The sequence below is a fragment of the Hyperolius riggenbachi genome, chromosome 1 (assembly GCF_040937935.1).
Source record: "Hyperolius riggenbachi isolate aHypRig1 chromosome 1, aHypRig1.pri, whole genome shotgun sequence".
Classification (NCBI taxonomy): domain Eukaryota; kingdom Metazoa; phylum Chordata; class Amphibia; order Anura; family Hyperoliidae; genus Hyperolius; species Hyperolius riggenbachi.
This window is the reverse complement of record NC_090646.1, coordinates 479,145,656-479,269,969: the sequence shown is the minus strand read 5'-3', so window position 1 is coordinate 479,269,969 and position 124,314 is coordinate 479,145,656. Positions and strand designations below refer to the sequence as shown.

At 43.8% G+C, this 124,314-nt stretch overlaps 1 protein-coding gene across 3 annotated transcripts; it reads right to left on the bottom strand.

Moving 5' to 3' along the window:
* Nucleotides 1–24,089: 24,089 nt before the first annotated feature.
* NFATC4 (nuclear factor of activated T cells 4) lies at nt 24,090–112,908 on the bottom strand. Of its 3 annotated transcripts, XM_068241520.1 has the most exons (11): nt 112,834–112,908; nt 112,160–112,270; nt 81,041–82,115; nt 79,328–79,490; nt 61,096–61,295; nt 57,350–57,522; nt 41,523–41,663; nt 39,878–39,933; nt 36,385–36,511; nt 32,413–33,582; nt 24,090–24,401 (listed from the first exon to the last, which is right to left on the bottom strand). In XM_068241520.1, exons 1-11 carry the CDS (start codon nt 112,844–112,846, stop codon nt 24,346–24,348), a joined length of 3,285 nt encoding a protein of 1,094 aa, XP_068097621.1. In that variant the 5' UTR covers nt 112,847–112,908; the 3' UTR covers nt 24,090–24,345. The 3 variants fall into 3 exon arrangements, with proteins under 3 accessions (XP_068097621.1, XP_068097630.1, XP_068097639.1); XM_068241529.1 differs by lacking the exons at nt 112,160–112,270; nt 112,834–112,908 and adding an exon at nt 100,172–100,251; XM_068241538.1 differs by lacking the exons at nt 112,160–112,270; nt 112,834–112,908 and adding an exon at nt 90,849–90,897.
* Between the last annotated feature and the right edge of the window lie 11,406 nt (nt 112,909–124,314).

The following is a 124,314-nucleotide window of genomic DNA, read 5'->3' as shown; positions in this document are numbered from 1 at the left end:
AGGAAGCTAGGTATATGCAGTGAGGTGAGTTCACTCAACCCAAAGGTAGTTATATATGCAGTGAGGTGAGTTCACTGAACACAGAAGGTAGCCATATGCAGTGAGGTGAATTCACTGAACACAAAAGGTAGCTATATGCAGTCAGCTGAGTTCACTCAACCCAAAGTTAGTTATATATGCAGTGAGGTGAGTTCACTGAACACAGAAGGTAGCTATGTGCAGTGAGGTGAGTTCACTCAACCCAAAGATAGTTATATATGCAGTGAGGTGAGTTCACTGAACACAAAAGGTAGCTATATGCAGTGAGGTGAATTCACTGAACACAAAAGGTAGCTATATGCAGTCAGCTGAGTTCACTCAACCCAAAGGTAGTTATATATGCAGTGAGGTGAATTCACTGAACACAGAAGGTAGCTATGTGCAGTGAGGTGAGTTCACTCAACCCAAACGTAGTTATATATGCAGTGAGGTGAGTTCACTGAACACAGAAGGCAGCTATATGCAGTCAGCTGAGTTCACTCAACCCAAAGGTAGTTATATATGCAGTGAGGTGAGTTCACTCTACAGAAAAGGTAGATATGCAGTGAGGTGAGTTCACTCAACTTAAAAGGTAGTTATATGCAGTGACGCAAGTTCACTCAACACAAAAGGTAGTTATGTGCAGCGAGGTGGGTTCACTCAACACAAACGTAGGTGTATGCAGTGAAGAGGTGGGTTAACTAAACACAACAGGTACTAGTAGTAGGAAAATGCAGTACTGGGTAGGTAGTACAATGTGCAGCTCCCTGTCACACACACAGGTGTCACTGAATGTGCTGCTGAATGCTGGTGGGCTGCTGGCAGTGGTACACACACATTATGAATTAGCAATGCTGTCTAAGCAACACAAGTGTATCACACACACAGGTAGTAGTCACTGAATGTGCTGCTGCTGGCAGTGGGACACACAGTATGAATTAGCAATGCTGTCTAAGCAACACAAGTGTATCACACACACAGGTAGTAGTCACTGAATGTGCTGCTGCTGCTGCTGGCAGTGCCAGTGGGACACACAGTATGAATTAGCAATGCTGTCTAAACAACACAAGTGTATCACACACACAGGTAGTAGTCACTGAATGTGCTGCTGCTGGCAGTGGGACACACAGTATGAATTAGCAATGCTGTCTAAACACCACAAGTGTCAGTTTCAAACACAGAAAAAAAAATTGATCACAGCAGGATGAGCTCTGAAAAGAGCTTTTCTGGGGCGCTATTATAGCAATAAGATTCAGCTAAGCAAGCTAAGAAGGCAAGAGCCTGACTAATCTGTCCCTAAGAGAACAAGTCTGCAGCAGCTGTCCCTATTCTATCTCTAGCAGGCACACGAGTGAGGCTAATGGCCACCGGAGCCTGCCTTATATAAGGGGGGGTGGGGCTCCAGGGCTTAGCGTAGCCTGATTGGCTACAATGCGCCTGCTGACTGTGAAGCAGAGGGTCAAAGTTGACCCTCATAGAGCATTATGGAGCGAATTGAACTTACGGGAAAGTTCGCCTTGACCGGCGAAGGCGAACCACCCGATGTTCGCCTGGAACCGTTCGCCGGCGAACCGTTCGGCCCACCTCTAGTCATTAGTAGCCATTTGCACTGGCTGCTGTAATACCAGAGTGCCCTGGACTATTGATTATTTATCCTGATCAGAGTAATTAATCAATAATGTAGGGCAGTCTGCTGTTGCATAAGCCAGTGATACAGGTGCTGACAGCTGTCTTCTGTGGTGAGCAGATAGGCAAGTTCCAGGCAATTTAGATTAGCTTCATTGCAGGTAATCTTTTCTTTTTCCCAGCTCCCCCTACCACCCTGTTGTCTTTTCCCATGGCCCTTTCCTCTTTTCATATTTTAGTGGCTTCTTTTAACAGCATGTGCCTGCCCTACAGCACTGGTGATGCCTGCAGTCCTGGTGAGCGCAGGGCCGGTTCAAGTAACAATTGGGCCCTAGGGCAAAATTAGCCTGGGGTCCCCCAACAGACACCCCCGACCAAAAAGCGTCATTAGGGGCACTTTGTTGCAGCCAAATTTCCCTCCTGGGTCCCTGAGCTGGCTGCTGACCCTCCCCCAATCACCTCCCAACTTAACAGACTCTGCAGAGTCCCTGGGGAGCAACAGTTAAGATGGGGGAAGGACACCTTGGGGGCCCCTACAGGCTCTGGGGCCCTGGGGCAATTGCCCATTTTTTCCTATGGTAGCTCCGGCCCTGGGTGAGCGAGAGGTCTTCCTGCCATTTCTCTTCTCCCACCAGGCCCTCCTCCTATGCATCCCCTTCTTTCGTATGTCCCCCTTTTCTGAATAACCTCAGAGGATCTCACAATCTAATTGTACTATAGTCATAGTCTAATGTCCTACCATATTATTATTGTGTATTTATAGAGCACTGCAAACAGTCAGACTGCCGGGGTCCTCACCCACCCAGGCTTCACACACCTGGTCCGCCGGTGCTCAGACACTCAGTGGTTCACCACTCCACCAATATGTTCACAGTAACAAAGATTCGAGGTCGGCACTCCACAGGCGATATAAACTTGCGTTTATTGGAAAAGTTTGCAACTTTTCCAATAAACGCAAGTTTATATCGCCTATGGAGTGCCGACCTCGAATCTTTGTTATTTATAGAGCACTGACATCTTCAGCAGCACTGTATAGAGTACAGAGTTTCATAACAGTTTGCACCGTCCACATCCTGATGACTCCTTTCCCCCCAAATTCCCCAAAATTTGCAGCAACACGCTCAGGGCCCCAACCCGTCAACCCTCCCATCATTTTTTTTGGGAGGGGGGGAGGGGGGTATGGGTATGTGTGTCTGTAAATAATCAGCACCGGGTGTCAAATTCCCTAGGTATGCCACTGCTGTGATTGATTAATTAAGTTGTCCAGTATTGGGGTTAGCGCAGCTGTCTAAATTGCCCTTTTGCGGCCACTGGACTGGACTGTTTAGAAATCACAAAGGCAGTGGTCCTGAGCAAGCTCAGGCTCATTGCTGGCTTCACCTATTTTATTACCAGCAGAAATGGTAGGTGGAAGACATTTTGGAGTTGGTGAAGGACCCGGTGGTGAAGGACCCAGTACACTTATTTGCTTCACAGATAAGGCTGAAGAACACTTGGCTTGGTTTGTCACCTGCACGCTGACATTCTGTGCTGAACTACACAACTAGCAGTGTAGTTGGCGACTAAAGCACCGCAGACCATTGCATCATTGCGGCACAATACTTTGTTTTTTACTTGTGCAACGCTGCTTTCTATGGTTTCTATTTATATTTAACTCTTCCTTCCTTGGATACATATTTAAATGAAAGCTTTTCATTGTTGCAACAGTCTGGAATTTCCAGGGATTCGCCTAGGCTTTGAAGATTTGCCTGTGGAAAAATTTATCACTGAAATTTTTTTTATCAATTTCTATTAGCTGCATAGTAAATATTACTTTCATATCATTACTCTCAGTAAGGCGCCTTCTAAACAGATTCTTTCCTACTCCCTAGTGTGTGACTAGTAGAGATGTAGCGAACGGTTCTCCGGCGACCGGTTCCAGGCGAACATTGGGGGTTCGCGTTCGCCTGCGCCAGGCAAACTTTTCCAGAAGTTCGATTCGCCCCATAATGCACTATGAGGGTCAACTTTGACCCTCTGCATCACAGTCAGCAGGCACATTGTAGCCAATCCGGCTACACTCAGCCCTGGAGCCCCCCCTTATATAAGGCAGGGTCCGGCGGCCATTACACTCACTCGTGTGCCTGCTAGTGAGAGGAAAGGGACAGCTGCTGCAGACTTGTTCTTCTAGGGACAGATTAGTTAGGTTCTTGGCTGCTTAGTTTGCTCCTGGCTGATTGTTATTGCTTTTATAGCACCCTAGCTCTTGTCAGAGCTTATCCTGTACTTTTTTTTTTTTACTGTGTGTCAAACTGACACTTTTGTTGCATGCACAGCCTTGCTAATTGAGAGTGTGTGTGTGCCACTGCCAGCAGCCCAGCACATTCAGTGACTGACTGCCTGTGTGTGTGACAGGGAGCTGCACATTGTACTACCCAGTACTGCATATACCCAGTACCTGTTGTGTTTACTTAACCCACCTCATCACTGCATATACCTAGCTTTGTGTTGAGTGAACCCAGCTCACTGCATATACCTACTACCTGTTGTGTTGAGTGAACCCAGCTCACTGCATATACCTACTACCTGTTGTGTTTACTTAACCCACCTCATCACTGCATATACCTAGCTTTGTGTTGAGTGAACCCAGCTCACTGCATCCTACTACTACCTGTTGTGTTTACTTAACCCACCTCATCACTGCACATAACTACCTGTAGTGTTGAGTGAACCCAGCTCACTGCATATACCTACTACCTGTTGTGTTGAGTGAACCCAGCTCACTGCATATACCTACTACCTGTTGTGTTTACTTAACCCACCTCATCACTGCACATAACTACCTGTAGTGTTGAGTGAACCCAGCTCACTGCATATACCTACTACCTGTTGTGTTGAGTGAACCCAGCTCACTGCATATACCTACTACCTGTTGTGTTTACTTAACCCACCTCATCACTGCATATACCTAGCTTTGTGTTGAGTGAACCCAGCTCACTGCATCCTACTACTACCTGTTGTGTTTACTTAACCCACCTCATCACTGCACATAACTACCTGTAGTGTTGAGTGAACCCAGCTCACTGCATATACCTACTACCTGTTGTGTTGAGTGAACCCAGCTCACTGCATATACCTACTACCTGTTGTGTTTACTTAACCCACCTCATCACTGCACCTAACTACCTGTAGTGTTGAGTGAACCCAGCTCACTGCATATACCTACTACCTGTTGTGTTGAGTGAACCCAGCTCACTGCATATACCTACTACCTGTTGTGTTTACTTAACCTACCTCATCACTGCACATAACTACCTGTTGTGTTGAGTGAACCCAGCTCACTGCATATACCTACTACCTGTTGTGTTTACTTAACCCACCTCATCACTGCATATACCTAGCTTTGTGTTGAGTGAATCCAGCTCACTGCATCCTACTACTACCTGTTGTGTTTACTTAACCCACCTCATCACTGCACATAACTACCTGTTGTGTTGAGTGAACCCAGCTCACTGCATATACCTACTACCTGTTGTGTTGAGTGAACCCAGCTCACTGCATATACCTACTACCTGTTGCGTTTACTTAACCCACCTCATCAGTGCACATAACTACCTGTTGTGTTGAGTAAACCCAGCTCACTGCATATACCTAGCATCCCCCCGAGATGGACAAAATGGACAAACCAGGTAGAGGAAGAGGTAGAGGCAGACCCAGAGAAAGGCCACCAGGCACCGGCAGGTCTGTTCGAGGTGGTGTTGCTGTGATTTCATGCGGACCTGCCCCAAAATACAGTGCTCAGAAGAAGGCACGTGCCATCACTTCCCAAAATCGTGAGGAGGTGATTGAGTATTTAACACAGAACACCTCATCTCCCGCAGCCACCTGCGCTACAACAAGCACCACATCCGCTGCATTTGACACTTCGCAGGGGTTATTTGGTGGTGGTGGTGGTGGTGAAATCACCGATTCACAGCCACTACTGCAACAACAAGAAGAAGGCGCAGGTACACCACCTCCTACGTCTGAGTTAGGTGACGATAGTATGGACGTAACGTGTGTGGATGTGGATGATGGACCACCTGAAGTTGGTGCAGTTGAGGAGGTTTCTGAGGAAAGTGCAGCTGGCCAGGAGGATTATGATGACGATTATACGGATACCACATATGTTCCCAGTAGAGGAGATGACCAGGGGGACAGTTCAGAGGAGGATTCAGAGAGGACTAGGAGGAGACGACTCCATGATAGAAGCAGAGGGAGCTCGTCCTCAGAAACAGCTGGGGGCAGTGTCCGGCGCCATGTATCGCCAGCTATGGCCAGCCAACATGCCCTTCAACGTCAGCTGCTGATGCCACCGTAGCGCCATCAGCCCAGGGGGGCTCAGCGGTTTGGAAATTTTTAACGTGTGTGTCTCAGATCGGAGCAAAGCCATCTGTTGTCTCTACCAGCAAAAATTGAGCCGTGGAAAGGCCAACTGTCACGTAGGGACAAGTGCCTTACGAAGGCACCTGGAGAGAAGGCACAAACAGCTATGGCAAGAACACCTGAGGAAAAGCAGCACCCCTCAAAAAACAAGCCGCGGAGAACAACCGCGACAGCCGTCACAGGGGGCTTCTGCTGCTCCACGTTCCCATGGTATTGTTCGTGGCTGGGGGGAGGAAGAATGGATACACTTTTAAACAATTAAAAAATACAACCATCTAAACTTTCAAACAATTAAAAACTACAACCATCTAAACTTTCAAACAATTTAAAAATACAACCATCTAAACTTTCAAACAATTTAAAAATACAACCATCTATCATTTTCAAAATTTTTTAAAAAAGGGCAAAAAAACTTGCCCTCCGTAAAACATTCTTGGCAAATGCTTTCGATTTGGTTTGTCTTCCGCTGGCTCAAGGGTCCATCTGACCACAGATGCCTGGTCTGCAAAGCACGTTCAGGGCAGCTACAGCATGGGTCTCAGCAGGCTCCCACTTTGGGCCGGAATCCAACCTTCATTCCCCGCGGTGACAATGGCAGACTTGCCTTCCATAACGGATTCCAGTTAAAGGATTTAAAGTTAATTCATTTCAAATACACAGCAGGGCCTCGAAAGTCCGCCTCCTGTATTGTTATTTTTGGTCACTACCTCGGGGCGGGCGTGCATGCCTGCCTGCTGCCCTCCTTGGATGTGTAGTGGTAGCCGTTTCTCAGGCTCCACACCGGATTCCATCCCTTATTCGCCGGCCATTACCCGGGGTCACAAATGGCAGACTTGCCCGCCTCCATATGATTCTCGTGAAAGGAATGTGGTGTCATCTTTGCCCGCCATAACTGGTTCTCGTTAAAGGATTTAAAATACATTCATTTCAAATACACAGCAGGGCCTCGAAAGTCCTCCTCCTGTATTGTTATTTTTGGTCACTACCTCGGGGCGGGCAGGCGTGCATGCCTGCCCGCTGCCCTCCTTGGATGTGTAGTGGTAGCCATTGCTCAGGCTCCACACCGGATTCAAACCCCTCATTCCCCGGCCATTACCCGGGGTCACAATGGCAGACTTGCCCGCCTCCACAGCATTCTCATTGTAGCGGTACTGAACAAGTACACAGCAAGTAGAAAATGTAATTTAAAAACAAAACGTAAGCTTTTTAACAATGCCATGGAAAGTTGAGAAGGAAGTCACACATTACCTGACATCACTGAGTGAGGAAGAGCAATCTCGACATGTTGCGCAGTAGTCCAGCATGGCCGTCACTACACAAACAGCTGTTTGCGGTGCGTTACACAGTGAGTTTGGTGTGTCAGTGTGAAGCAGTACTCTAATTACACTCCCTGATTGACGTATACACATGCAAGATGTTTGAAAGCACGTTAGGCCTGCAATTTAGCATTCAATGTGATTTCTGCCCTTAAAATGCTGCTTTGCGTCACATCCAGATTTTTCCCCGGGACTTTTGGCATGTATCCCACTCCACCATGCCCCCCTCCAGGTGTTAGACCCCTTGAAACATCTTTTCCATCACTTTTGTGGCCAGCATAATTTTTTCTATTTTTCAAAGTTCGCCTCCCCATTGAAGTCTATTGCGGTTCGCGAACTTTTCCGCGAACCGAACCTTCCGCGGAAGTTCGCGAACCCGGTTCGCGAACCGAAAATCGGAGGTTCGTGACATCTCTAGTGACTAGTACTTTACATTGGGTGCATCAAATATTAGTAATAATTGCCTTGCAGTGTTACAAACCCATTCTTAACTAGCCCATTTTTGGGACTGATTTCATAGAAACATCACTATATTGAAAGATACACAACATTGAAAGATACAATTACAGTGAAATTAATGTAGCCCATTTAGGCATTTGCACTTTAATAAGCAGGGCAGTTTCTAGGCTAAATTACACCCATGGTGAGGTGTAAAAATCGCCTGGACGCCTGTGAGAGGAAGAAGATAGAGGCTGTGTGTGTGCAGGGATCGTGGCAGCTGAGTTGTAACTACGATATGCCCGCTCCCCCCGCCGCTGCCCCCCCTTCCTGCCGCTCAATCCGGCACCCTGGGCGACTGCACTATTTGCACGCCCATAGAAACAGGGCTGGTAATAAGTAACACATTAATATGTTCTTTTACAGAATTTATTTTAAAACAAATGCATTTTCCACTAATAAATAAAATGTATGTTTATGCAAAGTTTTATTGTTTACCGAAAGTTATATTGTTGAAAACAAAAGTTTGTAGAAAGTGACACTTTTCAATAACTGTTTCAAACATTTTATAATAACGCAGTTGTGGCTCATAAGCATTTATATATGATTACAAACATTATTATTAGAGGCTGCTGTGTTGTGTAAGCAGTGGTCTCCTACATAAAATATATGATTATGGTAGATATATTTATATTGATAAATACTAATGGTAAAGGCCCAAATGCAATTCACTTTTTCTCCTGACTTTTCACCTAGGTGATATTTTTACAACTTGGGCTCTATTCACAAAGCATTACTGCATTCGGTAATGCTCAAAACAGCTGATTTTTCCAATCACCTTTCCAAGTTACAATTCACAAAACTAGTTACCGCACAAAAAAATCACAGTTCCCGACTAGTGAGGTAAATTACAGACTTGTGCAATAATTACATCGGGAAATGGCAAGAAATGTAAATTCACAAAGATTTGCGCACTTAATTTACCGGCCAAAATCGTTTGGTAATTTTCTCCTGCCCACAGCAGCCGCTAACTCCCTCTCCCCATGCTGTCTGTGTGCGGTAACTTGACAGACGGCCTCTGGGGAGAGCCAGGCAGCCAATAGGGAGAGTCACATAGCCTGCTTCTCACACTGATTGGATGCGATAGGGATGCCAGTGGGTCTTTCAGTGTAACAAAGCAGAGACAAGCCACAACTCTGCAGGCATCCCTGCATCCCTTTAGATATGCATATTTGTATTCTAGCTCATAGAAGAGCTCCCCTGCAGCACATCGAAAGGGATAACTGAGATGCACAGTCTTGAAAACTTCTGAGTCACACACACAGCTCCCTGCCTGCCCGCTGCCCTGCTAGAAGGCTGGTAAGTGAAACTTACCGACCAGGGCTTAGTGAATTGAGACAGTTTGTTCAGTAAATTACCAAACTTCTGCCTCATGGGAGAAAACTTTTGTGAATTTGGAAAAAAGTGGAAAATACCGCATGAGGTATTTTACCTCCAATTTTTTTTTTACTGAAATGCTTGCCTTATTGTGAATAGAGCCCCTTGTCATAAAATGCCTTTTAACCTTTTCTGGACCGCCGTAGTTGGATTCTACATCCTGCAGGTCACTGTTCGCCTCTGACAGGACGTTGTTTCCAATAATTCACTGCTGCGCACTCATGCTGTTCTCGATGTTCACACCAATGTTCCATCGCTGCAACCACTCTCTCTGCTGTTTCTTCCGCATCTCGGTCAGGAGCCAATTACATTGGCTCCTGACCCCATGATTACTATGAGCCAATGACAGCAACTACAGCCAGTGTTGGACTGGGCAGCCGGGAGCTCGGGAGAAAGCCCGGTAGACCTTCTCATTGCATTGTGACGTCATGTGATGTCAAAGCCCCTGGGGCCCTAGTACTGAACAGGGGGGGGCAGTGGGCACAGAGTGGTGGGGAGGGGGGCAGCCCTCTCCCTCACCTGGGGCCCCCCATTCCATGCTCCCCCCTCCAAAATGTAGTGTGCAGCCAACGTGCACGCGCCGATGCCAGCCAGGTCTATAGGCGTCCCTAGTTTAGGTATCCAGGTCTATAGGTGTCCCCAGTTTAGGTAGCCAGGTCTATAGGTGTCCCCAGTTTAGGTAGCCAGGTCTATAGGTGTCCCCAGTTTAGGTAACCAGGTCTATAGGTGTCTCCAGTATAGGTAGCCAGGTCTATAGGTGTCCCCAGTATAGGTAGCCAGGTCTGGTGTTCCCAGCCTGGAAGGCTGTAGTGTGCAGCTAGTGGCAGCAGAGGGGAATGACTTATCGAGCGCCGGAGATCTGCAGTCTTGGGAGAGCCACCTTGCGGCTGCCGATCGGCGTTAGGTGATCATAAGGTGGTCAAAGTGTACCTGGGATGAGAGGCCTCTCAGGTACCATACTTACTGGGGGGGGGGGGCTTGGGTCAATCATGCTTTGGGGCTGTTTTGCTTCTGCAAGTACAGAGAAGCTTCAGCGTGTGCAAGGTACCATGAATTCTCTTCACTACCAGGAGATATTGGATGAAAATGTGATGCAGTCCGTCACAAACCTGAGGCTTGGGAGACGTTGGACTTTTCAACAGGACAATGATCCCAAGCATACCTCCAAGTCCACTAGAGCATGTTTGCAGATTAAAGGCTGGAACATTTTGGAGTGGCCATCGCAGTCACCAGACATAAATCCGATTGAGAACCTCTGGTGGGACTTAAAGAAAGCAGTTGCAGCGCACAAGCCTTAAGGTGGCCATACACTGGTCGATGTGCCATTAGATCGACCAGCTGACAGATCCCTATCTGATCGAATCTGATCAGATAGGGATCGTATGGCTGCCTTTACTGCAAACAGATTGTGAATCGATTTCAGCCTGAAACCGATCACAATCTGTTCAGCTGCTCCTGCCGCCTGTCCCCCCCCCCGTATACATTACCTGAGGCTGGCTCCCGGGCGTCTTCTCTGCACTGCACCGCACTGCTGTTCTTGCTCCATCCCGGCGCTTCCTGTGTTACTCCGTGACCAGGAAGTTCAAATAGAGCGCCCTCTATTTCAACTTCCTGGTCACCGGAGTGACACAGGAAGTATAAGCGTACACTGGGAGATGCGGAAATGCGGTGCAGCGAGGAGAAGAGGACCCCGGAGCCAGCTTCAGGTAATGTATACATGCTCGGATCGGGCCCGAATCGTACGCCGCAAGCGACGCGCTCCTACCGCCGGGCGATCGAGGGTAATTTCCCGCACGGCGCGATCGACGGTCCGATCCGATTTCGGGAGGGAATCGGATCGGCGGGTGCGTTTAGCGCAAGCGATTGGCAGCAGATCCGATCCCAGGATCGGATCTGCTGTCGAAACGGCCGTGAATCGAGCCAGTGTATGGCCTGCTTTAGAATGTTGACTGAACTGGAGGCTTTTGCCCATGAAGATGGGCTAAGATACCCGTAGATCGCTGCAAGACACTTGTGTCAAGCTATGCTTCACGTTTAAAAGCTGTTATAATTGCAAAAGGATGTTGTACTAAGTACTAAGAATGAATGTCACTTGGGGGTTGAATAAAACTGATAATGATGTGAGCATAGAAAAGACATTTGTGGTTATTTCATTATAAATGTTATGTTATGTTATATTTGTCTGACTTACAAGTGCCTCTTTGATTTAATTGTAAACAAGATGACTGAAATGATCAAAATCAATGTCAAACTGGCCAAAACACTCAATTTCAGTGGGGGTTGAATAATTTTGAACACAACAGTAAGTATGCACAACAAGCCAGGTTTTCTGTAGGGACAAGTACAGACTTCAATTTCCGTGGAAAATGGAAGCTATGCTAGTAAATTAAAGCCACTGCCTGCCTGTTAGCATAGGTTGGCAGCTGGTTAAAGAGGCACTGCCACGACATATAGTAGAATGTAATAATTTATTTAGGCTATCAAATTTATTGCCAGCAGTAAAGATGTCGCCTTCTGTGATAAATTTAAGAGTGCAAATCAAAGTGAAGGAAGATTTCACAATTGGAAAATTTTCCAAAAATGTAACAATTAAAAAAAAAAGCAGTTTTATTCATTAACTACTTTAGGACCAAGGTGATTGAACTCTACACCCTGTTTTGGTGGGCTTCTGGCTGGCAGGGCATAGATTTCAATCACCGCCTGCAGCGCGCATCCGCCGTTTCCGTCGTTCCCGCCGATTGCCGACATCCGTCGTTCCCGCCGTCTCTCGACGCAGCTTACTGGCTCTCCCTGTCTCTAGACAGAGCCACGTGACCCAGTCAGCAGGCGATTTCATTGGCACCTGGCTGTGTCTATCTATGTAAGCTGCTCCCATTTGATAGACCTGGTCAGGAGCCAATGAAAGCGGCTCCTGTCTGGCTCACATGACTCTGCCATCATAAAGACGGCAGAGTCTATGTCAAGAGGATCCTGGCGTGCGGCGGTTGAGGCCGGTATGCGCAGCGATTCATCGGGATTGCATCGGTATTGTACCAGCTGTCTCTGGTCCTTAAGGGGGCAGAGACCGCTGGTACTTAAGTGGTTAAAGGGACACTTAAGCCAGAAAAAAAAATGAGTTTTACTCACCTGGGGCTTCTACCAGCCCCCTGCAGCAGTCCTGTGCCCTCGAAGCCATATGTTCTGGGCCGCAATGCATACAAACATACACGTTGCCGCATATCTATGCGTAGGTAATGCGATCCGAAATAGCGCTAATTACAGTAGGGAGTGCGGAGAAAGCTACACGTGGCCAGTCCTGTCGGGCCTGTCGGCAAAAACGAAACTAGCTGGCAGCGGGGGACCAGAGGATTAGTGAGTGGCTGCGAGGGCACAGGAGTGCTGCAGGGGGCTAGTAGACGCCCCAGGTGAGTAAAACTAAAAAAAAAATTTCTGGCTTAAGTGTCCCTTTACGTTATATTCTGTAATGTTCTTTCTTAATACAACTGCTGGCTTACTGAGCAGCAGCAAGTAGCTTTTGTATACTGGCATAGCTTTAACTTACTGGGTCAATGGGCATTAGCATTTTAGGAAATAAAACATTTTCATAATTCCTGTTTATTGTACATAACTGCTTTTGGAGTTGCTGGAGACATGTCACATGATCAGGACCTACTTTAAAGGCCCATACACACGTCAGATTTGCGCGAATGACGGGTCGTTTGAACGTCCCGTCGTTCCGTCGTTCACCTGCTAAATCGGGCGTGTGTACAGACTGTTGTTCGCTTGATAAGAGTGAGTTTGAGCGATCCGCCGGGCGAACCAAGGATACACATACCACAATGCCAAAAGAACCAGCTTGGGGCAAAGTAAAGATTCTTTGAAATGATTTAGAAATATCTGATGCAAATGCAGCATGGGAAGGAGAATGTGTGTCTATGGAGCCGGCATCACCAGGAGGCTATGCTTGTCACATCAGCTGCAGCTTCCAGCCATGATTTCCATGTAGAAATGTCTCTACCTGTTTCTGAAAGAAATGACAGATTCTTAAACCATTGCTCTCCTCTACAACATGACTGACAGTTTGTGCTGCCTGTCACTTGTACTGTTCCAGTGGCTGTAAAGCAATGTCAAAAAATCCAAAGTAAACTTTTTATTTATTTTTTGTATTCATAAAATGAAATTACATGTAATACCAGGAAAATAGTTCTTAAAGTCCTAGTTCAGCCTCCCCTTTATTTTTTTTAAAAAGCATGTTATAGTGCCTTAATTAGCAATACTTAAAGTTTCTTTATTGCACATCTGATGCTATTGCAATAAATATTTTGAAGGGCACCTACACTGATATGGAATTTGAAGGCTGACCTATTTTATGTTTCATTTTAAGCCATTCAGATTGCCTGGCTGTCCTGCCTCTAATACTTATAGCTGTAGACCCTGAACAAGACTGTACAGATCAGGTGTTTCTGACTGAAGTCACCACTGGATTGGCTACATGCTTGTTTCAGGTGTGTGATGCACACACTTTTTCAGCCAAACAGATCAGCAGGATGCCCTGGGGTCAGATTATGCGATCTATGGTGGATAAGCAAGTCCCACTATGCTGGCTGGAAGAAAATATTTTACTACAAAAAGTACAGATGTGCATTTCAAAAAACTTTGTGCATTGCTAATTAATGTACATTTCCTACACACTTATGAGTGATGTGGTTGTGCCTGATGCATGGATTGCAATGCAGGTTATGTTACTAGCCAACTTTAAATATTGTTGGGGAGTCTCTGTTAATTATTGTTATTGTTAAGTTTGCAGATGATACGACTGTCATTGGGCTTATATCAGACAATGAGGAAGCTGCATACAGAGAAGAAGTTAGGAACCTGACTGCATGGTGCGACATTAACAACCTGTTATTAAATACAAAGAAGACCAAAGAAATTATTCTGGACTTTAGGACCACCAAAAAGACTACTCACCTACCGCTAATGATCAATGCAGAGGCTGTGGAGAGAGTTTCCAGCTTCAAATTTTTGGGAGTCACCATCGCAGAGAACCTGTCCTGGGCTGACAATGCTTTAGCTCTAACTGGCAAAGCACAACAACGCCTCTACTTTCTGAGAAAACGAAGGAGCGCTAACCTCCCACAGAAGCTGCTGGTTAATTTCTACAGATGCACTATAGAAAGCGTTCTGACCAATTGCATGACGGCCTGGTACAACAGCTGCACGAAGGCTACTAGAGAAGCCCTACAGCGAGTTGTTAAAACAGCAGAAGCCATTATTGGCATTGAACTACCATCACTGGAACTTTTGTATAATACTCGCAGCGTGAGAAGGGCCAAAAACATTATCAAAGACAACACTCACCCTGGAAATGCCTTGTTTGAGCTCAGGTAAACGTTTTAGATCAACCCGCACACACACAGACTGAAAGACAGCTTTTTCCCATCCGCCATAAACTTGATAAACTCTGAATCCTCTCTGAAATAATTAACACTGTGTACAAATTATTTAAACATCTGTAATACCTGGCATACTTGTATAATTTCTTCTCTTCCTTGTTACTATCACAATGTTCCCTATATGCACCGTGGGGTTGTCATGAAAAGTAATTTCGTTGTGTTACACAATGACAATAAAGTGAATTGAATTGAATTGAATTATGGTGCACACCATATTTTTGGCGGCAGGTCACAAATACCTTAGAGCAGGCGTTTCAAACTCAAATACAAAGTGGGCCGAAATTGTACACTGGGACCTAGTCACGGGCCAACCTCAATGTCTACTGGCCACCTTCCTCCCTAATAAAGTTCCCAGGCAGGGGCGTAGCAATAGGGATTGCAGAGGTTGCGACTGCATCTGGGCCCTTGGGCTAGAGGGACCCCGAAGGACCCTCCCTCAACTGCACTGTGCTCATAATAATCACTTCTATAGATACTTTGAATAGTGGTAATCACTAACAAACTGTTCCCCATCCCCTTCTTGCACCTCTGACACTGTAGTTGCCATTGGCAGGTTTTGGTGCGCCAAATCAATTGTTATGTATAGAGTGCTTGGGGGGCCCCATTGTAAAACTTGCATCGGGGCCCACAGCTCCTTAGCTAAGCCACTGTTCCCAGGTGTCTAATATCCCCCTCCAACCCCTATACAGTTCTCTGGTGTCTAGTGGTCCTCCCTCCGTTATACAGTTCCCTAGTGTTTAGTGCTTTCCCCTATCTCCCCCAATCCAAAGCATCTGTTCAGTACTTTCAACTCCCTTCTCCGACCACCCCCTCCTCCTCCTTCTTCATGCTTATCAGCTGAAGAATTTGCAACATACTTTACAGATAAAATTGCAAAAATCCGTAGTGTGTTTTCCACGCAGACATCAAACTCCATCTCCACTCCTCTTGTTGACTGCTCTCTTTGCAGTTTCTCTCCACTCTCCAAACATTCGCTCTCTTCCCTTATCTCCAAATCCCATCTAACCACCTGTTCTTTGGATCCTATCCCATCACATCTCATTCCACAGCTATCCACATCCCTCATCCCTGCCCTAACATCGCTGTTTAACCTATCCCTCTCCACCGGAATTTTTCCATCCTCACTCAAGAGGGCTGTTGTAACACCACTACTTAAAAAACCATCTCTAGACCCCACCGAACTTGCTAACTACCGCCCAGTGTCACTTCTTCCATTTGCATCTAAATTACTTGAACGCCACATTCATGCTGAACTCAGTCAGTATTTATCTGCAAATTCCTTGCTTGATCAGTTCCAATCTGGCTTCCGGCCAAACCACTCCACATAAACAGCCCTCACCAAAGTAGCTAATGATCTCCTCACAGCTAAATCCAAAGGCTATTATTCCATACTCATCCTTCTAGATCTGTCATCAGCATTCAACACTGTCGACCACACTCTACTCCTACAGATCCTTTCATCTATAGGAATAAAGGACCTCTCTCTCTCCTGGATATCTTCCTACCTCTCTGGAAGGTCTTTCACTGTTTCTTATTCAGATCAGGCCTCCTCTTCACATCCTCTGTCTGTAGGGGTACCTCAAGGCTCTGTCCTCGGTCCCCTCCTCTTCTCCATCTACATGCACGGTCTTGGTAACTTAATCAGCTCATTTGGTTTCCAATACCACCTATATGCAGACGATACACAACTGTACCTCTCGGCCCCAGACCTTAACTCCCTCCTCAGACGGGTTCCCGACTGCCTGTCCGCTATTTCCTCTTTCATGTCCTCTCGCTTCTTAAAACTTAATATGAATAAAACTGAACTAATAGTCTTTCTACCATCCCCATCCCTGTCCACCCCTTTGCCTGATATTACAATAAATGTTAACAACACATCTATAACATCAGTTCCCAAAGCACGGTGCTTGGGGGTAATATTTGATTCTTCTCTCTCATTTACTCCTCACATTAACTCCCTAACCAGCTCCTGCCATTTCCAACTGAAAAACATAGCACGTATCCGACCTTTTCTCTCCCATGACACAACCAAAATGTTAGTACATGCTCTTATTATATCTCGATTGGACTATTGCAATATATTGCTTGGTGGACTTCCAACTAACCGACTAACACCGCTCAATTCTGTACTGAACTCTGCTGCTCGACTCATGCATCTCTCCTCTCGCTCTTCCTCTGCTGACCCTCTCTGTCAAGCTCTTCACTGGCTACCAATTAATGAAAGGATTCAGTTCAAACTCTTAACCCTAACCTACAAAGCTCTCCACAATCTCTCTCCTCGGTACATCTCCTCACTTGTCTCCAGATACCAACCCAACCGCAATCTCAGATCTGCACATGAGCTTCTTCTATCCTCTTCTAAAATTACCTCCTCACATTCACCTGTACAAGACTTCTCACGTGCTTCACCCCTCCTCTGGAATGCCCTTCCACAACACATCCGCCACTCTCCCACCTTTGAAATCTTTAAACGCTCCCTCAAAACCCACCTTTTCCGACAAGCATATTCTCTAGCTTAGGCCATGCACCCACTAAATAACCTAATTACGCACTGCCTGTACATATACTGTATACTTCCCCACCTCTTGTTTACAGCCCATTCCTTTAGATTGTAAGCTCGCAAGGGCAGGCCTCTCACCCTTTTGTGTCATGGACTGTTATTAATTTAATTGCTTGCACACTGTTAGACATTTATACATTTTAGTCATCATGTTAAATCAAATTGTAATCAGCAGTGCTGTATCTTGTATCAGTGTTTATATTTGATGTATATCATTGTCTGTATCATTATGTATCCCTTGTTTGTTTTCTTACATTGTACAGCGCCACGGAATATGTTGGCGCTTTATAAATAAATAATAATAATAATAATAAAATATGGCTTCTCTGGTGTTCGAGGGCTTCAGCTCCAATATAGCTTCCCTGGTTGTGTAGAGTGGGCCAAACAGAATGCAAAGTGGGTAAACCACTTGAGGGCCAAATTTAATGGCTCTGAGGGCCAGATTTGGCCGGCGGGCCAGAGTTTGACATGTATGCCTAAGAGGAAGGAATTTGTGGGAGGAGCACAGGGGGCAGCGGAGGGTTTTGCAGGTAAGGTGGTAATAATATCCCTTTGCAATTAAGGAACTTATAAGATTTTATTTATTAAAATGAAGTTCATCCAGTGAAAACACAGATGGTATCTCCATGTTTACACTGGGGAGGGAATAAGAATTTTAAATATGTTGGTTTTGTTTTTTTCTGTAGGAGTTACAGTACATCCTGCTCTAAATGATTTTATGTTTTTATACCAGTTAACTGAAGATATTTATGTTTTGCATGAGTGATGTTGTCAGTCAGCAGTGCACCATGATGACTTTCACACACAGATACCCACCCGCACATATTCACAGACATCATAGTGAGACAGCATGAGCTTTCAACCTGTTTTTAATAGATTGATAGCAAAATACAAACTGCCAGGCTGGCATATATAAAAATAGATATATAAATAAGGATAAATCTTTTGTTTTAGCAGAGATACAGAAAATACTACACTGGACAAGACAAGCACATTTGTAGTTATTTTATGCACTGCACAAGGATAGAATGGAAGTAAGCCACTATAGACTAACCTCTATGTATCACACACTATGCTTACTTGACAAGTCTTATGGCCCATACTCACGGGCTACAATTGTTGGCCGTGAGTATGAGGCGCAACACTGGCGCGCACCCCGAACCGTCGCTCGGCGCTGCTGTCGCCAGGCAATTGGTGCGGTCAATCGCCTGGCGACAGTTGCCGCCGCAACTCCGCCGCAACTGTCGCTAGTCCGCGTGGGTATGCGGACTAGCGACAGCAACAAGTAGGGAATACCTTGAGCTTCCGGCGGGGGGAGGAACAACAGCGACAGCTTCCGCCGCATCAGTTGCCAGGTCCCTCCGACGTGTGTATGCGGAGGTACCTGGCGACAAGCTGTCGCCGGCCTGTCACGCACACGCTCCCGTGTGCTAGCGACAGGCCACAAATGTAGCCCGTGAGTATGGGCCATAACATGTTGCACTGTGTCTGCATGAAGGTGGATTTCCAGCCAACTCCTTCAAGGTTGTGTTGTGAACTGTGAAGACCTCACCCTCTACTTACAGGAAAATTAAATACAAAACAATTGTTATAAACCTATGTCTGTGCTACTCAAACCCCTTGTTATTTAATGGAATTAAGTGAACCTGTGGCGAACCTCTGGTCAAAAAACAGATACTTACCCAAGAATCCTCCAGAGGTTTCCCACATCCTCCTCCCGACCACTGTGGCTGCCTGGGACCCTCCTGAATGAATATGTTAATTTTGAGGTGAATCACATGATCTGATCAGCCAAGTAACGGTACCTTTACTGCTAAAAGCACAAGATGATTATTTAGTCATTATGAAATGACATCTTATGTCAGTAGCCAGTGCCCAAACATTAACAAGCACAACCATAGTACATAGAAAGCAGACACTATATTTATTTTAGTCAACCCTATCAGGGGCATCAGACCAGCCATGGAGGGCTTACTAACCATTCAACAGTGTTCATTTCCTCATGACAAACTACCACCTCCAGCATTACAATTTGCACATAGCTGTGGAAGATTTATGGAAGATTTATGAAAGATATGTGTGCACTGAGTTTTCTGTTAATCTCTGCAATGTACTACACTTAAACTACATGTAAAAATGTCAGCTATAGTAGACCTATACAATTTTTAGCAAAATTGTACTATTTTTGTTAAACTTGTTCTGAAGTATCTCACATTTCTTCTGATCAGGCACATGTGAGATAGATGTGGATTTTTTCTGTACCTTCTGTTTAGCATGTGGCAGCTGAGAAATGGAGCTTGGAGGAGATACTCAGCTCCTACATCTTTTCCCCATTCTGGTACCCCGTCGATCAGCATCATCTAGTTCGTTGCCTCGTCGGTGGACATTTTATTGCAAAGAAATCAATTTAAAGAATTTGCTCAGATCATTGCTCAGATGTTTTATGGTCAGAATTAATTATGATACTTGATGAGACTTCTAAATCCTGTGGGCAACTCATTGCAGGGTAAAATGTAACAAGTTACCGTATTTTTCGGACTATAAGATGCTCCGGACTATAAGACGCACCTAGGTTTAGAGGACAAAAATCAAGAGAAAAAAAAAAAACTAAACCTATTGCGTCCATGGTACAGGGGCGTGTTATGGACCTTTTTGTCTAATTATTATGCCTTCCTTTATGTCCTTCTTGTACTTGTGCCCCCTGTGTTCACCTATGTCCCTCTGTGTCCACTGAGGTCTCAATGTCCTCTGTCCACCTGTGTCTTCTGTCCACCTGTGTCCTCTGTCTACCTGTGTCCTCCGTCCTGATGTCCGATGCCTTGTGCTCTGTCCCTTTGTTTACTGTTTCCTCCATGTCCAGTATTTTCTATCCATTGTCCTAAAGTTTGCTATCCCTGTGTCCCCAGTGTCTGCATGCTTCCCTGTGCCCCAATGTCTGCGTATCCCTGTAACTCCATGTACTCTATGTTCCCGGTGTCTGCATGTCCTGTCCTGGTCTGCATCTCTGGTGTCTTAAACATACACTTCATCATCAGGCTGTCCTTGAGCTTGATCATCTATCTATGTATGCATGCCCCCCGTGTCAGCATTTCCCCTGTTGCAGCATCTGCCTGCACTCTGTGTCCCCGTGTTTGCATTTTCCCATGTCTGCATTTCCATGTGTCTGCATTTTCCCCGTGTCTGCCTGCACTCCCCGGTGTTAATGTGTGCCCCGTGTCTTCAACACATATAAGTAGCTGCCACATAGTCATCAGTCATCAGGCTGTCCCGTTATCCAAATACATACCGCTCTTGCAGCTTTCATTATCGCGCTGTTTCCCCGGTAGCGCCGTAGCTTGTATCAATCAGGAAGTCCCGGCCGTCTTTGCAGGCAAATGCACCAATCAGGCGGGGGGCGCTGTGATTGGCCCCAATGACGGAGAGGTGGTCCCGCCCTCAACACCATCGGATGAGCATTGCGCAGCGTGATTGGCGGTTGAGGCTAGCGCCCCCGCCTGATTGGTGCATTTCCCTGCAAAGACGGCCGGGACTTTCTGATTGATACAAGCTACGGCGGTACCGGGCAGACAGCACAATAATGAAAGCTGCAAGAGCGGTATGTATTTGGATAACAGGGGACAGCCTGATGACTGATGACTATGTGGCAGCTACTTATATGTGTTAAAGACACGGGACACGCAAATACCGGGCACACATTAACACCCGGGAAATGCAGACACGTGGACACAGAGTGCAGGCAGACGCTGCAACAAGAAAAATGCTGACACAGGGGGCGGGGGCGGCATGCATACATAGTAAACACGGGGATAGAGAACACAGGCGCAGGTCCAAATTTGTAGCATTCGGACTATAAGACGCACTGACTTTTCCCCCCCACTTTTGGAGGAGAAAAAGTGCGTCTTATAGTCCGAAAAATACGGTAGTTCCAGAGAGAGAAATCCCGCGACACCAGATGGCAGTTAAAACGACCAATTCTTTATTCAGTGCATCACAGGACAAACAGGTACAGGCTCACGTGTGTTATGCACTGAATAAAGAATTGGACGTTTTAACTGCCATCTGGTGTCGCGGGATTTCTCTCTCTGGAACTGGCTTGCAAAAGACATCTATGGATCCCTGGCTCCCACCTGGCAGAGCTTGGGTGGTTGTAGCCGCCCTAACTTCTACTACTGGTAACAGGTTAGATTGCAAGATAAGATGTTTTTGTTTTGCCCCCCCCCCCCCCCCCCGCCTTAGTTTACCTGATAAAAACTAAACTGTGAGACGTTTCTTGCCTCCTTTCATAGGTATGTTTGTGCATGTCAGTTTGTGCACAGGTTTATTACATCTAACCACCATATAAAATGCATGCGTAGTTTCATTTTTGTGGTATGAAGTCAAGAGTGCCGACAGCAGCAACCAAGGGCTACTAAACTAAATGGTAAGGCTGGTCAATGTTGACAGGTCAATAATTGACCAACTTTTCCTCCTCCCTATAGTATGAGAGCTTATTCACTCAATCTGTTCATAGTATTTAAAATCCGTTGTGCCTCATACTACATGGAAGTATTAAAAAAGCCAATCATTGGCCAACCAAAATTGGATGTGTGTACACAACCTTAAAGCAAGCCTGATTTACAATCCACAGTCCTCTGCACCTTAATCGCTCCCTTGTAGCACCTGGCAGGCTCTATCTGGAGGGAGTCATGGTTTTTTCCGTAACTGTTGGTCTACCTCTTCCCTCCAAGTGACCCAGCTCTAGCCTTTGCCTTTGTTGAAAGGGACTGAGATGGTCCATGAGATGCTAATTTTACAAATCTAATGCACTCTGTATGCAGCTTTAAATTACCCCAGTTCAAACAGGAAGTGCATTTGACTGAACCAGTTCCAAGGTGCATACAATATGCATTCAAATTTACATGCAAGGGCTAATTTCAGAATTGTAAACAGCTCAGAATTGGATCTACCAGTTGCGCTCCCTGTTGCTTTGGATTGTCCCAGGTTGAAGCTACATGCAGTATGGATTACATTTGCAACAGACATTTGCATTACATTGACCATTTCTACTGAGGGATGTCAGAAGAAGAGGAATGGGGTGGCTTCTCTAAGAGTAGTTGAAGTGCGGCAGAAAAGGAGGGCCTACAGATTTCACAGAAGACATTAATATACAGGAATTGGTGAATGCTGGGTAGGTAAGCAGACCTGAGTTTAACAAAGCCTTGTTATTCCATTTTAGAATCAAAGTTTAGATCCACATCCACTTTAAAGTCAGTTACCTGCACCATTACACATAGTATATCTGTCATAGAGATCATGGAATAGTTGAACTATTGTCTTTGAATGCAGAGATGGAGCTTAAAGGTAAAATATGGCAATCTTAAAGGGACACTTAAGTCAAACAAAAAAAATGAGTTTTACTCACCTGGGGCTTCCAATAGCCCCCTGCAGCTGTCCGGTACCCTTGCCATCTCCCTCCGATCCTCCTGGCCCCGCCGGCAGCCACTTCCTGTTTCGGTGACCGTAGCTGACAGGCTGGGGACGCGAGTGATTCTTCACATTCCTGACCACAATAGCGCCATCTATGCTGCTATAGCATATATCATATACCATATAGCAGCATAGAGGGTGCTAATGTGTCTGGGAACGCGAAGAATCACTCATGTCCCCAGCCTGTCAGCTCCTGTCACCGAAACAGGAAGTGGCTGCCGGCGGGGCCAGGAGGATCGGAGGGAGATGGCGAGGGCACCGGACAGCTGCAGGGGGCTATTGGAAGCCCTAGGTGAGTAAAACTCATTTTTTTTTGTTTGACTTAAGTGTCCCTTTAAGCTAGGCAAGATTGTAGAGTGTACACTAACTAAGAAGTACTATTTGAAATTGGAAATCAAAGCAGTTTTATTTTGGTGTTGTGATGGATAGGGTGGTGAAGGGGCTAGAGTCTTCATCAAGCTTTAATTTCAGTTTGACAACCACTGTCAGTGGAAAAATAAAAATGCAGCCTATTAGGTACATAATTACACTGGTCATTTGTACCTGCTAAGGCCCCATTTACACTTAATCAGTTGGTATGCGATAGTGTGCGTTAGTACGCGTTAGTGTGTGTTGGTACATGTACATGCATTGGGAAGAAGATTTAAAATGCGTTAAGTGGGAAAGGTGCCATAGGAAGACATGGGCATTACTTTGAAAATCAGTTTTCTTTCCGTTTTAACTGAGAGCAACTGATTAAGTGTAAAAGGGCCCCACCTGAGAAGTACAGGCTGGCATCCTGCACTTGAGTGTGTATAGCCCATACAGGCGTCTTAATGCCATCTTATGGCACACCAAATACTGTTACCTCTTTTTTTAACTTATCTGATAAATGAGCACCGATCTGACATAAGGACTAATACATAAAATAATCTAGTGGTTATACAATAAACAACAATGTAATAAATCTGTTTGGGCTGCAGGTGCAGCAAAGACCGTATCAATACAAAGATGATATTGAACAGCAGTATATCGTGTATTGCCGTTGAATGAACCTGAATAAAAAAAGGTTGGAATAAATTCAATATTGATCATTGATTGATTTTCCCCATGATCCATTGGTAGCACAATGCCACAAGGTAGCTCCTCCTTCCTCATGTACGCCTGTATAGAGACCGCTGTAGACAATATAGCTTTGGTGGCTTGTCAAATTTCTCACTTTTTGTCATTTGATGACTGGGCCAGAATCACATCTCAGCGTGTCCTTCACAATCCGAGGTTACGGCTTTAGAATTTAGAAAACTTATTTTAAAAAAGGAAGGTTTGAAGGATCTCCAAAATATTAAAGTACATCATTAGACGTTTAGTAAAAGTCCATAGAAGGCAGAAATAAATGATTTGACAGTCATATCACCAGCAAAAAATATTTACTTCTACAGAGAAGCTGATACATTTACAAAATTAATCCCAAAAATAAAGCAGAGCCATGTTACATATCCTGCTGGGAAATGTCTACTCTCAAGTAGCTTGTTTATACTCTGGAGAAATTGTTCATGTTCTCTTGGTCCTCTGTTATCCAAAGCTTGCCCTGGATGCGTTTGCTGCTGAAATGCCTTTTTCTGGGACGGTTACTGGCTGGTGTTATTCTTGATCGGATGCCATGTTTTTAATTCTGATGCGGCTCTGGAAAGCTGTGCAGATCCTGACCTATGAATTCACTTACTGCAGCGGAAAGAAAGAACAGGCAGCTGTGTGAAACAGACATTTGTATGGCACATATTAGCACATTACAGGGGTGGCTTTAGCATAATGCATACCTTATTCAGAAACTACATTTGCTAATCAAGGGTGATCATAGTAAAATGTACAGAATACCCTGGTAGGATTGTACTATTCACAAGGAAGCTGTGATTAGGACAACACATCTAAGGTACGGACTTTAAAAAAATGAAGCAGACTCAGATTAGTCAAACAAGATATTTGATTAGTCTGGCTGCACATCAAAGCCTTTGTCTATGTATAGAGAATTGCGGATACGGTAAAACAGATGGACAAATTTGTAATCAGACACTTTTCTTTGCCTTAAACTGATCATACATTATACATTTTTAAAGGACAACTGAAGTGAAGGAGATGCGGAGGCTGACATGTTTATTTCCTTTTAAACAATATCGGTTGCCTGGCATCCTGCTGATCTTTGATGCATCAGTAGTGTCTGAATTGCACACCGGAAACAAACATGCGGCAAATACAGTCAAACATCTGATTGGCACGCTTGTTCAGGGTCTATGGTTAAAAGCGTTAACACAGGATCTAACAAAAATCTATAAAGAAGGAGCAGCTCCCCACCCCCCGAATTATCATTATATGTAACTTAAGGTGCCATTGAATGGTACAATTTTGATGGAACTATCATATTTTTGATAAGGCCATTCAGGCTAAAAGAATTGATTATATTTATTTGATCCACACCACTAAAGAATCCAACTTGCGATCCTATCTAAACCAGTTGTGATCATCAGGAAAATCCACCCTGCAGAACGATCATTTATTTAAAGAAATGATCAATAATACAAATGTTCAGGACCCATTGGGCCCATTAGCTCCTCCGTTTTCATACAATATAATCTGAATAATCTGATTGAATAGGCAGTTGTTCACTAAATAATGTATCCTTAACGGGCACCTTAACGTTGATCAGGAAATGCTGTTCTTCAGGAGTTTGGGGGGGGGGGGGGGGCGGAGCTGGGGGTTGGGTGAAGGAGGTTCCCAATCGGCAGTGCACAGTAGCCTTACTAAGTGTGTGTGTGTGTGTGTGTGTGTGGAGGGGTGTGTCTATTGCCCCCTTTTATTTCCCTGTGTTCTTCTGCCTTATGAACACAAAACGGGGGGGGGGGGGGGGGGGATGAGTGTTGTATGGTATGGGCACTGGGGAAATAAGTGCTTTCACACAGATGCAGAGCCTTGGAAGGTATACTAAGTATTGCACTACCTATTCTACCTGTGTATTCCCAACATGGTATTCAGGAGACAAACTTGTAGCACTGCTTTCCTGCAGGCTCTGCACTTGTGGGGGAAGGGTGACTATACTGTATGTCCATATGTTTATACACTATGTACATTGTAGGCTGCATGTGAATCCATGCTGCGATACCTTCTTACATCCATGGCAAGGTTTAAACAGAGGCATAACTAAAAATCATGCCCCCCCCCCCAGCAAAACTTTGGAGGGGCCACCCAATGTTTACACTTTTTCCCTTGCATACCCCTGGTGACCCTCACAGTCAGGGAGCCGTAATCTTCACACCCATAACAAGTGTAGCCACAAAAATGCCTGCTCTGAAGGATGGACCCCTTCATTGAAGGCAGTGAAGTAGTAGTTGGTGCCCACTTACAGCTCTGTACCCCATTGCGGGTGCAGTGGCCGCTCCTCTCTAGTTATGCCCCTGGGTTCAAATATGCTCAGTGTTGGGGGCCTCATGACAAAATTTGCTATGAAACACCATGGCTTATAGTTTTGGCATGAATTTGATCAGTCGTCGTCAATCTCAATTAGGAAACCATCTGGTAATTTGACCCAGAAACATAAGTAGCTACAGGCTGCTGCAGTGCACACACAATAAATGTATGAAGCCGCTTAGAACAATTAATTGCCTCAGCAACTATTTCTGCTTTCCTTCTGACAGCCAGGGAGAACATGAGACAAAGCATTGAGACATAAAACAAATGCAAAAAACACCAGTCAATAAATATTCCAGAACCCTGCACCTTCCCCATCCTCACTCCCACTCTCTTTCCGCTCTGTCCCCTTATTTTAAAATGCCACTGGTAGTGCATGGTTTAGTGACAGGTAGTACATTCCTAAATCAGCAGTATGAATATGGTTTGGTTATTGGTACCAGATTGTTGTACGCCACAACTGTGTCTGCAAACATTTCTCCTAGGAAAAACTCAACCATTCTACAACTGATAGAAAAGGTGGTCACTGTGGGGATACCATGGTCACCTGTATGACAAGGAGAGACCAGGAGCCAAATGGTGCAGTATTGTGGGGTATTAGATATTAGATTGTAGTACAAGAGTATTTATACTCCCAAAGGTGGGTTGCAGTCCCTGCAACCATCGTATATCGCCAACAGGGAAATAACCGTCCCCGCTCGGTATTCCAGGTCCTACTGGAACTGGATGGTCGCACTCCTGTTTGGTCCTTCTTGGTTAAAGAAAACACCACACCCGGAAGGTGAACACCTCCAAAGGAGATGTAATGTATAGTACTGGGGGTGGAGGCGCCCAAAAATAGGTAATGTAATGAAACAAAAATATGGTGGAGGGAGGTGTCTTTACCACTCAAGATGGAAGAACCCAAACCACAGGGTTAATGTAAAAAGATTAAATTATTTATTCAGCACAATTAAAATGACAACGCGTTTCACGGGTCTCAGCCTGCTTCTTCAGGTCAATACAAGTGCCTTTAAAATATGGTCACAAGCATGGACACCAGAAATACTAATAACAATAACGTATTTCTGGCGTCCATGCTTGTGACCATATTTTAAAGGCACTTGTATTGACCTGAAGAAGTGGGCTGAGACCCGTGAAACATGTCCTTTTAATTGTGCTGAATAAATAATTTAATCTTTTTACATTAACCCTGTGGTTTGGGTTCTTCCATCTTGAGTTGTAAAGACACCCCCCCTCCACCATATTTTTGTTTCATTACATTACCTATTTTTGGGCGCCTCCACCACCAGTAGTATTCTACAACTGAGGAAATGTGAGCATCACCCTCAACACAGCTACCAGCAAGTGGACATTTCTTAAAAATGACATGTTGATTTAATAAGAGAAGTGGAGCTAAACTAAGTGAATGTCTTTTTGGACTACAAAACAGACTACATTTGGATTATAAAACAAACTTTATCCTCTTTTAAGAATAAAATATAATTATACTTTCTTGCCAGCTACTATACCACTGAACAAATCTTCAATATTAAGCAATTGTAGTGAATTAAATATTAAAAGGTACAGTTCTGTTCATATTACAGCATTTCTAATTTTCAGTTGCACAAGAAGAATAACCAGATCTATTAATGATTCATTTTATGTGATATATAATTCAAAACGTCAACTGCATAGCCTTTGTAGTGACCGGTAAATAATACTGCAATTGTACCATGAGAGTGCATACTCCATCACTCAGAGCTCTGCACTTGCATCTTTGGCATTATTTGTTTCCATAAGTATTTCAAACACCTATCTTACATTCATTGCAGGGTCGGGAGGTGCAACCAGAAATTGGAGAGCAATCCAGAACTCATTGTTTTTTGTTCATTGTCAACAACTTATAGTGGATCTACATTTAGAAATTGATCTTAGCATATTAGCAAGCAGCATTAGTAAGCAGCAGTACTAGTTTTTCAGCTTTTATTCAGGGTTTACCTTAAATTTAAAGTAAACAAGAAAAAAACCTCTGGGTGGGCTCCTGATCGCGTGAGTATGCCTAGCAAGATTCATGCTGGGAGATTTACCTCAGGAGAGATTACAAGCAGCACAGAAGCTGGTTCATTTTTTTCAGTAAATATTTTGTTGTTGCTTAAAGAGGAAATGATAAAACACTAATTCATGTTTTTAATGCACATTGGGCTTGATTCACTAAACCGTGATATGACAAAAAGCACACCTTATCAAAGATAGCACACCTTATCAAAGATATCACACCTTATCAAAGATGGCACACCTTATGAAAGTTAGCATGCCTTATCAGAGTAGCATAGTGAGCGCTACGAACCCGCAGGGGCTCAGGGCAGGATGAGTGCCATTGCCAATTAGCAGGCATAAGTTTGTAGCACTCGCTATGCTACTCTGATAAGGCGTGTTAACTTTGATAAGGTGTGATATCTTTGATAAGTTGTGCTATTGGTCATATCACGGTTTAGTGAATCAAGCCCATTGTGTGGAATATATAATAATTTACAATGCGCTAAGCTTTATCCATTGCATATAAACCATGTTTGCATTATTACATGTATATGTGAAATATTTTTGCTGAACATGACTTGTCATTTGAAAATTTAAATCTCACTAATTGGTTAATTGAAGCAAACAAGGTGAGAGTGAAGATTTGTTCTTATAGGGAGTATAAGAACTGCCATGCAAATTTGCATTTTTAGTGCTGAAAATTTTGTGTCACTCAGTGGTGGATAGGGATGGTCGGAAATGCTGTTTTCCTATTCAGATTCCTGAAAATGCAGATTACCGATACTGCGGCACACCGACAGTAATCCCATTTCAAAAAAAGTATTTGTTTTTTACAGAATCGATAATAATTACAGACATCCACAAGATATTACGGATTCCGAAAAAAACTTTACAGTGCAGTATACTTCCAAATACTCTAACTGGCTAAATACTTCTGAGTCGGTAGCACTGAACCAAGAATGCAGAGTTTTTCCATGCAAATCTGATTGCTGCGGTAATTATAGACCAATCACAAGACTCAAATACTACCATAGATTTTCAAGTCTTCTGATTGGCCTAAAATTTCTGTGGTTTACCGATTTTCACAGTAAATCACTGCATTCTTTGATTAGTCCAATACTACCGAGTATTTCTGATTTTCTCCTCCTCTGCGATAGGAGAGACCTTGGCTGTTACACTCCGGCCCTCTGCTTCACAGAAACATGGCTACATGAGGTCATCCCCGATGACGCCCTCCTTCTCCCGGGTTTCAGCATTGTCAGAGCAGATCGGGACCCTGCCCTCTCGGGGAAAAAAAGAGGCGGTGGCATCTGCTTCTACATCAGCTCTGCATGGTGCCCCACCTTGACGATACTCGACAGGAAGTGTTCTCCGGACCTGGAACTACTATTAATTAACTGCAGACCGCCATATTCACCACGGGAGTTTTCTTCTTATGTCCTTGCTGGAGTTTACATCCCCCCTGACGCTGACGTCAAATCTGCCCTACTGACCCTAAGTGAGACCATCTCGCAGTGGGAGACGTCCCTTCCGGACTCACTGTTCATCGTGGTGGGTGATTTCAACAGAGCCAACCTGCGCCAGGAGATGCCACACTATCACCAGCATGTAGCTTGCCCCACCAGGGGCCCGAACACCCTAGACCACTGCTACACGGCACTGAAGGATGCATACAAAGCGGCTCCATGGGCAGCCCTGGGTTCCTCTGATCACTGCCTCATCCACCTTATCCCTACCTACAGGAGGCGCCTAGAATCAGCCAAACCGATCGTTAAGTCCTCCAAGGTGTGGTCAAATGAGGCCAAACTGAAACTTCAGGCCTGCTTTGAATGCACTGACTGGAGGTCCCTGGAAGCGTCAGACCTGGATGAATGGGCAGATAACGTCGCCTCCTACATCCGTTTCTGCGAGGACTCGTGTGTACCAACGAAATCCTTCAAGGTGTACCCGAACAACAAGCCGTGGTTCACCAACAAGCTACGGCAACTGCGGAGGCGGAAAGAGGCTGCACACAAGTCCGGCAACCAGGAGGACTATAGGATGGCAAGAAATGACCTCAAGCGGGAGTTGGGAGCGGCCAAAAAAGAGTATGCGGAGAAAATTAGACTTAACCTGCGCTCAAACGACTCACGGGCGGTATGGAAGGGGTTGAAGGCCGCCACAAACTACAAGCCCCAACCCCAGCATGCAACACCCAGCCCGATACTAGCAGAAGAGCTCAGCAGTTTCTACCGCAGGTTCGAGAATCAGGAAGAACTGGAGGACAACCAGGTACCGGCTACCCCTCCCCCATGCACTGCTGGCAACACCGAAAGACTGCCCCCTCCCACGGTGGTAAGTGAAGCAGAGGTCCTGCGCCTCCTCTCAACCCTAAATGCCAGGAAGGCCCCCGGCCCAGACGGTGTATCTCCAGCTTGCCTGAAAACCTGCTGCAGGCAACTTGCTCCCATCCTCTACGCGATCTTCGCCAAGTCCTTAGGGGAAGGCAAGGTCCGGCGTGCTTCAAAAAGTCTACCATCATACCTGTGCCTAAGAAACAAGGGGTCACCGAACTGAACAACTTTAGGCCCGTGGCCCTGACATCCGTCATCATGAAAACCATGGAGCGCGCCGTCCTGGCCCACCTCAAGCTCTCCACCTCGCCACTCCTAGACCCCTTCCAGTTTGCATACAGAGCAAACAGGTCCACTGACGACACGATCAATATCTGCCTAGAGCTCATCAATGACCACCTTGATAGACCAGACACTTATGCTAGAATACTACTTCTGGACTTCAGCTCGGCCTTCAACACCATCTGTCCACGCATTCTCCAACGAGGCCTGGCTGCACTTGGAGTCCACCCAAGTCTACAACTTTGGATTACAGACTTTCTTACCAACAGGTCCCAAGTCGTCAGACTGGGCGATATCCACTCTCAAGCTGCGACCACGAACACAGGAGCCCCCCAAGGCTGCGTACTGTCACTACTGCTGTTCTCCCTCTATACGAACAACTGCAGGTCCGAGGCAGACTCTGTCAAGGTTATCAAGTTTGCTGATGATACCACCATCGTTGGCCTTGTGACCAAGGACGACGTCCAGGAGTACCGTCAGCAGGTGGAGAGAATTTGCAATTGGAGCAAGGAGAACAGGCTGGTGCTCAACACCGCAAAGACCGTGGAGTTAATCATCGACTTCAGGAAGGCGGCTCCCACCCCACCCCCAATTTACATTGGCGGCAAGGAGGTAACCAGAGTGCCCTGCGCCCGGCTTCTAGGTACTACCATCTCCAGTGGCCTCAGCTGGAAGCCCAACATCACTGCCACCCAACGTAAAGCACAGCAGAGACTCTTCTTCCTCCGCCAGCTGAGAAAGTTCGGCATGACTCAAGAAATTCTATCCAACTTTTACTCCGCCACCATTGAGTCGATTCTCTGCTCCTCCATCCTGGTGTGGTATGCTGGCGCCACTGTCAATGATAGGGACAGACTACAGAGGGTCATCAAGTCAGCGGAGAGGATCATTGGGTGCCCGCTCCCCTCACTTGCCCTACTACACAGCAAAAGACTAAAAACCAGAGCATTGAGTATTGCAAATAACTCCTCACACCCTGGCCACCACTACTTCAGCATTCTGCCCTTGGGACGGAGGCTACGAGCCATCTCCACTAAAACCACGAGACATAGGAACTCGTTCTTCCCCTCGGCAGTCAACCTACTAAACTCCCTCCACGTTCTACCATCAAAGCGAGCTTCAACGAGTGGCGAGGCCGGCGGCGCTACGGCCGTACAGCCGACCAGCCCACAAGACCTAACTATCGACACCGTAGGGAGACACTAGGATTGTGATTGTGTGTTTTTTTTACAATGTTTGTGTGAATCTGATATCTGCTGTGCCTCCTTCTATGCACTCTCTCTTTCTCTGTACTTCTTCCTCCTTCTATGCACTCTTCCTGAGCCATTGTATTGTACTGTGCCAAAAACAATTCCGGGCATGTCCCCTCATGCTTGACGAAATAAATGATTCTGATTCTGATACTGGCATTGTTTATAAGTGAATGAAGATGGCAGCCTCCGTATGCCTCTCACTTCAGGTTCCCTTTAATTCCTGCTTGGTAACAAAGAACAAAAAAGTCTTGTTTTGTATTTATCTTTACCTTTCACACTAAGATTGCTCAGCAGCATTTGTTTTGTATATCCAGGAATTGTATTTAAAACATTTATAGAAGGAATTCAAAGTTATGTTCTACAAGTTTTGTGGCATTTTAGACATACCTTCTTCCAGTGTAATTCCCTGGATTGGAATAGAATGAAATGGACTTGCAAACCCTTGGCCTTCCTTTTCTAAATCCCTTCTGTCATTGCTGGAAGACTTTGTATACTCTTCATGATGATCCTGGTAACATGGTTCCTTCTCAGGGGGTTTTGTTGAAATGCACAGTGAAGCATCAGCTGGTGCCTTTTGACTTGGTACCGTTGAACTAGGAATGGATGAGGAAGAAGCTGAGGTGAAGGGTGCTGGATGGGGGGAAGGGCACAGAATGGTGAGCTGATTGACACTACAGCTGGCTGGGTTTTGGTAAGATGCAGAAAACGCTTGCGGCATATTGTTCTCCTTAGTGACAGCCAAGCTTGAAGCCTGGCCAGGAAACCCTGAATGGCTAATGGCTTCAACTTCTGTTTCTAAGTTTAATGGTTGAGTTGGATTGGCAGGGTGATTTGAGATGGATATGGAGTTTGGAATAAAGTGTTGATTGCTGGTACATGACTCTGTTCTGCCCACTTCCTGGGATGTGGCAGAAAGTTTGACCTGCATTGTATCCAAGTTTCTACTTTCACCTAATGTGGTATATGTGGAAGGAGGGCATGCAGGGTATTGCTGATAATCGGGTACAAAATGATGTGTGTTGCTTTCAAAATCTAGACTCTGCAAAATGGTTGAAGATGAATAGTTTTGCTGGGATCCTGTACCTCTCTCCTCTATTTTACTGGGAGAAGTTAGATGGGGAAGCAAGGGCCCGCTAAACGTAGAACATTGGAAATGGGATGAGCTGCGCTGTGGGGACCAGGGAACTGGACTTGGAGGAAGGGTGGAACTGGTGTTTGACTGAAAGGGGACACTTAGCGACATATCATTATTATTCTCTTGGTAGGGAATGGCACATTTAAAGTCTGGAGCTACGGGAGGATTGAAGTAGCACCCCAAAAAACTACTCCCTACACTGCACTCAGGAGTAACTGGGAACAATTTATCTTGATGTGGAGAACTATAGTAAGGAGACACATCCATGGGAGTTTCAGGTATGTTTGGTGAAATAGAAGGAACAAAGGTTGTAGACAAGTCCATCTGTCCTGGATTTAATGCTAGGTGGCATGGTGGTGGGAGAGAAGCAGATGGGAATCTGTGTAGCGTTATCTCTGGAAGAGGTTCCTCCTTAAATATGACTGTAGGAAAATTAATAGAGAGAGTGAAGAAAAAAAATTAAAAAGAGAAGAAATAACCAGTTTATAATATATAAACATGACATGATTCACGTATCAGAACTTAACAAAGATATATGACTTCTCCATTAAGGACAACTGTAACCTTTTAAAACAAAATAGATACTCACCTAAGAGGAGTAAAGGCTCTGGATCCCTTAGAGCCTTCCTATTCCTCTCTGCATCCCCTCATTCCATCACCGAGCCCCCATTCAAATCACGCGTGGGCTGCATCTTTGGATCTCCTTGAAAGTACTTGGATCTCTTAGTGCTTCTGAAGACCAGCATCTCCATACTGCCCATGTGCTAGTCTGCGCTTGCACAGTATGGAGCCGCTCGTCTTTGGAAGTACTTGGCGACCTGAGTACTGCCATGGCAAACACCTCTTCAACATTAAAGTTGGAGGCTGGAACTGAGGGCCCAGCGGTGGAATGAGGGGATGCAGAGAGGAATGAGAAGGCTGTAAAGTATCCAGAGACTTTCCTCCTCTTAGGTGAGTATTTAACTTTTTTTTTTTTTTTTTTTTAAAGGTTTCAGTTGTACTAAATGAGAGAGAATGGGAAGGAAGGTGGGAGCTGTGTCTTTGTAGGAATGGGCATAGGAGCAACAATGAATTTCTGGAGCACAGTCAAACTTCTTTCCTGCACCTTAGTCAGATTCTTGTTTCTATTGTGGGCTCCTGGCAAAACAAGGAGCCCTCCAGGGCATGGTTAATGTATACATTTTAGTTTCTGTTCTGCTTCACATTTAGACTAAAGTATTTCATTTTTTTTCTATGTAGTGCCAGCATATTACACAATGCTTTATAGAGTCCATAGAAACAGAGCCGGGACAAGGTCCTTCAGCACCCAAGGCTGAGACACCAAAGTGCGCCCCTCCATCCCTCCACCCCAGCCGTCACACACTGATTGCTCTTAGACTAAGAGGCACCCCAGGGCCCCAACACCTTAATCTCTAGTTATCTGGCTTGTAGTCACTTCCATGTATCTCCTTTTCTTATTTCTTTCTGCTTCAAACACAATTAGGAATGACAGCTGAATGAATTGTGCGCCCCCTCCTACACTGCGCCCTGAGGCTGGAGCCTCTCCAGCCTATGCCTTGGCCCGGCCCTGCATAGAAATAACTGTGTATAGGACACCATGGTGTTGATTTACCAAAGCTGGAGAACATAAGAGGTCCAGTAAAGCTGGACTATTTTATTTTTTTATTTTTTTTAGTATTATTAGCAGGAGCTTTGATTTACTAGAAAAGTTTCCACTACTGGTGTTGTACTACTAATTTATTAACCTTTTAGAAATGCATTTGCCTTGATGTGACCCAGGCCAGGATTCAACACTCCTGTCATCTATAGGAGACTATAAAACTCGGGGTCATGTTTGTTGATCACTTATGTTTTTCAGTGGCCTTTTAAGCCACCACGCCAGCAAGCAAGAAAACATTCAGAATAATTTGGGAAGTACTTTTCACCTACTTTTTGGTACTGTTTCAACTACAGTGTGCTGAAAAGTTAGAAGCCTGTAGGCTCAGGTGTTCTGGTGCCTTAAACTCCGCCCCCTCAACACAGGTCACACCCCCAAATAAAAATATTCTGAACTCTAATGCTGGGAATACACGGTTCATTTCTGCCGCTCGATTCTCCGCTTGATCGTTTTTGCCGCTCGATTCTGCACTTGATTCTCTTATCTTCCGCTCGTTTTTCTTATCTTTTTCCATTCACTTCTATCAGGAATCCAGATAGGACATGTCGGAAATGATCTATTGAGCCATCTATCTGCGGCAGAAGCAAATGGTGTTTTCCCAGTATAACGGTCCACTCCTTAGGATGCTTCCTCTCCTTCCAAATGTTAGAGTTTGAGCAGCTCACAAAGGTAATGCATATTTTACACTAATCTATAGCAGAGTGGTGTAGTGGATAGCGCTCTCGCCTTGCAGAGCAGGGCACTATCTGCACACAGTTTTTATGTTCTCTCCATGTCTGTGTGGGTTTCCCCCGGGCACTCTGGTCTCCTCCCACATCCCAAAAACCCGAAAACATACAGAGATCACACAGTAATCCTTGTGAACCTCACCCCAATACTTTTACTCATAAATAAAGAGATGAGAGGTATTGACTAAGCAGCAGATTTAGGCAGCATTCTTCCTATAAAGGTGGTCACTATCGATCCAATTCGGCGGATGAACAATGGTTTTCAATCGTGGCTATATTTGTTGATCGTGCGCACCAATGAACAAAATGGTGCTGGCTGATATGAATCGATTAATAAGATCGATCGGAAAAATGGATTGATCGTACTAATCTGATCAGATCAGCCAGTACGTTTGTTTATGTGCATGATCAATTGTTTCCAATTAATTATAGCAGTGATCGGAAATGATTGATTGTCTGCTAGATTGGATCGTTAGTGGCCACTGTAACTTCAGTTGCACTAAGAGTTTACAACAAAATCTAATTCTTGGTACACACAGTGCCACTTCCAGTCAGGTCGGCGGGTTGCACCGATTATTTCTAACTTGTCCAATCAGCTCCTGATCAATAATACTATTGATTTTGTGACGTAATGATGGGAAAATCGATCCCGCTATCAATAGGGAGCAGTTTAGAGATATATACACAATGCAATAGAGTGCGCGTCAATTTGATGGGAAATTGCATTGTGTGTACCCATCATTACATAAATACAGCAATACAGATTGTAAAGATAGTATTTTACATTATTGTCAAGGTCAGTCATCAAAAGCCATGTTTAGATAACCGCAGCCACTCACTTGGTAGGTACCGGAAGCTTTGCATGGGGCTTCTTTTCCTGCGCCCATTTGAAATATAAAAGTAGACCTGCAGGGGGCGGGTTATCTCCTTATTGCAGTACTCTGGCACTTGCACAGACAGCAATGACTAGAAGCCAATGAAAATGATTAACATGTTTAATAATGCAGTCACATAATTGTTAAAATACACAATGATAGAAATGTAGATTAAGGGTGTATTCTAGGCTTCAGCACTAGGCGGCAGCAAAGGAGTACATGCTGGATAGGCATAGTATTGTCTATAAGGCAGAGAACAGAGAACAGATAAAGGCTACTCTCCAGATAGACAGAAACAGCACTATGAACCAGACTATGAAGCAACAGGAAAAGTATAGCAGCAAAAGCAGAAACATGCAGTAACAATGTGGTAGTAATCTTGCATAGTTTGGGCCACCAGTAGCAACATTGGTATGCTATGGGCCATTCTATCTGCATATTTTTAACCACACCACTTAGCTATGGAAAGTTATATATATATTTTTTATTGCTGTTCTATTTCCTGATTGGCTAAAATCAATGTACCCACTTCCTATTTAGAGTGGAAGTGTTGACACCTGTATAAAAGCGAGACAGCAACAAAATAACTCGGACTGTGTACACTCAGGAAGAGTGAGAATGTTCTATACATCCTGAACTTGGGATTACCAGTTTTTAATATTAAACTGCTGAGTTCCAGGGATGTGGGGAAAATGCAGGGTAAAGTCAGGGAAGAAATCTGCAAGGGGGTGGGGGGGAGACAACACTTACCACCTCTAAGTCTTATATCCCTTTTCCACACTCTTCAAAACTAGAATTATTCTTAAAATACTTGAATTGAGATTAAAGATGAATTTTTACATCAGTGTTCCATAATAATGCTGATTCTACCTCCTCCCGGCTCAATCAGAGTTATTGGGACACTATTTGAAAGTTGTATATCCTCCTCGAGAAACTGGAGGCAGAAGGCTATGACCAATTTTCATTGTCCAAGGTTTAACACTAAAACAATAAAAGTTCAAGGGGCCTCTTGTTTTAGATCACAGTAAGGAAAGATGTGGGGCAACCAAGTTGTTGTTGTTGTTTGAATACATCTTTAAGCCAAATTTAGTCAGAATTTTTTTTTTTTTTACCATTTCCTCATTATTGTGAAGGAAAAAGTCAAAATATGTAATTGGCTTAGTATCTATAGTATTTTACATGTTTTATTTACACAGGTTTTATAATGTTTGTGGCTTCTTACAAATGGTGTTTGATATATGTGAGTTTGATAATCACCTGTATGAAATACTGTTATGTTTACTGTATAATGTTATTATTATTATTTATTGTATTTATAAAGCGGCAACATATTACGGAGCGCTGATGTTGCAGAATACTTCTATTTATATATTGTATTTATTAAGCGCCTACACAGCGCTGGACATTAGTTAAAGAAAACCTGTAACAAAAAATAACCTTCCCTGGGGTGTACTCACCTTGGGTAGGGGAAGCTTCTGGATGCTATTGAAGCTTTCCCCGTCCTCCTCGGTCCCACGGCGACAGCGATAAAGCTCCCCGAACAGCGGGGATGTAAATATTTGCCTTCCCGGCTCCAGCGCAGGTGCAGTATCGCCTTTCCGCTCTGAGATAGGCGGAAATACCCGATTGCTGTAGGGCCACTCTACTGCACAGACGCAAGTCTCCTGCGCCTGCGCTATAGAGCGGACCCGACAGAGATCGGATATTTTCGCCTATCTCCCTTCTCAGGGGAGGATTGCCGGACTCTTCGGGGGAGCCAGTGCTGGATTGCATGCAGTTACAGGCAGGGCCGGTTTAAGCAACAATGGGGCCCCAGGGCAAAATAAACCTAGGGGGCCCCCCCCAACATATACCCCGGAACAAAAATCGGCATTAGGGGACCTTTTTTGCAGCTGGTATAGTCAGGGTGTGAAGTCCCAATCGGTCGGAGCTCCACATTCTGGCTATCCCAGCCTGCATGGGGGACAAGGGGTTAAAAAGTTTCAGGAGGGGGGACCCCACATAATTAAAAAAAAAAAAAAAATTCCCACACTCTAAACATAAAAAAAATTGGGAAAATAGAAAAAAATGCCAGGGATCTTCATACAGCCATATTGCGGCTGTATAGCGATCCCTGGCCAAAGCGATGCGGCTGCATATAGACCCCCTGGAAACCCCGTCAGGAAATTTATTGCTCTTTCTTTTGATACATGTAAAATTACACTACCGTTAGGTTTGCTACTAAAAGTGACATTTACCGCATTTAAAAGTATACTTTTTTCCTTTGAAACTTTAAAATCGATTTTCTCAAAAACTATAAGGTCTTTTGAAAAATTGTTTTTTCCTCTTATTCCTAATGATCTCCTTAACATATCCTGCAAATTTAGGGTTTCTAGCATTTAAGGTGGATTTGCTATTAACCATTAAAGTCGGCAGGTTTTTAAATGTGTATTTTTTTTCCTTTGAAACTTTAAAATCGATTTTCTCAAAAACTATAAGGCCGATTTGAATTTTTTTTCCTCTTGTAGCCACTGGGGGCCCCTACAAGCTCTGGGGCCCTGGGGCAGCTGTTACAGGTTCTCTTTATGGTTACAGACAATATTTAGAGGTGACATACAGCAATAAGACAATACAGGAATACATGTAAACCAGATCACGCAGCACAGTATAAGTACAAGGTAATGCTTAGTCAGTCACTGGATGGGAACATAGAGATTAGGCAAGTCGAGTTTGCTCAGATCCATAGGATGGGTGTATGGCAATGAAGTGTGTGAGAGCAGGTAGGAAACATAAGGAGGAGGACCCTACCTGAAGGCTTACAATCTAGAAAGAGAGGTAGGGACATGAAAGGTAGGGACCAGAGTTCACAGAGTTCAGCTGCAGGTTTAGAGCACTAGTGAGGGAAGGGTGGGGGGGAAGAGTGAAAATGTGAGTTTTGAGGGCCTTCTTGAAGATGTTGAAGGAGGGGGAAACCCTAATGGGGGGAGGTAGGGCGTTCCATAGTGTTAGAGCAGCTCTTCAGAAGTCCTGGAGGCGTGCATGGGACTGGGTGATGCAGGGGGGCAGTCAGGCGAAGTTAATTGAAGAAGTACAGTCAGTGGCTGGGTGTGTACCTCTGGGTAAGATTGGAAATATAGGTTGACGAGGTTTTGTGGACAGATTTCTAGGCCAGAAATTTTTTGAAATTGAATCTGATTCTGGACTTAATAGGAAGCCAGTGGAGTGAATCACAGAGGGGACCCGCCGTGGTGGAGCGATGGGAGGAGTGGATAATTCCGGCTGTTGCATTCACGACAGATTGCAACGGGGCAATTCGGGTCATAGGGAGACCAGACAGAAGGGAGTTGCAGTAGTCAAGGCGGGAAACTATGAGGGCATGGATGAGGAGTTTGGTGGTGACAGAGGTCAGGAAAGGGTGGATCTTGCAGATGTTACGGAGGTGGAAGGTTTTATGGAAATAAAAAGGAAAATATTTTACCTCATTGCTTTTGAGCCTGTTTACTTTTGCCTCCTCTTCCCACTGAAGTTTACCATCTATTGGTAGCAAAGAGACAGATATAAAGTGTTGTTCACAAACCCAAGACATGATAGTGTAATACATAATAATACACAATAGTATGAAGAATAAAGGATAATCATTCCTATTCTATTTGGAGTTTTTTGCTTTCAGTCTAAAGGTAATGATACACTACAATAATATACAGTGATTTAATAATATAATATACAGTCTAATATTAATATACAGTAATTAGTAATATAATTAGGTAATATACAGTCTTTATTGTACAATCTTACCACTTCTATGTAATATGAGGGACTACTTTAAGTATCTATTCAAAGTATACTCACTCAGTTTACCCTTCTACTACAAAAATTTGGTAAGATTGTATCATTAGTGGGTACCTTTGCTATGCACTGGCAGATTGCCACATGATGTGCTCAAAAGATAGATCCCCCTCTGATCAAAAGCTGATCAGAGAGGGATCTATTACTGCCACATTTTAGATCTATTCAGTATCCATTGGTCTACTACTACAGCTGCTTCCCTAGAGCTGGTGATTGTCTCCCCAGGTCTGACCTAAGACATATTGGGCTTCCTCGGAGCTCTTGTAGAGTATTAGCGGCAGTGGAGCCCACCCACTATTCACCTGTCTGGCTGGAATGCTCTCTGGTGCTCGTACTTCCTGACAAAGTGGCGTGTACATACTCATGTAACACCGCCGGGTTACGTAGTATGGGTACCAGGGAGGCGATGGAAGGACACAGCCTGAAGTAAGAGCTCTCTCTGGTCTGACAGATGAGTGCCTAAAATCAATTGAAATTACAATAAGGCAGAAATGTTGGGTCATCGATCTTCAGCAGATTCAACTACAGTGATCCAATCTGCCAGGGAAAACTGAATAGTGCATGGGCACCTTTATCTGTATTACCTATACAATTTAACTAATACTGGTTACCCATCTGGCTACTTATACTGGGAGTTACCTACCTAATACTGGTTGCCCATCTGGCTACTTATACTGGGAGTTACCTACCTAATACTGGTTGCCCATCTGGCTACTTATACTGGGAGTTACCTACCTAATACTGGGGGCACATCTGGCTACTTATACTGGGAGTTACCTACCTAATACTGGTTGCCCATCTGGCTACTTATACTGGGAGTTACCTACCTAATACTGGGAGCACATCTGGCTACTTATACTGGGAGTTACCTACCTAATACTGGTTGCCCATCTGGCTACTTATACTGGGAGTTACCTACCTAATACTGGGGGCATATCTGGCTATCTAAACAGAGGAGGGGTCTACCTAATATTGCTACCTATGCCTCATCTAGTGCTGGAGAACCTTACCCTGGCCATGCTCCCATCCCCCTGCTAAATCTATATAAACAATGTGGCCTACAACTTATACTGTGTTTTAGGTTTTGGCCCCTTACTTAGAGTAGAAGCTTTGAAAGGGTAACACGAGCATTTTGCTTACAAGGTTATCAGTTGGTTTGTTTAAGATGTGGACTTTAACTTACAATTACATTTTGAAATGTTGGATGAAAACTATTAACAGAAACAGGAAGAAGGCTCAACAACCATAGAAAAGAAACTTGCTAACACATGTTTTACCTGGACCCTTCTCTAGAAAGATGACTTTTGAGTCTGAAAGGAAGTTGGAACCACACAGGAGTAATTCTTCCCGACCATTTACTGAGCAGGCGCTGAGAGTATAATTCTCCACTTGAGGGAGCTCCTGAGCTGAACGCTGAGCTAAGAACAAAGCAAAAACAACACATAACACTTTTAAAATACTGTAGATTGTGAACAGAAGAATCATGCACAGTATATTGCTTATCACATTCTCACACAGAGGGCCTGTCACACCTATTGCCCGTTCACACTACAAATCCCACCTGCAACGTGTTGCGAATCAAACCTTGACACTCATATTGAATAGTGATAAGATCACAGCCTAGAGAATGATGTCATGCACTGCATCATTTGAAATGCTTTTAACTTTTTTTTGTTCGCTGCCAAGTACCCGTACTGACCGTTTCAGAATAATTAAAATGGTGGAAATTTAGGACCAGCTGCACTTGATGTGTTCATGCACCGGAATAAGACCGCAACACTAAGTATGGCATCAGGCTGATAAACTGGGCAACACTGCACTTAGGTGCAGAGATTTGGACATTTATCCAAAACCGCCAGCCACTCCCTAACCTTACAAACTAACTTAATGTAAGATGCTTTTCCTGCCTTGTACTTGCACTGTGCCTTCCCATCATTGTTTTATACAATGCTAAATAAAACTCCCTATTTTCTTCTACCTCCTGCAGATAGTGTTATTGTATGCCATGGGCCAGTTTTAACAGGAAAACCATGGATGGGATGTGGGAGAAACACACAAACATTAGGAAAACATACAAACTCCATGCAAGCAGTATCCTTGGCTTGACTGATCATTGAGATGCTTATTTTTCCAACTATATGCAAATACAGTAAAACCCCCATTATCCAGCACCAATGGGGATTGGCTGATGCCCGAGATGTGTAGTTTACAGTTGCTAGAGAGTTAGTGTTAAAAATAGGCCTAGATAAAAACTGGTACTACACCCCGCACTGTATACTTATCCTAAGCTCTGTTTTAATGTTGAAATACTATAATTAAAAACAAATTAAGACAAAGAGTAGGCTTAAAGAGACACTGAAGCGAAAAAAAAATATGATATAGTGAATTGGTTGTGTACTATGAATAATTACTAGAAGATTAGCAGCAAAGAAAATATTCTCATACTTTTATTTTCAGGTATATAGTGTTTTTTCTAACATTGCATCATTCTATAATATGTGCAGATTACACAACACTCAGCATTCAAAATGAGTCTTTCAGAGCAGTCTGTGAAGTAATGACCTCTCCTCTAGCAGAGGAAAAGTAAACAGTTCACTTACAGTTGAGATAATTAAAGTCAGATAACAGCCCTCTCCACGACTAACTTAGTCGGAGAGCCTAATGGCTTGTTTGCATAGAGATAACAACTGGAGTTTCTCAACTCTTCCTGTACTGGAAACAATTAGACTGATGTATCTGTTCTTAATGTTTTATTTCTTAGCTGTACTACACATACAAATCATATCATCATTTTTTTTTCGCTTCAGTGTCTCTTTAACATAATGTAACAGAGGTAAATTGCTGCATGAAGAATTGTAAAAGTAGCTTTATGCATCCTGCAAGGCCAGGATGTTTTTTTCTGGTTGCTTGAGACTTCTTGTTAACTGAGTTCTTGATAACGGGGATTGAACTGTATTGTTTACAATTTGTATGCAGGATTTTGGACAAATCAGATGCAGTTGCTGCTTTCTGATTTGCATAACTCCCACCTATCCCTTTTTATATGAGGGAATCGGCCCTCTTTGGGAACTAGATCCCTCTGTCTCTCTTTCTTCTTGTCCCGCTTTCAGGATTGATGTAGATCTATGCAAATGTATGTGTTTTCTACTGAAAAGTGTTCACATGACTCTAAAGTTTATTCCCATGCTTTACATTGATGTATTTCTTATTTTCAAATGATATTATGAAGGAAAATTAATGATGATAGAAAGACCAGTGGCATTTGTACTATAAAAGTCTTTTGCGTATTAATTCTTTGTGGTATGCATGACTAGGAGTGTGGTGGGGGCATGATTGGGGGTGTGGCAGGGACGTGTCTTGAAGGGAAGAGCCGCGCTGAAAAAAAAAAAAACTCCACTTACCTGGGGCTTCTTCCAGCCCCTGCCAGTCGATCTGTGCCCTCGTCACAGCTCCTCTCACTCCCGGTGTCCTGCGCTGAAGAAGCCGACCTCGCCAGGTCAGCTTCCGGGTCTGCTCATGTGCACTCCACGGCGCGGGTCACGTGGTGTATGCGACATCATCAGGTCTCTACTGCACAGGCACAGAACTACTGCGCCTGCGCAGTAGAGACCCGATGACGTCACGTACACCACGTGACCCGCGCCATGGAGCGCACATGAAGCTGACCCGGAAGCTGACCTGGCGAGGTCGGCTTCTTCAGCGCAGGACACCGGGAGTGAGAGGAGCTGCGGCGAGGGCACATATCGACTGGCAGGGGCTGGAAGAAGCCCCAGGTAAGTGGAGTTTGTTTGTTTTTTCAGCACGGATCTTCCTTTTAAAATTGTCCCTCTTTCTTAACTCAAAAAGTTGGGAGGCATGGATTTGTATTGGACTTATTTCAAATTGCAGCAAAATCTCAATCAAGCCATAAAAAGATGGATCTAATAGATTGATCATGTCTATCTTTGATGGGAATCAAACCTGGGTGGTCTAGTGCTGCAAGACCAAAGTGCTATTTTGCCACTGTGCTGCCAGTTTTACTAAGTAACCTCAATATGAATCTTGTAGTGAATAGTGAATATATTTATTCTGTGCTAAAAATATCTTCACAAAAAGCGGCACAGTCACATCATTTTATAGAATTCCAAGAACATGAATTTTTGCAAAGCCTGTACGAAACATTGCCATGGCAGCAGCGGTTTGTGTGGTTGGGGGAAGAGTAAGAGCAGCTTTCATGTGTTGTGAAATATTCCTCATCACAAAGACACTCAACTATGAAACACAATTCCTGCAGTTATACCAGGCCTACGAGCATCACTATGCTAAAACTTTCCTATTGCTTTATCTGCGCTGATTTTATCTAAATCAAATACTGTTACAGCACACAAAAATATATGCATTATTGCAGAAACACCATATTTAGGGTAAGGAAACTCATCTGAAAACTGTCATTTAAAAGGGTTGTGAAGCACAAAAGAAGACATGTACCATTTTCTGAATCTAATCTAGGGTGTCCTGATGGACTGCATTAGCTACATCCTTGTTGTAGATGGGTGTGTCAGGCAACACTGAAGCCCAAGGGTCAGCACACAACAACAAGGAAAAGGGAATGTTAAAAATGTGATAATGATATATCTGCCTCTATATTCCTCACACTTTCAGTTCTGTTTAATAGGGTTCAAAGAACCCTGTAAGCTGCAGCCATTTGCCTGCTGTCACATATAGAAGCTGAGTAGATGATGTATAAATGGCTATGCATACATTTCTTAAGGCTGACTGTGTAAAGGCAGGGCCGGATTTCTGGGAAGGCCACAAAGGCCATGGCATAGGGAGATAAAATCAGATAAGATAAGAAGAGCTGCATGACTTGGAGAGAGAAGAGATCATATGTCAAAGTTAATCACCTCTTCTTGTCCCGCAGAGCAGCCAGCCAGCACCCTGCTCTGCACTAATAGCTGAATTCCAGAGTTCCCCAATTCCAGCAAGTCTCTCTCTCACAATTCCTGGTGTGTTATGACAATCAACATCTGCTGTCACCTCACCTGATGATCCATTCCTCTGTATCATGGACATACAAGTTGATGTGAGAAATACCAGGGATTTACATTACAAAGCAGATAGAACTAAGTTTCGCTGAGTTTTAATGCAGGCATTTACAAACATCAGTGAACTCTGCTAGTTTCTTCACTTTCTCCTTTACAGCTGTGACACTGACCCCAGCAGCTGTAAATTACACTTTCTTATCTCTAGTCTACCTAAATTTATCGCTTTAGGTTTTTTTTTTCTTCCTAGCCAGAAGTGGTCTCAGTTAACTCTTTCCTGACTCATTTTCTGTCTTTCAGTTCTGACCATCTATGAGAACTGCACTAATAAAAATGCTGTTTGCTTTCCTTTCATTGCTAAACTGTCACTGTCACCTGAGCTGTTACTACCTCCATGCTAGTGTGTATGGTTTGGCATCCTTCTGCTTTCCTGTAGCAGTAGAGCATTGTACCATCTTAGCCATCAGCGAAAGCAGAGAGTTTTGAATCAGGATGATACCATTTATTGGCTTAAAAGAAAAAAGTAATCTTTCTGTGAATAAGCCTTCTTCAGGCTTTGTTCCTGTATACTGTCATTATGTTAGAGCACACCACCATGTGTACAGTACTTTCAACATTCAGAAGAGATGCATAGATTTTTCAGCAAATATAAATAAATGTTTTTTAGATGCTTTAAAGTGGAGCTGAACCCTTGCACAGAACAGAAGGAAAACATAGAAAAATCCACCTTGTATGTTTTAGAGAGCCTGTGTAATTCCCCCTTATCTGTGTCTAAGTTGTAATTTGATATCTCCCCTGTGTCCCCTGACTGCCACAACATCTAAGCTGATTTGAAAGCACAGGATGTTAACAATATGTCTGCTTTCATGAAAGCAGGAAGTAGACACTGCCAATTTATTGCAGGATTTGTATCAGCTGTAACAAAGAAATGTTTTTTTAAAGGTTATTATGTTGTTGTGTATCTTTTGAAGCCGAGAGAAAGTTCTGAGTTCAGGTCCGCTCTAATTACAACCAAACATCCAAAGTGAGTATTGAGAGGATGTTTGCTACATACCTGTTCTCTGTTTTGGATGGGCTTCTCTCCATTGAGCTGTCCTGTCACCTGTTTGTGGCTCTGACTGCAGCGAGTCGCACAGAGGACAAAAAAAGCAGCGCATGCTCTGGCCACTTGCGACTTGCACAAGTTTTCTGCTCCTGCCCAGATGTGCACAGCAACCAACACCAGTATAGTGTTATGTCTCTTGACAAGTACATACATTAGTGTCATTTCTCAAGTATGCATGCCCAGAACACTATCGGCTGCTGTGCACATTCAGGCAGGAGTGCAATTTGCAGGAATTAGTGAGGGAGGCAGAGCAGCACAACTGAAATGAGCCCATTCAAACCAATGATCACTTCTCAGAGTGTTGGACAGAATGTTTTTTGGTGGTGGCGGTGGTGGGGGGGGGGGGTGCGGTAGGTGACAGCAGGCCTAGGTCACTGGAAAGCACAAATCCGGCCCTGTGTAAAGGTGGCCATACCACTTTTAGATTTGCAGCAGATCCGACCATCAGATAGATTTCTGTCAGATGCCTGTCAAGTCTAATCTGACAGGAATCTATCTGATGTGTGCCACACACTAGGAACAGATTTCCAATAGATTTCAGAATGAAATCTATTGGAAATCAGAATGAAATCTATTGGAAATCTATCTAAATGCATTATTGGACCATTAGATCCAATGCAACTCTATGGGCCATCGATCTGCTGCCAGCAGCAGATCGACCTAGATCTTCCATCCTGTCAGATAGATCAAATCCATCGAAATCGATCAAAATCAGCCACAAATCGATCACTTGATAGATTTGAAAGAATCGATTTCTGATCGATCGATTGATGGCTGAAATCGACCAGTGTATGTGCCCCTTAAGTCATCTGAATTTCATGTTAAAGGCTGCTTCCAGACTACCCAGATTACTTAAAGCTTTAGATCAGGCACAGTTTTTTATATATGTTGGCCAATTTAGTTGCAACATCACCGGCCAATTTGCAGAATGGCTTTCCTGCCATTTCACTGTTTACCTGGTGTAATGTCACTTTCTTGGACAAGAAAGAATCTGGTGGAAAGGTTAGGTTAGGCAGAGGAGAGGGTAGGTTGGGGTTAGCCAGAGGAAAGGGGGAGGTTAGTGGTAGGTACAGAAGTGGAGAGGTTAAAGTGGATCTCCATCCACTTAATTAAAAACCATCCAGCGCTGCTGTAAAGAAAAGTTATATTTACCTGCGGAGTCTCGTCCCACGAAGCCGCCCCAAAGCCCCTGCATCACTCCACTTCTTGCGCTTGGCCCCGTCTCCCCTCTTTCCTCGGAGAAAAAACACCAAGCTATGGCGCTGGAAGTGGAGTGATGCAGGGGCTTCGGGACGGCATTGTGGGACGAGACTCCACAGGTAAATATAACTTTTCTTTACAGCAGCGCTGAAGGGTTTTTAATGTTTTGATGGAGATCACTTTAATGTTAGGCACAGTAGAGGGTAGGTTCATTTTTAAGCAGAGGAGGGGGGAGGCTAGTGTTAGGCAGAGGAGAATGAACATTAGATTTAGGCACTAACACAGCAGCCCCCGAACCACTTTGTGGATCACGTCAGCTGAGATCATTGTTCTCCCCACTCTCTGGCCGCCTGCCATTTGATGTTACTCCGACACTGCTCCTCCCCACCTCACATAGGGACAGAACACATCGCTGGCTGCAGTCACCAAGCAACATGCCTCATATGTGTGTACAAGGCTTTAGTTGTGGCTTTAAAGCTGAATCCTGCAGCTTACAATCATCTACTAATATACCTCCCATGCTGCTCAGCCCCACCCCGCAAAGGGACAGAACATGTCGCTAGGCTGCAGTGACCAGGCGATATGCCTCTTACATGTGTACAAGGCTTTAGTTGTGGCCATAAAGTTGAATCCTGTAGCTTTGCAATCATCTATTGATGTGCCTCCCATGCTTCTCCACCCCACCCCGCATAGGAACCGAACATGTCTCTAGGCTGCAATCACCAGGCAACATGCCTCATACGTGTGTTTGAGGCTTTAGTTGTAGCCATAAAGCTGAATCCTGTAGCTTTGCATTTATCTATTGATGTACCTCCTACGCTGTACCAGCTCAGGTGAACGCCAGGTTGCCAGGAGGAGTACAACACTGGAGATGTATCACTTGCGGGCCACAAAACAACATGCAGATAGAGCTTTGTGGCCTCAACTGGACTGAGATTTGCTGCCATTCAGCAAAGGTGGTGTGAGGCTCCTTATAAGTGAATGCAGCTTTGGATTGCCACCTCAGGGTAATTACAGAAGGCAATCAAAGCATTGACTGACACCATAAAATACAATAATAATAAACTATTACTCCTTTATAAACAATGTGATTTTAAAGAGTGATCTGATTTTAAAATATTTGATAACACAAAAGCAGACCTCTGACTCACAGATTGCCAATCTGTACATTACTGGAGTATATGGAGTATGTGGACTGTGATTCAGTGTACAATTAATCTCTCTGTGTGGGCGGAAACATTTGTTTTATGACTATGGAAAGTAACAGCAAGAATTTTATTGCTCCATTACACAGCTTATCATCCTCCACATCCTTCCCCTGTAAATACATTTAGCAACTGTGTTGCGATAATAGACAGGATGAGTAATTTCATACACAGGTCCAGAAAGTAAAACTGTTATACAGGTTATTATTTGTACAGGTAATAATGACTACAAAGAACTCTCTGCAGCCTATTCTCAGACCGCAGTAACAAAAATAGAATTGTCACTAGATACTACTTCCAGCTTCTAAAAATAATGCCATCCTCTTTCATCTACTCAGATGGTGGTGACTGGTGTGCAAAACCATCTCCTTAGGCTAGGTATTTCACAGTGGAGAATTATATTGCGTTCCCTGTAATGCAATGTAGGGTAAAAGTGGCATCACATGTTATGCAAGCGTTGCATACAGTGATGCATATAGTCAATGAAATATCTGCTTCACTGTACCTGTTGATGCATGTGTGCGGTAGCGTACTGCATGCTCTGCATTGGGATACTGGTGTCCATTGGATAGCATTGCTCCAGAGGGGCGTGGCTGGCTGCTGAGCTGCATGGCTGTGTGAGACCAGAGCTCTCTGCCTGAATACCAGAAACAGCTACTAAAAGCACTCTGAAAAGCCCCAAAAACCACACAGAAAGATGGCAGGACGTTCTGAGGATGACTGGGAGTACAGAAGAACAAAATCAGGAAGGATTTACAGCTCTCCAGCCCTGAGAAAGCTGTCTCCCTACTATGCTGAAGAGAACCAAGATGGTCACCGCTACCACAGCAGGGAGGCCCTGGACAGATCTGCCTATAACACTCCACCATCCATCCCGCTGAAAAACAGGTTTGCACCCCTCCAGACCCCCTACCCAAGAGGCCATGAAGCGCTCTATGAGGAGGATTCAGACGAGGAGAACTTCCAGCGGCAGCGGCAGGCCAAGAAGAGCCGCGAGCGGAGCCCCCTGAAGCCGGGACCCACAGTACAAGGTCAGCCCGATGCGGACTTCCAGGACGCCCGGTTACCGCTAAGCGTACATTCCCCTGACGCATGCGTACGTTTGGACGCGTCCGACGGTCCGCAAAATACGCATCCCACCACTCCAGGCGTACATGCGGACGCGTCCACCCATACAAATAATACGCAATACTCCTTACCAAGCGGACAGATGGTCGCATCAACTCTGGAAAACATACATGCACTTCCCCAACGGCTTCAAAGGGACAATAGGACACAAAGACATCCACAAGCTCTGGATCCTCTGGAATCCTTTCCAGTAACTGACCAACCCACTTCACAGCAGTTTCTAAAGGACTTTATGCTTTCCTTCAGAGCAGTCATCCAAAATGACATTGGAGAAGTCAGAGCAGACCTTCAATCCTTAGCAGGTCACGTCTCGCAAATCGCAGGGGAAACTGACTCCAGAATTTCCAAGCTTGAAAGGAGAATAGAGGAGATGACCATTGCCCATAATAACCTTGTTGGAGCACATAAAGAGTTACTAAAAGAACACATCTTTATGAAGGAGAAAATATCCGACAACGAGGATAGAAACCGCCGGAATAATATTAAAATACGAGGCGTACCAGAATCTGTTCACTCTGATGATCTAAAGGAATATGCAAAAGATATTTTGAAGACCACAGCTCCTGATCTCCCGGACCAAGAACTAGTGATTGACAGGGCCCATCGTCTGCCAAAGCCCTCCCACGTACCCAAGCATCTTCCACGAGATGTCATAACGAGGGTACATTTCTTTCATGCGAAGGAAAGATTACTTGCAGCAACTAGAGGTGGCAAAAAACTACCCAATCCATTTCAGGACCTCATCCTGTACCAGGACCTCTCGCAAGCGACACTCCATGCAAGGAGACAGTTCTCAGAAGTTACTACCACCCTGCGCCATAGGAAAATTGCTTATTCCTGGGGTTTCCCTCCAAAACTTTTGATTTCAGACAATGGAGTGACTCATGTTGCCAGGAACCCGAAAGAAGCTTACGGCCTGTTGGCTAAATGGGATATCCCAATCTTTATCCCAAGAGACCCCAGGAAGGACAGACCATTTCATACAGAGAAGCCTATCTACCAGGTATCTCTTTCAAAGCAGCTGGCTTCCCCGAGGCAAAATCTCAAAGGCCCCCCACTGAACCAGATGGACACTGCCCCTTCTCCTGACCAAGCGGAGAAAGAAGATTCAGCAGGGGCTTCTTCAGCTTCTTGAGCAGACGGTATTCATCCACAAACTTTTTTTTCCCCCCAAAGGCTTTATTCCTCAGGGCATAAACAAACTTGTTCTTCCCCTTGAAGGAATAGGCTTGATTTGAACCACTTGAGTTCATACCACCAATCAAGCTTCCTTTTTGGATCTAATCAGATCCTAACTAGTTCTCTTGTTACCACTGTTCTAGTTGTTTAAATAATAGTTTTTAAGACTCCTTTGTCTGGAGTCTCTGTCGGGAGGCTTCTCAGTAAGTCCCCATTCTCCAGGCAGGCAGCTTACTGGTGGGTAGAACCGGATGCCAACCAGTGTGCGGCCTAGGTTTCTGTATTATCTGTTTTTTCTGTTTTTCCTTCAGGTTCATATGTTTTGCAGGTTGTTGTCCTCAAACTATATAGGTGTGCTCATCATCATGATATGCAGAGGATTAATGGATGCTCCAGGACTGTCTCGTGAAGGACCGACTGATTGGTATGTTTTGTATGAATGCATTTGCTATAGTAACCATGGTTTTAAATTGTAATATTCTATCAGTTAATGTGAGAGGACTCAACTCATATAGAAAACGTTTCCTCTTACAGAAACTGATAAAGGAACAAAGTGCAGACATTGTGTGCACTCAGGAATCGCATCTGACCAAGATTTCCGCAAACAGATTTAAAATACACCAATTTTCCCAAATATTCCACTCAACACTAAAAACAAAAAAGAAAAAAGCAGGGGTCTGCATAGCAGTGAAAGACTCGCTGGGCTTAGTGGTAGAGGAAACTTTCACTAGTGATGATGGCAGATTCGTAATTGTTAAGGGTACTATTAATTCCCAAGAGTACACTTTTGCAAATTTATATTCCCCAAACTCACATCAACTTAAATTTATTAACAAAAAATTAAAGAAAATATCAACACTACAAAAAGGACACCTGTTTATTTCAGGTGACTTTAACGCCATAGCTGACATACAAATGGATTGTACATCCAACACCAGAAGAACCCATTCCATCCTTCAACCAGCACTATTGAACCATGAACTTTATGATTCATGGAGATGCTTTCATCCTACTTCTAAGGAATATACTTATTACTCCCCTGTACAAAAATCCTTTACACATATTGATTATTGCCTAGTTGACAGGTTTACCCTACCACTACTCACAGGAGCCGAAATTATACCCAGAAGTTGGTCAGATCACTCCCCCCTACTCATCAAATTTAGTCTAACAAACTCCCCTGCACGCCCCCATCTATGGAAATTGAATAAATTTATTTTGAACTCCGAACATTCTTTACCCATCATCAAAAAAGAACTCTCAGAATACTTTGAAATAAATGACACCAAAGATGTTTCCAAAACAGTACTATGGAATGCACACAAAGCCTTCATTAGAGGAGTATTTCTGAAATTAAGTGCCATACAAAAGAAAAAAAGAAATGAAAACACAAACAGGTTGTTACAAAAAATTAAATCCTTGGAAAAGGAAATATTTAATAACAAAAAAAGAGATCTGATAAAGTCCCTGGAGGAAACAAGACAAGAGTTGGCAGACACACTTTATTATGAATATGACAAGTGGCAAACCATCCTTAAAGAAAACTGGTACTATGAAAATAATAGAGCTGGGAAAATAATGGCCAGAAAGATCAAAGGGAAAAGAGTGCTCCACAGAATAGTAAAGATTACACACCCTAAATCAAAAAAAGTAGTTCACCATCCCCAAGAAATAATTGATGCCCTGGCCTCATATTATGAGTCCCTTTACAACCTAGAGTCAGACCCAAATACCCACACCCCAAACATACAGGAAATTGACAAATACCTAGACAAGATTAACCTCCCTACTCTATCTGAATTCGAACAGGAAACTTTACAAATACCCTTTAATCAGCAAGAAGTCACCCGGGCTATAAATTCCCTTAAAAATGACAAGGCCCCAGGGCCAGATGGCTTTATTAATAGTTATTTTAAGAAATTTATCTCCACATTAGTTAAACCCCTTACAGACATGTATAATGAGGTAGCACTATCAGGTATCTTCCCCAAGGAGTCATTATCGGCCTTAATCACCACCATCCCTAAAGAGGATAAAGATCCATCTGACCCAAGCAGTTATCGACCCATATCCCTTTTGAACACTGACATCAAAATTTATTCTAAAGTAATAGCGAACAGAATTGCCCCTTTGATGACACAAATGTTACACCCTGATCAAGTAGGATTCACCAGACATAGATCGACATGTGATGGTACTCGAAAAGCCCTTGCCTTGATCCATAAAGTGAGACTCTGTCGGACGCCTACCCTCCTGGTATCACTTGATGCGGAGAAGGCGTTCGACAGAGTCAACTGGTTGTACTTATCAAGAGTGCTATCTAAATTTGGAATCCCTAGCTTTCTACACAAAGCAATCCTTGCTCTGTATACCCAACCTTCGGCGAAAGTATTATCTTCTGGCTCTTTGTCTCAAGCTTTTGACATTAAAAATGGAACCCGTCAAGGATGCCCCCTCTCCCCTTTAATTTTTAACCTTTCATTAGAACCCTTAGCCCAAAGTATTAGAGACAACTCCCAAATACATGGTATAAAACTAAATCAATCAACTAGCAAACTTAGCCTATATGCCGACGACATAATTTTATTCCTTCAGAAACCCTTAACATCATTGCCAGCTGCCAACAAAAAAATTAACAACTTCTCCCATATCTCATATTATAAACTCAACCAAAAGAAAACTGTAATCCTCCCATGTTTTATTCCTCAGAAAATCAGAGAAACTCTCAAGAAATCCTGTAGCTTTACATGGAATGATACTGCCATAAAATACCTGGGTATATATCTGACCCCACAAATATCCCAGCTTTACAAAGAGAACTACAACCCCTGGTTGAAAAAGTTTAAAGACAAACTAGAAGCTTTAGCTAAAATAGAGTATTCCTGGATGGGTAGAGCAGCGGCCTTTAAGATGATAGTACTTCCCCAACTTCTCTACCTGTTCAGGAACCTACCTATCAAAGTCCCTCAAACTTGTTTTAACTCCCTACAAAAACTTCTTAACAAATTTATACTACTAAACAAAAAATCTAGATTTTCTAATAAAGTATTAACATCCCATACCTCAAATCTAGGGCTAGGAGTCCCCAATCTGGAATTTTACTACAAGTCGACCCTGCTAGACCAATCTAGATCAATTTGGTTGGAAGATCTTACCAAACAATGGTTCTCCATAGAAGAAGAACAGCTTCCATACAACTCATACAGGATTTTTCTAGAATCTAGACTGGTTTGGCAGGTTAGACACACTAATTACAACCCCATTACAGCCAATACTATTAGATTATGGAAGGAATTATTGAAACTTTGTAAAGATGACCCCTTAGCAATAGAAGTAGATACTCCTTTAACAGCTCTTAACATGGTTATCAGAGACATAGATATACAAACCTGGATAGATGCAGGAATAAAAAACATTACAGACTTATTAGACAATGACGAAATTAAACCATTTGACCAGCTAAGGACAAGTTACAATATCCCCACTACAGACTTACCCCTATATTCTAGAATTAGCAGATTCATCAAAAAACATCATTTTTCCCCAATCATTATACTTCCCCAAATTAAGAAACTTATTCAACCAGAGGGTATTCATACTAAGGGTACATCGCTCCTCTATAGAACCCTATTATACTTGAAAGAAAAATTCCCAAAGTGGCAATTTAAAAGCTGGCAGGATTACTTGGGAGTAGAAATTAATGTGGAAGAATGGGAGCTCACTGCAAAGTCTGTGAAACAATCCTCACACTGTGTGAACCATTATGAAGGATTAATTAAAACAGTATGGCAATGGTACATGACCCCAGACAAAATAGCCAAATTTGACACAAAATCCTCCCCCCTATGTTGGAGGGGGTGCAACTTGACGGGCTCCATCGGCCACCTTCTTTGGGACTGCCCCAAATTAACCACACTTAGAAACAACATAGAAGGTTTTTTAAAGAAGTTACCCATGTCTCTGCAAGCCATCCCCTCTGGCATGGCCCTCTTACACCTGGGTACTAGGGATCTCCCATCACAAGAAAGATTGATCTATAACCATGTCTTCATTGTTACTAGGAACCAAATCGCTCTTAACTGGAAATCTGACACTATCCCCACCATGGGGGAAATCCTAAGGATTGTTGAGTCCAACCTCCTTGCGGAGAAAGCTTGGGCAATCAGGAATGGCACCATAAATTCTTTTCTGAGTAAGGCTAATCTTTGGCCCACAGTATATAAAAACTCCAAACTTTTGAAATTCTGAGTATATTTCCCTCTCACAGACTGAGTGAATGTTTGGAAGCATGACTGATGGTTGCTTGTTGGTTCTCACGAGACAGATCCTGGAAACTGTATATGTTATATGTTATCTTTATCTGTAAAAATCCTCAACAGAATATCTGAGGATGTGTAATCTGATCCTACCTATCCACACACTAATTCAGGACAACCCTGCACCCCCTGTTCAATGTTCAATGTAGAGTAGATTGTTGATTGCTAGAACTACCTAGCATAGTTGACCTATGGTCTAAACACCTCCATTTATACGCCAAATACCAATTAATAATCAATACAGATTCATACCATTAACAATAACAATAATAATAAACTTTAAACTCAACCATTAAACTGCTTGCAGCCTCCTCCCAATATTTATCAACTTAGAGCCAACCAAAACAACATTTACACTTGCAACCCATATTTGGAAGACCCAAGATATGCACTACATGGCATAATCACTCCCTGGAGTCTCTGTAGGGTGGTATAATTCCCCCATTCTCCAGGTAGAGAGATTTTCACTAACCACTTCCTGTATGGGATAATAACAACAGGACTAACATATTAGATTTCTTCAAAACTACACAACAAGACTTGTTGGGATCAACAACTTATTCCCCTTATCATTATTGATGGTACATACAAAACAATAGGGGTATATCCCCAACCCTTTACTTCAACAACAAAAGTAAATACAGCCAAAGTGCGTCAAGTATCATTCTTGACTTTGACTTCCTTATAGAGTAGTGCACAATATCTCAAGCTTTTCTTTCTCTTACAGGTTTGATTGAATACTGAGTAGATTAATTATTTTCTTCAACTTCATTTCTACTGATGCATAATAAAAATTGATAATATAACACAAAATCCTCAAGATTTTATACATATCTGAAAGTAATTTCTTTATAATATATGTCAATGCTTTTTGTTTATGTATTTCATTACCTATCTAATCAACATACTGTACTATTGTTATAACTTGTATACTGCTCTAACCACATTATTTTATCTCTGTAAAATGTTTTTCAAAAATTTTTTCAATAAAAAATATTGGAATTGGATAGCATTGCTCCAGATGCACTCTGTTGCATAGACTTACAATTGCAGTGTTGCATCGTGTTAAAGTGCCTCTGTTACATCGCTCCCCAACACCCAACTGTGAACAGAGCCTAATACTCAGGGCTGGTTCACACCTAGGCGCCTTTCAGCAATTTTTCTTAAATTTTTTACACTTATTTTTCCTTCCTAGCTTGTGGAGCCTATCTACTGGCAATGTCATAGGTTCTGTAATTTGCAAACATTTGGCTTTTTTTTTTATAAAATGGACATGCTTGGGGCACAATGGGGTATATGTGAATATTAGCAAATACATATTTGTACCATGATCTATTTAGTCTCTTAGTAGTATTTTCAACAAACAGCTGCAGGCATGGCAATGAACATGTGGAGATAGTGATCTTAGTCCTTAGGTACCCCCCCGTTGTCCCTCATGTGTACTTGTTGCTGGACTGCCAATGGGACTTGTATTTATCCTCGTATTATGGTACTTACTTATATCTGTTGTACAATTTCTTCTTCTGATGAAGTGACATCTGCTTTATGAATCACATTGACTGATCCAGGGATTGTTATATGTATTGGTGTTTGTACCATCCAATTTAGTATAAAATGACTGTATACCTAGCGTGTGGCGTAGTTGAGGTTCTCACTGCTCCTAAGCCCCATGTGATGTTTTGAATAGTAGATTTGCTATTTCTGTCAATTTAGGATGCTACGTGATTTTGTAAACTACCAGTACTCAGGATACCAGTGTTTTATAATGTTGTTTTTTTATGTATATACAAGTAAGTTGTAACTTAACATAAGGGTTGTGGTCATGAATATTTAAACCAAATATTGTTTTCCCTCCTATTAAAGTCCCACGTTCAATAGAAAGCCTCCTTTGTTCTGCAGATTATACAAATATTATTTTCATTTCTTTTCTAATGAAACTTTAATACTTACAGCACTCTATAGGTATTGATGCTGCTTGTAGAGAGACACCTTTCCCACCACCCTGAGGAACGTGGACACGAAATACAAGTCGGACACGTGTATTCTTTCGGCCAATGTCCGTCTCTCCCTTCCTGAGCTCGATGTCAGAATTTCGTAGTTTTAGAATTCCAGCGCAGTCTATACTGGAACATAGAGATACCTATTAGCAATTTACTGAATCACTTAAAGACATATCTGTCAATGTCATTCATTAAAGTGAACCTCCGGACTAAAAATCAACTCAGCAGCACTGAAAAGGCTTGGTGTTTCTTTAAAGAGGAGCTGTTAGGTATAAGGTCTCAGAGAAAATAAACACATATATCAGTAGCTAAATATAGGCTGTACTTACATTACATATGCATTTCACTGTCCACGTTTGTACTTCACAGAATTTTTATATAGTATATGCAGAGATTGATGCTCCTGACAGCTCATGGCAGGTTCCATGTTTTTCTGTCTTCTATGAAGCCAATTGTGTCGTCATGTCCTGCCTGCTTCCTGATCACAGAAAAGCTCGTACTGAATAACACAGTGTGCAGTGAATATTAATTAGCCATGTGGCTAGGAACAATAGCTGACTCCTGCAGTGTACTCTGCCCGGAGATTTATCAGTGCTACGCGCTGGACTGATTACAAGCTGCTGTAACGTCTCATTAGCAGCCGAGGGGAGGGCCCCAGAATGCTTTGCAGTATAGTATGCGGCTTGCGTCCTGCTTGGGTCTAACAGCTTTTCTGATAAGCACACATCAAAGGTAAGAGAGATTTTTATCTTCACTAATGCCTTTTTGGCTTCCTTCTAAACTGTTTAACACAGGAGAATAGAGGTTTAAATTAGCTTCTGCAGCCTGACAGTTACTCTTTAAGGGCCTTTTTCCACTAGCCTGCGATTTGCGATTTGCTTCTGATCGCAAATCGCAAGGTACATTAAGCTAATGGAAACTGCAGCAGCAATTTCCATTAGTGCGATCCGATTGTAATGCGATTTTGGTAAAAGCGCAATCGTCGTCCTGCCGCGTTTTGTATGCGATTGAGCTGTACTATAATGAGTATAGTAGCTCAATCGCAATCACAATCGCATAGTGGAAATTGAAGCGCGATTGCGATCGCGATCTGAATCGCGATTTCATAGTGGAAAAGAGCCCTAACAGTTTCACAGCATCAGAACTTTGTTTCTCTTATACAAGCCTCATTTTTAGCTGCACAAAAGAAAACTGCCCGGGCTTTTTTCCCCTGATGCCGTGCAAAGCATGATGGGATTTCTGATGTTGTTGTTCTCGTTCTGCTGTTTTGGTGCAATTTTTTTTTTTTTTGAATTTGACATTTGAAGCCTAGTGTGTGCAGCTGGGAGGGGTAATCAGGACACAGGACAGTTGGAACTGTGTCTCCTGCTCCTTGTCACCTCCTTTCAACCAAAAAGATTGCTGCCCCCATGACAAAGATGGCAGCCCCCATGAATCACAAACATTTGCCTGTTCTTTTAAAACAATGTGGATAAGAGATTATATTACCTATCTAATCTAATTAACATAACTAATGTAACTTGATGACAGTATGTTTGTTTAGGCTGAAGTTCCTATTTAAGATGTTTAACGAAGGCAGTAGACTTGTTGCTCATAGGAACCACATTCAGGGTGAGCTTCAGGAAACACTGTTTTCTGTGTTTCTGCCCATTACTACTCATTACCTAGAGTAGGACAGAAGGTTATGGAGAGGCCTTGGCCCTGCTGTCGCCAAAATATATACAAAATATCTGTTTTTACTTAAAACACTGGAACTCTTTTCTGGACTGCTGTGGTAGTATACCAGGGAATAAGCAGGAAAAAACAGCGCCTATAAAAGCTGCCAATAATCTATTATAAAAGTCACAAATAGTGGCAAAGAAAGGAAATTAGGGCGCATGGCAGCGGCTGCTATCGAGCACCTCCGCAAATCGTGGCTTTTATAATGGCCGTGATATCCGGCAATCAAGGTAAATTTCAGCACCTGGAGGAGCCCGATTATCTGTGGAGATTTAAAATATTGACGCTGGGGCTTTCAGAAATGCAAACAGCAGCATTGTATTTCTGCAATGCAATACCACAATTCTTCAATGCCGCTATTTGTATTTCCGCAATGCAATGGCGCTATTTATATTTCCGCAATGCAATGCCGCTATTTGTATTTCCGCAAGCATTTCTGCAATGCCGCTGGTAGCATTTCCGCAAGCCACGGCCCCAGGGATTATTTCAAATCACTAACGCTAACCGGGGGCCTCCAGGCACCAAAATTTACCTTGATTACCACACGCCGCAACTTTGTAGTTGAGGGGGAGGAAAGCTTTAGGGGAGGTTTAAGGTTAGACGCCACCAGGGGGGTTAGGGATAGGCACCATCAGCCAGAGGGGGGGTCTTAGGGTTAGGCACCATCAGTGGGGGGTCTTAGAGTTAGGCACCACTGCTGTACATAGTAGGAAAACAAACAAATGGTACATGATGATATAGACAATGATATACATCATAATATGGACTCTGGTACATGTAGAAATGGTGGGTTACAATGACAGATGTAACATGATGAATAAAATGTATAACAGACTGCAAGCTATGAAATGAACAACAAAATCCAAGACACAAAAGGTAAGAGCAATCTAAAGGAATGGGGGGGAGGGAAACAAGAGGTGGGGAAGTATGCTGTATACCTACAGGTACAGTGCCTATTTAGGTTATCTATTAAAGGGGAACTTCAGCCTAAACAAACATACTGTCATTACGTTACATTAGTTATGTTAATTAGAATAGATAGGAAATATAATTTTTTTACCCACTCTGTTTTTAAAGAACAGGCAAATGTTTGTGATTCATGGGGGCTGCCATCTTTGTCATGGGGGCAGCCATCTTTTTGGTTGAAAGGAGGTGACAAGGAGCAGGAGACACAGTTCCAACTGTCCTGTGTCCTGATAACCCCTCCCAGCTGCACACGCTAGGCTTCAAATGTCAAATTCAAAATGTAAAAAAAAAAAAATTTGCACCAAAACAGCAGAACGAGAGCAACAACATCAGAAATCCCATCATGCTTTGCACAGCATCAGGGGAAAAAAGCCCGGGCAGTTTTCTTCTGTGCAGCTAAAAATGAGGCTTGGATAAGAGAAACAAAGTTCTGATGCTGTAAAACTGTTAAAGAAACACTAGGCCTTTTCAGTGCTGCTGAGTCGATTTTTAGTCCGGAGGTTCACTTTAAGGAGTAAAACTTGAGAGGTTGAAGGGGAATGGCCTAAGTTGGAGCCATATGCTTGTTGGAAAAAGTGAGTTTTGAGGAAGTTTTGTATACATGAATGCGAGTAGGTAATTCTAGAGTAGGACAAAAGAAGCTCCTGTGCAGATAGGAGATTGCAGGTGGGTTGGTATCTGGAGACTAGTGAAGAGATGTACAGGGGAGAGAGATTGTGGAGAGCTTTGTAGGTTAGGATTAAGAGTATAAAATGAATCCTCTCGGTAAGTGGCAACCAATGAAGAGCTTGACAGAGAGGAGCAGCAGAGACAGAGCAAGAAGAGCGATGAATGAGATGAGCAGCCAAGTTCAGTACATATTGGAGGTGTGCGAGTCGGTTCGTTGGTAGTTCAAGCAATATATTGCCCTATTCTCCTTTATTTCCTTCTGGCTTACCTCTTATGTTTCTAGGCTGTCGGATCACTACTTCCTATCTATCTATTTTATTCTTATTTTTCCATGCAGCTTACTTGGCACACATGTTATTCTCGGGGAGAAGGGACATCTCCAAAACTTTAGTGCTTGCTACAAGGGCTTCATAACTGGGTGTGGCCACCATTTTTCCTGTGATTCGATGGACTTGATAAAATGCATGAGGTCTCAGGTTGCGTTCATCTGCTGTGCCGATAAACATCTGGAGGGTGAGTGGTTTCTCGTTGTATCCTACAAGCTGTAAAGGACAAAATTCAAATGTTATCTTCAACATCTGCACAGCTGCATGGGCACATTCTCGAAAAATAGAGCTTCAAAACAGAATAGAAATAATGTTTCTTGGTAATGAACATTACATTCCTTTAGAAACATAACTAAAGTCTCAGACACACATGTTCATTTCTTTTCATTTTCAGACTGCTGTGCAAAGTGGAAATACGACCTTGTTTTCATTCACATTTTACTTGTAGGGAAAAAAACGGCAAGAATTTCCCATAAGAGCGGTGGAAAAGATCCCATCAGCTAATCTCTCTTAGTGGTTAGCATCGATGTCTTGCAAAGCAAGGGCTATGGCTTTGCTGCCGTCTGTGTGGACTTTGTATGGGTGCCATGTGTTCATGTGGGTTTCCTCTTGGTGTGATGGTTTCCTCCCGCAATCCAAAACATGCTGGTAGGTTACTGGGCTCCTTACCAAACTGGCCCCAGTGTGCATGTTTTTGTGTCTGGGGAAGGGAAATAGGATGGCAAGCTCCACTGGGAGTAAGGCAGATGTGAATGAATAGGAATGTGATGCTTTTGCAGCACTGCATCATATTTAAAGGGGACCTGTCACCTGAAATGTATCTTCACTTCAAAAGATTCATAGAATAATACAGTAGCTGTGAAAGCAATTTGTCTCTTTCCAGATTTCCCCTGTTAACCTGACTTTACAACGATCATCTCACCCGCACAAAAATGTAAATGGCCTTTTAAAAGTTAATAACTGGCTGGCACCCTTAGCAGCAATAATTGCATGCAAATGCTTTCTTTTGTAGGGAAATGAATTGTGGCCTTACCCATATATTCTCGTTACTATATGTACTGATGTAAATTCCGCAACACCTAGGGAAAAATTGCCTACTTTCCTCATAAAGTGTATTTTTCTCCACTGTGGCTTCTTTTCCAGGTTGAGGAGTGCTGGTGCCAGGAAAGGGGCCCACCTAAAGTGCTGCACTGGTCCAATCCACAACCACCACATCACAGTGCTTCTGCTTTCTATAGCAGAGCAAAGTTTGGGGTGTAGCATCCACCATCTGGCAGCATGCTAGCATGTCATAGCCAATGGCATCGCACCACAGGAGAGGTCTGTCCCAGGCTGGATACCTTTGTCAAGCCTATGGAGTCACCACAACAGCTCCCACCATGTTAGCACCTCTGTCTCCCCTCTTCTCAGGAGTAAACTGAAAATCTATGTGCAGCAGATTCCTGGCATAGCTGAGAAATCATTATACAGCCATTAACTACTTTGTTGCAACTGTTGTGCAATACAATTAACCACATAACGACCGCCTAACACCGATAGGCGGCGGCTGGTCGTTTGTGGGTTTCCATTCATGGAGGGTGTCTCTGTGAACAGCCTGCAAGCCTCCGATCGCGGCTCGCAGGCGAAATGTAAACACGCGGGGAAGAAATCCCCTGTGTTTACATCCTACGGCGCTGCTATGACAGACAAAAGAGATCAGCGATCCCCGCCCTCTGATTGGCCGAGGATCGGCGGCATCTGATAAGCTGAAGCCTATCAGAGGCGGTACAGGACAGATCGTCGTACGTGAACTATTGACCTTTTTTTATCTCCTTCTGCTCTCAGAAGTTGTATTGTACCAGGAAAACTTTTCTGGCTGTAACTTGCTTATCAACGATGTGTACTATATTCCTGTCAAAATGCCGACAAGACAAAAGGTATCACTTCCATGCCTAAAAATAACTCTTTCAGGCAGCAAAATACAACAAGTAAAACAGCCTGGTTATGTTTTGCACTGTACATACACGTTTATCTCATGATGTCACACGTCACCTCGGGTACACAGTAAGCTATAGTTTTCTAATAACCACTTTGCAGTTGTCCGGTGGGAATTATTAGCTGATCAAGAAGCCATTTTTCTCAGGAGTACAGACTCAAAACACAGCATGCCAGATTCAGTAGGTTCTCATGATTCAGTAGGTTCTTTCTCAAGGGGACATGCCAAGGTTACTCACTAAAACAGAGACCTCAGGGATGCATGCCCAATTTTCTATGGCCGCACTGTGGCAATTAGAGCCATAATAGTTTCCTTTTAACTCAATTTAACCTTAGGGAACTGTCATATCTGGGTCAACACATCTCTTGCTTTTGGCTAATACCTGGCATCTATGGAGAAGAAGACCAGGAGCTTTGCAATGGAATAGGTGGCTAGGAGGTCTATGATTAGGATCCACCTTTGGTCAGTAATTAGGAAAAATAGGCTTTTCAGATGAATTACGTTTATCAACAGTAGATTGGACAGCACAAAACAAAAGCACTACTATTGTCTTGTCAAAAAACACTGGCACTAAAGTATGTTAGCTGTAGGTGGTGGCAGGGGTGGGTGGGTGTGAGGTTAGTGTTAAGTGTATGTAGGGGTAGATCAGTGTTAGGCGTATGGGGGGGGGGCATTAATGAGAGTGATAGGTTAGGTAAAGCGATAGAATATTTGTAAAACATATGGATAGTCTACTATTAGTACCATATTATCCAGTGCCCAGTTCTAGAATATGGGTAATATTGCTGATATTCTACTAGCAGCTTCAACAAATGCCCACATTTTGTACGTCCTTTTTTGCATGCACACGGAGCTGGTGCAGCCCCGTGTCTAGGGGCGTGCAGGCCGTGCAACTGCCCCGAGTGCTATGAGGAGGGGGGGCACTGTGATGGGGAGCCGCGGCCACACTAAGTCTTAGCCGCGTGGAGAGGAGCCTGACTTCTCCCTCCCTTCCTCTCCCCAGGGCTCCCCTCCGTGCTCCCCCCTCTATGCAGAGTTAGTGCAGCGGGAAGCCTGCTATGCGCTACTCACCTTCCTGCTCGCTCCAATTGTCGCTCACTTGCTGCGGGTCTCCTCTGCATAGCCGCTGATGCACACTCTACTTCCTGTTAATCCTAGCTAACAAGCTGAAGAAGAGCCCGGCCTGATCTATGCATCATTGGATGTGTACCGGTATAACCTGTCACACAAATGCACTTGACAGACTACACACAGCACATAGCATTACTTGTCTGGATTTAGCCTGTAAAAAAGGGGCAATCAAGTGTGGCCATATGCCACACAATATAGAAAGGGCAATAGATTCCAGACTACAATTCCCAGAATTCCTGCATTTCAAGAGAAACCGTGTATCCTCATAAGGATGCAAACTTACTAAGCTGGTGATGAGCAACTGTAACACCTCAGTCTTATAACAGAAAATAACAAAGGTGCATAGCTCCCAACTGTACCTCTTTTGGAGGGACTGTCCCTCTTTGGGAGCCCTGTCCCACTTTGCTCCTCATTTGTCCCTCTTTCAGGACTTTGTCCCTCTTTCTTTGTAAATATTTGTATGTCTCTACTAAAAAATGTGTTTAATTGATTCTAAACTTTATTCCCATCCTTTAAATTGATATATTTCTAATTTTCAAATGTTAATATGAAGGAAAATGAACCAGGATAGAAAGGACCAGTGTGGTTTTACTTATGAAATCTTTATGGTATTCATGACTAGGAGTGTGACGGGGGCGTGATCAGGGGTGTGGCAGGGGCATGTCTTAAGTGTCCCTCTTTCTCATCTCAAAAAGTTGGGAGGTATGAAGGTGTTAAATAAGTGTCCATCTGCAGGTTAGTACAAGGGTTTTTACATTTCAAAGTTAAATTCAAAGGTAATACTCATAATTTACACTTAATGACAAAAAGTGCTTTGAGAATGAGCTCTATTCAATTTTGGGTTTAGTAAACTTTTTCATATTATACGTACTTTCATTAATTACTCTAATTATTCATGCACAAAGTTTGGAAATGAAGAGTGTTCTGTACAGTATCCAACCTTCTTTACAACTTGCAAAGAAGTGAAATTTGAGATGCCGAGCAATCTTAGAAAATGATATCTGATTGCGATGTATAAAGCATTTAATATTGAATTGTAAAAAGAGCTGTATAATGTTGATACATGTTATAGTTGTTGAAGATAAGTGTCTGCACCACTTCCAGATTAAGAATCAACTTTTATTGGATAGACTAGCTATGTTGAGCGGTTTGTAGAAGGGCATGTAACCAGAAACAGCGGGCTGTAGCTGCTACACAGCATTTTAATGGATTTCCAATAAAAGTTGATTCTTAATCTGGAAGTGGTGCGGACCATTATCTTCGACAAGTGCTACTTTTACCCTGTTGGTATAAGGGGTCGGCTCTCCCACACCCATTGAGGATTGCTGAGGTGCTGTTCCAATTTCCCAAATCTACGCGTTGATACAGGTTGTAGTAATTATTAACAATGGTGAAATTGCATTTTAAAGTTAGGAAGAATTTGTTTTAGCAATGAAGCAGTGGCCTCTTCTGCTGTTTACTTGCAGAACTGCACAAACTATTTTTTTACTTTTTTCACCCTTACAACCAATTGAATGAGGTAGGTCAGGAGTTAGTATTAGGTTCTAGTTAGTTTTGAGTTAGGCTAGGGTTACTGGTAAGTGGTTATGTGAATAAATTACCAGGTTAGATTAGGGTTAATAGTAGATCAGTATGTAGATTAGGCATAACTGAGAATTAGTACGGAATATGTGTCTGCATTGTTCATATAAATTGTGTTCTGCAGAATTATCACATGACCATGTCAAGTACTTTGTCAGGGTCAGTGGATGTTCTTTTTTTAATTCCATGAACCTGATTTGTGTTGCACAGGGTAGAGAGAACCATACAGATTCCATGTATAGATACAGGAAAACAGAGCATCATTCAGCTATTGCAGTATAAGGAAGAGCCAGCGTGGGAAAGCAGAGAAGACAGGAAAACAGCTGGGAATCATCTAGTCACCCAATGAGCTGTACAAAGCAACAGCCTGTTCCTTACCCACAAGCTACTCAGGCCTCTTAGATATGCTTCCAGGATATCAGGATAATTATGCAGCCTTGCAGTAAGTAAATGGGGCATCACTGTTGCCTATGCAAACCTGGCAATACTGTATTAGGCTTATTGTACAAATTACAGGCTCTGTTTATTTGTATGGATGAATTCAGTTGGCATTTAAATGGATCACATGTATTCACAGGATCAGATAGTAGAGCATCAAAAATGTAACTTTATATTTGTTTACTATGAAAAATGTCCACAGTCAGGCTCAGATTTACCTTACAGGAGCCTATAGGCCCAGTTCTGGCAGCCTACACTTCACCTTCCATGAACCTACAAACTCCCACTGAACTGCACCACAAGTGTGCCGGCTATCCCAGCTGTCACATCTCTCTTACTTCTCTTGCCCATCAGGTAGCTACAGGTGCCCCTTAGTATTAGGTAACAAGAAGCATCCTCAGTATTAAGTAGTTAGAGGTACCCCCAAGTATTAGGTAGCTAGGGGAACCTCAGTATTAAGTAGCTAGAGGTGCCCCCTGAAGGAAGATCCTGTTAGGGCAGTGGTTCCCAACGTTTTCAAAGTCGTGACACATGACGCCAAATGTTCAGATCTCCGTGACACATCCCCCCCCCCGCCTGATTTAGAATGATCGCACAGCAACGACAATTTACACTGCACATTTTAGCCACGGTTTGCCCCCCAGCCCCCATTAAAAAAAAGCCCTCAGACTCAGTATAAGTAGTTAGTTAGCCAAGTATAGTTGCCTCTAGTAAAGGAAGTCAGGTGTAGGTACCCTCAATATAGGTAGCACAGCATAGGTGCCCCCAGTAGTATAGAAAGTCAGGTGTAGGTGCCTGCAATATAGGTATATAGGTGCCCTCAGTATAGGTATGTAGGTGACTGTAGTATAGATAGGTGTCCCCAGTAAAGGTATGTAGGTGCCTGCATTATAGGTATATAGGTGCCCGCAGTATAGGTATGTAGGTGCCTGTAATATAGGTGTCCCCAGTAAAGGTATGTAGGTGCCTGCAGTATTGGTATATAGATGCCCGCAGTATAGGTATGTAGGTGCCTGTAATATAGGTAGGTATATAGTTGTCCCCAGTAAAGGTATGTAGGTGACTGCAGTATAGATAGGTGTCCCCAGTAAAGGTATGTAGGTGCCTGCATTATAGGTATATAGGTGCCCGCAGTATAGGTATATAGGTGCCCGCAGTATAGGTATGTAGGTGCCTGTAATATAGGTGTCCCCAGTAAAGGTATGTAGGTGCCTGCAGTATTGGTATATAGGTGCCCGCAGTATAGGTATGTAGGTGCCATCAGTATAGGTATGTAGGTGCCTGTAATATAGGTATATAGGTGTCCCCAGTAAAGGTATATAGGTGCCTGCAGTATTGGTATATAGGTGCCCGTAGTATAGGTATGTAGGTGCCTGTAATATAGGTAGGTATATAGGTGTCCCCAGTAAAGGTATGTAGGTGCCTGCAGTATTGGTATATAGGTGCCCTCAGTATAGGTATGTAGGTGCCTGTAATATAGGTATATAGGTGTCCCCAGTAAAGGTATGTAGGTGCCCGCAGTATAGGTATATAGGTGTCCTTAGCATAGGTATATGGGTGCCTGCAGTAAAAGTATATCGGTGCACGCAGTATAGGGTGGAAGGGTGCCATAAGTATGGTTAGCTAAGCATAGGCCTCCCCAGTTTAGGATGTTAGGTGTAGGTAGCCAAGCATAGGAGCTTGGTGTTCCCCCCAGGTAGTATGAGCAGGCGGCTCACTCACCCAGCTCCGTGAATTCCAGCGATGACGTCTCTTCAGCGCCCCGCTCTCTCTGCTCTATCTCCACTCTGTGTATAATTAGAGCAGGACTACAACAAAATGGCCGCTGTCGTCCGTGTTTGTGGACATCGGCGGCCATTTTCTTGTAGCCCTGCTCTAATTACACGGAGCAGAGGCAGAGAGCGTGGGAGGAAGACAGCAGAGCGGCGACACATCCCCGAGACTGCCGCGACACATGAATGTGTCGCGGCACATAGGTTGGGAAACGCTGTGTTAGGGGAATGCAGAGAGCAGTATGAGTAACCTCTCATTGACACTGTCATTATAGAGTAGGAGGAATAGAGTCACTCAGGGAGCGAGCCGCCTTTCCATCATCAGGTGTCTGTAGGCACGTGCCTACAGTGCCTTATGGTAAATCTGGCCCTGTCCACAGTAAACAGAGAACAGACAATTCAGCAATGCAGGTGGATATGTTTAGAGGGCCTTTGCACAGGAACGGTGGGCTCGCAAATGATTTTTGAAGCCTCTTGATTATTCAGATGCTTTCCTTTACGTAAGTAACTTTTAACTTATTTTCACCTTACGAGTTAACTTTAAGCATGTAATTAAAGGGACACTTAAGTCAAACAAAAAAAAAAATAGTTTTACTCACCTGGGGCTTCCAATAGCCCCCTGCAGCTGTCCGGTGCCCTCGTCGTCTCCGTCCGATCCTCCTTTCCCCGCCCGCAACCACTTCCGGTTTCGGCGACAGGAGCCGACAGGCTGGGAACGTGAGTGATTCTTTGCGTTCCCAGCCACAATAGCGCCATCTATGCTGCTATATGATATATACTCTATGCTATAGCAGCATAGAGGGTGCTATTGTGGCTGGGAACGCGAAGAATCACTCGTGTTCCCAGCCTGTCGGCTCCTGTTGCCGAAGCCAGAAGTGGCTGCCGACGGGGACAGGAGGATCGGAGGGAGACCGCGAGGGCAACGGAAAACTGCAGGGGGCTATTGGAAGCTCCAGGTGAGTAAAACTAATTTTTTTAGTTTGACTTAAGTGCCCCTTTAAGCAGTGTGAGCCCACCATTACAAACGTAAGTACACTGCCAAGGAACAGCTAAGTGGGGTGCACAAAAGAAGAAAGACTGCTAGTCAAAGTGGCTACTTCCCGCACCCCCCCCCTTTCCCCATGTATCTGACCTGTTTGCAGGCTGATGTTTTCAGTAGGCAGGCATGGAGCACGGCAATCAACTGTGCAGCCACAGAGTCCCAGCGGCCCACCTGAGATATTGGCTGGAGCTATTTGTGCCTGCGACAGCGGACCCTAATTTTGGGACATGTCCCAGGTAAAGTGGGAGGTCTGGTCACTGTAATGAACTGCTCTAAACACTACGAGATAAAAATGCTAACTGCTTAGGTTATGTGGGTGATGTTAAGCTGGTAGCTTCTTACCAGCTTCCACATCACTTGGATTGAACACTAATACTGCAGCAATCTGCAAAAACATGAAACGAAATTGATTTGAAAGCAGTCAAATTCTTTCTTGACATGGAGAGTTGTGATTTAAATGATAGGAACGTGTTTGTCCTACAATTATTGGAATTCATCTTGAAATGTAATTATTTCCTTTTTGACCATCAATTTTACCGACAGGTTGCAGGAACAGCGATCGGGGCCAGATGTGCCCCATCTTATGCTGGGCTTTTCTTGGGGTGGTGGGAGAGGAAGGTTGTGTTCGATGGTCTCATGGAACGGTAGCAGTCCCATATTCTGGGATGGTACCGTTTCATTGACGATATTGTGTTTTTTTGGGATGGGCCCATTGAATTATGCCAACAATTTATTGATAAACTTAATATCAATGAGTATAACTTCCATTTGACATCTCTAATTTCAGACCAACAGGTTCAATTTCTTGATCTTCGCCTAACAACAGCAGCGACCGTCGTATACACTTTAACCTATTCCGCAAACCAGCTGCCACCAATAGCTTGCTACATTTCCAGAGTTGTCATAAACCAGATCAAGACTAATCTCCCAGTTGGCCAATTTCTGCAACTGAGAAGAAATTGCTCAGACTTTGCAGACTTTCGACAGAAAGGTAATTTCCAGGGCCTTTAATCGAGCTAAACAGGTAGATAGAACGGATCTATTGAGCCCTCAGGGGAGGCCCCAAAATAAGACTATATGGTTTATTACAAATTACAATAATCAATGGAAAGAACTCAGGAATAGATTGCAACGACATTGGTCAGTTTTATTATCAGATGAGCAATTAGCTCAGACGTTAAAACCATTCCCCTCCATGAGTTGCAGACGAGCAAAAAACTTAAAAGATATAGTTTGTAGTAGCCTCTACCAAAGATCCAAAAATTGTACTTAAAGAACGCTTTGTTAACCTTACTAGGCATTGCCGGCCACCGTAGTCTACCAGGAACCAAGATGCGTTCCAGCCTGTGAGAACGGTGACACACTTCCACCCTGGACCCGGCCAATTAACATTGAGCCGCGCGCTGCAGCGGCCAATGGGATGCGCGTGTGCGCCAGAGCCTCCAGGGGCATACATCCTATCGGTGAGCCGACTCCTATATGCCTGCAATTTAAAGCAACTCCCTACCCACAATCCTTCGCTCCTGACGAAGTAGTCACGCAGACTACGCCATGCGTGGAGCATTCAACATGCCTCTCTCTGCCCTCCATCTGCTGCTGCTGGTGATTTTACATGGGACCCTGTCCTGGGGATACGTATGTATACCACTCCCTGCATCCCCTTCTCCTATATGTGATATTCGTTACATGTTTGTAAACATATCCTTATCTCTCACATCTTTTCATCACTTGACAACTGTATGCACTGGGTTTATATATTGTTTTTGCTTACATGCATTAGCACTTTAGGACTGTTTTTGTCCCTTGGATCCGGGTCCTATATACTTCCTGTTGGGATCTTTATTGAACCCAAATGAAGATTGTGCAGCAATAGGGTTATTATTGATTGTTGTGAGGTGAGGCACCATTATTGCATTGAATTTCCTCCCACATTACGTTGTGTCATGGAGGGTTGCTTGTATTGTGCGATGCACATTTTTAAATGGTTTTAATTATTTGTACCTAAGTGTTTCTTTAATAGAGATGATATGATTGTATGAATCTGGTGGTGCAGCCTATGCTTGTACAGGATTTCTTTTTCTTATGCTCTTTTGGAATCTGCAAAAACATGGTGACGCTCCTGCTGTCACAGAAGTTCATCATACACCTGATCTCTAACACCAGGAAGCTTAAAGAGAACCCAAGGTGGGAATTACTAATACTATTGGGGCACAGAGGCTGGTTGCGCACACTAAGACCAGCCTCTGTTGCCCCATCGTGTGCCTCCATGTCCCCCCTGCTCGCCGCTATAGACCCCGCAGTGCTGGCGACACGCAGCGCGTCGCCAGCACAATGTTTACCTAAACGCTGTCAGTCAGCGCCGCTCCCCCGCCTCCTCCGCATCACCGCTACCCGTCTGCGTCACTTCCCTCCTATCAGCGGGAGGGAAGGGACACGGGCAGGTGCGCCGATGCGGAGGAGGCGGGGGAGCGGCGCTGACTGACAGCGCTAAGGTAAAAATTGTGCTGGCGACACGCTGCGTGTCGCCAGCACTGCGGGGTCTATAGCGGCGAGCAGGGGGGACATGGAGGCACACGATGGGGCAACAGAGGCTGGTCTTAGTGTGCGCAACCAGCCTCTGTGCCTCAATAGTATTAGTAATTCCCACCTCGGGTTCTCTTTAAAGAGACACTGAAGCGAAAAAAAAAAAATATGATATAATGAATTGGTTGTGTACTATGAATGATTACTAGAAGTTTAGCAGCAAAGAAAAAATTCTCATATTTTTATTTTCAGGTATATAGTGTTTTTTCTAACATTGAACAATCCTATAATATGTGCAGATTACACAACACTCAGCATTCAAAATGATTCTTTCAGAGCAGTCTGTGAACTAATGACCTCTCCTCTGGCAGAAGAAAAGTAATTAGTTCAATAAAACTTGAGATAATAAAAGTCAGAAGACAGCCCTCTCCACGACTTTTGAAAGTCGTAGAAATGAATGGCTTTTTTGCATAGAGATGACAAACTGGAGTTTCTTAACTCTTCCTGTACTGGAAACAATTAGACTGATGTATCTGATCTTAATGTTTTATTTCTTAGCTGTACTACACATACAAATCATAATATCATAATTTTTTTTTCGCTTCAGTGTCTCTTTAAGAACCTTTCTCAATCAGGTGGCCCTCCAGAGTAACTAGGGCTCCTGGAAGGGATCCCCTTTCTCGAGGTGTGGTGTTGTTATATGTGGTGTCAATATGTTTGACGAACACTGATTGATAAACCTAAACAAATATTTTATGTGCGTATTTTATAATAAAGTTTCTCCCCCTTTTTCAGCTTGAGTGCTGAGTTACTTCTTTTATTTCATGCAATTTATAGCTCTGTGCAAGTGACCCTCTACACTTGTTCATCAGCAGCCCAGGTGGAGTGTAGTGCTCAGGTTTTTATTATTTGAGTTGTATATAAAAATTGTTGAAATCAGAAAGGCTCCCACATTATCAGTTCTTCCATCTGGTTATACCTGAGACTGTCCCTGCATATGTCAGATGGATGTAAAGAAAGTTCCCACACCAGCCCAAGTGTCTAGATCTCCAAGGGTGTCCCCATACACTCTACAGATTAATCCATGTCCAGCTGCTACCAAGTTTCTCTGAGTACATCTTTGTCAACTAACTGCTTTAGTTACACTTTCAAGGGGATGCAGTGCAGCTCCTCTTTAGGGCTTGTTCCTATTATGCTGGACAGCCAGAGCGGGTAGTGTGACCGATACACTGTACTTGCTCCAGTGGTCTTATGAAGGTGCATACGCTGTCCATAGAGCATAAGAATATCATGTCCTCAGATATGGCATCTGCTATCCACTAATTTTTCAGGTCAGGAATGTTTATTTCAGTATTGCAACAGACACTGCTATATCTGGAGCAAACAGACTATGGGATCGGGCTCTTATGTTGGGAATACACGGCTCGATTCTGAGCCATTTAGATGGCTCGATAGATAATTTCCGACATGTCCGATCTACGGCCCGATCGTTTTGCCGCTCGATTCCGCATTGAAGACAATGCAAAAAAGATAAGAAAAACTAACGGAAGATAAGAGAATCGCCTGCGGCATAGAGCGGGGAATCGATCGAGCGGCAAAATGGAGCCGTGTATACCCAGCATCAGGAAAGCATTGGTCTGTCCTGCATGTTGTTGGTCTGCTGCCATCTGCTCCACACACTAAAGGAAGGGTTAAGAAAGGGGTTTTAAATAAAAGTATTGTTTGGGTTAAACAATTGAAAACACTGAAAGTATGAAATTGCTTTGCCAGTACTTTGTACCAGTGTTAAATCTACTTATTTGAATCGATATATGCCCCTTTACATCTTCACGGTTAAATTGAGGTGGAAGGGAGAGGGTGTGCTGTAACAACTGTGGTACTGGGGCCCACATGAAACTTGGGCACCCAAAATCGGCAAAGGTTTGGGTGCCACCATTTTCCGTATTTTGCATTGTAGTTGGCATTGGCACACAAATTTACCCACATTGCTGACATTTAAATGGGCACCTAAGGCAGCACCCAAAAATTAGTAGGGGGTGGATTAGTGGCACAGAGGCAGTTATGTTTAAATTTGTAGGGGGAGGGGGGTGCATTGATTTAAGGTAAGGCATGGGGAGAAGGTTAAAGTGAACCAGAGGTTAAAATAAACTGATGACATAAGCAATTGAATGTATGCGCCTAATCCTTAAAATTACTTTTTTAGACATCCCATGGTTTTATTTTATATTTAAACATTTACAAACTAGATTGAATATTTGGTTACCCCTGCTCGGTGCCAGCCTAACAAGTGTCCCGGAGTTAGAAAATGGTCAATAGTTCATGTATTTTATCTCCCTCTGCTCTCAGAAGTTGTATTCTGCCAGGAAAACATTTATGGCTATACACTCCTTATCAGTGATGTTTAGTATATTCCTGACAAGCTACTGACAAGACAAATGCTGTCACTTCCATGCCTAGAAATTAACTCTTTCAGGCAGCAAAATAAAACAAGTAAAACAGCCTAGTTATTAAAATGTTTTGTACTGTACATACACATGTTTATCTCATCATGCCACATGTTGCCTTGGGTACACTTTAAGGTTAGCTGTGGGGAGGGAGGTTAAGGTTAACCAATGGGGAGGGATGGTTAGAGTTAGCGTGGATAGAGGGACGGTTTGAGTGGTTGAAGTTAAGCATCGGTAGAAAGAGGGTTCATATGCGAGAATAGGGTTAGGTTTAGCTGTAGTAAAATATCAGTATAGTACTGATATTTTACTATTGTTATTAGCACAACAAGTGTAGAATATTGGTAAGTTTATTGTACTAAAGGCTATTTCAAGTTGTCCAAATTTCTTTGTGCCTTTTTTTATGTATGCCGGCCCACATGACTGAACCTTAAAATTGCAATTAAAGTCAAACGGCCTCTTCTATGAAGGAATTTTACTTTGCAATTAATTTAATTGAAGGGATGGAAAAAACTCACACTGTTAATGTACAACAGACTAGAAGCATAAAGAATCTCCTGAATATGTAAATATTGTCACAAGGCACACATAGGGCTTGATTCACAAAAGGGTGCGCCAGTGAAAAGCCCCTTAGTATCTTTGCACGCACTAATATGTGCTAAGCAGGTTAAGTTTGCGCTATTTGGTGCGCGCGAAACGTCGCACTGGTGTGCCCGAAACATCGCACCGTGCGTGTGCAAAATAGCCTGCCTATTTTACACGCGGACGTTGCGACGTTTTGCGCACACCAGTGCAACGTTTCAGGCGCACCAACTTCACGTGCGATCAGTAACAACTTTAGACGTGCAAACTACATAGCACCCTAGTTTGCACGTCCAAAGCTTTTAGGCGTGCTAACTGTATTAGCACCCTTTTGTGAATAAAGCCCTATATATTAACTAGAGCCTCTGACATGGGCTAACCCAAATCAAATAAGCTTAGACTGCAGAAAATGGCTGGACCGATGTTCTGAATGCATAATCCCCTCCTGCCCTTTGCCCTTTTCCAATCTTCATTGCTCTTTGTATACTGTTGTGGATACCTTTAAGGATTATTTTCTGTTGAAACTCTCCTTTCTCCCTCAACTTCCTCTTTCTTTGTACCTTAATTGCACATGTTGTGGTGTAACCTCGTTAAGCACCGTATTTGAGGTTAAAAGTTTCTGACTTGTAGGTTATGTTACACACAACACCTAATGTACAAGAAGTATAGCTATACTGAAGTTGTGCATGTCTGTCAAGACATGTTGTGCAAGTGTACAGTGTTGAAGTGTTTTTCTCCTTCATTTATTCATGATAGAATGTTTGAAAAGTTAAAGGATATCTGAGATAAAAGAAAAGCATTTAACCTTTACTTACCTGGGGCTTCTTCGAGCTTCTAGAAGTTTATCTGGTCAAGCGCCGCTAGCCCCTCCGTAAGATTGCCGACCACAGCTATAGTTGCAGATTTGTGTGCATGTGGGCACGTCCCTCTCGCGTCTCGTGCTCTCCTGGCCGAGAGCGTTCTGCACGTTCGCAGTTTGAGTGTTTTTGAACTGCGCAAGCGCAGATTGCTCTTGGCGAAGGGAGCATGAATGTGAGAGGCATGCGGAAGTGGTCGTGCAGAAGCTGTGGTTGGTGATCTTGAGGGGCTAGCAGTGCACTGGAGGGAAGAAGAACTGCAGCGATGGTTCAGATAGATATCTAGGGGCTGGAAGAAGCAAAGCTAATTTTTTCCTTTTAGCTCCGATATCCTTTGATAAACAACAATTTAATCATTTTAACCTCACTTAACTATATGTACATGTAAGAAATAAATATTGCGCCTAAATGATGATGATGGTAGAATTATAGAAATATCTGTAATCATTTAAATGTGGTGGAACTGCTTTCCGCAAGTAGCGCAATAGGTGGTATATTAGCAACACATGCATTACCTAGCTAATGCAAGTTGCGCTTTTTGCACAACACATGCTACACAAATTGCCATGAGCCAGAGCTTAAATCTATGACCTAGTGACCCTTTTTTTTATCTCTTTCTTGCTCTCTAAAGCCATTTATTGACAGGAAAGTGTTTTATGGCTATAATTACTTATCAATGAGGGTTATACTATAGTCCAACGCTGTCCCAACCCGGACAAAAACTGTCTCTTGCATACTTGATGTTTAACTTTTTCAGGCAGAGAAAGAAGAAAAGGAACTCAGCATAGTCTTTTGTACGCTAGACACTGTACTAACACATGTCTATCTCATCATGTCACATGTCACATCGGTTGTCCTTTAACCAGCGAATAAATTGTCAAACTGTATGAAAAGTAGAAAATGGTAAACGCTCTGAAAAATAGCAGCACCTGACTAATAGTATAATGGTTAAGGGCTCTGCCTCTGACACAGGAGACCTGGGTTCGAATCTCGGCTCTGCCTGTTCAGTAACTCAGCACCTATTCAGTAGGAGACTCCCTAACACTGCTACTGCCTATAGAGCGCGTCCTAGTGGCTGCAGCTCTGGCGCTTTGAGTCTGCCAGGAGAAAAGCGTGATATAAATGTTCTGTGTTTGTTTGTTTATAGTAAGAGCTCCATCAGTTTTAAGTAACCAGTTATAGAACAATGTCCACTCTACATTGGCAAAACTTTTGTTTTCATTTTTCTGCAAATACATGAAACAACCTTTAGGATTTTCTGCTAACAAAGACTTGGAGAACAGCAGAGGTGAATGGAGGGATAAGTTTCTTTTGTAGCACCGATTACGTTGGGTACCATGGTGAGGCCAATAGTTAGAATTTCAGCAAAGTACAACCGGGCTTTCATCTCTGGGACCAGTTAAAACTAAAAAGATCCTTTTAACTTCCTAATGCAAATCTCTAACCTCCCCCATGTTAACGTCTTACTGATGTTTAATCCTAACTTCCATCAATATAAAGTTCATGACACATAATTCTAACCTCCTAACCCAACTTGTTAATTCCATCCTCCTCCCACCCTATCCTCCTGCTCTAATAATATAGCACTAGACCCAAACCACCAACCCTAACCCATACTCACCTTACGTAATTTTGTTTGAAAAGTGTGTATGGTTTTTGTGCTGGTGTTCTGGTAGCCGATAGCCAGAACTCTGCTATGCATTATAGCAGATAAGCAGTGGTTGACCATACGCTATAGCCGGTATCCAGCACTCAGCTATACATTAGCCAAGCCACAGTGCCTAATCTGAATCAGCTGGCACAGATGGGCCACATTGACAACTGACAACATGCATAGGCTCTATGGAAATGCCCAACTAGCAGTCAATCCAGCTGATTCAGAAAAGGAAAGCAACCTGCAGGGATTATTAGCCACTGAGGAGCAAATCAGACTTGGCTTTCTGATCCCTCATGACACCTGGTCAGCAGGACATGTGTGGAAAACAAAAATGACCAGACTGGACAATAGTCATCTCAAATCTGGGATTACTTATTTAATTATGTATTTATTTATTTATTGTATTTATAAAGCGCCAACATATTACTTATAGACGGACCACGTCTAAATACAAAAATAATAATGTTTTTCAGTAGGCCAGTGCTGTAGTGCTTTAGCAAGTTCAAAATAAAAATATCCCACTAGTTATATCAGTTGGTGAAATTAGTCTTTTGGGACTGTTTTTCCTTGTTTATAATACATTTTGAAAGATTGCTAAAAATGCATTTCTACTGTGCAATACTGAAGTGAGACAAATAGATTTTCCACATCTTCTGCTGAGTTAAGACAGATGAGCTGTTTCTCTCAGGCTTTCTAAGTTTTAAGCTTTTGAGGGGGTGAGTGGGGCAATTGCCCCAGGCCCCATACTGAAGGGGGCCTGGCACCATAAGCAGGGGCGGTGCCAGCATACAAGCAAGGCATACCCATGTTTGGGGCCTCCCTTTAGAGGGGGGCCACTCCAAGCTGATCTGCCTTGTGCTGCGCAGCCCACGACTTCATCATCTTGTCACCTTCCCTGCTACATCTGCATTATGGCCCCATCTTCCATAACTTACATAGCCAATCCTTACTGCTAATACCTTCCATCACCATTGTTACTTCCAGTCGGCGCCTGTCATGATGTCACAGGCGCCGGCGAAAGTAACTATAGTGACCAGAGCTTAGCGGCAAGCAGGAGAGTGGCAAGAATCGGTGGTTAATAGGGGCCATGTGAGTTACGACAGAGGGGGCTGAGGTGACACAAGTGCTGGCACAGGGGGAACATAGGGGACACACAGGAGACAAGAGGTGGCACGAGGGGGACAAGAGGTGGCACAGGGGGAATATAGGGAACACAGGGGAGACAAGAGGTGGCATGAGGGGGACAAGAGGTGGCACAGGGAGGACAAGCACTCCTCGCTCTTGTGGTCAGAAATAACACTATGTTGATATAAAACTTGCATTAGGCCTCATACACTAAAACATGTAGTTGTTTTAAACAATAATAAGGCGTACTGGACAAGCCCGTGAGCGTGGTGTTGCGGTATATGGTCTACATTTATGGCTCTAGGCCCTACTTATGACACTCGCCCCAGGCCATGCATACTCTAAAGGCCACCTCTGCTTTTTTTTCCAGACTCAAGTAGGTGGGCCAGCCAGGTGACCAGGGAGAGCGTTTTAATATTTTATACAATACAATACAATAACATTTCTATAGCGCTTTTCTCCCATAGGACTCAAAGCGCTTAGGCTCTCTCAGATTCAGTAATTGGTAGTAGGATGAAGTATTTTGAAGCATAATTTTTGATGGACAAAGGGAAATAATGAAGTATATATTACAGATGTTATCCTTAGTCAGTGCTCAATCCACTGACAGTTCACAAAGTTCTCCTTTAATACAAAAAGTGATATTTTTATATGAACATCAAGAATTATGCACGTTTAAAAAAATATTTTTTTATAGTTTTGATTTATACAGTCTCTTACTGAGCAATGTGAAACATGTGATAGTTCACAAGAACAAATCATCATACAGAACCTACCCGGCACTCAAGGATTTATATTGCATCAGAATTTACTTTGTGCTTTTGGCCTTGCTTCTCTGCAGCATTCTTTGGTTTATATGCTACAATATTCCCCCTCAGTGGAGAAGATGGGAGGAAATGGTTTCAATATTTCATGTACTGTCAAGCATGACACAGCACTCTTACACAACATATAGTAAACACATACCTACAAAAGCACACACATCTAAAGGTCGCATAACTTGCCATACATGTATACAGACATAAATATACATACCTTCTTTCATTTTTTTTTTAACTTTGCAAACTAGAATATTTGATTAGGAAAAAAAATAGAAAATATAGGTAGAATATGTAACTTGCCTTGACAACAGGGTGTCCTCCTGGCGAGGCTTTTACTGCTCCCCTACTTCCTTCTGTTTCATAATGGGCCCGATGGTGTGTTCTTGGTTGAACCTCTACCCTCAGTTCCAAACCTTCAAACTGGCTGGGAAGTGGCCAGTCCAGGGGTGGCAAAGAGGATGACCTGAATATGAACCATGTTATCATATGTGAGTATTCATGTGTCACGGATTATATAAAAACATGCATTATACATTTGAAGCTTAGCTAGAGCTGGCTCTCCAATGGCCAGTGAGAGTGGACAGTGTACTATACAGTGCAATGGTCCATTTTGGTTTGGTTGGAGTCCGGAGCGGAGCATGCGTTTCCAACATAGGCTTCTTTGTAAAGCGCATCCACTGTCCGGTAATTATTGTGCTGGTTCCAATTTTGCGTTTCTATAAAAACTATAGGATTCTGATGCAGTAAAACAGACAAAAAAAGTCTGTTTTCCGCTATAGTGGGAACAGGGTCTGAAGGAAATACAATATTTACTCCACTCGGTACAGCACCACATGATATTTGGCACTTAATCTCACTAATATTATAAATGCAAAAGTTTGGATGTGTGGATGTTTGTTACTCAATCACCCAACAATGCTGTTGCTGAACGGATTTGAATGAAATTTGGCATATAGTACATTACCTGGAATAACATACAGGATACTTTTTATCCCCATAACAAAAAAGTGGGCGGAGACAAATACACCTTTCGCTGGGAAAATGTAAACTGCAGCCATTCAGACACTGTTAATGGAAGGGTTCTCAAACTTTGCACAGCTGGACACTGGGTAACTGGAATAAATATTCAGAAAAGTGGGTGGAGCCTACAAAAGCCAATCAAAATTCACCTATTGATTTTCAAGGGGAATATTTAATTGCTGCCATTCCTGCATTGTTAATGGCACAAGCTCAAACCTGGTACAGTTGGTCATTGGGTGACTGGGGTTGAAATTCAGAAAAGGGGGTGGAGCCATAACCAATCATATTTGTTTCATTTCAATGCAAATTATTGATGCCAAAGACAGCAACGCTCATAAACTAGGTCATTGAGTAATTGAGTAATTGTGCGTTAGGGTTAGAAAAAGTGGGCGGAGCCAACACCAGCCAAATACATACCCGGGCAATGCCGGGTCATCAGCTAGTGAATTAATATAAGTAATAAACAACTACCAGTACATTGTGTTGTGAGCGCTAGATCACTTTGGTGGCAATGGGTGGATTCTCAGAGGTCATAGTGAGAAACATGTGATTACAGATCGATTTGAGTAAATTTGGAAAAGAGCGAGGTGTGTGAGATGGATAAGAAATTGGACAGTGTTTGAGAGCTAGTATAAACATATATCACAAGATTACACTGATGTGGAAATGCAGTCAAATGAACGCATGGACTTGTGGTGAAATAAAGCTTGTAGATAATGGTATTTATGGCATAGATATTGTCACCTAGTCTAAAGGGAAGGTCGTAAGAATTACAACATTTTAGGAATTAAGGTGGGACTGTGTTGATTTTCAGTTTTGCTACGACTTTTCAGGCTTAATATATATTGCTGACCAAAAATTTTTACAGTGCTATGCTCAATCATTTTATTTATATTTGAATTCACTTCACCTGGTTTGTAACATTAATTCATGTACAATTGATGATGGTGTGCAAAACAGGAAAAAGTAAGAGGTGCATTTTTGAGTCTTTACCTGAATACTGGACTTTGGCCTCCAACTCTTGCTTTGGACCAAGCTAAAGCTGAAGGCACAGCTAGATAATCCATCCCAACGTTATCTTTCCTGCTTTGAGAGTACAATCCACTGTTTTCATCATTTGCACACACAGATGTTGAGGAAAAAGTTTTTCCAGGACTTGTGGACTCCTCAGGCCTAACAGGGGCAACAGTCTGCTCTGCTGAGGTTCTTCTTGCTTTTTGTGGAATGTTATCACTTCGCTCCAGAGTGGATGATGTTGTCAGTTCAGAAGGCTTGGATGAAATTTCTGTTTCTAAGGAGAGTTTTTCATCCCCCAAGCTTCCTCTGCGGGAATGGGATGGGGAAGGTGAGCTGTTTTGGAGGCTACCCTCATCATTCGAATTTGAATATCTCCTTTTGCCACAAGGAGATGTAGGCCTTGAAGCTTGCCCAGAAGGGTATGGTGAAAGTAATTCTTCACGAGATGAAAGAGGAGCACTCGAAATAGATCCAGTCGGCCAATATTCATCATTTTGGCCACTCCAAGGTTTTGGTGAACCCCTTGGTGAACCCAAGGGTGAAGCTAGTGTGAATCGTGAGGCTGCCTCATTAAGCTCTCTTTCAACTTCTTCACACATTTGCCCTAAAGAGTCACAAGAAGAAGCCTCAGAGGAAAGAAAACTCCAAGAAGAGTGGCTACTTGCTGGACTAGGGCTTAGGAAAGAGTCACGATAACCAAAAGGATCTGGAGGAAGAAATAGCTGATCTCTTTGTGGTCTATCATCCCAAATATCACTCCTTCCTGACTCCTCTTGTTCTCCATCACTGTTTGAAGGTGAATCCCTGGTGATACGTATACTTGGACACTCTAGAAAACGTGATCCTCCAAGAGGAATGAACCGTGATGGTTGGCTGAGGAATGTTCCATTTAGATCATTATCTGAGGAACGTCTGGGAGGTGGTGAATGCATACCTGCCCTTGTGATGCAACCCATGGCTACTCCCCCAGTGACACTGCTAGCAGGTGGATTGAGCATCAGAGTGTCTGTGGTCACATCATTGCTTATGGAAGGGTTTTCAGATTCAAGATCTGCAAAGATACAATGAAAATATATGAGTTACAATACTGAGGAAGTAAGAAATCATGCATACATTGAACTGCTGAAATGCAAAAAATGTAAAGCTTAACTTTAGTTGTGCTTCCAGTCGAACCGCTGAGAAGGAGTTTCTTTAATTGCAGAACAGGCAGGAAAAGGTTTACATGTTTTCAACAGGGATAGGCAAAGAAGGAGTTTTTGGTAGTGTGTACAGTAGGTATAGACCTGCGTCAGGTTTCTATTCCTTTCCATTATTTTTCCACTGGGCTTACAATAGTCATATAAAACTCTAGTTATTGAACAGGAATTGCAGAAAATATCTCACTAATGTGGGACATAAGAAAAAGTCTGATACGGGTTCTTAACCTTACCTACTCCAAAACTGAAAACAAAATGTTTTATCCAAAGTTGGTTTTCAAGTCAGATGACACAATAGTTTTGATAGCTTGCTGCACAATACCAAAGAGTGATAACATCCAGGCTTTTTAAAGTGGAAATGAACATGCATTGTGTATAATGCAAGGATGGAGAGGGACTGCCATTGGGTGTTAGGTTGTAATGCATTTAGTAAGAACACTGTTGCAGAAATCATCTACCAGTTGGCCCCACCTTCTCCCTCCTACATGAATGCAATGCTTCTCTGCTCCCTCCTCCTATGTTACTGTGAAACCATGCTACACATTAGCAGCAGAGGGCTGAGAATGTGGGGAATGTCTCAGGATATGGTGGGTGGTAGGGCTGCTCAGATCCAGTGTTACTATCCACAAGATGTTTTAAGGCTGTGGCAAGTTTGCTATCATTTAAAATATCGGTCACCTGGACAGGAAATATGGCTCTCTTGGATCACACCCTAGATAGATTACTTATCGCTAGCAAACAAATTTGTAGGTACCCAGAAGGGGTCCTATATATGAAAAAGGGGCTTACTGTGCATCAGGATTAATATAACCACAAGTTATAAACGGTATACGTTTTTATTAAAGAGCTTTATAACATGAAAACCATCTCTAATGTACATACAATGAGTCTTTATTAGTACCGTATATATTTGCACATAAGGCAACCCGCGTATAAGCCAAAGTACCCACTTTTCCCTCAGAAATCAGGAAAAAGGGGTTGACTCATCTATAAGCTGCCTCCCCAGTATAGCCCCCTCCACAGTAGCCAGATGTGCCCCCAGTACAAGTCAGCCCCCTTCTAGTATAGCTAGAGTTGCCCCAAGGATGATACAAATGTGTCTCAAGATGCCATTAGATGGCATCATAGACATGAGACACAGCAATGGCCACACAGGAAGACTCCCCCGATCATTGTACCGCTGACACGTTGCTTGCACATTCTACTCCAAAACCCAGAGGACACAGGTAGTCTTGAGCAGCGCACTCTGCACACCATATTGCAGATAATGGGATCTTGCAATATTGATCCTGCTCTTGCCAGCTTTTTTTATGCTGAAAAATTAGGCTTATACACGAGTATATAAGGTATCTTCATATTTCACAATGATATATATACAAAATACAATCCCTGATTCATAGAAAACAGCGCATCAATCTTATTCCCCTTTATGTACAGTGGAAAAGGTTTTAATGTTGTGAAACTTTTGTAATAAAAATTGAAACTGTTTTGCGATACTTATTACCTGTGAAAGAATTTGTAAGTGTGCCCAGGGAGTCTTGTGGTCCTTTGTCTCTGCTATACAGAATAGGCTGTCAGACAATATCTGTTTACTATTTTGTCTTCCAATTTAACCAGCCTTCTTTTTGGTCAGTAAATCAGCATTAAGGTGTGTACACACCTGTGATATATGTTGCCCGTCGGGGTGCAGGACCCAATCCCCTTGGACAGGGACGGATCTAGGGGGGAGCAGAAGGGTCTCTTGCCCCAGGCGCAGTTTGTTGAATTCTTAAAAAGGCAGCAAAATTTGGATGGGGAATGGCAGTTTAGGCGCCAAAACCTGATCTTTAGGCTCCAAAACCTGACCTTTAGGCGCCAAAACTGTATGGGGAATGGCAGTTTAGGTGCCAAAACCTGACCTTTAGGCGCCAAAACCTGACCTTGCCCCAGGCGCAACTTGGTCTAGATCCGTCCCTGCCCTTGGATGACTTTGCTGGGCCAGTACAAACCCATGTCAGCTGTGTAGCTAACAACGCATTCTGTTGCTATGCAGGGGGACGTATAGATGGTGGAGCAGTGCGCGCATGATGTTGCGGGCGGGGGAGCGGCATATTCAAAGAAGTTGGCCGTCTGTCGGGTGAGTAGACATACCGGGCAGATTGCTCGCAGCTTGAGGGGGCGGGAGGGGGGGGGGGTTTCTGTACATCGACTGCCTCGGCCGACTTTAGTCAAGCGTGTGTGAGCCTTTAGTCATACTGCTTATTCACAGTGCAATGAGCAGGCAAGTGACACAAGTGTCATACTGAAGTAGGTGATGGGTGTCTAGCTGTGTTGCAGTGGTGTGTAAATACTGATACTGGATGGACAAATTGTATTGTTCAGTGGACGTATGGCACTTCTGGCAGATGAAGAGTGGATGTATCAGCCTAACGTGGCAGCACAACAGTTTTGCAGCAATGGTTAAATAGATGTAGCCGCAACCATCAGTAGTTTTGGCTCTGTATAATTAATGTATGATTTAATGATTGCTGTACAATGCCATGTCACAAAATGTATTTAATGTCAGAATGTATTCTGTATCAATAGAAATCTATGACAGCAGGAGAATGAAGCTAAGTACTGAGAAATGTCACTACCTTGGTGGTCCAGTATGTCTTTTATTTGAATAAACATCTAAAATTACTAGTGTCGCTGGCTACATCTACATCTACCTGCTAATTGGACAAATGACACATCCTCTAACTAGAAAAATCATTCACAAGTGCTTTTCAATTTGTTGGCATAGAACTCCACTTTAAAGAGAACCAGAGCTAACGTAAGGAAAGGTATTATACATACCTGGGGCTTCCTCCAGCCCTATACACACGGATCGCTCCTACACCGCCGTCCACCGCTTCCTGTTTCCGCCGGTAACGGGTCCCGAAGTTTCGGCCAGTCGGCCAGTCGGCGGCAGCACGTGGCCAATTGTCCGCATCACAGGGGCTCCTCCATACCCGTACGCGTGCGCCGCCCTACTGCGCAGCCGCATGCGTAAGGGTATGGAGGGAGCCCCTGTTCATGCGAATAATTGGCTGCGTCCGCCGGAGGTGACGGGACCCGGTACCGCCGATACAGGAAGCGGAGGATGGCGGCGTGGGAGCGATCCAGGCTTATGGGGCTGAAAGAAGCCCCAGGTATGTATAAAAGCTTTTTTCATTTTCCCTTGCTGGCCATCTCTGGTTACCTTTAAGGATTAGTGTACTTATACACAGATGTGATGACGATTATGCCCAGAGCAATAATTTAATTATCTTGCATTGTTAATTCTAGCCCCTCTTAAATATCACCCCATTTTGTATAGTAAAAACTGATATTTTTCTGCCTATGCTGGTTATGGACTAACTTAAAGTGGGATTATACTCCAAAAAATACAAATTCATTAACTACTCTTAGGTACGGTACATAAAAGAATATTTGAAAGCACCCCTAAGCATTCCCTGTGTGTAAAAACATGTATCTTTATTGCAGAGAGAAGTAAAGGTTCAATTTTTCTAACCCCTTATTGTACATTGTCCCTCTGTATCCCTCATTGACACGTCTATCAGTTTTTTTGTGTGAAAATAGAGTAGCATTAGTGCATATTGAAAGACTAAAATTGATAATTGATCATCTTATTGATCATCATATTTTACCACACTTAAAGGGAACCTTAAAGAGACTCTGAAGCGAGAATAAATCTCGCTTCAGAGCTCATAGTTAGCAAGGGCATGTGTGCCCCTGCTAAACCGCCGCTATCGCGCCGCTAAACGGGGGTCCCTTCACCCCCAAACCCCCCACTGCAACACTTGGTCGCAGACTTGGTCGCTCCTGGAGGCAGGGCTAACGGCTGTAGCCCTGCCTCCAGTCGCGTCTATCAGCGGCGCATCGCCGCCTCTCCCCCGCCCCTCTTAGTGAAGGAAGACTGAGAGGGGCGGGGGAGAGGCGGAGATACGCGCTGACAGATGCGCGTGGGGCAGGGCTGCGGCGGTTAGCCCTGCCCCAACCAGGAAGCGCTCCCCGGCTGAACGGAGGGGATTTGGGGGTGAAGGGACCCCCGTTAAGCCGCGGGATAGCGGCGTTTTAGCAGGGGCACACATGCCCCTGCTATCTATGAGGTCTGAAGCGAGATTTATTCTCGCTTCAGACTCTCTTTAATTGTAATAAAAAAAACATGGTTTTAACTTACCTGGGGCTTCTACCAGCACTCTGCAGCCGCCCTGTACCTGCGCTGTCACTAAGTGTCCCTCCAGTCCCCCGCATCCTCTTCCGGCCAGCCAACTGGTGAGTCGATGGCCATTGCGCATACGCAGTAGAGATTTTTTCATATTGCGCATGCGCAGTGTGATTAGGAGGCGCACAGACCAGGGCTGCGCATCAGAACACAAATAGGGTGCTGCGAGGGCCCGGAGGATCAGTTTGTCCCGGCACGGGTACAGGGCAGCTGCAGGGGGCTGGTAGAAGTCCCAGGTGAGTTAAAAATGTTTTTTTTTTAATTCCAGTTAAGGTTCACTTTAAGTATCTTATCATTTTAATGACAGTTTGAGTTTGTGGCTGTTCTTCCTATTTGTAAAGGAGACACTCATACACACCACTATCACAGAGAGCTCTGTGTTCCTAGATGTAAAGATACAAAAACAGATTTAGAATTTTGATTCACGTGTTATCACAAGAAGCCATACATAGAAGTAGGCTGAGCTCCATTTGGGTGCATAAGAATGACACACATCTCCTGTGTCTGCTTCTCAGAGGGACTGGAGAACAAGTCACTCCACATGTATACAGTGCTTATAATCAAGCAGTGTTCCTGTACAAGTCACCAAATAAACACTCTTATTTCCACCCAAGAGACAAGAAAGGGAGATAGATTCACACCAAACAGGAAGGTCAGTGTTCAACAACTTCCGCAACTGAAGAGGAGATACTATATAAGATACACATCTATGGAACGTCAGATAGTAGTGCTGCGTGCAATGAAGGCAGAGCCTGGAATTTGGTATGCAGTGTGATGTCTGTAGCTGTGGCCATAAATAACCCTACAATGTTCTCATGTAAATCTTTGGGAATAGGAATAAAAAGCAAGTGCAGCGCTTAGGTTAAATGTACGTTCTAGAATACGTATGCATATTATTATGCCTGGCATTAATATTAGGGCTTTCATTATTCTTATTTAGATGCAAAGTATTACAAATTAAGAAAAAACATTTTTTAAATTACTTTAGCTTTACTTGCTGGTTTTACAACCTATAGTGTAAGTAGATGTATATAAGTCTCTGACATCACCGGAGACAATCATCATGACCTGTGGCTGCAGAAAGTATTGAACAAGGATATCATCTATCTATCTATCTATCTATCTATCTATCTATCTATCTATCTATCTATCTATCTATCTATCTATCTATCTTCTCCAAGCTCCCATCTGTTTTGTCCTTTTGATCATCTGTTCAGTTAGCTAATGAATGGTATCATCCTAGTTTAAAGTTTTCTGCTAAGTGAGGGCTTAAGCTACCGATATTCTACTATTGGGCGAGGGGTAATCACGATAATAGAATATTAGTAAGTTTACTGATATTATGTTACTGCTTTACCTAACCTTCCTCTCACACTAACCCTCCCACTAGACACAAACCTACCACTACCTGAAAGGTATCAAATTATCAAAATTAAAAAAACAAAAACAAAAAAAACCCCAAACAAACTTATTTTGTTTTCAATTTTTTTGTTTAATAAATAGGCCCTAAATGCTATATATGTGATTCTGAATGAAAGCTGTTAACAAAACCCCCCTATTGTCCCCATGGTTCCTTTGTGTTCCATATATATGACACAAAATGTAACATGAATTCAGAGAACACATTTTGCAGGCAACAGAGACCTAAATCCCATTGAGTTTTTGTAGGAAGAATTAGTTTGCACGGTTTGACAGAATTGCCAAAGCAGTCAAACATATTTTGGAAGGCCTTACAAGAAGCAGGCAAAGTATTTTATTTGAATGCACAGAGAATATATTGTATAAGACAGTTATAGCTACAGGAGGAAGATCCATCAAAGGGAATTCATGGTATCCAGGTATGACTGTTTCACTTAGCTTGCAACCAGGCAATTAGTATATATATATATATTTTTTTTTTAATGGAATAAACATGATGGTCTCTATATTTATCTAACTGTGGGTATGATCCAATTCACTTTTTCTCCATGTTTTCTCCTAGGTCAGCGCCGTCCAACTGGCGGCCCGCTGGTCACATCCGACCCGCCAGAAGTCTTCCCGCCTAGTCTTACTACCTCTCCGTCTTTTTTTCCAGCGGTGGTGGGTATGGGTAGATCACGGTCGCTAAGCTGTGCCCCATCAAATTTTGCTGCCGGCAGCTGTTTCTGCTGCCAGTGCTGCTAGCAGCCAATCAGGCAAGGGATGTGGAGAGGCTCTCTTCCCGTCAGGCACGCATCTCCCCCCCCCCATCCCTTCCCTCATTGGCTGCAAACAGCACAGCAGCAGAATTTGATGGGATGCGGGCACGTTTGTTATCAGAACGCCACGCTCTCTTCCGTTACTCGCTCGTCCTCCCTGCTTGTTAGAAGAGCCCCGGCTGAAGGATGGGAAACGGTGACAAGCCCCATCGCTGGAGCGAGGTAAGTTATTGCTATACTGAGCACCTTTACTTAAATACCTATCCTGAGCCTTATCCTGAGCTACCTATCCAGGGCCTTATGCTGAGCTACCTATCACAGTCTTATACTGAGCTACCTATCACAGTCTTATACTGAGCTACCTATCCTGGGCCTTGTACTGAGCTACCTGTCCTGGGTTTATACTGAGCTACCTATCCTGGGCCTTATACTGAGCTACCTATCCTGGGCCTTATACTGGGCTACCTATCCTTAGCTATATATCATGGGCCTTATACTGAGCTACATATCCTGAGTTACCTATCCTGGGCCTTATACTGAGTTACCTATCCTGAGCTACCTATCCTGGGCCTTATACTGAGCTACCTATCCTGAGCTACCTATCCCGGGCCTTAAACTGAGCTACCTATCCTAAGCTACCTATCATGGGCCTTATACTGAGCTACCTATCCTGAACTAGCTACCCTGGGCCTTATACTGAGCTACCTATCCTGGGCCTTATACTGAGCTACCTATCCTGGGCCTTATACTGAGCTACCTATCCTGGGCCTTATACTGAGCTACCTATCCTGGGCCTTATACTGAGCTACCTATCCTGGTCCTTATCCTGAGCTACCTATCCTGGGCCTTATACTGAGCTACCTATCCTGAGCTACCTATCTTGGGCCTTATACTTAGGTACCTATTCTGGCCCTTATACTGAGCTACCTATCCTGGGCCACCTATCCTGAGCTACCTGTACTAAGCACCTATATTTGGCTGCCTGCACTGAGCACTTGTACTTGGCTACCTGTACTGGGCACCTATATTTGGCTACTTGTACTGGGGTGGACAGTTGAGGCGGAGTCTGTGTATGGGGCGGAGTTGGGGGAGGGGAAGTCGGCCGTCCACCATGTAGTCAGAAAAAAAATTGTCCCTTCGATGCCCGTGAAGTTGGACAGCACTGTTCTAGGTGTTATTTTCACATATTATCAATAAAATTCCTTTCAAGCCATCAACAAGGAAGAATATACTCAGAATAATTTTGAGAGTACCCTTTCACCTGCTTTTTGGTACTTAAATTTTCAATTACAGAGTGCTAAAAAGTTATTTTAAGCAGAAGATGAAAATTATCTCTTGGACCAGGAACTGTGAGTTTGTGTTCCATTAGGCCAAGTTTAATTGTTTATTATTTTTTACACAACTAACTGTAGATGCAAATATTGTTTATTTTGAGGATGCATCTACTTTTCCTGTAATAAGGGTCTAGTTACAAAGGTGGCCCGGTGGTGAAGTAGACAGCACCCTTGCCTTGTACTGCCAGATCCCCGGTTTGAATCTGGGAATCTGGATCACTGATAATTCTTTAAATTGGAGGTCAAAACAAAATGGGCAATTTCAATTTCATTTGCTACCTTTTAAAAGGGAATTGTATATAATGGCCTCAATTCACGGAGCATTATCAAACGTTTATCAAACACTTTATCAAACGTTTGATAATTTACCTCATGGGTAAAATCTCACTAAGGTGTTATATATTTGTTGAACGTTTTATCGGTAAAACATTCGATAAATATATAACACCTTAGTGAATTCAAAATAAGATTTTACCCATGAGGTAATTTATCAAACGTTTATCGAACGTTTGATAAAGTGTTTGATAAAACTCTGTGAATTGAGGCCTATGTATCTCTTGCTCTCTATCGTGTTCATGTGGGTGCAATGGAGAGTATTGCAACAGGCCTAGGTTGACGAAGTGGAGGCGGGCGCAGAGAAGTCTGTGCAAAGAATACATTAAACATTCTTGAAGTACACTATTAACTGAGGAGAACACTGCTGGTGGAAACTCTGGGTGTGGTGATGAAAAGTGTTAGCGGTTTGGTGCTTAAGAGGTGCACTGTCTGAAAATGAGCGGTAAACGGTGAAAAACAAAATGGACTGCTGTGGAAATTGTGCTTTCAAACTGATGTTGAATGTTCACTGACCTTTACAGCAGGCAGAAATCTTTCCTCACAGACACTCTGTGGCTCATGGGATCCCTCCCCCTCAGCCCTATAAAGTTATCCAGAAGTTCAGGGACATGTGTACCTAATTACACCCCCCCAACCCAAACTACGCCAGCCGAAATCACTGTCACCACGGCAACGCTCGCCTGCCAAACCTCTGAGGGACTAACTTGTACCACATGTTGGAATATCTAAATAGGAATATTCTAAACAACAGAAAAGGAGAAGGAGGGCGGGAAGAAGAACAGACTAAAAAAAAATGGAGAGACGCACGCTGAAAAGGAAAAAATAAAAGCAGTAGCTTAAAAAGATAGGATTTATTGTTAGAACTATTAAAAGCAACTTGTGTCGAAACTGTGCGTGAGGAGAAGAGTGTGTGAAAAGTCAGAAGTGAGATGAATGCAAGATTTAGATAAGTGTGAAAAGAAGGCAGAAAGGAAATAAACACTGCACAAAATAAAGAGAAGTAAGATGAGGAGGCTGCGAAGCCACAGAGCACAGAGATGGTGAGTTGTTTACAGAAAAGAAAAAAGGAAGAGGTAAGGCAAGATTAACTACTTCACTGCCTAGGACAAGAGATCACCAGAATGAAGCAATGGAACGGTGAAAGCCCACGTTAGAGTTATACAGTATATCCCACTGCTTCTAGTAAAACGCACGGCCAATGTGAGAAGTTTCTATACAAGCTTGGGATTGTATGGAGCCACAGGTTATCTAAGCACATAAACAGATTTTTACTCTTACTAAAAGGCAGTAGCTAAAACCCTGCGCACATACGGATGCAAAAAACGTACACTATGCAGCACTAAACATTATGCAATACAATAGTAGATTTGATTTTGTATGTATCGAATCCAGAAAAAAGCAGGTTTGAAAAAGAGTAAGTGGGTTATAAAGGAGAATTCTATCTGGTAAAATAATGTAGGTTTAGACAAATAGAGAAATATTTGAGGTGAGCCTACAGGAGGATAGCTGGCCCTAGTCATAAAAAGTTGTAGTGAAAATTATAGAGAATTTTCAAGAATCTTGAAAAAAGTGAAGGTTGGAAGATAAAGGGCTCGATTCACTAAGACAAATAGCATGTGTTATTCGAGTTAACAAGCCTTTCAGACATAACACGCCTTATCAAAGTTAACACGCCTTATCAGAGTAGCATAGCAAGCTCAATGAACTTATGCCTGCTAATTGACACTCCACTCGTCCTGCTCTGAGCCCCTGTGGGTTCGTAGCACTCACTATGCTACTCTGATAAGGTGCGTTAACTTTGATAAGGCGTGCTCTCTCTTTAGGTATCCGGGGCTTAGGTCGTATGGGGATTTGAATGTTAGCATGCTAATTTTAAAAAAGGATTCTCTCCATTTTATAGGTAGCCAGTGTAGTGAGCAAAGTATTGGTTTTATGTGGCAATGGCAGCGTTGACTTATTAACAATCTTGCCGGCAGCATTCTGTACTTGCTCCAGGCGCTGTAGGACTTTATTTGGATGACCTGCATATAGGGCATTGCAATAGTCCAGCCGTGATGTGATGTAGGCATGAACTAGGGTTGAAAGAAAAGTGAGATATGGGCAATTTATTGATTTTGGACCAGGTTTATAATATAACACATTGGGCTTGATTCACAAAGCGGCGCTAAGTGTTAGCCACTGTGAAAAGCCACTTAGTGCCCCATAAGTAGGTTTGCTGGCACTAATAGCCTGCAAAGCTACATCGCGCACAGGGCCACCCAGAGTGCGCGCAGCGCGGCAGCCTAGTTATAGTCCTATGGGCGCAAACCACCTAACGCTCTAGTTTGCGCCCACTATCTATTATGGCTCACTAACCGGCTTAGCGCTGGTTAGTGAATCAAGCCCATTGAACCAAATATACTTAATATTTGTGTTAAAGGGCAGTATAGCAGCAACATTTTTCATGAGGGTGTATGTACTGTGGTTATTTCAGGAGAGTGTTTTTCACTGCACTATTGGGTTGTAATTCATTTTGAATGTATTTTTAAATCCACTTCTATTACTATTATTTTTTATTCATATTTCGCCAACATCTACCATAGCATTGTACATAGTACAAAGCATACAATGGTGAGGAACATAGATACATGAGTAGTTCAATACAGTGTACAATCAGGATAACCAGCAATACAATTACATACATGTTAATTACAAATGATATTTAGTTTGAGACATTACCAGTACTGGTGCATTTAAAAATACAACAGAAAGAGGAAACACTAGGGGGGATTGACATAAACTGTATGCACTGGTGTAGCAATAGGGGATGCAAAGGTTGCGACGACACCAGGGTGTCGCTCCTGGACCTGAGGGGCCCATTTGGGGGCCCTACTCCAATACAGACATTTTTGGATTCTGTAGTGGTAATAATTACCTCTATATTTGCTTTGAATAGTGCCAATCATTAACTAACCATTCATTTTCCTCTGCTTACATCTCTCCCTCACAGTGGCTGTCGCTGGAAAGCTGGTTCTGATGCTCTGTAACCACTATTAATGTTGCAATGTACACACATTTGAGTCATTACATTTCCTTCCATAAAACAGTCAAATGTGAATATGCTACCCGTCAGGAACCAGTGGAATGTAGCAGGCAAAGGCCGTATTCACTCAGTGGCAAAGTAATACAGCCATGGGCCCCAGTGCAATTTTTACAATATTTAGTATATATACATGAATCTGGATTTCAGCCTAGTGTACCTGAGGCATTTGTGCAATCGATGGTAAATGAGCGTATTGGCGATTCTTTTTGACCTGGTACTTAAAGCAAGTAACTTGTCTATATACCTTATCTAAAGTTTAGATAGTTTACACAGCATATCTAGCTGCAAACAGCTTTAATAGAAAATTATTATTTCTTCCTGTGATACAATGACAGCAGCCATGTTGTTTGTAAACATTACACAGAGGCAGGCTTATCTGCATCTTAACCTTTTCGGGACCGCCTCTATGAGATCCTACGGCGCACTTGTGGCTGTTCTAGCCTGATGCGGCGTAGGATCTACGCCGGCCCGCAGTTTCCGCTCCCGACGCGATCGTGCGCACCCGGAGGGGGAGATTAAGCTGTCATATGACACCCAACATCTCCCCCGAGTGATCAGCAGCCCTCGCGTATGGCTGCTGATCACATGATCACTACGATCGCCGTCGGATCGTAGTGATCAGTTTGACAGCTGCGGCGGCAGGGGGGGAAAAGAAGAGGATCCACTCACCTCCCTGCCGTTCCAGCGACGATCGGCGCCCCCCTCTGCTCTGGCCGGCATCTCCGCTCCGTCTGACGTCAGCGCCAGGTCCAGGCTTGATGACGTCATCAAGCCGCGACCCGGAACTGATCGTCAGACAGAACGGAGATGCCGGCTGGAGAAGAGGGTCCCGTGCGGCTCATCGCTGGAGCCTGGAAGGTAAGTGAAGGCTGCTGGCAGAAGGGGGGGCCCAGGCCACCATGGGGGGCACAAATCCAGGCAGCCACAGACGGGATCCGGCCGCCTGACCCCCCCAAACGCGCGCACCCCCTTCCCGCTCAAAATGCCTGGTCCTTAAGGGGGGGGTAGGTGGCCGTTCCCGAAAAGGTTAAGCAAACAAACCTAATCCCCCCTCCTCCTCCCCTTTGCCTCTGAAATCAATGGCTAGTAATACTTCCTCCTCCTCCTGCCCAGACTGAGCTCCCATGAGCCCTTGCTACTGCCAAGGCTCTCTGAAAACCTGTGGGCGTGGTTTATTTAGTTTATAGGGAATTAGGGTATTAAAACAAAAACAAAAAAAGTATTTGGCTTGAGGAATGCCCTATAAACAATAGGACAGGAACACAACTATGCAATGAGTAAAAGTTCACCTCGGATCCACTTTAGGGTCACTTTTGAGAGTTTTTTTCTCCCATTTAAAAAGCAAAAGTCAATCGCGATGTGCAGGGATAAAGGCTTGTTTATTAAAGTTTAAATAGGCTCCCATAATGTTAATCTTGAAAGTAGGGGCTGAGACCTGCTAGGAATCACAAATCGTAAACATAACTCAAAGCAAGATCACAAAGCACAAATTTCCCAGTTTACCTTCAAGGAACTATCCACAGAAACCAGGTCTCGTGATGAAACCTTTTAACCACTTTATGCCATGGGCTGAAGGTTTTAAAGTGAACCTGAGCCAAAGCTCGTGTTCTAGACAAGGCTTTACCCTGAAGAGAGGGAAGCCTCAGGATCCTATTGAGGCTTCCCTCATTGGTCTAAACTGCCCCCCATTGCTGAGCACGGCCCCCCAACACATCTGCTCTAGCTTACTGCGCATGCGCGGGCGGGAACGCGCGTCTACTGCACATGCATGAATCAAGAAGAGGAGCTGCACTATTCTTCGGGGGGTCACGCTCAGCGAGAAGGGACATCAGACCAGTGAGGGAAGCCTCAATAGGATCCTGAGGCTTTCCTCTCTTTAGGTAAGTATCCCATTTAGTACCCGAGCTCCGGCTCAGGTACACTTTAAATAAACGCAGGTGCACAAGTGTGAATGCGCTTTAGCGGCATTGCAAGGCTTTTATAAACGTCTTATTTGCACTAAAGGTGCACAAATAGGGCATTTATAAATGTCCATTTTGCAAGAAGTGGTTAAACAAAAATTCTAGGATGTGATCAATAAAAAGAAGTTATGGCTATTATTCTTATAATGCCGTTTTCCTGGTTCATTGGCTATAAAATATTACAGAAAACAAACTATCTCCTGATGGAAACCCCATCTTAATGATATGAAAATATAATGAAACATGCCAGTTTACCTTTATCAATAAGCCACCAGCATGCAAGAAAAAAAAATAAGTTTGATATTACTTTTTACCTACTTTTTCCTACTTTTTAAAAAAATCTCAAAGTGCTGAAATGCTACTTTGTAGAGAAGATGAAAAATGATCTCTTGGGAGAAAATTCAGAAGAAACATTAACTGAATATGGATCAGTGTCTAAACACGTGCAACTGACAGTATTTGAAGGAGAAAAGTTTTAAAAGAGGTTTGTAGAAGTTGTTGTCTTTTGCAAGCTTTGACCGCTGTGATAACAAGATAATGTTGAAATGTGAGGACCTTGGCATTCAAGATATTCTACAGATGTCTTGGGCAGATCTGAATGCTGGTATGTACACAGTTATCTTATACGTGGTTTGCTTATATGGATGGATCATAAATAACATCCAAAGGAATCCTTTTACAGCACAGAGTCCCATGTGATGACTGGTATGCAGAGGCTTCCCTCTATTTAGGTAAGTATCTGCTTTTTCTCTTCCCCCCCCCCCCCGGTTTGCTGCAAATGCAAATAGTATGGAGTGCCGCGGCAAGAGTCAGACAGCCTTGTAAATTGGCGACTCTAAGAGGCTGATGCGTTTTAAAGGAATGCGATTTTACCATGCATTCCTTGAAACGAAATTGCTCCAAAAATGCTGCAGGCAGATTGCTAATTGTCAGCACTTTCAATGTGCGATTTGTGATCTTTCTTGGTGTTGCATTTGTGATCTGCGATTCCTAACAGGTACCAGCCGCTACTTAGAAGATTAACTCTATAGGACCTATTAAAACTGCACATTGCAAATGACTTTTGCTCTATATGGGAGAAAAAAAAACATCAAAAGTGCCCTTAAATGCCAGTTCAAACATAATCGCCGATATAATCGTTTACGCAAATGTCCCATTCCAGGCCTTAATTAAGATCATAAATCTACATTTCTCTACACTGATATGTTATCTGATTGTCCATACTTAATGGAAACCTGAGATCTTAATTATGGGTGTATTTATACTTACCTGGGGCTTCCTTCAGCCCCATGAGGTATGTCGTCTCCCTCGCGGTCCTCTCCAGCCGCTCCGTTGTCTTGTTATTGCCGCCGTTAATCGTGATGTTTTGCGCATGTACGGCCAGGACGTGCATGCGCTGAAACGCATGTCTGGCTGCAATTGGGCAGATTACCAGTAGCGATAACAACACAATGGAGAGGCCAGAGAGGATGGCGAGGGAGATCGTGCACCTCATGGGGCTGAAGGATGCCCCAGGTAAGTATAAATACAGCCATAATTAAGATCTCAGGTACATGTTAAGACTACTAAAAACTGTAGTAAGTAAGTTGTGGATACATGAACATGACTACAAACACGCTCGCTAATTCGCTGAGTTACATTGCAGCAACGTGACCTTTTGCAGAGGTATGATATGACTGAGATGAAAGTTGCATACTGTATCATTCTTATACATAATTCTGTAAATCCAGGTATTCTTATTCTATGTGGCTCACTGAAGAATACTCTTCAGTCAGGGACAGTGTGTCAGAAACAGAGGAACTCCTTATGCCATTCATTGGTACTATGAACAACATTTACAGGAGGAATAATTTAAAACAGAACTCATTAATTTCAACTACAGTATTTACATGAAAAGCATCAAGTATTTCCTGCAAGTTTTATCACATTCAGTACATACATCTAAGCAAAATTGTAGGGGCTTGCGCAAGAAACTGGTGGCAAAGCAATCTACCACACAACTTATGGCTAGAGATAATAATCATTTTGAGTTGATGCTATTTTATGTTTGTTTTATGCAAATGTATACAGCTTTACATAGAACTGAACTAACCAAAAGCAGTAGCTAAATATTTTGATTAGTCCAGCACCAACCTGCATAAGCAAGAGCATTAACATAAAACTTGCTTCAACTCAAAATTATTAGCATCTTATTGACAATCTTTACTAAGGGCAAGGCCAAGAAGTAGTCAGAGTAGGCACCTGTTGTGTCTGCATTAGCAGTAATGGGTTGGTTCCCCTTTTCTGACACATTGGTGGTTCAATTGCACTACGTGATAGTAATAAACTAGTCCCAGCAGAGCCACAGGTTATTTTCTTTGTACCTCTGCTGTGCTCTAGGCAAAATTTGAATGCTCCCCTTTGCTCTGGTCAGTTCCCATCTGTCCTGTGGTTAGTGGTGCCTTCAGCATGTATCAAGGCTTGACACCTTTCTGCTTATTCCTTCTATCGTGTAAGACCTGCAACTAGTGGTGTCCCCATCACTTATTGGGAACTCTCTGGTAATATCTCCCCTATCAGATTTGAGATCATTCATTGAGACCTGTGATCAGTAGTGCCCTAGCAGTGGTATTGGTGCTAGGAGCAGTCATCAGTATCTCTCTGCTAATACCTCCCATCAGACCTGTGATTAGTGGTGCCCAAGCAGTGGTGCTAGGAACAGTCATCAGTAGCTCTCTGCTGATACTGCCCATCAGACCTGTGATCAGTGGTGCCCAGAAATTGGTGCCATGAGCAGTGATTGGTAGCTCTCTGCTGATACTGCCCATCAGACCTGTGATCAGTGGTGCCCAAGTAGTGGTGTCAGGAGCAGTCATTGGTAGCTCTCTGCTGTTACTACTCATCAGACCTGTGATCAGTGGTGCCCAAGTAGTGGTGTCAGGAGCAGCCATTGGTAGCTCTCTGCTGATACTACTCATCAGACCTGTGATCAGTGGTGCCCAAGTAGTGGTGTCAGGAGCAGTCATTGGTAGCTCTCTGCTGATACTACTCATCAGACCTGTGATCAGTGGTGCCCAAGTAGTGGTGTCAGGAGCAGTCATTGGTAGCTCTCTGCTGATACTACTCATCAGACCTGTGATCAGTGGTGCCCAAGTAGTGGTGTCAGGAGCAGTCATTGGTAGCTTTCTGCTGTTACTACCCATCAGACCTGTGATCAGTGGTGCCCAAGTAGTGGTGTCAGGAGCAGTCATTGGTAGCTCTCTGCTGATACTACTCATCAGACCTGTGATCAGTGGTGCCCAAGTAGTGGTGTCAGGAGCAGTCATTGGTAGCTCTCTGCTGATACTACTCATCAGACCTGTGATCAGTGGTGCCCAAGTAGTGGTGTCAGGAGCAGTCATTGGTAGCTCTCTGCTGATACTACTCATCAGACCTGTGATCAGTGGTGCCCAAGTAGTGGTGTCAGGAGCAGTCATTGGTAGCTCTCTGCTGATACTACTCATCAGACCTGTGATCAGTGGTGCCCAAGTAGTGGTGTCAGGAGCAGTCATTGGTAGCTCTCTGCTGATACTACTCATCAGACCTGTGATCAGTGGTGCCCAAGTAGTGGTGTCAGGAGCAGTCATTGGTAGCTCTCTGCTGATACTACTCATCAGACCTGTGATCAGTGGTGCCCAAGTCGTGGTGTCAGGAGCAGTCATTGGTAGCTCTCTGCTGATACCGTCCCAGCAAGAACTAGGATCAGTGATGTCTGCAGCTTTTATTGGGAGCTCTCTGATAGTACCTCCTTAGTAAGAACTGTGATCAACAGTGCCCTCAGCAGTCACTGGGAGTAGAGATGACCAATGAGATGGTAATAATTCCATCTTGCATGTAAATATAATGCAAATTGTATGTAGTTTGGAAAGGAGGCAATGAAAATCAAGAAGGAATTTCATTTGATTGGGCCAATACCAAGCTGTGTACAATTAGCATTGCGTTTGCAAGCAATCTGGAATTATGATCATCTCATTGACATTCTCTAATTGGGAGCATTCTGCTTATACCTACCAACCCCCTCCCCAACTTCTGTAAGATTTATAACCAGCAGCATAACCTGTAGCAATCATCACAATCTATTTGTTGATTCCTCACATATGAGAAAAGCTGCCTTCTGATCACAGACAGGTCAGGCTGGAAAGGAAACGGCAGAGAGCTTCTGAGTGAATGAATAAGTGGTGGGTACACAGGTGATTACGACAGGTGTGACTATGGCAGGGGCTACTTTTTCCAGGCTCCTGTGAACAATCATCAAAATGGAATAAGACAGGTACAAGATCTAAGCAGTGAATGGGGATGAGTGTGTTTTGTCATCTCTGCCTTGGGTATTGGAGGGCCCGATCTTGGACCTTAGAAGGCCTTGGCACTTCAGCAGCACAGACTGCTCCCATGCTCTACATGTATTTGTTCTTGCTACTTTTGCATGGAGTGCACTGTCTCCTAGTCACCAGGTGATATCATTACATATCCTTTGCACCAGTACTGAAGCCAGAGAGCAATCAAATACGGAGAGAAGAGAAGGTTAATAGGGGATTTTCAGGTGCTTAATGAAAACTTTTTTGTGACCATAGACAGTACTGCTGAGCAGTGGCGTACCTAGGGTATTTGAAACCCAGTTCTGGGTATAATAAGACAACCCCCCCCTCCAAAAGTAAAGGAGCTAATCAGGAAGCACAGTGGGCAGCATTGAGAGCTGTGACAATGATGACGCTGCGCTCCAGCAATTCGAACGCGGAAGTCAGGTGAGTAATTATCCACCCGCCGTGCCTACTTACTGCTGATATATGGAGGGGGAGAGAGGCAGAAGGAGGGAACCCAGGTGAGGGAGGGGATTCAGCCTGCACCTAATCATCTTTATTACTGGCAGACATGAAAAAAACAGACAGCACCAACTGCCATTATCGATAACCCCACCCCCTGACAATGCGATAGGTTTAAAGGTTGTTTTTTCTGTCGATATTGTAACGAATGGTGTCAGCAACACAGATATTTTCTGATTATTGGTGATCTGCAGTATCACCAACAATACAGATTCTATGCCTGATTATGTGTGATCTGCAGAATCACCAATAATGCTAGTATAGCTAGACACAGGACACCTAATGTGATATAGTGTTTGGTGCAACAGTAATCAGAGAAGTTATCTCCCGTGGGGCGGGAGATACAGACACTACTGCAGCCAAGGATTCCCTGAGGAGCAGGGAACCAGACTGCACTGTAGCCAGTGGACCCCTGAGGGGCAGGGTCCCACTGACTGGGCTGCAAAGAGGACAGTTGGTGGAATGAGTGATTATGATGGAACTGCAGCTGAGGATTCCCTGGGGAACAGGGAATCGGATGGTATTGCAGCCAGTGGACACCTGAGGAGCAGGAACCACTGACAGGACTGCCAGAGTTATAACTGGTTGAATGAGAGATATGATTAGACTGCAGCCAGGGACTTCCCGAGGAGTAGGGAATCAGACTGTACTGCAGCCAGGGATTCCCTGAGGGCAGGGAATCAGACTGCACTGCAGCCAGTGGACTCCTTAGTGATAGAGACCACTGGCTGAGCTGCAAGATGGTATCCTGAGGAGCAGGTGACCCTAAACCTGTGCTTGCAGCTGGTGAACACCTGAATAGCAAGTGTCACAGATAGTGCAGTAAGGCTGACCACCCAAGGGTTGGTTGACAGCCAGACAGGTCAGACAAGCAGAGTCGGCAACACACGGACAGATAAAGTACAAAGGCGGAAGACTAATTCGGTATCCCGGTACAGGCAGTGTCGGCAACAGGTAATCAGATAGGCGGAGGTACCGAATCAGTGAGCAGGAGAGTGGTCAGGAAAGCCAGAGATCATAAGGTAACAGAATATAAATAACAATCCTAGTCTTAGGTGTGAGGTCCTTGGTCTCAACACCTGGGAACTAGTCTTAACAGATAAACAGTAGCAATGTAGCAATCTCCTAATCTTAGGTGTGAGGTCCTTGGTCTCAACACCTGGGAACTAGATTAACAGATAAACAGTAGCAATGTAGCAATCTCCTAGTCTTAGTTGTGAGGTCCTTGGTCTCAACACCTGGGAACTAGACTTATGGCCCATACTCACGAGGGACTTTTGTCGCCTCAACACGCGGCGCGCGCGTGTTGCGGCGACAGGTCGCCCGTGAGTATGGGCCGTTGCACGCGCGCGCACCCCGAACTGTCGCCCGTCGCTCATGTCGCCATGCGATTGAAAGTTTCAATCGCATGGCAACAGTCGCCGCCGCACCTCCGCCGCAACTGTCGCTAGTCCGCGTGAGTACGCGGACTAGCGACAGCAACATGATAGTAAATAAACGGCGCTTCCGGCGGGGGGAGGGACAACGGCGACAGCTTCCGTTGCATCAGTTGCCAGGTCCCTCCGCCGTGTGTATGCGGAGGGACCTGGCTACTAGCTGTCGCCAGCATGTCGCAAGCACGCTCCCGTGTGCTTGCGACATGCAAAAAAGTTGCCCGTGAGTATGGGCCATAACAGATAAACAGTAGCAATGTTACGGCTATCACCGGAATCTGACTAAGTGTGAATTCCCAGCTCCGGCTGGTTCTAACACACTGTAAGATCTGAATGGGGTCTGAGAGCTCACACGTAAGTTTTCGCAACAGCAGACAACTTGCAACTGACAGGCAAGTCCTATATATACCCAGAGCGCTCCACAGCGCCGCCCCAGTCACTCAGCCAATCCGGAAGATAGCTGGAGTCAGCTGATCGGCATGATCAGCTGACTCCCCTTCTGTTAGCATAAAGGTCCTGTCGCCTGTCGCGCGCGCGCGTGTAGCTCTCAACCTGTGTGCACTAGAAGGACCAGATGAACCAGCGGCAAAAGCCGCCGGCTGGAACGCGGAGATGGCCGCCCTGCCGCTTGCCCATGCGGCGGCATCTCCTCTATTCCTTACAGATATACTGTACATATGGACAGTGGGAAATACTGGTTGCTAGTCAATTGATAAGAGTTGCTATTTCCCACAATGCAACAAGGCTCTCACAGTGTGATGTCAGGACCTAGGTGCTGACATCACACAGTGGGAGGGGTTTCACCACAATATCAGCCATTCAGACCCTCCTGATGATCTAGTCGAGAAAAGGTAACGCTTTCTCACGGCAAAAGAGGTATCAGCTACCGATTGGGATGTTCTATCTTTGGTTACAATTCCTCTTGGTTACAATTTGTGAGTGTGTGTGTGTAAAACATATAAAGTATTTTTGGGGCACTATCTTGGGCATTTTGTTTTTTTAATGACTGCAGTAATTGTTTACAATCATTTTGGTTTCCCACCTTCTGCAACCTTCAAAACAAGTTTTTCAGTCTATGTCTTTATCCCCAGGTGTTATGGGCTGCCCCGTTTTCTACCCCCCCCCCCCCCCCCCCCCGCAGTGGTGTAGCTAAGGAGCTGTGGGCCCCGATGCTAGTTTTACAATGGGGCTCCCCAGGCACTCTATACATCGCAATTGATATGGCACACCAAAACCTGCCAATGGCAACTACAGTGTCAGAGGTACAAGAAGGGGATGGGGAACAGTTTGTTAATGATTACCACAATTCAACGTATCTATAGAAATGATTATTATGAGCACAGGACCAATAGAGAGCTAATACTGTAGTTGAGAGAGGGCCCCTCGTGGCCCCACTAGTCCAAGGGCCCAGATGCGGTCACTACCTCTGCAACCCCTATTTCTACACCCCTGCCCCCCCTCCTCAAAGGTACTACATGCCACTCAGCAGATCTGAAACTGTATGAACTGTTTCTGGCTTCCAAGCAGAAGGCTAGACAAATTGACCCAATTGTTTCAGCTGGCAAAACTCTGGGACAGATTTATCAAAATCATTGCAAGGAAAACTGGAGTAGAACTGGTGAAAAATGGAGCAGAGGAGCAGACCCAAGATTCCGATTGGTTGCTTTGAGCAGCTTCTTCACTTCTGCATCTGTTTAGCTTCAGTTCTCTTTTCACTGATTTTGACAAATCTGCCCCACTGTTTATACAAGACTTTAAACTTAACACTGCCATTTTGTAATGATAGCAATCATAACTGTACATGTTGTTGCGCTTATTATTCATGAGAATATCATGAAGTTTTATCCATTGCAGTTTAATTTTCCAGACAGGTTTTTGACATCAAATATGAGCTGTACTGCAGACTGAGAGTGGGAATTTTAATATGTTATTCCTGTTCCTCAGAAGGTAGACTACACAAACAGAAGGAAGGAAGGTCAGTCTCAGGTTAGGGGTCATGTTATGCTACTGTGTCATTCATGGAAACACCTGTACAATATACAGTGCGCTTTGACTGGATGATTGCTAACTAAAATACATGTGATAGAACATGATACACAGTAAGACTCAAACCCTTCCCATCTGGAAATACAATTTATGATTGTTACTGTTACATAACAAAACACTTCTAGGAATATATATATATATATATATATATATATATATATATATATATATATATATATATACAGTGGTGTGAAAAACTATTTGCCCCCTTCCTGATTTCTCATTATTTTGCATGTTTGTCACACTTAAATGTTTCTGCTCATCAAAAACCGTTAACTATTAGTCAAAGATAACATAATTGAACACAAAATGCAGTTTTAAATGATGGTTGTTATTGTTTAGTGAGAAAAAAACTCAAAACCTACATGGCCCTGTGTGAAAAAGAAATTGCCCCCTGAACCTAATAACTGGTTGGACCACCCTTAGCAGCAATAACTGCAATCAAGCGTTTGCGATAACTTGCAACGAGTCTTTTACAGCGCTCTGGAGGAATTTTGGCCCACTCATCTTTGCAGAATTGTTGTAATTCAGCTTTATTTGAGGTTTTCTAGCATGAACCGCCTTTTTAAGGCCATGCCACAACATCTCAATAGGATTCAGGTCAGGCCTTTGACTAGGCCACTCCAAAGTCTTCATTTTGTTTTTCTTCAGCCATTCAGAGGTGGATTTGCTGGTGTGTTTTGGGTCATTGTCCTGCTGCAGCACCCAAGATCGCTTCAGCTTGAGTTGACGAACAGATGGACGGACATTCTCCTTCAGGATTTTTTGGTAGACAGTAGAATTCATGGTTCCATCTATCACAGCAAGCCTTCCAGGTCCTGAAGCAACAAAACAACCCCAGACCATCACACTACCACCACCATATTTTACTGTTGGTATGATGTTCGTTTGCTGAAATGCTGTGTTACTTCTACTCCTGATGTAACGAGACACGCACCTTCCAAAAAGTTCAATTTTTGTCTCGTCGGTCCACAAGGTATTTTCCCAAAAGTCTTGGCAATCATTGAGATGTTTTTTTAGCAAAATTGAGACGAGCCTTAATGTTCTTTTTGCTTAAAAGTGGTTTGCGCCTTGGATATCTGCCATGCAGACCGTTTTTGCCCAGTCTCTTTCTTATGGTGGAATCGTGAACACTGACCTTAATTGAGGCAAGTGAGGCCTGCAGTTCTTTAGATGTTGTCCTGGGGTCTTTTGTGGCCTCTCGGATGAGTTTTCTCTGCGCTCTTGGGGTAATTTTGGTCGGCCGGCCACTCCTGGGAAGGTTCATCACTGTTCTATGTTTTTGCCATTTGTGGATAATGGCTCTCACTGTGGTTTGCTGGAGTCCCAAAGCTTTAGAAATGGCTTTATAACCTTTACCAGACTGATAGATCTCAATTACAGTACTTTTGTTCTCATTTGTTCCTGAATTTCTTTGGATCTTGGCATGATGTCTAGCTTTTGAGGTGCTTTTGGTCTACTTCTCTGTGTCAGATAGCTCCTATTTAAGTGATTTCTTGATTGAAACAGGTGTGGCAGTAATCAGGCCTGGGGGCGACTACAGAAATTTAACTCAGGTGTGATAAACCACAGTTAAGTTATTTTTTAACAAGGGGGGGGGGGGGGGGGCAATCACTTTTTCACACAGGGCTATGTAGATTTTGAGTTTTTTTTCTCACCAAATAATAAAAACCATCATTTAAAACTGCATTTTGTGTTCAATTATGTTATCTTTGACTAATGGTTAATGTTTTTTGATGAGCAGAAACATTTAAGTGTGACAAACATGCAAAAGAATAAGAAATCAGGAAGGGGGCAAATAGTTTTTCACACCACTGTATATGTATATATATATATATATATATATATATATATATATATATATATATATATATATATATATATATATATATATATATATATATATATATACTGTAACATCAGCTGCTAATCATGGCCAGATCCCCTGCCTTGAGATAAGTATGTATCTAATACTTTGAAATAAAATGTTCTTATCCTTAAAATTAAACATGTCACTAAGGAAATATTAAGACTGTGAGACTGCTGTTGCTGACATTCTAATAGTTTCTATCTTTTTTCACCTGCACTGTTGAAACACACACACACACACACGCACGCACGCACGCTCGCACACACACACACACACACGCACGCATGTACGCACTCACGCACGTATGTACGTGCGCACACACTCCAAGAGGTTTTATTGCTGGTCTGAACTCTACCTGTTTGGCCCACTTATTGATTCTGGTCCTTTTCGCCTTACTGCAGTATTGGACAATGGGTGTCAGGAGGAGGAGAGAGAGATGACTGAGCAGGTTGATGGCCAGACCAAGCCCTGGCCGTTGTTTGGACTAGGGGAGAGAGCTCAGAGAAACTCAGGAAATCTACTGTATTGGTCTGGTGCCTTCCTTCTCCCAATGGAAAACCTACATATATGGATTACCAATAGAATAATAACACCTACCAATATGGCTTATAAGCACCTTGATGTAATGGTTCAGAGCTCAATCATTATTAATCATCGCTTGCAGATTTAGTGGCAGTTTTACCACTGGCGTTGTTGTTAGATAGGGCCTAGGAGTTTGTAGGTAAATCTCATATTCAGTTATACCCCTCTGATTGATAAGGAATCATTTATTGTTTGTCTGACAGGACAGGTTTATTTTTATGAAAGGCTTAATATGTGCTGTTGTATTGAAAGGTTAAGTCATGGGGCAAGTCAGCACTGGATGAAGTATGACAACCCACCTTTCATTCTCAGCTCCTCTGATGATATTCCTATATCTGGCTGTACATAGTGTTGGGCGAACACCTGGATGTTCGGGTTCGGGAAAGTTCGCCGAACATGGCCGCAATGTTCGGCATGTTCGGGCCGAACCCCGAACTCCCCGAACATCCCGCTTTTGGGGGCCCTATGGGGTCGCAGGCATAAGGGGGGAGCATGCCCCGATCGCGGGGGGGTCGGAAATTCCCCCCACCCCCCTCCGCTAGCGCTCCCCCCTCTGCCCGCTTCCCCATTCAAAAGTTAGGAAGTGAAACTGAACCGCCCGCTGCCCGGCCTCCCTCAACGCGTCACTCTCCGGACTCCTCCTCCTCCTCAGTCACTCCATAGTGCCGCCCACTGCCAGCCACCCACTACCGCACAGGTACAGTTTCACTTCCTAACTTTTGAATGGGGAAGCGGGCAGAGGGGGGAGCGCTAGCGGAGGGGGTGGGGGGAATTTCCGCCCCCCCCCCGCGATCGGGGCATGCTCCCCCCTTATGCCTGCGACCCCATAGGGGGGCAGTATTCGGGCGAACAGGGCCCTGTTCGTGCCGAACAGGGGCCCTGTTCGGCCAGGCAATGAGCCGTTCGGGCGAATCCGAACAGTTTGGCCGAACACCACCAGGTGTTCGGCCGAACGCGAACATCACCCGAACAGGGTGATGTTCTGCAGAACCCGAACAGTGGCGAACACTGTTCGCCCAACACTAGCTGTACACAGGCCCGGATTTGCACTAGGGGAGGGGAGTGAGCCACGTTTCCATCATCAGGAGCCTGTAGGCACGTGCCTACAGAGCCTTATGATAAATCCAGCCCTGACTGTACAGCTTTCCTTGTCATTCAGCTAGAATGAGCTTACAGATCAGGTTTCCTAACTAATCTGTAACTCTTCTGATGCCAGCCCCCTATTTCTCCGAACAGGTTCACTTCGGGTGAGTTTGCAGTCTGATTACATTGAAGAACTACAAAAGAAGAATCAGTATAACTACCAGTTGTAATTCCTTCTTCTATTTGGCTCTTGCCTATTTTTTTTTTTACTGTGAATAACCCTTTCTTCTGGTATGACATCAAATTACTGTAAATTAGCTATTGGCATTTCTGTATGATGTCAGTTTTATCACTGAATCACCTCCAATTTATTTGCAAGATCCTATTATGTCTGAGAAACAAAATGGGCTGCATGATGATTGCATTACTGTGCTGACAGGAGCCTGCAACTTCCTGTTTCCAGGTGCTCTCTATTTGCATCATATTTCTGTTTTACTTCATGATTGAGCTGATGTACTAATGAATTCCTAGACAGTCAGTTTAGCATACCAGTATGTTGGCTTAATTGGTTCTGCGATATATACTGTTACGATAATATATGTTATATGCTATGATAATATATGATATATGTTAACTTTCAAGCTGCTAAAATAAGGTAGTGTCACATGGTGTGGTCCTTATTCACCAAGTGTTTGTTCAAATGGGTAAAGCATAGTTCCTAACTGTCCCTCTTTTGGAGGGACAATCCATCTTTGGGAGCCCTGTCCCTCTGTCCCTTTTTCCTCCTCATTTGTCCCTCTTTCTATGTAAATATACTGTATATATTTCTCTACTTACAAATGTGTTTGATTCCTATCCTTTAAATTGATATATTAATAATTTTAAAATGTTAATATGAAGGAAAATGAACAAGGATAGAAAGGACGAGTGTGGTTTGAATTATAAAACAACATATTTTTCTTATGAAATCTTTAAGGTATGCATGACTAGGGGTGTGACAGGGGTGTGATCAGGGGTGTGGCAGGGGCATGGTTTAAGTGTCCCTCTTTCTCATCTCAAAAAGTTAGGAGGTATGGTAAAGGGAGGTGGGGAGTGACACAACAGGTACTGGATGCGTAGTTCCATCTGTCCTGTGTGTATTGAGCCTTAGGTATTCTTGACATGGAGAATATCATAGAACACAAAGGGCTCGGGTCACTAAACCGTGATAACTCATATCACGGCCGCGCTAGCGGTTTCACGTTTTTGCACAATCGCAAATTTCTGCTTGCAATTGCAAATAAATTCGAGATTGCGCGCGGAAACTTGTGAAAAGCGCAGCCATGATATGAGTTATCATGGTTTAGTAAATCAAGCCCAAAGAAACATACTGTAAGTGGTTATCTCGCAAGCCTTAATTGGTTTTCAAAAATTCTCCTACGTGTTAAAAAGCTGCAATAATTACCATATCGTTTCCTAGAATAGCAAAGGTTGCTGAAAGGGTAGCAAATTTCTGTTTATGTGATTGCAGTTATATGTATATGTTACGGCCAGAACCCGAAGTGTGGCCACTTCTAGTTCTGGCCGGCCACTTCGGGTTCTGGCCGGCCAATGCGCGAAGTGGCCGCAGCGCAGCGGCCAATGTTAGAAATGGAATGTTTCCTTTTAATATGAATGTAGTTTTCCTGGCCGTATGTAGCAAAAAAAAAACAACAGTTCGTTCATTGAATGAAATGAAGCCGCCCGGCTTCTGCTCCGCCTCCTCTCCTCCGCCCCTGCCTCTCTCTCTCTCTCTCTCTCTCTCTATCTATCTTCTTCGGGCAGCCGACGGGGACACGCGTGTCCCCGAGAGTCGTTCGTGGCGTCAGGAAAGCAGAGCGGGGAGGCTGCAGACATTGCTTCTGCCAGCCCCCGCTCTGCAGGGACGAACGACAGGATTGCCTGCCGCTACGAACGACTCTGGAGGGGACACGCATGTCCCCCGCTGCCAGTGTCGGGGAGAAGAGAGAGAGAGAGAGAGGCAGGGGCGGAGGAGAGGAGGCGGAGCAGAAGCCAGGCAGCTTCATTTCATTCAATGAACGAACTGTTTTTTTGCTACATTTGGCCAGAGACGGCCAGGAAAACTACATTCATATTAAAAGGAAACATTCCATTTCTAACATTGGCCGCTGCGCTGCGGCCACTTCGCGCATTGGCCGGCCAGAACCCGAAGTGGCCGGCCAGAACTAGAAGTGGCCACACTTCGGGTTCTGGCCGTAACATATATACCGAATACAAGAACTTTTAATATAGACAAGTAATCTAGCTCCTAAGTTCTCAACATATGGTACATCTACACTGAAAAGGATTAAGATGAAACAGAGCTGGGACAATGTCCTCCAGCCGCCAAGACTGACACACCAAAGTGCGCCGTTCCATTCCTCCCAACCCAGTCATCACCACACCATACAATTCTTTTAATATCTATTCAATTTAAGAATTTCAATCAATTTTTCTGACTGATTGTAACATTTAAAAAATATGACCAATGTACCACACACCTATGTTACATTTTCCCCCAATTATGATAAAAATTGTTGGAAACTCTGACAAAATTGCTAGGGTGTGTATATTGATAAATTGACAATCTAACATACACCATACAATCTTTAGAAAGATTGAAGAAAAATATCTGGCATTCCGGATAGATAAAAATCGAAGAAAACGGGAAATCCGATCAGATTTTTCAGTCGAATAAAAAAAAAAAAGTTTTCGATCTTATCGGGAGATCCGATCGTTTTTATCGAATCGCTGTAAAATCGGATCATTTTATTGTATCGTGTGTGGCCAAATTAAGAGGTGCCCCAGGGCCCCCAACAACTTAATCTCTAGTTATCTGGCTTGCAGTCACTGCCATGTATCCCCTTTTCTTATTTTTTACTGCTTTAAACACAATAAGGGAATGATAGCTGAGTGAGTTGTGCACCCCCTCCTACACTGCGCCCTGAGGCTGGAGCCTCTGCATCGGCCCGGCCCTGACATGAAAAGAGCCTCTAGGCAAGATAGCGGTTTTTGCCAAATGCTGATGGTCACCTAGCTTTTTTAGTAGGATTTGGTGAGGGCTAGTGTCCACCGGGCCCCTAGACTCTATCCAAGCCCTAGGCAACTGCCTAGGATTGCCTTGTGGAGGATCATCTGCACATACCCCAGAGGGTACTTTGGCAGGACCTGAACTTTTCATAGTTAATCTATTATAGTGAATTTTGAGATACAAAAAAGTATTTATAGGTAAATGAATAAGCATCATACAATGTTTGATAAGCACTTGTACAATATTATGGAGTACTTCTAACAAATATATACGCATTAAGGGGTGTTGGTGCTTTATAAATACAATAAATAAATAAATAATACTTGAGATGATGTTATCCACAGTAGGGAGTACTTGGGCAGCTCAGTCATTACATTATCTGCTATGATAATGTTGAAAAATACATGTTCATTACGGTAATATCACAAATAATTCTTATTCACTAATCACCTTTCATCTTCGGTTAATAATAATTACAACATTTGTATAGTGCTTTTCTCCTGTTAAACTCAAAGCGCTTGAGAGCTGTAGCCACTAAGGGCATAATCAATAGGCCACCCTGTTGTTTCAAGGAGTCTTGCCCAAAGACTCCTTAACTAAATAGGTATTGGCTTACTAAACAGGAACCAAGAATAAAACCCTGGTCGCCTATGTCATAGGTGGTGTACTTACAGTGAACCTAAATTCATAAAAAAATGAGTTTAACTTACCTTGGGCTTGTACCAGCCCCCTACAGCCGATTTGCACCCGCACTGTCACTAAGTATACCTCCAGTCCATTGCAGCACCCCTCTTTCATTTGGATGCGCAGCCCCAGTGCCCGTGCCTCTTGATCACACTCCCGTAGATGGGAGTGCTCTGCGCATGCGCCGTGAGGGCAAATCTCTATTGTGCATGTACAGAACGCTCCTGGCAATGGGAGCATAATCAAACACATGCGCGGCCCCAGCCATGCATGTGCATTGGCTGTCAACTCGCCAAGTCGTCCAGCCGAAAGAGGGATGCTGGGGGGGGGGGGGGGACTGGAGGATTTCTCAGTGACGTCAGGGGCACAGGGCAGCTGCAGGGGGCTGGTAGAAGCCCCAGGTTTTTTCATCGATTTAGATTCCCTTTAAGCAGTACACTATCCAGCCTGCAGCCTGGTTTGATATGTAAAGACTTGCCATCTTATATACAATTTCTTAATAAACCAAGGCCAGCTGTGTAGCATAATCTATATTCTTTGGTGTTCTGTAACTCTTAGCAAGGGTTATGTGTAAATTCTCATTTGCAAATGAATAGGCTCTTCTTTTGCACCTGAATAGTGTTTAATTTAAAAAACATTTAATTTGCCTTCCTTTCTCAGTCAGCCCTTCACATTTTAAAAAACTTTCAGGAAAGGACTTAAAATGCAGGGGAATAGGACTGCATTTGGAAAAATGTAGGAAAATCAGAAACCAAAGGGAAGACTTTATTTAAAATTCAAACTTTGTAATTAGCATTAGTTCAAAACGCTTCAAGAGCAAAGTTATTCTGATTGTAGGCAGCAGAATGCTAAGCTTCTACAGTCAGATTATAGGCGGGTGAATGGTTGCTATGGGTTACTGCAATCTGTACACAGATGTTTAAAGCGTCTGTAATATGTTTCAGGATTCTACTATGTGGACTTGTCTAGCGCACGTTAATCAAAACAGATGTGACAGTGATATATAACACAGTCTGCTCAAGTCACGAAAGGGCTGAGTGCAAGATTTAAAGGGACCACAGGAAAAACCTAAACATCATTACAGTCAAAAGCTTACCTACACACATACACTGTAAAGATTATAGAAGACATGTGGCAAAAATGCCCAGTTCATGCAGTGCTTTATGTGTATGCCTCAGCACCATTCGCGTACTCACCAGCCGTGTGCAGAGTGCTTCTGGGTGATGGAGTGTCTGAGTCTTCCTCGCCAAAAATCAGGCGAAAATCCAGCTCCCCATCCTGACAAATAGCGGCCCCCATTTGGGAAACTTTGTGATAAATAAAGAGAGAGGGGAAATAAAGCACTGCACTAATATATGAAGTGAATGTAGCTTTTCAGATGGAAGAGAGAGATAGCCCTGACAGGCAAGGCTAAAGCAGAAAACTAAATCCACTGAAGTGGTTAAAAGTGATAAAGATCCGACAGTGGAAACTGGAAACTTGGCTATAGTTGAAAAAGTTACATAGAGTAAATCAAGAGAGTGCAGCTGGAGCTAACGCTGGAAAGCAGAGGAGAGAGGACATGTGAAAGCAGGAGCAGTGGGACACATACACAACAAGATAGATGGAAGCATGTTACGGTATAGGCAGGAGGTATATATAGAAATAGAGGGCTGCAGACAGAGGGGGATTCCTCCTGCAGATCCCAGTATCCCCAGCTCCCCTCCTGCTCTTCTCCTCCCCACTGCTCTATCCTCAGCATTCCTTCACTCCCAGATTTTTCCCTCTGTTGCTTTTTTTTTTCTTTTTTTTAATGGGAAACTTATTATAGACTTTTTTTTTGTTCCAGTGCAGGGAAAACCCAAAAAGAAGAAAGGAACTTTTTCAGCACCTCCCCTGGACATTTTCTATTGGCTGGCGACTGTACTGACATCATTCCAATCTTTTTTCCAAGTCCTAGCCTCTGCTTTCTCTAAAAATACAGTATGTCACTGGAAGGGATGTTTATTTTAAAAGATCCAGGCTTTTGACAGGATGCTCCTCGGTTGGCCAGGAAAGCTCCCGCCTCCCTGTCTGATTGGATAAATAGACTGTCATTTGGCTGGTAGGGTGCTGAGGAAAAAGGCTGTGTCTTTTTATGATCTAACGGGAGGGACACTGCTGAAGATACAGTATGTGCAGAACAGGACAGATGCAAATATAAGATACTTGAAAGCCAGGAGTTCTGTTAGCTTTGTAGCACATAGGCTCTGTCATGGTCCACCATTTGTAATCATGAAAACTTTTAAGCTATTTTTACATTCACTAAGGTAAAGATCTGCCAGTCAGTTCAGTGTTTACTGCCTTCTTCCTTTGGCTCCTTCCTGCAGTTCCTTCTCCCGCCTGCAGCCTGCATGCTGATATGTCCAGTCACTGCTGCACACACTCAGGCCTGGATGTCATTACTGTAATGGAGCTTTGGCTTGCTGTTATCACATATGATTGGCTCTGGAGGATGTAAACAAAGGGCTAGAAAAACACATCTACTCGGTGGGCTGCTTGTGTACAGATAAGGAAAACTAAGAATGAATATCTTAGAATAATAATAAAAAAAATCTAGTGATCTAGTACAGTAAAAATTCCGGAAATTAAACCCGGTCTCCTTTTTCTCCTATGTTTTCCTCTAGGTGATAATTTTTCATCTTCTGCTTAAAATAACTTTTTCACTCTGCAATTGTAATAGTCCTAAAAAGTTGGTGAAAAGGTACTCTCAAAGTATTTTCTTGCTCGCTGGTGGCTTAATCTCACAAATCCTATACATAAGAATTGTGTGATCCGGGGTATAGGTGCCCCCACTATAGGTAGCCAGGCATAGGTGCTCCCAGGAGCCAGGCATGGGTAGCCAGGCATATGTGCCCCCACCAAGGGCATAGCAATAGCCATAGCAGCTGCTATGGGGCCCTGGAGCAGAGGGTGCCCAGTGGGTACTTAATGCATTCACCATTAACTTCCTTGTTTTTATCCATCCTCTGACGTTGTCTCTCCACCCTCTGACATTGCTTCTCCACCCTCTGACTTTTTCTCCCCACCCTCTGACGTCATCTCTCCACTCTCTGACGTTGTCTCTCCACACTCTGACGTTGTCTCTCCACCCTCTGACGTTGTCTCAGTGGCCATGAACTATGTGCAGCATTAATTACATGAGAATGCAAATTGCCAAATCAACTGATATCCATAGGGTAGGGACAGGTGGCATTGAGTGCCTACATCTGAGGGCCCCATCAAAGTTTTGCTATGGGGCCTAGTGTTGGGCGAACAGTGTTCGCCACTGTTCGGGTTCTGCAGAACATCACCCTGTTCGGGTGATGTTCGCGTTCGGCCGAACACCTGATGGTGTTCGGCCTTTTAAGTTCGGTTTCGCCCCGAACTACTAAATGGCCGCCGAACAGGGCCCCTGTTCGGCCGAACAGAGCCCTGTTCGGCCGAATACTGCCCCCCTATGGGGTCGCAGGCATAAGGGGGGAGCATGCCCCGATCGCAGGGGGGGGGTCGGAAATTCCCCCCACCCCCTCCGCTAGCGCTCCCCCCTCTTCCCGCTTCCCCATACAAAAGTTTAAGGAAGTAAAACAGTACCGGTAGTAGTGGGTGGCTGGCAGTGGGCGGCACTATGAAGTGAGTGACTGAGGAGGAGGAGTCCGGAGAGTGACGCGTTGAGGGAGGCCGGGCAGCGGGCGGTTCAGCAGTAGTACGGTACTACTGCTGAACCGCCCGCTGCCCGGCCTCCCTCAACGCGTCACTATCCGGACTCCTCCTCCTCAGTCACTCACTTCATAGTGCCGCCCACTGCCAACCGCCCACTACCACCAGTACTGTTTTACTTCCTTAAACTTTTGTATGGGGAAGCGGGCAGAGGAGGGAGCGCTAGCGGAGGGGGTGGGGGGAATTTCCGACCCCCCCCCCCCCCGCGATCGGGGCATGCTCCCCCCTTATGCCTGCGACCCCATAGGGCCCCCAAAAGCGGGATGTTCGGGGAGTTCGGGGTTCGGCCCGAACATGCCGAACATCGCGGCCATGTTCGGCGAACTTTCCCGAACCCGAACATCCAGGTGTTCGCCCAACACTAATGGGGCCCCATGATCTTTAGCTATGCCACTGGCCCCTACTATAGATAGCCAGGCATAGGTGTTCCCAGTACCCAGGCATGGATAGCCAGGCATAGTTACCCCCACTATAGATAGCCAGGCATAGGTGTTCCCAGTAGCCAGGCATGGGTAGCCAGGCATAGTTACCCCCAGTATAGGTAGCCAGGCATAAGTGCCCCCAGTATAGGTAGCCAGGCATAAGTGCCCCCAGTATAGGTAGCCAGGCGTAGGTGCCCCCAGTATAGTTAGCCAGGTATAGTTGCTCCCTGTATAGGTCGCTTGGTAAAGGTGCCCCCAGTATAGGTAACCTCTAGTAAAAGTGCACCCAGTATAGGTATCACCCCTTGTCATCCTCCGCTCCCCCCATCCTCCTCCTCTCCCCCTCCTCTTCCGCTTCCCCCCTTCTTCTCCACCCCCCACATGGATTAGGAGATCTAGTGCTGCCACTATTTATATCTATGAGGAGGAGGACAAGGGGGAGCGGAGGAGGTGCAGTGACGCAACATCAGGATTTGTCGGATTTGATTAGTGGAAATGACATTAGGATTCTAATACACAAATCTCGAATCATTCACAAGATTCAAGGGATTAGTGAATTTGACAGATTCTTTTGTCCCATCTCTACTTAAAGGATACCCGAGGTGACATGTGACATGATGCGATAGACATGGGTGAAATGGGTATGTACAGTGCCTAGCACACAAATTACTATGCTGTGTTTCTTTTTTTCTTTCTCTGCCTGAAAGAGTTAAATATCAGGTATGTAAGTGGCTGACTCAGTCCAGACAGGAATTGACTACAGTGTGACCCTCACTGATAAGAAATTATCAGTATAAAGCACTTTCCTAGCAGAAAATTGCTTCTGAGACCAGGAAAGAGATAAAAAGGGTCAATAGTTCATAGATTTTAGCTCTGGTATACTTCGATGAATGTGTCATTGAGCAAAAACAATAAAACAGTTAAAACTTAAAAAGTAGATTAAAACATAAAATAAAATGTGGAACATCTTAAAAAGTCATTTTTAGGAGAAGGAAGATAGATACAATCGTTCATTTCATTAGTTTATATTTGCCCCGGGAGTCCTTTAAAATACATTTTGTTTATCACGTGAAAATATCACCTAGGAGGAAAGGAAGGCACGCTACGCTGCACAACCGCACAAAGCGTGCCTCCCTGAATTTAGGTTACGGTGCTGTCATGAAGCTTGTGTTGCTATAGCAGCACAGCTTCATGAATCAGTCCCTTAGAGCCTAGAATATTGAATATTGAACCTTTTCACAATTTTCTAATAGTCTGAGTATTTGATTTTGGGGTTCTTGTAAGCTGTGAACCGTACTCATCAAAATTATAACAAAGGCTTGAAATATCTCACTTCGCATGTAATGAGTCTATTTCATATATTAATTTACCCTTTTAAAGTGGTCTGAAACTCTGACATAACATTCACTAAAAATGTGTTTTCCTATTTTTTATTACTCATACAGTTATCATATTTGCTTTTATGCACAAGTAATATCATCGGTCTACAAATTACAAGTTTCCACAGTGTAGTTTATCTTGTCATGAAAGCTGCCATTACATGTTATTCTAGCTGCTTTTTATTATATATTAAAATCTTAAAAATGTACTGTTCTGAACTGTGTGTATGCCTGAAGCAGAGAGAGCTTCTCAGAGAGTTCTTCAGTTGTTTACACACAAATGTAACAACATTGGAATGTAAACAAAGATACTGTTATCTCCAGTCTGGATGCGGATTTAAAGCGGAATAGCCTTTCCCTAGCAGGACAAAATACTGTGTTTAATGGTTTCAATGATGTTCTGCCACATTGTTTTTTCTATAATAGTAGCTTTAAAGATGTAAGGAATATTTTAGAGCAAAGTAGAAATGCTGACTTTCAGACCACTTTAACCACGACTGCAATACGCCCATCGGTGGCGGTGGGCGTGGTTATGCGGCGATCGCGTCACACATGACACGATCAGCCGCCGGCAACTGGCTCCGCCCACCTGGCGCACTAAACCGCCGGCCGTTCGGAAGCGCCGGCGGGTTATTAAGTCCTCGATCGCCGCATGGAAACAGTATAATACGCTTTGTAATGTATAAAAAGCGTATTATACAGGCTGCCTCCTGCCCTGGTGGTCCCAGTGATCGCAGGACCACCAGGGCAGGCTGCAGCCCTCCTTGTCTGCACCCAAACACACTGATCCTGCCCCCCCTCTCCCTCTGATCGCCCACAGCACCCCTCAGACCCCCCCTGCCCACTCCTCAGACCCCTGTTTGCACCCAATCACCCTCCTAATCACCCATTAATCACTCCCTGTCACTATCTGTCAATGCTATTTTTTAGATTAGGTCCTAAACTGCCCCCTGGGGACTCCTGATCACCCTCAACACTCTCAGATCCTCCCCAGACCCCCCCCCCTCCTGTGAACTGTATACATCTATCCTCCCCTGGCAATCACCCATCAATCACCCCCTGTCACTGCCACCCATTAGATCAGACCCTAACCTGCCTCTTACGGGCATCTGATCACCCACCCACACCATCAGATTGCCTGCAGACCCACCCTCAGATCACCTCCAAAGTGCATTGTTTACATCTGTTCTGCCATCTAATCACCCACTGATCACCCATCAATCACCCCCTGTCACCACCTGTCACTGCTACCCATCAGATCAGACCCCTATCTGCCCCTAGGGCACCCAATCACCCGCCCACACCCTCAGAACGCCCTCAGACCCTCTCAGACTCCCCCCCCGTGTACTGTATACATCTATTCTTCCCTGTAATCACCTGTCAATCACCTGTCAATCACCCGTCAATCACCTGTCAATCACCCATCAATCACCCCCTGTCACCCCCTGTCACTGCCACCCATCAGATCAGACCCTAACCTGCCTCTTATGGGCATCTGATCACCCACCCACATCATCAGATCGCCCGCAGACCCACCTTCAGATCACCTCCAAAGTGCATTGTTTACATCTGTTCTGCCATCAAATCACCCACGGATCACCCATCAATCACCCATCAATCACCCCCTGTCACCACCTGTCACTGTTACCCATCAGATCAGACCCTAATCTGCCCCTTGGGCACCCAATCACCCGCCCACACCCTCAGAACGCCCTCAGACCCCAGCCTTGATCACCTCGCCAGTGCATTGCTTGCATCTATTCCCCCCTCTAATCACACCTTGAGACACCCATCAATCACCTCCTGTCACCATCTGTCACCCCCTAGCACACTACCCATCAGATCAGGCCCAAATTTGCCCTGTGTGGGCTCCTGATCACACAGCCAAACCCTCACCCGCCCCACCGCAGTGACAGAATTAGTTTTTTCTGATCACTGCTGGTCTCTACGACTTAATTGTGGCTGAGACCAACCGTTATGCCACACAATACGCACCTTGAGACACCCATCAATCGCCTCCTGTCACCCCCCTAGCACTCCTATCCATCAGATCAGGCCCTAATCTGCCCTCTGCGGGCTTCTGATCACCCAGCCAAACCCTTACCCGCCCCACTGCAGTAACAGAATTTGTTTTTTCTGATCACTGCTGGTCTCTACGACTTAATTGTGGCTGAGACCAACCGTTATGCAATACGCAGCCGCCAATCCAAGAAGCTACCATGCCCAGCCTTTTCGGCGGAAACCACTCCAAGTTTCCGAACGTAACATTTTTTGGGGCCTTCTCCTTAACATGGGTCTGGTCAAAAAGAATGTATTGCGGTCTTATTGGTCTACGCACCCAATACATCACATGCCCATGTTCTCTGCTGCCATGTCCAGGTCACGATTTGAGAACATCCTGCGCTTCCTGCACTTCAGTGCCAATACAACCTGTCCTCTAAGAGGCCACCCTGCTTATGACCGGTTCCACAAAATTCGCCCCCTCATAGACCACCTGTTATCAAAATTTGCAGATGCTTATACCCCTGAACAGTCATTCTGAGGCATTTGGTTTCCAGACTACTCCTCACAGTTTTGGGCCCCTAAAATGCCAGGGCAGTATAAAAACCCCACAAGTGACCCCATTTTAGAAAAAAGACACCCCAAGGTATTCTAGAAACCAAATGCCTCAAAATGACCTGTGAATAGGACGTTGGGCCCCTTAGCGCACCTAGGCTGCAAAAAAGTGTCACATGTGGTATCGCCGTACTCAGGAGAAGTAGTATAATGTGTTTTGGGGTGTATTTTTACACATACCCATGCTGGGTGGGAGAAATAGCTCTGTAAATGGACAATTGTGTGTAAAAAAAAATCAAAAAATTGTCATTTACAGAGATATTTCTCCCACCCAGCATGGGTATATGTAAAAATACACCACAAAACACATTATACTACTTCTCTTGAGTACGCTGGTACCACATGTGTGGCACTTTTTTGCACCCTAACTGCGCTAAGGGGCCCAAAGTCCAATGAGTACCTTTAGGATTGCACAGGTCATTTTGAGACATTTGGTTTCAAGACTACTCTTCACGGTTTAGGGCCCCTAAAATGCCAGGGCAGTATAGGAACCCCACAAGTGACCCCATGTTAGAAAGAAGACACCCCAAGGTATTCTGTTAGGTGTATGGTGAGTTCATAGAAAATTTTATTTTTTGTCACAAGTTAACGGAAATTAATTTTTATTGTTTTTTTTTTTTTTTTTTTTTTACAAAGTGTCATTTTCCACTAACTTGTGACAAAAAAAAAAATCTTCTATGAACTTACCATACTCCTAACAAAATACCTTGGGGTGTCTTCTTTCTAAAATAGGGTCACTTGTGGGGTTCCTATACTGCCCTGGCATTTTAGGGGCCCTAAACCGTGAGGCGTAGTCTTGAAACCAAATGTCTCAAAATGACCTGTAAAATCCTAAAGGTACTCATTGAACTTTGGGCCCCTTAGCGCAGTTAGGGTGCAAAAAAGTGCCACATATGTGGTATCGCTGTACTCAGGAGAAGTAGTATAATGTGTTTTGGTGTATTTTTACACATACCCATGCTGGGGGGGAGAAATCTCTCTGTAAATGGACAATTGTATGTAAAAAAATCAAAACATTGTCATTTACAGAGATATTTCTCCCACCCAGCATGGGTATGTGTAAAAATACACCCCAAAACACATTATACTACTTCTCCTGAGTACGACAATACCACATGTGTGGCACTTTTTTGCAGCCTAACTGCGCTAAGGGGCCCAAAGTCCAATGAGCACCTTTAGGCTTTACAGGGGTGCTTACAATTTAGCACCCCCAAAATGCCAAGACAGTAAACACATCCCACAAATGACCCCATTTTGGAAAGTAGACACTTCAAGGTATTCAGAGAGAGGCATCGTGAGTCCGTGGCAGATTTTATTTTATTTTTTTGTCACAAGTTAGCAGAAATGGAAACTTTTTTTTTTTCGTCTCAAAGTGTCATTTTCCGCTAACTTGTGACAAAAAATAAAATCTTCTATGAACTCACCATGCCTCTCAGTGAATACTTTGGGATGTCTTCTTTCCAAAATGGGGTCATTTGGGGGGTATTTATACTATCCTGGAATTTTAGCACCTCATGAAACATGACAGGTGATCAGAAAAGTCAGAGATGCTTCAAAATGGGAAAATTCACTTTTTGCACCATAGTTGTAAACGCTATAACTTTTACCCAAACCAATAAATATACACTGAATGTTTTTTTTTTTTTATCAAAGACATGTAGCACAATAAATTTGGACAAAAATGTATACAGAAATTTTACTTTATTTGACAAATTTTATCACAGAAAGTGAAAGAAAAACATTTTTTTGACAAAATTCATGTCTTTTTTGATGAATATAATAAAAACTAAAAATCGCAGCAGCAATCAAATAGCACCAAAAGAAAGCTGTATTAGTGACAACAAAAGGAGGTAAAATTAATTTAGATGGTAGGTTGTATGACCGAGCAATAAACCGTCAAAGCTGCAGTGGTCTGAATGGAAAAAAAGGCTCTGGTCCTCAAGGGTCAAAAAGACTGTGGTCCTCAAGTGGTTAAGTTGTATTACTGAAATAAATGAACTTTTGGTCGATATTCTAAATTTTCAAGTTTCACCTGTAATGAATAGAGTGTGAAGTGTGAGTTAAGTCACAGCTGACTTAGCAAACTTTAGTGCGTCAGGACTTTTGCCTACCTAAAAAAATACTGCCACTGTGGTTGACTTTACAAAACTAAAATTTTCTATTTTAGGTTACATACTGCGAATGTGTTTGAGTCATGGTGAGTAATTTTTTTTGTAAAGTAATATAAATATGGCATGTGTGGGCGTGTTCTGTCAGCACTACAGAGGTAGGCAGAGTACCGTTATCTGATCTTTAGGGCTGGATTTTTGGAAAGGCCACAAAGGCCTGGCCTTGGTCGGCCGCAGCACAAGGAGGTACCTGGACATGAATGACTGATTGCTACATAGAGGAGGCTGAAAATGGGGGGCAAGACATGAAAAGGGAAAACTGATGCTTAAAGGAGCTGTTCATGAGAGAAAAGGGACTGCTGTACATGGACATTACACATATAAGAGGAGCCTGAACAAGGAAGGGGAGGGGCGCGGCTGCAGAAGAAAGGAGAGACACAAAACACTGGGCCTAGGTGAACAAAAGTTATAAATCCAGCCTAGTTCATCTCCTATACCGTATGTAGCTGTGGTACTCCCATGATTTGTACGGTGGCTCACCCCAGCCCCTGTACCCTGGCCTGTTCCCCTTTCTGTAGTGGACTTAAAAGCTGTTTATGACAAGAAGACATCATCATTATCATTAGTGTCATCAAGTTCATATATCAGATTCTGGTGACTGCATGGGCAGACTGTTTCGAGAAAAGCCTTTTTTTTAGTTGGCTTCTTTTACTCATGCAGTGGTATTCCCATTGCACTTGCTATAGAAGGGAACTGATTGTCTTCATTGATCTATTTCTCTCCACCTCTCCAAACATAACTAACTGCTCTAGAGCAGGGAGATGTTCCTTCCATCATAATATGAAAGGATTTATAGCTTCATTCATACCCCAGTACCCAGTACAGCACACCCTGGCATCCGCCCTGCACAAATGCACCTTAATGTTCAGCTTCACCTCATTGCTGAATATCCAGCTTCACCTCATTCACTTCAATCACCTTTTGTCTGAAGTTATTGCTGCTATAAGCCCAAACCCTCATTAAACAATATGAATAATGTCTCATTCAGCTGCTTCATAATAGATAACTGAGAGCTCTATTTCTCTTTACTCTTTTTATTAGTACGCTCAGGTATTTTAACAGATTTTCTTCAGCTTTTTATCTGTTTATCTATCTTCAAGTTGATGTCAATTTGCCATTTATTAGTATAGTTGGGAACCAAACTGATGTCAAACTGACGTAAGAATCCCATATAGCTAGCCCATACACTCCACTATTACTGCATTATTGCTGCCCTATATTCACATACTTCACAGGAGGACTTCAAAGCACAGCTGTTATAATTTGGTGCCCTGAATTTAGGAACATTTGCATTGTGACGTGCATATTAGAAATTATGTGATTGGAATTACATCCATAACTTCAAAGCTTGCTCTATTTTCAATATTTCAATAGTCTTCAAGGAAAGTTCTCTCTGAGTTTTTGATAGAGTCCCCCCCCCCCCCCCCCACACACACACACCTCACACACACACTCACCACTCATATACTGATAATTTATTAGGCTTCCCTTATTGCCCTCAGCATATAGCAGGGACATGAACTTGTGAACCCATTTCAAGTACGACTATTCATAGTCATAGTGCACTGTAAAAAAAATGTCAGTGGTATATAAAAGTGAATTATATTTCATCTGAGCACATTTTAACATTTTTAGGACCTACAAAGCTACGTTTACTAATTCAATAGGAAATATTATCTAATAAACATATTACACTATACTGACGCGTCTTTTCTGCTTGTTTTCTAGGAAACATCGTCTACTGACTCTCTATTGAAAGAAGAAACACTTTAAAGTGAACTCAAGGTAAAACTGGTTTTGTTTTATGTTTAAACATTTTCAAAGTATTTTTCATATTTTATTGTCTCTGCTCAGTGGCAGTCTGTAAAGTGTCCCAGAGCTCAAATAAATGAGCTACTGACCTTTTTTCTTATCTACCCCATGTACTCAGAAGTTGTTCTCTGTCTGAGCCCACTAATGCAATTGTGCCTGCTTCTGTCCAATTTTCAGAATCTGTAATATTGATGTGTTGCTGAAAAGTAGACAGAAGCAGACACAAATGTGTTAGTGGGCTCAGGCCCTAAGGGTTGTTATAATCCGACAAGGTTCCAACAGAAACAGAGAAACTATCACTTACATGCCTGAAGGTTAACTCTTTCAGGCAGAAAAAAAGGAACACAGCCTATTTATTAATATGTTTGGCACTGTACATACATGCTTATCTTCTGTCACATTAGGCACCCTGTAAAATAACTTCTACTGTAAAGGTGTGTACTCTCGCCTAAAGAGATTGCGACTCCATCTCAGTTCAGGGCCAACTTCTGTACAGACGCGCTGCTAGCATTCAGGCTAGTGACCCGTTCTGTTGCTATGGAGGGGGTGATGCATGCCAGACGACGAAGCAGCATGGAGTCAGTGGAGTAAAAGAAGGCAATGGACACAACCGGTGCTTGCTGTTAATTATTTTCAATTCTTCAACGCACAGATAGAGGTAAGCATTACCACTACATGGTAAACAAAGAGTTAATTCAGCACTTGAAGCTGGGTCCCATGTTGGCCTCTCAAGTTCAGAGGCCCTGGTGCTGTCACAGCCTCTGCACCATCTACTGCTACTCCATTTACATTGAACCTCCAAAGGTTGAGGAACGATGAAATATTGCACTGTTTATAATACATTTCTTTATACACACTATAGTATGGGAAAACTTCCAATATTGCTATATGCTTGTGTGTGAAATCACCATTGATTGATCTTGTTTTAGTCCTTTCTTGTGGGTCAAGAAACCAAAACAGCACTTTTACATGAATTATCTCCTTCAACACATACCTAGGAGTGGTGTTGGCATTTTTACAGTCTGGGCTGCACTGCTACTTACTGGCACAGAGTGAAGTGAAGGATGTGGGAATCCCATACACATTCTTCAGTGAGTGATGAGGTGACAATCCTCTAATGGAAGGGAGTGTACTTCTAGGGCATTGGCACAGTGTAAAGAGACACATCTCAGACACTGGTATGCAAGAATTATTAACCTCTTTGTTGCACAGAATAAACATTATCTATGTAAATGAA

Excerpts from the sequence above, each read along its gene's own strand:
- NFATC4 (XM_068241520.1), bottom strand. Across the intron at positions 36,512-39,877 it reads ACAGGCTCAAAAGCAATGAG|TCATTGCTGTCTGTGCAAGT; the intron begins GTAAAATATTTT and ends ATTGGCTTCTAG. Across the intron at positions 33,583-36,384 it reads AAGCTTCCGGTACCTACCAA|TCATATTTAAGGAGGAACCT; the intron begins GTGAGTGGCTGC and ends ATTTTCCTACAG.